Below are 115,493 nucleotides of genomic sequence, written 5' to 3'. Positions count from 1 at the left end.
GTTTCAAACTCTTTTGGTCAAGTGTTCCAGAACACAGACCTCCTTATCATACAGAACATCAAGTTCCTTTCAGATATGGGTTGCTATCTCGAATTCATTTTGGAAAGAGGTGAGGTATACAATATTTACATTAATTAAATAGAATTATCCTAAAATAACATAAGTTGACGTACCCCTGGGCAGGAAGTCTCATTTGCAAATGAGCACACCCACCTGTTGATACCCAGGGCCATCATGTCTGCCAAGCAAAATAAACCCCTTCGTGAGCCACGCTGTTCCCTCTGTGCCCACTCACCAGAGCAAGTTCTTAAATCCAAAGATCGGTCAGACTTGCTTTCTTTCTTTCTTTCTTTCTTTTTTTTTTTTAAGACAGAATTTTGCTTTTGTCACCCAGGTTGGAATGCAAATGGTGTGATAACAGCTCACTGTAACCTCCGCCTCCTGCGTTCAAGTGATTCTTCTGCCTCAGTGTCCCAAGTAGCAGATTACAGGTATGTGCCACCATGACCAGCTAATTTTTGTGTTTTCAGTAGAGATGGGGTTTCTCCATGTTGTCCAGACTGGTCTCAAACTCCTGCCCTCAGGTGATCCACCTGCCACGGCCTCCCAAAGTGCTGGGATTACAGGTGTAAGCCACCATGCCCGGCCTTGAGCCACTGTGCCCGGCCTCAGCCAGGCTTTCTTTCAGGCCCTCAGTGTCATTTCATTTATTTAGCTCTATTCAGTGATAATGTAGATGTGATTCAGGAACCTACCAGCAGCACTGAGGACTCTCACCCTGCTGGGTGGATACACCTAGACCTGTGGCCCATCTGCTTTCCCTTTTTCTATTTTGAGACAGTGTCTCACTCTGTCACCCAGGCTGGAGTGCAGTGGCACCATCAGCTCACTGCAGCCTTGACCTCCTGGGCTCAGGCAATCCTCCTTCCTCATCCCCCTGAGTAGTTGGGACTACAGGTGTACACCACTACGCCTGGCTAATTTTTGTGTTTTTGTTTGTTTGTTTGGTAGAAATGGGATTTTGCCATGTTGCCCAAGCTAGTCTTAAACTCCCGGGCTCAAGCGATCTGCCTGCCTCAGCCTCCCAATGTGCTGAGATTACAAGTGTGTGTCACCACTCCCAGCCTGTTTTCCTTTTAAAGAAGCCCTGGAAACAGTGGCCAACACTGCCACCACCCCTGGGTCCCCAAACTGGCTCTCGGCAGGAGTGTGAAGGCTTGATGCAGGAATGGGGTTTCTTCTCAGAGACCCACACTCACACTCACAAGGAAAATGGCTTATTCTAAGATGGCTTTTGCATGGCAGGTGTTGGCCAATTAAATCCGCAATTCCCACTGATGTACCATGCAGTCAATCACTTCAAAGCAACCGATTTACAATAGCCATTACCAACCTCCCCAGGGCTGCCCCTGGGAGCGGCTTTAGTATGTCTGTCGGGGACGCTGGCCACACTGGCCAATTGTCTGGCTGCCACGTGTTGCCCACTGTGGCCCCCTTGGCCGGAGCAGCTACGCTTTGTTCCATAACTCTCCTCCTGCTTCCCTCCCAACCCCAGCCATTGTGCAGCGGGCCAAGGGGATGGACAGCTGACTCAAGGAGGTAAGACTTGGGGCAGAAACCAGTGGGGAGCCGGGCAGTGCAGAAGAAGAGGGAAGGAGAGCTGAGTGGCAGGAGGCAGAGCGAGCCCCGCCCATTGTCGAGAGCCAGGAGCCTTCTGAGCCAGTGACCCTGAGCTCTGCAATCCTGACTTTACTGGAACTCCCACAACCCTTTTCTTGAGGTTACCAGAGAGGCTCTGTGCTCTTTGCAGTTCCCAGGATGCTGGCGACTTGGTGTTTCCTTCCCTGTAAGAGCTTCTCCCAGCAGCCGTTGGATGCTTGGGTGTTAGGGGTTGAATTACGTTGCTCCCCCACCCCAAATTCCCATATTGAAGTCCCAACCCCCAGGACCTCAGAATGTGACCTTCTTTGGAGATATGGTCTTTGTAGAGATAATCAAGTTGAAATGAACTCTTAAGGGTGGACCTTAATCCAATATGACTGGTACCCTATTTTAAAAGCGGGGGTGAAATTTGGAAACAAACAGCATACAAGGAGAATATCATGTGAAGATAAAGATGGCCATCGACCCACCAAGGACAGAGGCCTGGAAGAGATTCCCCATCACACCCTCAGGAGGAGCCGACCCTGCAGACACCTTGATTTTTGACTTCCAGCCTCACGGCTGTGGGAGAATACATTTCTGTTGTTTCAGCTTCCCAGTCAGTGGTACTTTGTTATGGCAGCCTGAGTGAACTAACATGGCTGGTGCAGTCCTCTGCATGGTCTGGGGACCCTGGGGACCAGCTCCATCCTGCTTCTTCAGTAATTCCAGCTCTTTTATCTCCAGCCCCAAAACAAAACCTTTGATTTTGTGTTTTATTTCACTGTGTTTTAAATATTTAAGGACAGTTGGCCAAGTGCAGTGGCTCATGCCTATAATCCCAGAAACTTGGGAGGCCAAGGCAGGTGGATTAGCTGAGGTCAGGAGTTTAAGACCAGCCTGACCAACATGGAGAAACCCTGTTTCTGCTAAAACATACAAAATTAGCCGGGTGTGGTGGCACAATCCTGTAATCCCAGCTACTTGAGAGGCCGAGGTAGAAGAATCACTTGAACCCAGGAGGTGGAGGTTGTGGTGAGCTGAGAAAGCGCCATTGCACTCCAGCCTGGGCGACAAGAGTGAAACTCCATCTCAAAAAAAATAAAAAAAGAGACAGTTATAAGTTATATGTGCGTAGTTTAAAAAGTCAGTTCAAGGGCTCCGGGTGGAGCAGAGTACACTCGTCCTCTGTTCACAGAGCTTCCTCACCAAGAGCAGGGCTTGACAGCCCCAGAGAAGGCGAAGGAGACACATTCAGGCGGGAGCAGGAGCTGCTGTAAACAATCACCTGGTTTGCTAAGAGATTCAAGTGCTTTTGAATGGGACTGGTAAGTCCATGGTGTTCCTGTAGCCTCCTTGTCGGGGGCAACGACAGGACCAGGAGCAGACCCCGAGCTGACCAGACTGAAGAGAGTGGGTTGGAAACGAAGGTCCCACCAGACTAACCTGCTGCATCTCTCTGCTCTCACCCCTGTGTGTCCCAGGGCACAGAGAAGACCCTTGACGTGCAAATATTTGATGCTAACAATCACAGCAGCAACATGTTATTGTGAATAACCTGATGTGTTTATAGGCCAAATAATAAGTTGGCAGGAGCTGCTCGCTCTTTCTCTTTAACAGACTTTATTTATTTATTTGTATTTATTTACTTTTTTGAGACAGAGTCTCGCTTAGCCACCCAGGCTGGAGTGCGGTGGCATGATCTCGGCCACTGAGATTTTCCTGTCTCAGCTTTCCGAGTAGCTGGGATTACAGGCACCTGCCATCATGTCCGGCTAATTTTTATATTTGAGTAGAGGTGGGGTTTCACCAATATGGCCAGGCTGGTCTTGAACTCCTGAGCTCAGGTGATCCGCCCGCCTTGGCCTCCCAAAGTGCTAGGATTACAGGCATGAGCCACCGCTCCCAGCCCAGACTTTATTTTTTGAACTATTTTGTGCTGACAGAAAAAATCAAGCAGGAAGTACAGAGTTCTCCATATACTCCTCAGCCCCTATTATTATCTTACATTTGTGTGGTATATATTTTCAAATCAATGAGCCCATATTGATACATTATTATTAACTAATGTCTGTAGTTTACATTAGGGCTCCCCCTTGGTGTTACACATTCTATGGGTTTAGACAAATGGATCATGGCATGCAGCCACCACTGAAGTATCACACAGGATCGCTTCACTGCCCGAAAAATCCCCTCTGCTTCACTAGTCATCCCTTCCCCACACCACCTCACCCCCAAACCGCAGATTTTTTTTTTAACTGTCTCTATTGTTTTGCCTTTTCCAGTGTCATAGAGTGGAATTATATAGCATGTAGCCTTTTCAGATCGGCTTCTTTCACTTAGAAATACACATGTAAGTTTCTTCCATGTCTTCTCAGAGCTCAATAGCTCATTTCGTCTTAGCCCTGAACAACATGCCATTGTCTGGGTGTTCCCTAGTTTATTTACCCATTCACCTGCTTGAAGACATCGTGGTTGTTTCCAGGTTTTGGTAATTATGAATAAAGCTGCTATAAACATCTGCATGCAGGTTTTTGTGTAGATGTAAGTTTTTAACTCATTTGAGTAAATACCAAGGAGTATGCTTGCTGGATCTTATGGCAAGATAGCATTCAGCTTTGCAGGAAATGGTCACCCTGTGCTCCAAAGCGGCTGCACCATGCTGCGTTCCCATCAGCAACGAATGAACGTTTCTGTGGCTCCCATCCTAACCAGCATGTTCTCAGGGTTCGCGCTTTCTCACATGTTCGGCATTCTCAGTGTTTTGAATTTGAGCTATTCTAATAGGTATGTAGTTGTATCTCACTGTTGACGTAATTCATAATTTCCGAATGACATTTGATGTTAAGCCTCTTTACCTATGCTTATTTGCCATCTGTACATCTTTTTTGGTGAGGCATCTGTTCAGATCTTTTACTCATTTTCTAATTAGGCCATCTCTTTTCTTATTGTTGAGTGTAAGAGGTCTTTGCATATTTTGGACATCAGTCATCAGATATATGTTTTGCAAATATTTTCTCCTGGCCTGTGGCTTGTCTTGTTCTCATAGGCTGCTATGCATTTGGATGTTTAGGAGGACCAGTGAGGACAACAGTGGTGTCTCCCACAGTGTGCTTGTGTGTGTGCAAAGGAACACACTCACTGGAAAGCAGACTGAGATGTGAGGCCACATCTAGGCAATGGGAGAGAGTCTGGGCTGGAGGAACATTTGTTTTGGGTGGAAGTATGTCAGCCTTCATTGCTTTAGCTCCATCCTTCTACTCATCCAACCGATATTTATGAGGTGCCTGCTATGTACCCAGTATGATTCTAGGTATCAGGAAAGCAAAGATCAGTGAGAAGAGTCCCTACCTTCAAAACACTCACAGGCCAGTTTGGGAGGTGGTCATTTCAATGCAGTGTGAAAATGCCCCAATCTCCAGTGTGGGCAACATAGGGAGACCCTCTCTCTACAAAAGTTAGAAAAAAAAAAAATACTTAGGCATACTGGTCTGTGCCTGTAGTCTCAGTGACTCAAGGGAATGAGGTTGGAGGATTGTTTGAGCCCAGGAATTCAAGGCTGCAGTAAGCTATGATCACGCCACTGCACTCCAGCCTGGGTAACAAAGCAAGACTCCAACTCAAAAGCAAGCACCCCAGTGGAGGGAAGGGTGGGCTGTGGAGGGGACGGGGAAAGTTGTTGGGTAAGGGACAAAAACAGGAGAAGGGAGGAGAATCAGCATGAAGATCTCACCCACTCCATGGTCTCCCCTAGGGAGCATTCTGTCTCCTGCTGAACCAATTGCATGGGTGCCCAGGAGAATCCCATTACCAGATGGCAAAGGGCAGGGGGACCCCCACACCATGCTCTCACTGTTGCAGCTACCTTCATCCCCAAACAGGAACTGCTTTGTCACTTTCACAGGCTACCTTCATCCCCAAACAGGAACTGCTGCAGGGCCTGCAGCAGTCATGGGTGAGTGGCTCTGGAGATGGGGTAAGTGGTTCCATGTACCCCAGAGGAACAGCTTGCAGCCTAGTCTTGGGCAGCAGCTCCACTCAGCCCTGGGGAATGACAGATACAGGTGTGTTTCATCAGGTGCATGTGTGCGTGTGCTCGTGTGCAACTTCCTCCTCTGCCCTCATTCCTGCACGATGCATCCTCAGGAGGATGCAGTTACTCCATAGTCACTACAGTTGTGAAGCTGAACCAAGCAACTTCCCATTTTCGAGGTTCTACAATTGGCAATATGGGGAAATCTTACCCCATTACCACCCAACTAGATTCTTTCAATGCAAGCTTGTCCAACCTGTCACCTGCAGGCCACGTGTGGCCCAGGATGGCTTTGAATGTGGCCCAATGCAAATTCATAAACTTTCTTAAAACATTATAAGATTGTTTTGCAATACATCAGTATCATTAGTGTTAGCGTATTTTATGTGTGGCCCAAGATGATTCTTCTTCCGATGTGGCCCAGGGAAGCCAAAAGATTGGATACTCCTGTGTAAAGGGGAAATGCATGCATATATATATTTTTTGTTTGTTTGTTTGTTTTCTTTTGCACCCAGGCTAGAGTGCAGTGGCACAATCATAGCTTGCTGCAGCCTCAAATTGCTAGGCTCAAGTCATTCTCCCACCTCAGCCTCTGATTAAGCCATCCTCTTACCTCAGCCTCCCTAGTAGCTAGGACTATAGACATAAGTCACCATGCCTTGCTAATTTTTAGATTTTTTGTAGAGACAGGGTCTCACTATGTTGCCCAGGCTGGTCTCAAACTCCTGGGCTCAAACGATCCTCCCGCCTCAACCTCCCAAGGTGTGGGATTACAGGCATGAGCCACCTATTTCTTGTCTGTCCAGTATTGTGTATGACCCTCACCTCCTTTAGATGACTGCCCTGTGAGGTGCTCTTCAGAAGAGGAAAGTGAGGCCGCATGAGATTAGACATGCTGCTAGGAAGTGGCCAAGTCAAGAGGCCCTGTCCAAGGCTCTCTTCATTAGATCCACGGCTGCTACTGTCAGGGCTGTAATAAAAGCCTGCTCTGACCAATTCAGTTTCCTTGGTGAAGGGTCCTCAATCTTGGGCTCTTCTTTGATGCTATTGCAAGGGGACTTGGACCTCGCATGTTCACCAAGTCTTGCCTATAATGACTGCGTCGCATGTCAGGCAGTTATGCGCATAACCCTTTTGCAGTAACTCTAGAAGCTGTTCTGTTTGATAATAGGGAACTTTCTTTAGAAGAGCTATTTAATTCATAGTTACCGTTTCATTACTATCTCTCTTCTCAATGAGAATGTCCTCAAAATACAATTATTTTAAGAGGATCCTGAAACACATTTTGAAATTAAAAAGGAAATCAATGTACAGCTATTACATATTAATTAAAACGTAAAAAAGAAAATCGACTTGAAAGTATTGGAAACCGCTGCTCTGAACTTGCCTTCCCCAGCATTTACACGGACAGTGAAGACTGAAAACCGGAAGCAAGGAAACAAAACAAAATAAACTCATTCATTATCTTCCGCTTGCCATATATATACATATATATATATATATATATATATATATATATATTTTTTTTTTTTTTTTTTTTTTTTTTTTCCGAAGGATTCTTGCTCTGTCGCCCAGGCTGGAGTGCAGTGACACAATCTCAGCTCACTGCAAGCTCCGCCTCCCGGGTTCACGCCACTCTCCTGCCTCAGCCTCCCGAGTAGCTGGGACTGCAGGCACCTGCCACTACGTCCAGCTAATTTTTTTTTTTGGTATTTTTAGTAGAGACAGGGTTTCACCGTGTTAGGCAGGACGGTCTCGATCTCCTGACCTCATGATCCTCCCGTCTCGGCCTCCCAAAGTGCTGGGATTACAGGCATGAGCCACCGCGCCCAGCCTGCTTGCCATTTAAACATAAGTGCTAACTGTTTTGCCTAACAGGTACCCTCTGCTTATTATGGGCCTCTGGTGGTTGACAGTGTTAGAATTTCCAGGTATTCTATTTTCATCCCAAACGTTTTCTTTAAAATTGATACACCAGGATTACATTTAGAAGAGTAGCACCATGGAGACACGGTGTCCAAGTACTATGGTGGGCTTGGAAAATCAATAATGACCTTAGATTAGAATAGAATGAAATAGAATAAAATGCTAGTGTAATGTCCAAGGGGTTCACCTTGCACACTGCCTATACAGAGCTGATTTATCAAGACAGGGAAATCCAATGGAGAAAGACTAATTCAGGCTGAGCCAGCTGTGCAGGAGACTGGGGTTTAATTATTACTCACAGTCTCCCCGGGCATTCGGGGATTGGAGTTTTTAAAGATGAATTTGGCGGGAAGGGGCTTGGAAGTGAGGAGTGCGGATTGCTCAGGTTGGAGATGGAATCATGGGGGGTTGAAGCGAGTTTTTCTTCCTGTCTTCTGTTCCTGGGTGGGATGGCAGAACTGGTTGAGCCAGATTACAGATCTAGGTGGTGTCAGCTGGGTGATTTTGCAGGGTCTGCAAAATATCTCAAGCATTGATCTAAAGTTTTACAATAGAGAAGTTAAAACCCCAGAAGCAATTTGGGAGGTTCAGACTCCTGGAACCGGAGGCTGCATGACCCCTAAACCGTAATTTCTACTCTTGTAGCTAATCTGTTAGTCCTGCAAAGGCAGACTAGTCCCCAGGCAAGAGGGGGATCTTATTAGGAAAAGGCTATTATCAATTTTGTTTCAGGGTCAAACCAAGAACTGAATTCATTACCAAAGTTACTTTGGTCTATGCCCAGGAATGAACAAGGACAGCATAAAGGTTAGAAGCAAGATGAAGTCGGTTAGGTCTGATCTCTCTGACAGTCATAATTTCCTCAGTTATAATTTTTCAAAGGTGGTTTCAATCAAAGTTCTTCTAAACTGCATCTATACGAATTACACCTGGAAACGTTCTGCATTTTGAACCCATTTACTAGGAACAATTAAAGAAGCAATTATCTACACTTTCTACACCTACGAACTGATTGAGACATTGATTAATCTCTCTGAGCACCCTGATAGATTTCTAAATCAGTCTTCTTGACTCAGTTGACATTACCATGTCCCAGAAGCCCCTTTGCCTTCCTTTCCACTTTATAGCAACGACTGGCATTCTTGTGTTATTTAAGAATTTGTAAAGTGCCTTCATGTGCATTTGCTCAACCTCTTGAAAATCTGTGCAGCTCCACTCTGGTCTCCCGGGGTGCCCGATCAGCTGGAGTAGGAATGGAGGGACATGAAACTGTGATGCATCTTCCTTAAGGGTCAATTTTATTGAATAGTACATTAGGCTTTTAGGGCCTCCATAACAAAGTACCACAAACTGGGTGGCTTAAACAACAGAAGTTTGTTGTCTCACGGTTCTGAGACTAGAAGTCTAAGATCAAGGTGTTGGCAGGGTTGATTCCTTCCGAGGGCTGGGGGCAGAATCTATTCCATTCTCTCTCTTGGCTTCTGGTGGTTTGCTGGCAATCTTTGGTGTTCCTTGGCTTGTGATTGCATTACCTTGATCTCTGCCTTTATCATCATATGACGTTCTCTCTCTCTCTCTTTGTGTGTGTGTATGCATGTGTGTCTGTGTCCAAATTTCCCCTTTTAATAAGGACACCTGTCATATTGTATTAAGGTCCATCCTAATGACCTCATCTTAACTCAGCTACATCTGCAAACATCTTAATTCCAAATGTGACATTCTGAGGTACTGGGGTTAGGGCTTCAAAATATCTTTTTGGGGGAACACAAGTCAACCCATAACAGAGAATTAACACAAATAAATGGAAAGCTATCCCATATTCATGGATTGGAAGTATTAATATTGTTTAAATGTCCATATTACCCAGAGGTCTAGAGAGTCAATGCAATCCCTATCAAAATACCAGTGATGTTCTCCACAGAAGTGGGAGTAAACAAACTTAAAATTCATGTGGAAATGCAAAAGATCCTGGATAGCCAAAGCAATCTTCAGCAAAAGCAACAAAGCTGGAGGTTTCACCATAACAGATAGTTAAGGAGTTAAAACGGGACATCTGAAACTTTATATTACTACAGAGTTTAATGCAAGATTCGTGGAGATTTTTAAAAGATAAACCACAACATGTCACAAGCATATCTAGCTTTTGATATGTCCCCACAGCTTCCACAGGTACCCTCCTACACCTCCCCTCCCCTGTCCCCTCACTAAGGGGGTACAATTCAGCTCTTCTGCCCTAAAGAGCATTTGGATGGAAAGTTTGAGATGTCCTCACAGCTGGGTGCTACTATGATGTTTATTTCATGGGGGATGAGGAGGTGGGGAAAGAGGGGTGGAAACAGGCTGGGAGGAGGGGCAAGAGGGTACCTACAAAAGTTATATATTATCCTTTATTTTGCTTGACCAAAGCAACCAACAAAATGTAACTCCAGGTTTCTAAGAGCTAATCACATTTAGAATCCTTATTAAGATTCCTCCCCATTCCCTCAGCACCCTATCAAATACTAAGACTGGCACTATATTAATACAGGTGACATCAAAGGAGTATAACCCATCTATCTTTTTGACCCTTGGCCCATTTGCCTTATTCAGAACAGCAAAGTTGTGGTTATCAGACACCACCAAGTGCACCTGATGCTATGTCCCCAAAAGCTCCTCTGCAATTGCGTCTGTTGGCACCACTGGTCTTGCTGGTAATCACAGTGAGAAAAGTCCCTGATGAGTTGGATGTCACTTTATTGCTGACAACCTCTTTCTCCCCCAAATTCTTGTTTACCGCCAAAAGTGACTCTCTACAGTGGCATTGACTTTGGTAAAATGCCTTGAGCTGTAGGTACTCTTAAGAGTTGCGCGCTTTTCAGTATGTACGTTATCCTTCAAGAGATTATTTACTTTAAAAAATGTATCTATAAATGAGATATCTTTAATGTTACCGAAGACTAAACGGTGGTCATTATTTTAGAGTGTTGTGGTCGTGCTAGCCTTTTGTTTTTGCATCAATTTTTCCAATGTTCTGAGATCTTGTTACTGGTGGCGAATCCATACAGGTCGGCAGCAACCTCGATTCTTGCCTCTTCAGAAGAGAGAATTTGACCAAGGGACATAAGGCAGAAGGAGAGACCAAGGCAAGTTTAGAGCTGGAGTGAAAATTTCTTGAAAAGTTTTAGGATAGGAGTGAAGGGAAGTTAAGTACACTTGGAAGACGGCCGAGAGGGCAACTTGAGAGACCAAGTGCATTGTTTGGCCTTTGACTTGGGGTTTAATACTTCTGCATGCTTCCAGGGGCTTGTGGTCCTTCTCCCCTGATTCTTCCCTTGGTTGGGCTGTCCGCATGGGCAGTGGCCTGCCAGTGCTTGGGAGGGGCCTCATGTGCAGTGCGTTTACCAGAATTGTGCACAAGCTCACTTGAGGCCCTCTTTCCTTACCAGTCAAGTGTTTCTAGAGGAAGGTCATATACGAGTTAAACTCCACCGATTTGCCTCTTAGTGTGCAAGCTTAGCCTACTCGCCCAGTTCCTGAGATCTTATCGGGAAGCTGCTGACCCCCAGTGTCAGGTATTTGCTATCTATTGGGAGACAACATTTCCCTGGCACTGGCTACAACCAATTATTATTTTAGACAGTTAACAACTGCCTGACTATCACCCAATGCTAGCCTGACATTCCTGGTGTGTGTAGGGGGCCCTCTCCTGCCCTGCTTGTGTCTGACTAGCTACCTATTGTAACAATCTCATGAAATAACTTTGTTCAAACAAAGGAATTGTTCAAACAATTGGAACAATTTATCGCAGATGGAAATACCCATTACTGTCCACAGCTTGTCACGGATGGGTGCATATGTTTGAAACTCAGAGAGGATGTTTGACTTCAGGAGATTACCTAATGATGTATAAATCCTTTTACTCACATTGCCTGATGATATGATTTCATAGTCTAAGATTTTCGTAGTCTAAGGTTTTCAATGAGTTAAAAAAGCTGATGCATTTTATTTTGTTTTCCATGAATCCTTGGTTCTCTAGCATATAGATTTTTTTGTTGTTGTTCGTGTAAGAACTGGGGCTGGGTGCAGTGGCACAAGCCTGTAATCCAAGCACTTTGGGAGGCCAAGACAGGTGGATGACCTGAGGTCAGGAGTTCGAAACCAGCCTGGCCAACATGGTGAAACCCCGTCTCTACTAAAAATATGAAAATTAGCCAGGCATGATGGTGCAGGCCTGTAATCCCAGCTATTCGGGAGGCCAAGGCAGGAGAATTGCTTGAACTTGGGAGGCGACCCAAATACTCACCAATCAAGTGGATAAAGAAACTGAGATATCTATGTATTTATGTATCTATGTATCTATGTATCTATCTATCTATCTATCTATCTATCTATCTATCTATCTATCTTTCTATCTCTATCTATCTATCTATCTATCTTTCTATCTCTATCTATCTATCTATCTATCTTTCTATCTCTATCTATCTATCTATCTATCTATCTATCTATCTATCTATCTATCTTTCTGTCCATCCGTCTCTCTGTCTATCTATCTATCTGATGGAATACTACTCAGCCAAAAAAAGGAATGAATTAATGGCATTCACAGTGATCTGGATGAGATTGGAGACGATTACTCTAAGTGAAGTAACTCAGGAATGTGAAACCAAACATCATATGTTCTCACTGATATGTAGGAGCTAAGCTATGAGGATTCAAAGGCGTAAGAATGATACAATGGGTGTGGGGACTTGGGAGGAAGGGTGGGAGAGGGGTGAGGGATAAGAGACTACAAATAGGGTACAGTATATACTGCTTGGGTGATGAGTGCACCAAAATCCCACAAATCACCACTAAATCACTTACTCATGTAACCAAATACCACCTGTACCCCAATTACCTATAAAAAAAACCAGCCAAAACGCTTGGAAACAGAAATGTTTTGGATTTTGGATTTTTAAAAAAATTTTGGAATATTTGCGTTGTATTCACCAGTTGAGCATCCCTGATCCAAAAATCAGAAATCCAAAATGCGCCAATATTCATTTCCTTTGAGCATGACCTTTGAGCATCACGTCAGCACTCGAAGAGTTTTGAAATGTGGAGTCTTTCAGATTTTATAAGTTTTGGATTAGGGCTGCTCAGCCTGTTTTATCTCTCATGGTCTGAAATTGACTGGGGCCTCCTGGACCGTTCTTGTGAGATTGCTGTCAGACAGTGGCTTGGGCTGGAGTCACCCAGGAGGTCTCTTTGTTTGCGTGTCTAGAGACTGATGTCTGCTGTAGGCTGAGACTACAGCTGGAGCTGCCATCCCAGGCACATGCCCTCTTCATGTGGCTTCTTCCTCCTATCACAGAACCGGAGAGAGACAATCCCAAGAAGACTGGGCGGAAGCCGTTTCACCTTGTATGACCCAGCCTCCGAACCCACATGTTATTCCCTCCGCTATAGTCATAGGCCCATCCAGATTCAAGAAGAGGGGACATAGGCCCTAGTTCTTGATGAGAGGAATGTCAACACCACATCGACATGCCATTGTAAGAATATGTGGGATGGGAGATTGTGTTGAGGCCATTTTGGAAAATACCATCTGCCACAGGGTGGAGCCTGGACATTCTCGGCCTCGTGATTTCTTGGCTGGTACTTTTGTTCTAATTCACACTGAGCAGGAATTGACTACATGTAGATTAAAACCTTCTGTACATCCCCAAATACCCCACAACAAAAAACCAACAAAAAAGCTGGGTGGGGTGGCTCATGCCTGTCACCAGCACTTTGGGAGGTTAAGGCAGGTGGATCATGAAGTCAGGAGTTCAAGACCAGCCTGGCTGACATGGTGAAACCCCATCTCTACTAAAAATACAAAACTTAGCCAGGTGTGGTGGCACATGCCTGTAATCCCAGCTGCTGGAGAGGCTGAGGCAGGAGAAGAGCTTGAACCCAGGAGACGGAGGCTGCAGTGAGCCAACATTGCAGTGAGCCAAGATCGTGCCACTGCACTCCAGCCTGGGCGACAGAGCAAAACCCTGTCTCAAAAAACAAACAAACAAACAACAAAAAACCCTTGGGGAATATTATTTGCAAAATAGACAACAAAAGGTTAATTAGCTTTAAAATGTATACATCAGTAAGATTCTCCCAATTAGGAAAAAGGACAATTGACAAAAGAACTGTAAGTGGCTAGTGTGCATTTCAAAAGTTTACCACAACTTAAAGAGTGTATTTTTTTTTTCTTTTTAGAGACTGAGCCTCACTCTGTTGCCCAGGCTGGGCCTCAAACTCCTGGCTTCAAGCAATCCTCCCATGTTGGCCTCCCAAAGTGCTGGGATTACAGGCGTGAGTCACTACAACCAGCCAATGATGTAAATTTTAATAAACAAACACCACCTACGTATTTGGCAAAAATGAAAAAATTAACTATGCAAAGGCAAAAGTACGGGGAAACGGGCCCTCTCCAACACTCCTGCTGGTGGGAGTATAAACTGGTACAAACTTTCTGCAAGGCAGTTGGGGAGGATCTATTGAAAGTCTTAAATTTTTAAATAATTGTGAGTTGAAATTTATCCTAAAGATATTAATAAGGACACTGAGGGTCAGGCGCGGTGGCTCATGCCTGTAATCCCAGCACTTTGGGAGGCTGAGGTGGGCGAATCACAAGGTCAGGAGATGGAGACCATCCTGGCTAATGTGGTGAAACCCCGTCCGTACTAAAAATATAAAAAATTAGCTGGGCGTGGTGGCACACGCCTGTGGTCGCAGCTACTCGGGAGGCTGAGGCAGGAGAATCACTTGAATCCGGGAGGTGGAGGTTGCAGTGAGCCGAGATCACGCCGCTGCACTCCAGCCTGGGCAACAGAGCACGACTCTCAAAAAAAAAAAAAAAAAAGGACACTGAGACACTGATATCAGTCTGCAGGTGATTATTGTTATTTATCACATCAAAAAAACACATAGAAACACCCTAAATGTTCATGAGTAAATGAATTGGTGAGAGTTTATTGTCCATATAATAGAGTATGATACTATTATGTAGTTGTTCAAAGTAATGTTCATATGCACATTTATTTAAATGGAAAACAAAAATACTGAAAAGTATAACAGGATCACATTTTTTGTTATATATCTCTTACAAAAATATATGTAACAGTATTTGTGTGTGTGTGTGTGTGTGTGTGTTTACAACATTTCTGGGACAAGATTGTATTGATGAGGCTATTCTTGAGTAATGAAATTACTGTTACTTTGTTTTTGTGCCTTTATTTTCCAACTTTCTAAATGAAAATGTGCTGAATACAAATAAATAATAATGTAAGATCAAGTACAAATAAATTTTTATTTAAGGTATTTCTTAAAAAGGGGGGTGAGGAAGGGTATTTAGAGTAAACCAAATCTGGAGCTGGACTTTGCTCTGACGGCGTGACCTTTGCCAAGTTACCTCACCTCCCTAACCCTCAGTTTCCTGACTTACTCAATGGGCACAAAAAATTCTATTGCGTAAGGTTATCCTGAGTTAGTTTCCCATTTCCCATTTGCATCTAGCTAATAAAAGCCTCTTGCTGCCCTGTCTCTTCTGAGCCTTCTCCCTCCTCCGATCCACTTAACAAAGTGGTTTGAAGCAGTCATTTAGCACCACCTGTTATTACTATCTGCTTAGTGACTAGACGCCCACTTCCTTGCAAAGGCCCTGCATTGTCTGGAATTAGCCTGCTATGCCGTGTTCTCCTCTTAGATTCACTCAGAACCTGGTCCATGAAGAGACGTAGGCACTTTTGCATACACAGAATACACTCAGGAATACGTCTGTGTATTCCTGCTTCGGTGTACGATGCTGAGCCCACGGCTGGGGATCTCGTGTGATCAATGTCTGCAAATGTTTACTGAGTAAGGAGATGACTTGGGGAGGAAAAGTGCTGGGCTGTTTGGTGGAAATCTGAATTTAGACGAAGAGTCTTGACTATAATTGGGAAGTTCTTTTCGTAACAGGTTAGGCAACTGACCAATATGAAGAAAGCTCTTGAGTGGGACGATGGGAAGGCCTGAGCGTGGCTTCTTTTGGGGAAGTTATCTGGGTAGCCAGGCCTGGGACACTCCCCGCGCTCCGCCCCTACTTCTCTCTTTCCCCAGAAACAGGCATTGAGAGGCTGTTACTGCCCTCACGTGGCCTCTTCTGGAACTGTCTTTGAGAAGACCCGCCCAGATTTAAACTGAATCGGTGGGGCTGGAGAGCACTTCGGCTGGCTTGCCATTTAAGCTCATCTGTCCCCACGTGAGCTTCTAGCTACCAGGAAGCCGCTCTTCGAGCCTGTTTTCAAGCCTTTGTGACCCTTGGGCTGGGCAGTGACACTGCTGGGGAGGGAACTGGAGAACCAGAGCTGGGCAGTGACACTGCTGGGGAGGGCTCTGGGCCCCGTCTTCCTCGCTTTCCAGAACTGTGGTCTTCAAATGTGTCGATAGAACACTCCCTGAAAGAATTTTTGCAAAGTCATGTTTTTCCCTGTTAAATCAAGTTTAGCCTAAAGCTGCTCGTACGTATTTTTAAGTTCAGCCTAAAGGTTTCTCTGTGCCTAGTGAACTATAACCTAAAGGGAAGTATGAACAGTACTTCTCCCCCTTCACCCTCTCCTCTCCTGCTTTCTGTTTCTGCCTTATCTCGCTGACTCTTCTGCCTCCCTCCTCTGTTTTTAAGGGCCTGCCTGGATAACCCAGGATAATTTCCCTGTTTTAAGGTCAGCTACTTAGTCATCTAAATTCCATCTGCAAAGTCCCTTCAGAGCAGTACTAAATTAGAATCCTGAAATCTTTAGAATTCAGCCAGCCACAACAAGGATCAGCATTTTGCCAACCAGGAGCATCCGAGTTTTTGTTTTTAATTACAGTGATTTTTAAAAACCAGCTTATTTGGCCGGGCGCGGTGGCTCAAGCCTGTAATCCCAGCACTTTGGGAGGCCGAGACGGGTGGATCACGAGGTCAGGAGATCGAGACCATCCTGGCTAACACGGAAACCCTGTCTCTACTAAAACACAAAAAACATTAGCCGGGCGAGGTGGCAGGCGCCTGTAGTCCCAGCTACTCAGGAGGCTGAGGCAGGAGAATGGCGTGAACCCGGGAAGCGGAGCTTGCAGTGAGCCGAGATCCGGCCACTCACTCCAGCCTGGGCGGCAGAGCGAGGCTCTGTCTCAAAAAAAAAAAAAAAAAAAAAAAACCGCTTATTTATTTGACAGAGTCCTGCTCTGTGGCCCAGGCTGGAGTACAGCGGCATGATCACAGCTCACTCTAACCTCAAACTCCTGGGCTCAAGCAATCCTCCTGCCTCAGCCTCCCGAGTAGCTGGGACTACAGGCACTTGCCACCACACTCGGCTAATTTTTAAAAGTTTTTTATAGAGATGGGGGTCTCACTATATTACCCAGGCTGGTCTCAAATTACTGGCCTCAAGTTGTCCTCCTGCCTCAGCCTCTAAAGTGCTGAGATTGCAGATGTGAGCCACTGTGCCCACCCAAAACAGCTTTATTGAGATATTCACATGTGAGCAATTCACATGCTATGTAATTCACCCAAAGTGTACCTGCAGGGGTTTTGGGTATATTACATTATTAATTTTAAAAATTGTAAAATATGTATGTATCATGAAATTTGCCATAATTTTTTTTTTTTTTTTTTTTGAGACAGAATCTTGCTCTGTTGCTAGGCTGGAGTACAGTGGCACGATCTCGGCCTCCCAGGTTCAAGCGATTCCTCTACCTCAGCCTCCCGAGTAGCTGGGACTACAAGCACGTGCCACCACACCCGGCTAATTTTTTACATTTTAGTAGAGACAAGGTTTCACCATGTTGGCCAGGATGGTCTTGATCTCCTGACCTTGTGGCCTCCCAAAGTGCTGGGATTACAGGTGTAAGCCACGACACCCGGTCATTAATAATTTTTAAGTGTACAAGTCACTGACATTTATTACATTCACAATATTGTGCAACCATCACTACTATCTATTTCCAGTACTTTTCATTTTCCCAAATAAGAATTCTGTAGCCATTGAGCAGTAATTCTCCATTCCACCTCCCCACAGTCCCTGGCAACCTTTGATCTACTTTCAGTCTCTATGAATTGGTCCATTCTAGATACCTCATATACATAGAAGCATATATATTGCTTGATAGTTTGTGTCTGGCTTATTTCTCACAGCATAATGTCCTGAAGGTTCATCTATGTTGTAGCATGTATGAGGATTTCATTTGTTAGGCTCAATAATATTCCATTAAATGTACATAACATATTTTGTTGATTCATTCATCTGTTGATGGACACTTCGGTTGTTTCCGTAACTTTTGGCTATAGTGAATGACATTGCAATGAACAGCAACACACAAGCATCTGTTCTAGCCCTTGTTTTTGATTATTTTGGGTATATTCCTAGGAGTGGAACTGCTGGATCATATAGTAATTCTATATTCACACTTCTTGGGGAACCACCAAGCTGTCTTTTTTCATTCCCATCAGCAATGGACAAGGTTTCTAGGTTTCCACATGCTCTCCAGCACTTGTCTGGTTTGGTTTTTTTTGTTTTTGATAAAAGCCATCCTAATGCTGTAACGTGGTGTCAAATTGCGGTTTTTGTTTGCATTTACCTAATGACTAATGATATTGAGCATCTTTTCATATGCTTATTGGCCATTTGTATATCTTCTTCATAAAAATGTTTACTCAAATCCTTTACTCATTTTGAAATTGTTTGTTTTGTTGTTGAAATATAGTTATATTCTGAATATTAATTCCTTATCACATATAGAATTTGCAAATATTTTCTCCCATTCCACGGGTTGTCTTTTTACTCTCTTGATAGTATCCTTTGAGTTAAAAATGTTAATTTTGACGAAGTCCGGCTTACCTGTTTTTTTCTTTTGTTGCTGGTGCTTTTGATATCCTATCCAAGAAATGATTGACAAACCCAGGGTCATGAAAAATGTTCCCTATATGCTAGCCCCTCAAGGATCAAAAGCAGCAATCAGTAATCAGAACCCACAGCCCTGGTTTTTGGAAAACGGGGTCTTTATCGTCCAACCTGGCTCCAGCGAGCCACACTGAGAACCTGAGCTGCTGTCCCCACAACTGACTGCCCTGGGCTGATCAAGGCGGGTGGTAGCCACCACTAAGTGAAGAGCTGAACTTGACCAAAGCTTGCCAGCCTCCTCATCGAGCTTCCTCCTGGGTGCGGCAAGTGTTCCCTAAGATCCCGAATTCCAAAATAGTTGCATCGGACAGCTCTTGCCAGTCCTATTGTTTTAATGGAGGGATAGATTCCTGGAGCTTCTTATCTCCACCATGGAGCTTGATATCATCTTTGAGTAATCAGATTTTATAGCCAGAATAAAACACTAGAAGTTTTAGCCCTAACATATATAAGTTGTCTCTTTCAAGAAATTCACACTGGCAGGCTGTATATTGGCTCCATTGATGGTACCAATTCCCTTCTCTGCAGCAACTGAGCTCTGGACACCTCATTCCTGTAACTTCTGAGCTCCTTCACTCTGTCCAAGTCAGAGGCCATTCTCATCCCACCCAGGGGCCAGCATGAGTGGCACTGCCTATTGGTGGCAGCTTAGAACAGACCAGGGGTCTCACTCCATAGCCAGTGCCAGGAAAGCATCTTTCTTCCTTCCTGGAGGTAAAAAGAGAATTAAAACACAGTTTATCCCCAGAGCTGAATCAGAAAACGTTTTCTATTGCCTGCTTGTAGAATATATTTTCTCAATGAAAACAGTATCAAAAAGACTGGCTTGAAAACTATAATTTATTTTTTATTTTATTTTTTACATTTTTGAGATAGGGTCTCACTCTGTTGCCCAGGTTGGAGTGCAGTGGCACAATCATAGCTCACTGCAGCCTCAGCCTCCCAGATTCAAACAATCCTCCCACCTCGGCCTCCTGAGTATCTGGGACGACAGGTGTGTGCCACTATGCCCAGCTTTTTTTTTTTTTTTTTTGATGTTTTGTAGAGATGGAGTCTCCCTGTATTGCCCAAACTGGTCTCAAACTCCTGGCCTCAAGTGATTCACCCACCTTGGCCTCCCAAAGTGTTGGGAGTACAGGTATGAGACACTGCACCCAGCCTACTCATTTGTAAGTAAAGTACAACCCCTAAGTTTTTTTGTGGTTGAGAAACACACTAGCTCTTATAATACTGGGATAAGAGCTTCTGGGTTCCACAGGTTTTGCAGATTATTAAGTGGTTGTCTGTCTGTCTATTGTGAATCAGCCTCCCAACATTAAATCTCTTCATTCAAAAAAGATAAAGGAAGATTTTCTTTTTAACAAAAAAAATTTATTTTCCACACTATTTGTACAGCTGTAAACTCAAGGAATCTTCCAATACTTGTACAAATCTGGGAGAACAGTTAATAAGCACCTTTAGTGGTTTCCACAGTTTAAGAATTTACCATTTAAAAATTTTAGAATAAATCTAATAAAATGAATAAAATAGTTATAAAAATCATACAAAATCATGATGAACATTTGATATAGAGGGTTTAATATGAAACGATAAATACAAAAAGAAAGCGAGACTGATTTATGGAGTTGGGCTATGTGTAAAAGACCTACATGGTCCTTGAATCTTGTGATTCTTGGGGCTACATTTGCCTCTCAAGACAAACTCCAATTATTCAAGGGAAGACTTTATTTCAATTCAGGTTCCAATGTACTGCAGAAGCAAGTGAGGACAAAGTCAGGAGAAGGTGGGGTGGAGAGGCTGAGGGTAACGGGGTTTGAGGAAAAGAGGAGAGACTCTCTTCCCCAAAGAGAGGATCAGGCAAATTCTTCCATGTTCTCAAGTATAAGTGGTCTTTGGCAAAATGTACCATTTTCTTTCTGGAGTTACTTAAGAGTTTTACTTATTGCTGTTCTTAAATTCCTTCCCCTCCCATTTCCTCTTGGGCTTTTTTATTTCTCTTGTTGATCAAACTCTTTTTTGTGATACTTTTCATTGAATCTTCTTGACTTCTTTATCCCATCCTTTACTCACTCAAACTCCTTATGCTGAACTTTTCAATCCAAAATTTGTATTGTTTTAGGACTCTGGGAAGCAGTTGATAAAAAGATAACACCAGCTACTGATATGGTCAGGAGATGTTTTCTAAACAAATTGTAGAAATATAAATATGAAATGTGGCAATGATCCTTTTAATTAGATCATTGAGCAATAAAGGATATGAACCACTAGTATAAATATTCGATTCAGTCTTTCCAGATTGTGTTGTTAGATGAGAATACATCCAACAATGGCCACAGATAGAGGGAGAAACCAAGGAGGGGTGAGGTCATTGTTGAGTGTAAATTGGTTCTCTAGTGTGGAGGCCAGAGGTGAGGGACTGTGGTGGGAAATCATCTGGTGCCAGCCCCATCCTGTGCCTCAAATAGGTCTCCATGAAAAGGAGGGACATTGGTGCCAGCAGTGGGACTGAAAACCAACACAGCAACAGAGACTAGAACCTTGGATGCAAGTATTTTGGGCAAAGAGGAATAATTAGTAATCTTTGGTATAATTTAAGGCACATCAAAACAATCCCCTATTCTCAAATATCTGACTACACCTTGAAATTCCTACCATTGGACATTCTTTTGATTTAAGCCTTTAACTAACAAATGCCAATATCCTACTGCTCAAATATTGACATTCTATCTGGGAGGGGCTGTTTATTATCATCCACCAAATGCCCATATATCTCTAGGACAGGGTAGGTTTTGATCAAAAAGCAGAGTGTGAACATTATAATGGGGGTCTTAGATAAGATGATGATGGTGAGGAACTGAGGAGTAAAAATATAGGACTGTAATAAAGAAGAAATTCAGAGCACCAAAACAAAATATTAAGGAATGCTAATTCCCTCCTTAACTCCCAACTTTTCCTAGTCAGGCCCTGGCTCATATGTCAAGGAGCTGACAGGATGGTGGGTACCTCAAAGCGAGGCTGAGCTCATAAGGCCACAGGGAAGGGTGCAACTCAAATTTGGGAGGTTCTGTTCACCACTGGGGGCTAGTATTGGGAAAAGGTCCTAGGACACTGAATGGGCATGTAATCCTCACTCAGGGATGTATAAGTCTGTCTGAGGGTTGGGGTAGGGGTAGAAGGTTCTGTCCTTGTGTAGGGGTGGAGACTTTTCTATTAGAGAAGTCCAGGGTGCATGTTTTGGGGAACAATGAGGAAAAAGTTGTTGGGGCTCAGGCTGGGCTGGGTCTGGGCCTAGTGGCCACTCAGCCAGAGGACACTTTTCAATCTGGACCAAGTTGCTTCAAGTAGAGTGTTGCTGTGAAATACTTGGAAAGGAAATAAGGCACTCTTGTCTTCATTTCCGTTCGATACAGTCAACTCCCAGGGTGTTGTCAGGGCAACGGCAGGTCCTGCTCCCTGGGGTGGCCAAGCAGAGGTGGGTGCAGCCGCCATTATTCACTGAGCAGTAGTTATGGCCTGGAAAAGGCAGAAATCAGTTCAGTAGCCCTCTCCCTGACTTGACTCCATAGCCAGTTAAGACAGTGGGCTCTTTCTTGTGTGTGATCCCAATTTTGGTTTCCTTGAAGCCATGCTAGGGAGACTTCAGGAGAGTGGGGACACTGTGCTAGGCAATCAGCTGAGCTGATCCATTGTTTGTTTTATCAGTATTAAACCAGACAGACACAAACACTGATTCCCAACTTGGGGGTTATGCAGATTTTCTACTAAGGCTATTAAACAGATCTCAGGGGAAGTTCTCCAGCTCCGATTATAACATGGAGTTGGAATTTTAAAGTGAGAAGTTCTTTTTATGTAGCTTGCACTCCCAGCTTCACACTGACAGGAGAAGATGAGGGAAGCTGAGAAGGAAAGTGGGTGAGGGGAGAGGCCTTCAAGAGGCAGCATAGCACAGACTCCAGGGCCAGGCTGCCTGGACTCGCCTCTGTGAGCTGCATGACTTGGAGCAAGTTGCTTCAGTTTGCTTATTTATGAAATGAACATAATAATAGTACCTACCTCATAGGGTTGCTATGAGGATTACATGAACTAACGAATACAAAATATTTAGAACTCTAAGTGAATTGGTATACGTAAAGTTCATAGCTCACAGTAAGTGCCGCACATATGTTTGCAATTCTTCTTATTAATTATTGTTATTGCTGTTAGGCCAAATGGATGGACTTTTAAAGCAGCAGAGATCCTAACATTGTAATATCCTAACATGACTATTTGGAACCTGAGGACCCTATACTTTTATATCCAGCCCAAAACTCAATGTTTTTCCTCATCCTGACAACTTCATGACCTAATATTTTCTGTTTATTTAACTGGTCCACCTTCTAATGAAGACCCTGGATGCAAAGGACTGGATCTCTCTTACAGCATAATCAAGGCTACTAGTGGCCATACGGGTAGCAGCCAGAGTGTGGGCTCTGAGCCTCCAGGTGCCCCCAGTACCCCAACAGTAACGGCACAGGAGAGTTACCTTGGGGACATTGAGACAGGGCCGTGGTGATGCCATACAGCCGGGTCTGCTTGTGGGGTTGGAAAGCATCCGTCTCCTTGGAAATTGCAAGATCGAGAGCAACCACGGAATTCCTACAAAGTACCAAAGGGCAGAAGGTGAAAACACATCTGGTGGCTTGAACTTGTATCTACAAGGCAGCCTCTTGTCATTTTAAGGATAAACTGGAGGCCATGAACAGACATGATGGGCTTGCTTCCTAGACATCCCTTCTTTCTCCTGGGGTGGGCCAAGCCTGCATTTCTCTGGCTTTTTACAAAAGGATAAAGACCAGCTAGGTCTTCCCTCCACTCTAAATCCCAGGCAGGAAATGAGCTTTCTAGACAGACGCCTCTGGCCAGTTGTCTTCTTAGCTGAATCCCTCCTTTGGCAGGAAGGGGTGGTCAAGAAGAGGCCGTGGGAATATTGCAGTTTGACAACTATAATGAAGCAGGGACATGAAGTGGACATGGAGCCCACTGGCCATGTGACCCTGGGCCAGCTCCTGGGGAAAGAGCAGCCGTGCTGAGGAAGTCCAGGTTTGAAGACTTGAAACCACACAGTCAGGAGCATCTGGATGATAAATGGCACCTCCTGTACTCTAGGGCCTCGTCCTCCCTCCTTCTTCACGCTCCTCTCTTGGCTCCTCACAGCCAGAAGGATGAGGGAGAGGAGACATCCCTAGAGGGGACATTTCTGGAGGCTCAAAAGTCAAGCCAAGAGGCCAGATGGGAAGGGCCTGGCCTCCCAGAGACAGTGGGTGGAGGTGCAGGCCCAAGCAGCCCCCACGCAGCCCCCACGGCTACAGCTGACGTACATCTTCCAGTCTGTGTAATACAGATTCTTCCCGTAGCTCGTCACAGCGAAAGGATACTGGAGCCCTTCGAGAACCTTGCGTCTGCTGGGCTGACTAGGGTTCAGGCATTCCGCCCGATTGGTGCCTGTGTGGAGTGGAAACAAGTCATTCATCGTTCATGCAAGAAATGGCCCCTTTGTGCCGAAAAAACAAGAATAATAAGGGCAAGAGTGGGAGGAATTAAGCATTACAATGACAAATCCCAGAGAACACATGGGGCTTGCTCTTAAAAACTGGGAAGTTGTGTCTCTTCCTCCTGTGTTGCTTCTGCTGGGGAGGCACGAGCCAGGGCAGAGTAACGTAAGTCGTGAATTGCTTATCAGTATCAGGGTGACTCTAGGCTCTGTGCAGTGCCACTTACAACATGAGGGTGGCCAACTTTTTCTTAAAGCACCAGACAGTAAATTATTTCAGGTTTTGCAGGCCAAGAGGGAAAACCAAGGACAGTTCACAGGTATCTATACAATTTTGCACCAGTATACATTTAATGTACCAGTTAAAAATGTAAAACTCATTCATAGCTTCTGGGTTATATAAAAACAGGTGGCTGGTTAGATTTGGCCTCAGGGCCCTAGTTTGCCCACCCCTGACAGGAGATTGAGACCCGCCCTGGACAGTGTCCAGCTTTCCATCACCTGCATCCACCCAGCAGAGCTGAGATGAGAACGCGTCGAAGGTCAGTCCATTGGGCAAGCCCAGGTCATCCTGCACCAGGATCCTCCGGTTCGTGCCATCCATGTAGGAAGTTTCAATCTTGGGGTTATCTCTGTTCCAGTCTGTCCAGTAAAGGTTCCTGGAGGAGGAAAAGCAGGGGAAAGAGGAAAAGAAATAATAAGGATGCATGAGAAAAAGTTTATGAAAAGCACTTGAAAAGAATTACATGAAGTGATTGGCAGACATGAAAACAACGCCTGAAAGGATCTAGAGGTGACAAAACACATTTTCTTTTGCAAGGACACTTGGATTTGGTTCCTCACTTCAATTTGGTGATTCTGTTACTAACAAATTTGGTTCCCTTTAACGTAACTGACATATTATATTTCAATGAAGCTGTTAGCAAAAGAAAACAAAGTAAAAGTTTACAGCTGGCATAAATACATGGAATTCCCTGTATGGGGCCCACATGGAGGACAGCACAGCAGACCCAGGGGACCAGACTAGGGCACGAAGCAGATGTTGGCAGGGGCTGCCTTCAAGGAGGTGGCTGAGTGGCCACAGAATAAGAGATGTGGTCTCAAAGGGAAAGAATCAGTGCCGAGGAGCTAAAAGCCTGTTGTGTAACAGGTAGACCCTGCAATAAGTAGGAAGAGAAAGCATGGATGTGCCAAAGAAACCCACAGGAAGGGGTCTCCAGCGTGTTCAGGCTGGGTCTGCCCCAGGAAGCAGCCTCAGGGGTCCATCTATGCCGCCCTGCTACTCTTCTGGAGTTGATACAACCTAAGTGTTGATCCACATTGAAGCCATATGGAAAATATCCAATTTCTGAGCATGCCAACTTGTAAAGTCTCTTAGCAAAAGATTTGAAAGTGGGACATGGTATCAAGTCCACACTGTAATACATGTTCTGGCATTGTACCATGGATATCTACAAGTCACCAACCGTAGACTCTTTTGTCCTGTACTTTTTGATTTCAGGAGAGCAATGCTGGAGTTAAAGCCTCACATCTGAGAATCTCTAAAAGGGCAGATGCAAATCAAAGAGATGCACACACATATTTACACAAAGATACCCTCTCACGGAATCCGTTACAATGCCTCTGGGATTCACCAGGTCGGTCTCAAAGAGTACCCGGCGCTGCGTGCCATCCAGCTTCGCCACTTCTATTCGATCCAGGTTAGAGTCTGTCCAGAAGATGTTGCGGCCAAGGTGATCAACAGCAATGCCTTCTGGACTTCCAAGATCTAGAAGTAAACACAGAGCTCCTCTAATTGTTGTTTTGTTTTGTTTTCTAAGCAGGTGAGATAAGGTTTTTCTGAATACTCAATGTTACTTCACGTGGTGTCCAATCCCTGCACTTTGAGAAACCAAATGAGAATGTGAAATGCCTGTTGTTTATAAGATAAACAACACTCAAAGTGACAAATTCAAAAATGCCATTTACTCACTCTGTGGATATCCATCATGCAGCACACTGGGAACCAGGACAGTAACAATGACTAAGCCGAGGCCCAGTTTTCCATGAGCCCACAGCCAACCACAGTTGAGACTGAGTTCCAGGTCCCATGGGAGGCTGGAGGAGGAACCCCAGCCTGGGGAGACCAGGGAGGGGTTCCTAGGGGAGGTGACATTGCTGGAAGCTGGCACCTGAAGGACCAATAGCAGTTGGTCAGACAAAGATCCTGGATGAGAGCTTTTTAGGTAGCGGCACTGGCACATAGGTATAAAGGAAGGCTGGACGGTGGCTTGAAGTGAACAGGATGTCATTATATGTGGTTGGAGACCATGAGGGTGGGGGAGTGGTCAGAGATGAAGGTAGGATGACATGTTAATGAACTTAGAGCTTAGGCAGAGGGGAGGCAGTGGAAGATCTTAAGATGGGGAATGGAAAAATAGTTCTATCTTGTTCATTAATTATGGGAGATAAAGGTCATTTCACAGAAATAATACTTTCAAGAAACCATAGCTGTTATTACTTTCATACAAGCATAAGGAGTACAAAGAAGGGTGTCAGTGATTACAAATAACACCCCAGTCTTTACTGGGTTATAGTAACTGATTTTCAAGCCAGGAGTTGCCACCGGGTAACATGAACCTTCCCTGCAAACCCTCAGCACCCATCTAACTTTACTGGAAGCTCAAGATTGCATTGGTGTTTTATTATACAGTTTTTTAAAATTAATAATAGCCATTTGTGCTTTATTGATATCACTTAGGCTATCTTTCCCTTCTACTGATTGAAGGAGTGAAGGTCACTTAGTATGACTGGAGTATAAGCAGGAAGGAGAAGGGGCTACCCTACCTGAGGGATCTGGGCTATGAGGAAACCATTCCAATACTGTGTTCCTTTTTTGTTTTGTTTTGTTTTGTTTTGAGACAGAGTCTCATTCTGTTGCCCAGGCTGAAGTGCAGTGGCACGATCTCGGCTCACTGCAAACCTCTACCTCCCAGGTTCAAATGATTCTTCTACCTCAGCCTCCCGAGTAGCTGGGATTACAGGTGCGCCCCACCATGCCCGGCTAATTTTTGTATTTTTAGTAGAGACAGGGTTTCACCATGTTGGCCAGGCTGGTCTCAAACTCCTGACCTCAAGTGATCCATCGCCTCGGCCTCCCAAAGTGTTGGGATTACAGACATGAGCCACCGCGCCTGGCTCCAATACTGGGTTCTTTTGTCAATATGCAAGCAATACAGACCCTCAGCCCCCTTTGCATTAGCCTTCGCCAGAGCCCTAATATGATGGTGACCTTGGATGCTGAACACATCAGAGCCCCCAGAAAGAAAGCCCACCAGAGGAAGTTTATTGAAAATTAGAAACACCACTTAAACAAAATCTTTATTATCTAAACCCAAAGTAGAGATTTATAAAGTACTAAAATATTTCCCATGTCCCTAGACGAACAGGGACAGTGAGACTGACCTCCAAAGGTCCCTTCTGGCTTTCAGATAGAACCAGAATAAGTTATTCTGGAGTATATTTGGAACGAGCACATCCTGTGTGAGAGACAAGAGCCACTCAGATATACGCAAAGAAAACAGGCTGCTCTGTGAGAGTATCTCTGCGAGGCACCTGGAGGAAGTTCCATGCATATCGTCTCCTTAGAACCAGCCCTGGTCCCGATCTCAAACCCAAAAGCAACCAATCCCCCTCTCCCTCAACTCAAAATACTTCTTTATGAGCTACTCTTCCAAGGGAAAGGTCTGGAAAATCTTATCCTTCAATGTGCAGTCTGAGGAAGTATTCCTTACTGCTTACCTCAAAGATATGATACTTTTTAAAGATACTTGGTTGGGACCATAACTTAAGGAAAGAAAGAAAAACCTGGGATCCGGGCTGTTATGAAATAAGGAAGAAAAGAAAATGATATCTAACTGTCACTCTTACTCACTAGGCAAGCACCAACCTGTACCATGCTAAGGAGATAACTGGAAGCTTCTTTCTCTCTTAAAAAAAAGAAAATTATTCCCAGTGATCTTTCTTCTACAAAGATCATATTTTGGTTGAATTCTGTGTTTTCACAGTAAGTAGGCTTTTGCTTGGAATGTTTCTTACTGTGCTTACAGCGTTCTTGGATGACTACAAGCTCCAAAAGCAACAGGAAATAGCAAACAATGACCTATTCCCCTCTTCCACTGGGTTTTAAAATGAAATCGTAGAGAATAACAAAAACATGTTTAACACAGAGAGATAGGCTTTTTCAAACTGTTTTTCACTAAACCAAAGTGTGAAAACTAGAAGACATGATTTAAATAGCCTGTTGGCTTCCAGAAAAGGATTCAGGGCCTATGTCCAAAGCCAGACATAGTTAATTCAACCTCAGCTTCATTCCTGCTGCATCATCTCTACTGAAGGCAACAAAGAAGGGAAAAAAATGCTTCAGGAGTTATTCCACAGGCACAGGAAATCGTCTAGAATATCAATTGTTAGGGAAACATTCCACTGAAAATAGAAAAAACTACATTCAGTGCCAAGTAAAAAGAAATACAAAATGAGGCTGCTCTATTTTAAAGATGTATCTTTGATGTGAATATTTTGCAGAGAATGCAAGATGACTCCACAGAACAAATATCATCAGCATGACAATGTCATATGAGCAAAAATATTCCCAAGTCAGTTGATGAGTCACTGAATCAAGCAACGTGTAATACTTGACCATTTCAGCACAGTGGAATTTTTAGAGGTCCTTGGATTTTTGTTGTAATGGTCGTTGAACTAGATAAATCATACCCATGTAAAATAGTCTTGATTTGTTGAATGTAGGCATGAAAAACAATGCACAGAGTCGTTGGTTGAACTTGGCATCCTTAATGAGGAATTTGCTCCGTTGAGGAATTGAGGTTGAACACTGAAAAGCAGGTTGTGCCTAAACTTTATGTACTTTATCACAGTAATGCAACAACAGACTGAGAAATGTTTGTGAAAGTTCAGCTTCATTTGCTGTTCTTCTCTGGCATACGTGGCCACTGGGCTGCTACAAGTAAAACCAAAAAGGAAAAATGATGTTTGCTTGCTTACCTTGCCTAACTATGGTGGTTGGCTCTCCGCCATGCAGACTGGCTCTCCCGATGGAAGGCTCAGTGATGTCTGTCCAGTAAACCATCTTGTCCACACAGTCAAAGGCCAATCCAATGATGACTTTAGCCTGGAAGTGAAGACCAGTGGTTAGAATGGTCCATCTACAAGCATCTGATAGTGAGAATCTTTTTGCATGCCTACAGGCATTTGGATATCTTTTGTTATGAAGTGCCAAGTGTTTTGTCTATTTAAACATTTTTATCATTGAGTTGTAGGAGTTGTTCATATATTTCAGATAAAACTCTTGTCACATACATATATATGCACATCTATATGTGTAGGAATTTGTGTGTGTGTGTGTGTATACATGCATAAATATGTATTTTTTGAGACAGGGTCTCTGTTGCCCAGGCTGGAGTGTAGTGGCATGATTACTGCTCACTGCAGCCTCAACCTCCTGAACTCAAGTGATCCTCGCCCTCAGTCTCTCGAGTAGCTGGGACTATAGGCATGTGCCACCATGCCTCACTAATTTCTTAAATTTTTTTGTAGAAACAGAGTCTCACTGTCTTGCCCACTCTGGTCTCAAACTCCTGGCTCAAGCAAACCATGTGACTCAGCCTCCCAAAGTGCTGGGATACCAGCACCAGCCACTGCACCCACCTATTATTTCTTCTCAGTATGTAGTTTGCTCTTTCATTTTCGTAATAGTGTTTGGAAGAGCAAAAGTTTTTAATGTTTAGTAAGTCTAATTTATTATTTTTTCCTTTTATGGGTAATGCTTTTTGAATACTAAGAAATCTTTGCCTACTTGAAGGTGACAAAGAAAAAGAAATAAAAGGCATACATATTGAAGAAGTAAAATTACTCTATTCTAAGATAATATGGTTATTTATGTAGAAAGTCATGCGGAATCTAAAAAACTACTATAACCAATAAGGGAATCTAGCAAGGGTGCAAGATACAAAGTTGATACAAAATTGTTTTTCTATATACTAGCAAAATATAGAAAATAAACCTTAATAATTGTGACAGTATCAAAAAAACAGAAAATATGTAAGGATAAATATTTTTAAATATGCAAGATTCCACACTGAATACTATACAATATTGCAGCATGAAACTATAAAAGATCCAAATAAATGAAGGGATAGATAAGGTTAAATGTAAACAATATACATTTAAATTATAGCTGGGACTACAGACATGTGCCACCACACCTAGTTAATTTTTCTATTTTTTGTAGAGATAAGGTCTCACTATGTTGCCCAGGCTGGTCTCGAACTCCTGGGCTCAACTGATCCACCTGCCTGGGCCTCCCAAAGTCCTGAGATTATAGACGTAAGCCAGTGTGCCCAGACAATGCTGTGCACTTTTAAGATATTCACTCTCTCAAACCATCGCAACCAAATGCTCAGGCCCCAACTATGGGTACCTCCTTCACAGCATCCCAGGCCCATCAACTTCTCTGGCCTTCCGTGGTACTAAGGAAAGAGAACATTTCCTTCAGCAAACATGCTCATCAACTTCTCTGGCCCTCCACAGCATTAAGGAAAGAAAACATTTCCTTCAGCAAACATGCCCAGCGTCCTTTTCCACACATTGGTTCTTACAAAAGTGAGACAGAAAAGGACCAGAGGAAGTGAAGTTGAGTAACGTTTTACATGTGATTTGAGTTTCGTGAAAACCTACTGGGCTATATTTCGGTTTGAAAAGCCACTGACAGTTAGCTCTGAGTAAGCCAGCCTCTCCTCAGAAGAGGCAAATCAATTACCTGCCAGTAACTCATTAACGAGTATTTATTAGGTGCTCATTATGTGTGAAGAACTATGGTGATATTTAGACAAGACTCCAACCTAGAAAGAACACTGAGTTACTTAAATTATTTAAAGCAACCAGCTCAAAACAAGTCATCTGCCTATAGGTTGATTTGGCAAAGCCTTGTCGAGATCTTTTGCAAATTAAAATATTTTAAAACAATAGGGATTCATACTTCTGTAAAATTTAGCCATTGGGAGAAACCAGGTGAAAGGTACACAGGACCTCTCTGTATACCTTTCCAACTTCCTGTGGCTCTGATTACTTCAAAATAAAAACTCAAAAACAAAATAGAAGCACAAACTTTTCTCTCCTCACTGGAGTTCCTTTCTTTGGATGCTGCCCATGAGAGGCTCAGGAAGAAGCTGCCGGGCTGTATGATCTCAGCATGTGGTGAGGTTTGATTCTATCAATAGCCTGTAAACACTGAATTGTTCAGTTACAAGAAACACTGGGAGTGGGTGCTTGGTTGTGGTCACAATATTAGGCATTACGAAGCCAGGGAAGGACTCAGCAGGGAAGGTCTCAGGAACAAGGAAGTGGTGGACCAGGATGATCTTTTACTGGGAAAATCAGGAGGATGAGCACTTACTTCCTCCTCAAGGGATCAAGTCAAAAAGGACAGTGACCCTTACCTCACACCACATACAAAAATTTACTCAAAATGAATCAAAGACCTAAATGTAAGAGCAAACTTATAAAACTCTTAGACGAAAACCAGGGGGAAAGCCTCATGACATTGGATTTGGCAACAATTTCTTGGATATGATACCAAAAGCACAGGCAACAAAAGAAAAAATAGGTAAATTGGACTACATCAAAATTAAAAATTTCTGTGCATCATAGGACATAATCAAGAGACTGAAAAGACAACCATGGAATGTGAGAAAATATTGCAAATCATGTATCTTTTAAAGAGTTAATATCCAGAATATATAAAGAATTCCCACAACTCAACAACAACAAAAGAACAAATCAAAAAACAGACAAAAGGATTTAAGTAGACATTTCTCCAAAGAAGATATACAAGTGGCCATTAAGTATGTGAAAAGATGTTCAATGTTATAAATTATTAGGAAAATGCAAATCAAAACCACTTCACATCCGTTACAACGGCTATCATTAAAAAACAAAAACAGCCAACAAGTTTTGGTAAGGATATGGAGGAATTTAAACCCTTGTGCTCTGCTGGTGGGTATGTAAAATGGTACAACCACTGTGGAAAACAGTATGGTTGTTCCTCAAAAAATTAAATACAGAATTACCGTATGATCCAGCAATTCCACTTTGGTGTATATATCGAAAAGAAGTTAAAGCAGGGACTTGAACAGATATTTGTATACCTGTGTTCATAGCAGCATTATTTGCAAAAGCCAGAAGGTGGAAGCAACTGCTGATAGATGAATAAATAAACAAAATATGGCATCCATACAATGCAATGTTTTTCAGTCTTAAAAAAGAAATTCTGACACATGCTACAGTATGGATGAACCTGAGGACATCGTGCTAAGTGAAATATGCCAGACACAAATGACAAATACTGTATGATTCTGCTTCTAGGAGGTACTCAGAAAAGTCAAATGTATAGGGACAGTAAGTAGAATGGTGGCTGCCAGGGGCTAGGACATGGGTGGAGGGAGAATGGGAGGTATTGTTTAATAGCTTCAGTTTGGGATGATGAGAAAGTTCTGCAGATGAATGGAGGTGATAGTTGCATAACATTGTTTATATACTTAATACCACTTTAAACAGTTTTCCAAAAGATGGTGAATGTTTATCCTGTTATTTCAGCATTCCCCCTTCCACCTATCCCAGTTAAATAATTATCTGGGGTTTTTGTTTTGTTTTGTTTTGTTTTGTTTTTTTGAGACAAGAATCTCGTTCTGTTGCCCAGGATCTCAGCTCACTGCAACCTCTGCCTCCCAGGTTCAAGCAATTCTTGTGCCTCAGCCTCCCAAGTAGCTGGAATTACAGGCATGCACCACCATGCCCAGGTAATTTTTGTATTTTTAGTAGAGATGGGGTTTCTCCCTGTTGCCCAGGCTGTAAATTATCTGCTTTTTATTGCCTCACATGACATTTAGCCTCTCCCCTTGGTCTTGGGAAAGACTGTCTTTCACAGGGAATTTAACCCATTCCTATTACCTGAGAGCATGTGCTGGAGATGGAAATGACACAGATGATCTTCAAGGGGTTTACATGTTCAGCAAGGCAATAGATGAATACAATGATCATGTATGCATTTGTTTGGCAAATCTTTTTTTGAGTGCTTCCTATATGCCAAGCACAGTTTTGAGTCTAGAAATACTACATGAAACCAACACCTCCATGAAAGAAATGAACAGTTCCTCTCTTGTGGTGCTGATATTTTAATAGAAAGATACATGTCAGATACACAACACAAATATGGGTATTTAATGCATCACATAGTGCCAAGAGCTCTGATGAAACACAAAGCAGCATAAAGAGCTAGAGAGCAGTGGTGGCTGCTGTCTGGACAGGGGGATCAGGACAGGCCTCTCTGAGAGATGATGCTTTGGCAGAAATTTGCATGAAGTAAGGCAGTGAACTGTGCAATTGTCAGGCGGGGGAACTGCAAGTGCAAAGGCCCTGAGACAGAGATGTGCCTGGTGTGTTCAAAGACCAGCCAGAGGGCCAGAGGGTTGAAGTCAGTGAGTGAGGTGAGAGTGGTAGGGAACAGGGTGGGAGAGAGAACAAGAGGCCAGATCCTATACGGCTTTGAGGGCCATGCAAAGGACTGGATTTTATTCTGAGTGAAGGGGGAACCCATCTGAGGGCTTTGTGTAGGAAAAGGACATGAATCTCATAAAGACTTCTTTGCAAGAGGCTTTTGAGAAGTATTTTTATTTTGGATACTTTTTTGCTGATATTTCCTCCCTGGTCCCAAAGAAGGGATGTGGCTATGTGTGGCATCTATGAAGTGGAGATCAATTCAGGAAGAGTAAGTAGAAAAAGAAGAAAACACAATGGGTAGAGAAAGGAGGAAGAGAAGAAAAACTGGAAGCTGGGCCTGTGGCAGACAAGATGGCCCAAGTAGCATCTTTACCAAGAATTTTCAAGCAGACTTTGTGCCCCCAGTGAGGAATGATAGGGCTTTCTGCTGGACTTTCTTTTACAAGCGCCAATGATCTCAGACCCTCCCTCTCCTTCACTCCTCATGGGACCCTCATAGCCCCTCCCACTGCTCCAAAAACTCTGACTCAGCCTTGTAGTGGAAGCCTGCAGGTCTCAGGTTTGGTTTCTTGGCAGGAGTCAGGATCAGATAAAACAGAATGACTTTTCTGAATTGCCCAACCTCTATCTAATGGGAAAAGAAGTCCCTAAATCACAAAATGCATCCTGAAGCTTTGAAAGCCTCTAAAAACTCCAATGCTTGTTGCTACCTCAGGGCAGATATGAGGCTCTCGAATTGAGCAGCTGCTGAAAGATGAATCACCATGAATTTGGCAGGAATGGAAAGATCAAGCCAGCAGATGCACACGAACAAGGTACGAAATTAGCGTGAAGCCACCACCAAGGGGTAGCTCTGGAAGGCCTTCCCACATCTGTGCCCATCTTACTGTGAGCCTCATGGGCAGCTCAGCAATACAGTGGCCCCATCTAGAGATGGTCACCTGGGCCCACATGGAATGAGCACCCATGGTTCCAGGGGTTGAGCCTGGGGTTCTGGTCTGACCTCGTCCTGCTTGTTTCTCCAGGTCACTGAAGCAGGAGCCGTCACCAGGTGCAATCAGCCAGCACTCACCGGGACATGAAGGAATGCCTTTGCTTCTGTCTTCCTCATGGTATTTCCCTCCAGGGGCAGGCGCTCAATCTTCCCGGTCTGGGCAAAGAGTAAATGGGTCCCGGGGGGCAAGGGGATCACGGCAGTAGGCACTGCGGGTCCTTGGTGAATCGGGGGAGCCACTGTACTCAGGCCTGCATGGCAGAGGGGGTCAGTGAGCGAGGCCCGTGTGCACCAGAAACCCACAAATGCACACACACACCCCCACACATACGCAGCATGCACACACATACACACACCCACACATCAGGTCATATCACCTTCATGGCACCACAAACTGCCACAGCCACACATTGCCCATTTTATAGCTGAAAGCACCAGAAGAAAGCCCTCAGTCAAAGGGCACTGATGAAGAAGGTAATACAAAGCGTTAAAGGTCATGTGAAAAAAAAGGCTTGGCCTCCCTCTTTTTTTTTTTTTTTTTTTTTTTTTTTTTTTTTTTTTTTGAGATGGAGTCTTGCTCTGTCACTCAGGCTGGAGTGCAGTGGTGCAATCTCGGCTCAGTGCAACCTCTGCCTGCCTGATTCAAGCGATTCTTGTGCCTCAGCCTCCTGAGTAGCTGGGATTACAGCCACGCACCATCATACCCAGTTAATTTTTGTGTTTTTAGTAGAGACAGGGTTTCACCATGTTAGCCAGGCTGGTTTCAAACTCCTGACCTCAAGTGATCTGCTCACCTAGGTCTCCCAAAGTGCTGGGATTACAGGTGTGAGCCACCGTGCCCGGCCGGCCTCCCTTGTAATAGAAAAGCTTGGCTACAGTATGCTCTGCTTTGGGCACTGGTGCTAGAGGAGTGAAGCAAGTAAGAGCAGCACCAGCAGCACCAGCAGCACCGGCAGCACCAGTGATAGCACAACAGCAAAAACAGCATCCCTGAACTCCCTGCCCACAGGGAGCCATGCTCTAGTGCAAGCTATTGAGCTTTTTCATGCTGGAGGAGCCTATCAGAATGAGCTTGCCCCATGCAGTGCACTCTGTCCCGGTGCCACAGGGATGGACAGACTGGGGCCTGACAAGCAAGAGCATGATGTTTATGGGCTTTCAAGAACAAAATCATGGCCAGGGGCTCCTTTTCCCTCAGAGTCAGGCTTGCCTTTTCATCTGCTGACCTCAAACCCTGGCCAGCTCCTTGATTCACTTGACAAGACAATGTCCCAGGAGGGACACACAGCTGTGCTGCAGAGTAAGGAGGGCTAAGAGGGCTGATCGGGGTGTCTGGAGACCTGAGCCCTGTCCGGGCCCCGCCCACTCACTCGCTGTGTGCACAGGGCATGCATCTTCCAGGGCCTGGTCTCCTGCTCTCTACAGTGAGAGCTGGACAAGGTTGTCCCCAAGGTCACTTTCTCTTGTCTGTCTTGCCTATTACACCCAATCGGTGACATAAACCAATCTGGATGACCTCTTTCATATCTCTGAAATCCATCCGTTTCTCACCTGGATTCATCATTAGTGCAACAGCCTTCACCTCCCCCCTGCCAGGGACTGTCATGCCTGCCTCTCAGCTTCTACCCCCAGCCAGTGATACTCTAAACCTAAACCCTGCTTCACATGGGCACCTGCTCCAAACCCATCCCAGGCTCCTCGTTGCCCTCACGACCAATACGCAGGCTTAGAAACGTGGCTCACGTAGTGTTGCTTCTGGAAAGCCTCACCCATGAGCCCATCGCCCCACACAAGCCAGGATTCCTCCTCGGCTCCCTGGTCGCTGTCCACCCTCTCCTAAAGCTCATCTCCCTACACTGTTCCTGTTTATTCACCGTCCTTTCCGCTTCTTGGGCGCCCAGCACCGTGACTTTCCTCTGGATATCCTAGCACCCACCACAGCACTGCCCCTCAGTGAATGTTGGCTGCGTGAATGAGTGAAGTTTCTGAGTAATTGTTTTACTGTTTATTAGCAGCTTTGGGGAAATATCTGATAGGAGATCAATCTATGATTTTTAGCTAAATTGTGAGTGGAGATTCAAAGATTTATTATATTGGTTTTTGATAATTTGTAACAATAACCAGTTTCTACATTTGCAACAGAAGCAGAATTTTAGAGCTGGGAATCACTCTCAGGGTTATTCTGCCTCATGTCTTAGGCTGAGACTGAGGACGCTGAGGCAGGGGAAGGTGTCTGTCCAGAGTCACACAGCCACCAGGCTGGGCCTCACACAGGGCCCCTGGCCCCTAGGACAGCAACTTCCCACTGCCTCCGGTGATGGTCTTAAAACCAGCTCACGCAGAAAGCTTTGTGGCTGTTTGCTCCTTGGATTGAAAAATCAACCCAAGTAGCTAAAGGCCCTAGGGCACGATTGAAGGAGGCAAGGGTTGCAAGGGTCTGAACAGGTCCCACTGCCTAGGACACGAGCCCTGGGGAAGACGTTCAGGTTGGTCGCCACCGTCCCTGCCATATCCCAGAGCAGGAATATTCCACCTCCAGCCTCCCTCGGCAAAGAGTTCCTCTGGGAGGCCCGGAGCACACACAGCCGCTCTGCTACCATTAAGGGTACTGCTGTGGCAGGCCCCACTGGGTATTTACACCCTATACATGTGTGTGTGTTGGATGCGGAAAGAGAAAGAAGAGGGTAAGAGGACAGAGAGTGTGAGGAGGAGAGGAAGCATGGGGAGGAGCGGGGTGAGAGGCAAGACGGGTGCAGAGGGAGGGGGTGGGGCTGGAGCCAGTGGAACAGTTCAAGCTTTAGCGCAGCAGAAGAGCCAAGTGCGTGTTCAGCAATTCTGGTCCCCGAGGTCCTTCTCAGGCACACGCCCAAGCACGGCCTGCACCCACTTACACGGGGGCGTCATCCCGGGCCTGGTCCTGGTGCCCTCCACCTCGCGGCCGTCGCGATCCACGCACCAGCAGTAGCCGGTGCTGCCGTGGCACTGGGTGGGCGCGTAGTGCCCGTGCGCATCGCACTCAGGAACGAACAGCCCTGGAGGAATGGGTCGCTGTGTGTCCGCCGCCCCCGCTGCCCCGAGAATGTGTTCTCGCTCATGCTGGCACCGGGTTTTCTCCACCTCTATCAGAGAAACAGACAGGAAAGCTGTCAGGTGCGTCATCCGTCAGTGCTCCCTGGCGGGGCTGCAGGAGTCCCCGCAGCTCGCTCAGAACCACGAGGGCTGCCTGTGTATCACTGGGTTTTGTTTCATCAATTTTTCAAAATGCAAAAACATCATTATTATTGAATAGGTTTAACTGTCAACAAAATTATATTTACATCTCCTTCTTACTCCTAGGTAGTTCCTTTTAAAACATTTTTTTTTAATTGAGGCAAAAAGAATTGAAGCAAATTGATAGAACATAAAGTGAACCTTTTTTTGTTTTTTTGAGATAGAGTTTCTCTCCTGTTACCCAGGCTGGAGTGCAGCGGCACGATCTCTGCTCACTCAAACCTCCACCTCCTGGGTTCAAGTGATTATCCTGCCTCAGCTTCCTGAGTAGCTGGGATTACAGGCGCCTGCCACCACGCCCAGCTAATTTTGTATTATTAGTAGAGACAGGGTTTCACCATGTTGCCAGGCTGGTCTTGAACTCCTGGCCTCAGGTGATCCACCCGCCTCGGCCTCCCAAAGTACTGGGATTACAGGCATGAGCCACTGCACCCTGCTGAGTAAACCATTTTTAAGTAAACAATTCAATGGTATTTAGTGCATTCACCATGCTGAGTAACCACCAGCCTCTACCTAGTTCTGAAACATTTTCATCACCCCAAAAGGAAGCCGATATGCATTAAGCAGTTGATCCCCGTTTCCCCCTTCTTCCCAGCCCCTGGCAACCATCAATCTACAGTCTGTCTCTGCACATTTACCTATCCTGGGCATTTCGTATACACAAAATCATATAACATGTGACATTTGTGTCTGGCGTCTTTCACTTAGCAGAATGTTCTCAAGCTTTATCCAAGTGGTAGCATGTATTAGAACCTGCTTCATATTCATGGCTGAATAATATTGTATTGTAGGGACAGATCATATTTTGCTTACCCAGTGATGAATATCACTGGGTTTTATTTTAAGAAATTTTTTTGTTCTGTTTTTTCTAAATGTGTCATTTTTATCATCTCAAGTTTCTTTTTTTTTTTTTTTTTGAAATGGAGTCTCACTCCGTTGCCCAGGCTGGAGTGCAGTGGCGTGATCTCGACTCACTGCAACCTATGCCTCCCAGGTTCAAGCGATTGCCCTGCCCTAGGCTCCTGCATAGCTGGGATTACAGGCAAGTGCCACCACATCTGGCTGATTTTTATATTTTTAGTAGAGACGGGGTTTCACCATGTTGGCCATGCTGGCATCTCAAGCTTCTTGATAACCGACAAGTCAAGGCCAAAGATTTCAGGGACCAGATACCACCAAGTGCGTTTACCAACACTTGTATGTTTTCCTTTATTTATGTCCTGCTTTTTGGCATGAAAATTGACCTCTAAACTGTACAACTCAGATCTTAAGACAGGGAAATACAGTGAACACTCCATATCCATGGGTTCCACATTTGTGGATTCAACCAACCACAGATCGAAAATATTTGGAAAAATAAAAAGGATGGTTGCATTTGTACTGAACATGAACAAATTTCTTTTTTTGTCATCATTTCCTAAACAATACGATATAACAACTTCTTACATGGCATTTACATTGTATTAGGAATTATAAATAATCTAGAGATGATTTAAAGTATATGGGAGGGTGTGCATAGGTTATATGCAAATACTATACCATTTTATATCAGGGACTTGAGTACCGGTGGATTTGTATCTTCAGGAACCAATGCCCCGTGGATACTGAGGGACAGCTGTACTTCTGAAGCTGTGGAATTGCTAATAAGCAGCTGTGGCCTGGAATAAACAACTTCCAAGTCATAGTGCACTCCACACTGGTTAGAGTTCAGTCACCAGTCCAGAGTTGTAACCTCTGCAGTATTGACCACACAAAGCAACGTCCAGACACTGGCAGGAGGTACCCATTCTCCACATCACTGACTGCTAAGAGCTATACTTCATCCATGTCTTGTTGCCTCTCCCTCCCAGGCCTTTCCACGTGATATTCTTTTTGTGACTCTCCTTCTCCCTGTCTGGTTAATCCTTCAGAAATCAGCTTAGGCACTTAACTCCCTTCAGGAAGCCTGTTCAACTCCCCAAGGCTGAGTCCAATCCCCTCTATGACCTCCCAGGGTGGTCTGGGCTTGCTCACACCATACCTGTATCTCACTGACTCTAAGGAGCTGTTCCTTGTCTATCTCCCTGACAAAAATCATCTACTCGGTCAGGCACAGTGGCTCACACCTGTAATTCTAGCACGTTGGGAGACCAAGGAGAGAGGACCACTTGAGCCCAGGAGTTCAAGACTAGCCTGGGCAACACAGCAAGACCCATCTCTACAAAAAATAAAAAACTTATCTGGGTGTGGTGGCATGCACCTGTGGTCCCAGCTACCTGGGAGGGTGAGGCAGGAGGATCTGTAGAGCCCAGGAGTTTGAGGCTGCGATGAGCCATGTTCATGCCACTACACTCCAGCCTGGGTGACAGAGCAAGACCCTGTCTCCCAAAAAACAAAACAAAAACCCAAAAAACCAAGAAGTACCTACTTGACTGTGCTGGGGGAATGCACACAGGAATAACCCATAGCGCCTGCCTTCAGGGAGCTCACAGTCTGGAGGGAAGTCAACAACTGAACACACATTTGCAAGTCAGTGAGTGGCTGCCTTGACAGAGGAGACCAGGAGACAGCAGATACACAGAAGAGATCGTCCACAAGGCATGGAGAGCCAAGGAATGCCCAGGTGCTTTTTCTTTAAATATATAATTTGTATTTCTCCTTTTAATTCTGTCCATTTTCACTCCATGGTTTTTTTTGTTTTGTTCTGTTTTGTTTTTTTTTCCTTTTTTGAGACAGGATTTCACTCTGTCACCCAGGCTGGAGTGTGGTAGTGTAATCTCAGCTTATTGCAACCTTCACCTCCCAGGCTCAAGCAATCCTCCCACCTCAGCCTCCCAAGTAGGTGGAACTACAGGCATGTATCACCACATTTGGATAATTTTTTGTAATGTTAGTAGAGATGGGGTCTCACTAGGTTGCCCAGACTGGTCTCGAACTACTGAGCTCAAGTGATCCACCCATCTTGACCTCCCAAAGTGCTGGGATTACAGGTGTGAGCCACCACGCCTGGCCACTTTATGTATTTTTTTAAGTGGCAGGGTCTTGCTATGTTGCCCAGGCTGGCCTCCAACTCCTGGACTCAAGTCATCTTCCTGTCTCAGTCTTCTGTGCTTTTTTTTTTTTTTGAGATGGAGTTTTGCTCTTGTTGCCCAAGCTACAGTGTAGTGGCACGATCTCAGCTCACTACAACCTCTGCTTCCTGGGTTCAAGCAATTCTCCTACCTCAGCCTCCTGAGTAGCTGATATTACAGATGCTTGCCACCATGCCCAGCTAATTTTGTATTTTCAGTAGAGATGGGGTTTCACCGTGTTGGTCAGGCTGGTCTTGAACTCCTGACCTCAGATGATCTGCCCGCCTCAGCCTCCCAAAGTGCTGGGACTACAGGCATTAGCCACCATGCCTAGCCTCCTCTGTGCTTTTTTTGATGAGTAGAAGATAGTGGTTGAGTAGGTCTAGGGTAGGGCTCAACTGACTTTTCCTGTTAAGAGGAAGAATAAATATTTTTGGCTTTGTGGGCCATGAGGTCTGTGTCACAACTATGCAACTCTGTGGTTGTAGCATGAAAGCAATCATGTCTCATACATCAATGAATGAGTGTGGCTTTCGCAATAAAACTTTATTTACAAAACAAACAGTGGGCCAGATTTGGCCTATGGGGACTGTAGTTGCCAACCCCTGCTCTAGGGCATTACTAGTTATGTTAAGGGGAAATATGTACTTATTTGTATATATGTTTATGTATGTGTGCATTAATTAATATATGCTAAAATGTTAATAATAAAAACATGCTGTAATCACATAGACTAGAATATTATATATTTCTCAGAATTTTGCACCTGGGAATGTTTTTGATTCTCAGTTCCATTACTTTTTTTTTTTTTTAAGTTACAGTCTCGCTCTGTCTTGTACAGGCTGGAGTGAAATGCTCACTGCAACCTCTGCCTCCTGGGCTCAAGAGATTCTCCTGTTTCAGTCTCCCGAATAACTGAGACTACAGGTGCCCACCACCACATCCGGCTAATTTTGTATTTTTCTGGTAGAGACGGGGTCTCACTATGTTGGCCAGGCTGGTCTAGAACTCCTGACCTCAGGTGATCCACCCCCCTCGGCCTTCCAAAGTGCTGGGATTACAGGTATGAGCCACCACACCTGGCCTGAGTTCCATGACTTCTGGTGTCACCTTGCACGTGTCAATGATACAGATTAAGCTGTGCTTCCTGCAGCTGGGGAACAGGGATGGCAGTAATAACAGATCTCACAGGACTGTTTGAGGAGTCAGTGGGAGGTGACAAGACAGGTGCACAGAGATATTTCGAGCTCTGCACCCAGATGTTCATTTGCGACTGGATCCCCGAAAGGCAGACACGGTGACATTCCACAAGTGTGTTGCCAGCGAATGTTTGAAGGACCTTTGTCTGTGTTGCCAGTTCTCATGTTGGCTTGCTTATTGCAGTTGCTCCCATGGTGACAAGCAGTTAGCATGCCAGGAAAGTATTTGCTGAACCCGGCAAGAGAAAACCATGCAAGCTTTTCTTTTGTCTCAGAGGCTAATTAATATAAAAAACAAAACAAAACATTTGATGTAGGAAGCACCAAACAAAGATAGAAGCAAGCCATCTGGTTGGAATAAAACATGTCTGGCCAGGCATGGTAGCTCACGCCTGCAGTCCCAGCACTTTGGGAGGCTAAGGCAGGTGGATCACCTGAGGTCAGGAGTTTGAGACCAGCCTGGCCAACATGGAGAAACCCCTTCTGTACTAAAAATACAAAAATTAGCTGGGTGTGGTGGTGGCCGCCTGTAATCCCAGCTACTCCAGAGGCTGAGGCTGGAGAATCACTTGAACCCGGGAGGCAGAGGTTGCAGTGACCCGAGATCTTGCCATTGTACTCTAGCCCGGGTGACAAGAGCAAAACTCTGTCTCAAAAAAAAAAAAAAAAAAAAAAAGACTTCTGGTTCTGTTCACTCTTGAACGTAAAAGGTGTTTACTTGCACAAAATTTTATGTTGGCATAGGGTTTTAGAGATTTCATATAAGCTGTTTCCATTCACAGATATATTTCATCTGATTCTCATAGTAATACTACGTGATAAGCAACTGCAGTTTTTACACCAAATGAGAAAACTGAAACTCAGAGAAGTTGAGACTCCTTCAGGCCACAACACTGGTTGGTGGCTCAGTTCTAACGAGAACCTAGGTCTCTGGGTTTCTGGTCTAGCCCCCGCCATTCTGGTCTGGCATCTGGCATCCACATTGCCAGTGCTCAGGACAGCTCCCACACACTGAACCTGTTACAAGAACAACAATGTACGCACATTACCTTAGCACATTCACCAAAATTATCCGTGTAGCCACAGACCCATTTTCCTACCAATCACATCTGCATATGGTGGTGCTTTTCCAGTTGGAAAACAAAACTGGTATTCCGTATGCTGTCAACCAAACAAACCTTTTCAGGCAGTAAGGGTTGTTCCACTTTATGTGGCCGACAGAGTTGTGCTAACTAAGTATTTGGCCAGCATACAAAATCTCAAGGGATCTAGAATTTACAGTGGAACTTCGAAGTACTGTATCTTGAACTTGTAAAAAGGAGGGGGAACCTCGACTGTACTCAGGAAATAGAATCTCAAGTGTGTTTATAAAAAGCTGTGATCTCGGTGGACTTCCTGGGCCAGCAGACAGTGGGAGCAGCCCAGGGCCTCTAGGGAGAGCCCCCTGCTGAGTCTCTCGGGGGCGGGGGGGGGGGGGGCCCATGGGAAACTTTCCATGAAAGGCCTGTTGGTTGGGGTGGGGGTAGTGGGGATGCTAAAGACGCATTTCCTGAGTTTGTTTCTGGTTGATAAATTGATGACTCAGACAAGCTGCTTCTTACTCATCTAGTTCGAGCTACTACGGAAGAAAGCATTCAAGACCCGATACTTATCTGCGGAATGGCAGGAAGTCTGGGGTGACTTTTCTCAAGGTGGGGGGACAAAGAGAATGAGAGGAAAATGAAATAGAGTGTAAACCAAAAATAAAATTCCAAGTCCCCCAACCATCTGAATGGACCCCTCCTCTCAGTCAAGGGCATCCCAAAGTAAACCTATGAAACTACTTCAGGCCATGAGAGGAGGGGGAGGGTTGGCCATGTCTCGTTACCATTAATGTCAACATGGACCTTAAGACTGAAAGAACAGGCCAGATGCAGTGGCTCTCGCCTGTAATCCCAGCACTTTGGGAGGCCAAGGCGGGTGGATCACTTGAGGTCAGGACTTCGAGACCAGCCTGGCCAACATGGTGAGACCCCATCTCTACTAAAAATACAAAAATTAGCTGGGCATGGTGATGGGCACCTGTAATCCTAGCTACTTGGGAGGCTGCGGCACGAGAATCCCTTGAACCCAGGGGGTAGAGTTTGCAGTGAGTGGAGATTGCGCCACTGCACTCTAGCCTGGGCGACAGAGCAAGACTCTGTCTCAATAAAAAATAATAATAATAATAAAAACCCTGACAGAACGGACTCTTTAAGTCTGATAAGAAACATCTACAATCTGTTCTGCCTGAAGCCGGCTACCTGGAGGCTTCATCTGCATGATTAAACCTTGGTCTCCACAAGCCCTTGTCATAATCCAGACATTCCTTTCTATTGATTCCAACCTTTAGATAACAACTCAACCAATTGCCAATCAGGAAATCTTTGAATCTGCCTATGACCTGGAAGCTCTCCACCCTATGCTCGGCTCCCAGTTGTCCCACCTTTCTGGACCAAACCAACATACATCTTACCTGTATTGATTGATGTCTTATGTCTCCCTGAGATCTATAAAACCAAGCTGTAGCCTGACCACCTTGGGCACGTGACATCAGGACCTCCTGAGGCTGTGTCACAGGCATGTCCTAAACTTGGGCAAAATAAATTGTTAAATTGATTGAAATCTGTCTCAGATACTTTTTGGTTTACAAGGAGAACTAAGAAGAAGGTACATTCTTGACTTTGGATTTGCATTCCATTCCCTTGCTTGATTAAATTGATTTCTCTGTGTTCATTCAAATAAATGACCATTGTAGCTGCTCATCGACTCAATAGAGTGGAGGGAGGGGAGATGCTCACAGATGTCAAGACTCTCTGGGAAGAGATGACATGTAACCACGGGAGAACCCATGGGCTACTGAGAATGGAACTTGTTCGGGAAGGCGCTGTTTATTCAGCATCTTCCTGCACAGAGTCTGTGCCCCGCTGCAGGGACAGCTACTCCCAGGGCCTGCACAGACTCTGAGCATGCACTTCGGGGACACACATCTCTGGACAAGGTCATTCGGGTGCAGTGAACCATCCCTGGTCTCTGCTGGCTTTGAGATTTTTTTTTTTTTTTTTTGAGACAGAATCTCACTGTCGCCCAGCCTGGAGTGAAGTGGTGCAATCTTGGCTCACTGCAACCTCCACCTCCCGGGTTCAAGCAATTCTCCTGCCTCAGCCTCCCAAGTAGCTGGGATTACAGGCGCCTGCCACTGTGCCCAGCTAATTTTCTGTATTTTTAGTAAAGATGGGGTTTCACCATGTTTACCAGGCTGGTCTCAAACTCCTGACCTCGTGATTCGCCCGCCTTGGCCTCCCAAAGTGCTGGGATTACAGGCATGAGCCACCGCGCCCAGCCTGGCTTTGAGATTTTGCTGGCTTACAGCCCCATCTCATTTGCTGCCAAATAGACACTTGTTAGTCCAAGCAAGAGTGCCAAATTTCCAAGAATGGGAATTTACAAGTCAAGGGGGCAATGTCCATCTGACATGGTCTTCATCCTCATGTTCCTAGGGCTACTAAGAACCACACCACTAGTAATAGTGATAGCAATAACAATAATGGTGATGACAGCCTTCTTTACTTATGAACTCTCTTCATGTCCCTTCTCAACATTTACCCCCATTCTCACAGGGCTGAAGAGGAAGACGAATGGCCAGGGGGGCACTGAACTCACAGTTAGGAAAAGGCAAACAAAGAAGGGAAAACGGAAAGGTCGTAAACCAGCACCAGAAGAGAACTCGCACTGCTCCTCTGTGTGCAGTCTCCTCTGTCGTGATGTGAAACTGCATTGTTGAGTTTTGTCACACCTGCTTCCTGGAGTAGCTCTTGGCTCCCGGCTGCCTCCCTCTCCCGAAATTCTACCACTGCAGGCTTTTAAAATCATGGTAGTCATCATATGCTTCAGGTCAAGAGTCCCATGGACATGTGAAGCACTTACTCACTAGTGTTATAAGCATTTAGTGAAAGCTGCCATCAGCCAGGTGCCCTGCAAGGGCTACATAGGAGAATCCTTGACTGTACAGGCTAGGGTGAAAGATGGGGGCCCTGGTCAGTGGCACAGTGGGAGAAGTGGCTGGCCGTGGTCTGGACAGGCTGCTATGGGACAGAGAGGAAGAGCAACACACCTGCCTTGGTCAAGGGCTTGGCTGACATTAAAGATGATAGATCAGGCTGGGCGCAGTGGTTCATGCCTGTAATCCCAGCACTCTGGGAAGCTGAGGCAGGCAGATCACCTGAGGCAGGGCATTCGAGAACAGCCTGGCTAACATGGTGAGACCCTGTATCTACTAAAAATACAAAAATCAGCTGGGCGCAGTGGCATGTGCCTGTAATCCCAGCTACTTGGGAGGCTGAGGTGGGAGAATCACTTGAACCCGGCAGGCGGAGGTTGCAGTGAGCTGAGATCGCGCCACTGCACTCCAGTCTGAGCAACAGAGCGAGGCTCTAAAAAAAACAAACAAAAAAACAAGGCAATACATCTGCAGTGTCTCCAACACACCCAGTCACAGCAGCCTATGCACAGTGGCTGAACAGACTTAAGGCAAGAGCTTTGTAGCCTGAGAGTGAAGAGGGATAGGAAGTCAAGAAATTCCAGGCATTGGTGAGGATGGTTGACTTCATGCTCCCTGGGGTTAGGTTAGAGAGGACTTCAAGAAAAAGAACGGCTGGAGGAACCACAGGCTCAACGATGACTCCGTGGATTTGGAAATGAGGCCATGTGAGACTCACAAGGGAAGGAGGTGGCGGTCAGACGCGGCACAGGCATCAAGACCGGGAGCTTTTCAAGCCTTTGGGTGGCCTGGTTTGGAACCTCCTCAACCTCAACTCCCCCATTTGCCTGACTGCGCCTCCTCCTCCTTATTCCTCCCTGCCTCCTATTCAAATCTCACCCGCCGAAAAGGCTGGGTGGGAATCCTCCCTCTCTCGCTTTCCGCAGCTTTTCTAGCCCACCTGCATCTCTGCTTCCCACCGCTAGTCATCACTCCTAGTGACAACTACTAGTTATTCACTACTAATTTCAAGTATTCCCTTTTCCTGCCCAGTTACGGTGCAGATTCGTCCAGGGTGGAGACATTTTACTGTTCACGTGTCAAGTGCAGTGACAAGCACACAAGAGATGCTTAAGAAACATTTAACTATTGGTCCTGACTATGCTGCTAGTTAGTTGGATGCCTTGGACAAATTATCTAGTCTCTCTAACCCACATATCTTCATGCATTCGATGGGGCTGATCATACCAGCAGTGATATGCACCAGCCGGAATTGCAGAAAGCCCCGAGGTGTGTTGTCCTCGATACCAAATGAAGAAAGTGTTTCAGGAAGGAGGGTGAGACCAACTGTGCCAAGCGCTATCAAGAAATGAGGCCTCAGGCCAGACACGATGGCTCACGCCTATAATCCCAAAACTTTGGGAGGCAGAGGTGGGCAGATCACTTGAGGCCAGGATTTCGAGACAAGCCTGGCCAACATGGTGAAACCCCACCTCTACTAAAGATACAAAAATTAGCCTGGCATGGTGGCAAGCACCTGTAATCCCAGCTACTCAGGAGGCTGAGGCAGGAGGATTGCTTGAACCTGGGAGGTAGAGGCTGCAGTGAGCTGAGATGGCGCCACTGCACTCCAGCCTGGGCAACAGAGTGAGATCCTGTCTCAAAAAACAACAACGACAAAAATAGCCAAGTGTGGTGGTACACACCTGTAATCCCAGCCACTCAGGAGACTGAGGCACAAGAATCCAGGAGGCAGATGTTGCAGTGAGCAGAGATCGCACCACTGCACTCCATCCTGAATGACAGAGTGAGATTCTGTTCCAAAAAAAAAAAAAGAAAAAGAAAAAAGAAAAAGAAATGAGGCCTCAGATCTAACAGAGGGAGGGTCGTTGCTGACTTTTACGAGAGCAGTCTGGGTGCTGTGGTGGGGAAGGAAGCCGACTGCAGCGGTAAGAGAGGGAATGAGAGACTCTGGAAGAATGCGGGAGCCTACTGTTTACAGTCCAGTTCCAGATGGATTAACTAGATAACAAAATCCATAGCCCATGGGTGACATTTGCAAAGCAACACAGTGATAAGGAATGGTGAAGGGACACACCACCAACCGTTATCTTTGTGTGGAAGACAGCAGAGGAAAGCGGCAAGCATCTCACGGTGTGGGAACAGGCAAGCCCCAGCGCTAACAGGCACTCTAGAAGGCACTGCAGGCCAATGTAAAAACAGCAGCAAAACTGGGAGGGTTTTTCTTACTTTAAGTTAAAGACCAGGCCAGGTGTGGTGGTTCGCCCCTGCAATCCCAGTACTTTGGAAGGCCAAGGCCGGTGGATCACAAGGTCAGGAGATCCAGACCATCCTGGCTAACACGGTGAAACCTCGTCTCTACTAAAAATAGAAAAAATTAGCTGGGCGTGGTGGTGGGCACCTGTAGTCCCAGCTACACGGGAGACTGAGGCCAGGAGAATGGCGTGAACCAGGAGAATGGAGCTTGCAGTGGGCCGAGATCATGCCATTGCACTCCAGCCTTGGTGACAGAGCAAGACTGTCTCAAAAAAAAAAAAAAAAAAAAAAGGTAAAGACTAAAGGTGCTGGAAGAGCTAGGCCCTAGGAAATTGACCGGGCTGTCAGGGCATCACGCTGGGAAGACAGTGCTGAGAGTGGGATCAAACATAAGAAGAATGGAGCCGGGCACGGTGGCTCACGCCTGTAATCCCAGCACTTTGGGAGGCTGAGGTGGGCAAATCAGTGAGGTTGGGAGTTTGAGACCAGCCTGACCAACACGGTGAAACCCCATGTCTATGAAAAATACAAAATTGTGGTTCACGCCTGTAATCCCAGCACTTTGGGAGGCTGAGGCGGGCGGATCACAAGGTCAGGAGATCCAGACCACGGTGAAACCCTGTCTCTACTAAAAATACAAAAAACTAGCCAGGCGCGGTGGTGGGCACTTGTAGTCCCAGCTACTCAGGAGGCTGAGGCAGGAGAATGGTGTGAACCCACGAGGCGGAGGTTGCAGTGAGCTGAGATCATGCCACTGCACTCCAGCCTGGGGGACAGAGCAAGACTCCAACTCAAAAAAAAAAAAAAAAAAATACAAAATTAGCTGGGCGTAGTGGCGTGCGCCTATAGTCTCAGCTACTCGGAAGGCTGAGGCAGGAGAATTGTTTGAACCTGGGAGGTGGAGGTTGCAGTGAGCCGAGATCGCACCACTGCACTCCAGCCTGGGTGACAGAGACAGACTCCATCTCAAAAAAACAAAAAACAAACAAACAAACAAACAAACGTAAGCAGAGACCAGGGAAGAGAAGGCCCAGACATAGGCGGGGGATGGGGAGAGAGCTGGGAAATCTCAAAAGCAAATTGTAATGCTTTTGGAAAGCATAAACAACACACGATCATAATTTTGTAAGATACAATTCTCAAGATATTTGAACCAATTGTCTGTTTTTTCTGATTGCAAAATGATTCAAATGCCATACACTTTGACATAAAATCTCATTTACTAAAAAGATTTCTTCTAATTTACCTTACATTTTGCTATTTTTAAAACAATACTGGGCAAAAATTATGTGCTATATAAGTATTAGCTATTATTACTTTAGTATTATTCCTTCCACTAGATAAAAATTTCACTTTTTGAAACTATTGTTTGATGTTGGAGATATCTATTCATATTATTTTAGGGAGGCATTATTTAATGAAGACACATCAGAAAGGAAAAGTGGTAAAGAAACAGCTTACCTGAATTTTAAAATGAACAAAAATCCATAAACATCAACTAACTTCCGTACCAAGCACAGTAACTATCCAGCCTGCGTTTTCTAATAGTAATAACATCATCGTAAGTGTGCACAGTGCCCTCACTGGCCAAAGTTCTTTAACTAAAGTAACAGGAACCACTCTCACTTAACCTAAACCCAAAGGAGGAATTTATTATGAAAATATAGTTATGTCATGTGAATCAAAAAAGAGACTGGAACCAGAACTAGACAACTGTCAGGAACCAAGAGCTCCTCTCTCCTTGTCACTCACTTGCTTTACGTTTCTCTTGGGAGACTGACTGTCCTCTGCTTCTCCACCCATATGCTGAATAAAGTTACCTCTCAGCTCCCAAATTACAAATACAGTTTTAGTTGTTATTTTGTTGCAATGAATAGAATTAGACTATCACCATTTTGCTCCCCCCATTAGAAATGAGTGGAGCCAGGAAATGAGCATGAATTTCAACTAATAAATGAGAAAGTAATGATGAAATTTGAATATCACCATTTGTCCCTCCCTAGAAATTAATGGGTCTAGGCAGTAATCATCAATAGCTCCTAACATCACAAAAAGTCAGACAAGCAGACATGCACTCCTGATGAAAGATCACACCACCACCTTGCCAAAAGGAGTGAACCTAAGTCTGATCAAGCCTCTGACAATATGCAGGCAATTTAGAGGACAAAGGAGCTTGTTGTGCTGTACAATGAGTGTGCAATCAGCAAGATCCAGACTGTGGGAAACTACAGATCAAAAGGCATGGGTTCTTCAACAGACCAAATGCAAGGAAAAGAAAGGGACGGCGAAGAAAACTACAGATAGAAAAATGAGCAGCACTAAACCTACAACGTCTAGGAATACACTCAAGTGAGATAAAACTATTAGAAATGCAAGGAAGAGATTACTACAAATGTCAGGTTAGTGGTTGCTTTTGAAGAGAGAGAGGAGGCTATGATCGGGGCAGGTGGGGCTCCTGGGGCTGCTGGTAAATCTCTATTTTAAGATCTGAGTGGTAGTGACAGTCAGACTCACCTTAGAGTAACTCCTTGAACTACCTGTTGCTTTCTTCGACTTTCTGCATCTGTTTTATTTTTACAATATAAAGATAGGACAAAAATGGAAGATGAGAGAGGAGGAAGTAGAGGCAGCAATTCCAGACGACCTTGATGAGGAGTTAAACTACAAAGGGAGGAGGGAGAGGGGATGACAGTGAGAGACGGATGCAGGGTTGAGGGAAAGCTTCATTTTGTTTATTATTTTTAAATTTTTTTGGAGAAAGGGTCTAGCTCTGTCACCCCAGGCTGGAGTGCAGGGGCACGATCATAGCTCACTGCAGCCTTAAACTCCCAGGCTCAAGTGAGGCTTTTGCCTCAGCCTCGTGAACAGCTGGAACTACAGGTGTGTGCTAATTTCTAAATGCCATGCCTAGCTAATTTTTAATTTTTTGTAACAATTAGCTAATACTGTGCCCAGCTAAGTTTTAAATTTTTTGATAGAGATGGGTTCTTGCTATGTTGCCCAGGGTGTTCTTAAACTCCTGGCCTCAAGCCATAGGATTACAGGCATGAGCCACCACATCTGTCCATTTTTATTTGTCTTTTAGGTGAGAACGATCACAACTTCTTCATAGGCTGACTGGAATTACCCAGTAGAGACAGAAAGAATGTCCATCCAGGGTCGGGGAGCCAACAGCAGGAATGGCAATTTCATCTCAAACAACAATCAGCACATTAAACTAATGTTGATTTGGAAATTTATGATTTATAACTGTTTTATTTAATTTGCAAATCTGTTTTGACCTTATAGTTAGGAAAAAAGTTGATACCTAGATTTATCTATAATAAAAGTAATGTAAGCCAACAGTGGAGGACTTAGGAATTGTTTTCATTTAAAATGGATAAGGTTTGGATTTTTGTCCCCTCTACATCTCATGTTCAATTGTAATCCCTAACGTTGGAGGTGGGGCCTGGTGGAATATGATTGCATTGCGGGGCCTGGTGAAATATGATTGGATCATGGGGGTGGTTTTTTCATGAATGGTTTAGCACCATTCCATTGGTGCCATCCTCAGCATAGTGAGTAAGTTCCCATAAGATCTGGCTGTTGAAAAGTGTGTAGTACCTCCCCCTTCACTTGCTCCTGCTCCTGCCACATGAGACGCCTGCTCCCTCTTCACCTTCTACCATGATTGTAAGCTTCCTGAGGCCTCCCAGGAAGCCGGTGCAGGCTCTGCTTCCTGTACAACCTGCAGAACTGTGAGCCAATTAAACCTCTTTTCTTTATAAATTACCCAGCCTCAGGTATTTCTTTATAGCAACTCGAGAACAGACTAACACAAAGATACGTATATGTATATAAAGAATTTGGCTGGGCACAGTGGCTCACGCCTATAATCCCATCACTTTGGGAGGCCAAAGTGGGAGGATCACTTGAGGCCAGGAGTTCAAGATCAGCCTGGGCATAGTGAGACCCTGTGTCTAGAAAAAATAAAAAGAAGTTAGCTGGGCATGGTGGTGCACACCTGTAGTTCCAGATACTCAGGAGGCTGAGGAGGGAGGATCACTTGAGCCCAGGAGGTCAAGGCTGCAGTGAGCTATGACTGCACTGCACCTGGGTGACAGAGCAAGGTCCTGTCTCTTAAAAAAAAAAAGAAGATTCAAGAAACCTTTTTTTGTAAACTAAGAAATTATTCAGGCCTCATGTTCCTTATTTGTAAAACAAATAGGATAAATGACACATTTTCTAGTGTCCCTTCCAGCTCTAATTAGGAAATTCTAGTTTTTCCACACTGGGTTTACTTGAAACATGTGTAAACTATAATATAAACAACAGAAGCCACATTACATTGTTCCTCAGCTTTCTGTCCTTTGAGCTGTATCCTCCTGCATGTTTTCATCTTTCCTTGTAGCCCTGCTTCCTGAAATCTCATTTTCTTCCTGCCTCAGATGTGTGGCGCCAGATCTAGATGCAGAATGCTGGTGCTAAGGGTATAGCAAAGTGACCCAACTTCTCCAGGCTTGGTATTTGCCCTTAAGGACCAGGTTTTACATTTCTAGCCCAAGACATTGTATGCCTTTCTTTGATCCTCTAATAAACTCCCTTATGTTACAAAAACCTAGCCAGTTACATTCTCTCAGATGTTGTCCAGGCAAGGTCAGGGCCAGTGGCTACGGTGGCCGACCTCCAAGATGGCCCTCATTTTCCCCACTGCCTGGTCTTCCATACTTGGGCAGACCCCTGTCACACTGCAAGAGGGATGTCCCGAGACTGATGGTATCAACCAAAGCGATACTTGTCACTTCCAAGATCTGTTTATAAAAGACTGTGGCTTCCATCTTGGTCAGTCTCTCTTTTTCTCTCTCTCTCTCTCCTTTGACTTGCTCTGGAGGGAGCCAGCTGCTAGGTCTTGAAGACACATAGCCATCCCTGTAGAAAGACCCATGTTCGAGGAACTGAGACCTGCCGACAACCATGCGGGTCCTTCAGCGGGGTTCCTTCTTTGCCGTCACAGAAGACCACAGCCCCGACTGATGTCTCAGCAACAACCTCATGAGAGTCCCTGGGTCCAGGGACCACCCAGGAAAGCTGTTCCTGAACTCCTGACCCACAGAAACTGTGAGAAAATAAATGCTTATTGTTTTAAGTGGCTAGCTTTGGTGATGATTTGTTATGCAACAATAGAGAACTAATATGGTGACTTTCTAACTTTCTAACCATGATCCACAGAAAGAAATACATTTTACTCAGCATCCCAGTACACCAGCCCATGCACACTTAGACACGCATACACATGTGCACGCACACACACGCACACCTGCTGGCATGCACTACCCATGCACATACACAAATATACATACAAGCATTGCTTCATGGAGCAATACTTATTGCTACTACATGTATTCTCAATCTGATATTTTCTAGATTATTGTTTGCTATTTCAACATTCCATTCAAAAGAAAGTGAGAACAGCAAGCCACTAAACTAACTTTACAATCCATACACAGGATGTGGAGCAGCGTGCAGAAGACAAAGAGGAACAAATCACCATTTCTTGTAGTTTGTCTGTTATCAGTTGACGTTACAGTAGCCATGATCTTAACTGGCTTACCTTCAAAGCCAGTTTAGTTTTCTTTTGGAAACTAGCCCCTTCTGTATACAGTAAGTACCAAATAAGTGCTGTATGATCCCTGTCCTTCACTATGATAGGCACCAGGAGACCAGATGACACTATGCATTATTTTTCTCCCTGTAATGTTTCATAAAGTATTTATTTATTTATTTATTATTTAGAGATGGAGTCTTTCTCTGTCACCCATGCTGGAGTGCACTGGTGCAATCTTGGGTTACTGCGTCCTCCACCTCCTATGCTCAAGTTATTCGCCTGCCTCAACCTCCTGATTAGCTAGGATTACAGGCACGTGCCACCACACCCAGCTAATTGTTTTTTTTTTTTTTTTTTTTGAGAAGGAGTTTCACTCTTGTTGCCCAGGCTGGAGTGCAATGGTGTGATCTCGACTCACCGCAACCTCTGCCACCCGGGTTCAGGTGATTCTCCTGCCTCAGGCTCCCGAGTAGCTGGGATTACAGGCATGCACCACCATGCCCGACTAATTTTGTATTTTCAGTAGAGACGGGGTTTCTCCGTGTTGGTCAAGCTGGTCTTGAACTCTCAACCTCAGGTGATCCGCCCGCCTTGGCCTCCCAAAATGCTAGGATTACAGGCATGAGCCACCACACCTGGCCTAATTTTTGTATTTTTAATAGAGACAGGGTTTCACCATGTTGGCCAGGGTGGTCTTGAACTCCTGACCTCAGGTGATCCACCCTCCTTGGTCTCCCAAAGTGCTGGGATTAGAGGCATGAGCCACTGTGTCTGGCCTTCATAAAGTATTTTAGTCATATGCAATTTAGAATAATATGATGAAAATATCTGTATTCATATTCTGACTGAAAAATAAAACTTTAGAAACACAAATGCAGCTCTTGTGCTGCGGTCTGAATGTTTATGTTCCCGCCCACATTCATATACTGAAATCCTAACTCCCAAGGTGATGGCATTGAGGGTGAGGCCACCAGGAGGTGACTAGGTCATGACAGGGGGGCCCTCATGAATGGCCTTAGTGGTGCCCTTATAATAGCGTCCCCAAAGAGACCCCTTGCCCTTTCTACCATATAAGGACATTGCAGAAAGATGTCTGGCTGTCTATGAACTAGGCAGTGGGCCTTCGCCAGACACACAACTTGTCAGCACATCGATCTCGGACTTTCCGGCCTTCAGAACTATGAGAAACAAGTTTCTGCTGTTTATAAACCCCCAGTCTACAGTATTTTGCCAGAGCAGCCCCAAACAGACTGAGACACACCATGTATCCCTCCCCAATCCCAATTCCCTCTCTCCCATTATAGAGGTAACATCTATCCCGAACTTTTCATTTCTCATTCACTGTGCATGTTGTAGCTTTCTTATGTATGTACATAACATAACACATGTAGGTATATTTTCACATAGGCTTATGTTTTATACACATGGGGCCATGCTATACATATCCTTTTATAAATTCTTTTGCTCGACATTATGTTTTTGAGACTTACCCCTGAACTCTAGTTCATTCATTTTAACTGCTATATGTTATTTCATTGTATGGATTATACCAAAAGTCATCTGTTTGTTCCTCTTGTTTGCAGTCATTTAGATTTTTTTCTATTACAAACAATACTCAATGAACACTCTTACACATTTCTAATGCACACTCTCTCCAGTATATAACCAAATGTTAAACTTTTTAAGGGAACAAGATCCAATATATAAACGATCCTGGCAAGCAGCCCTTATTAATTTTATCTTTGTCCCATCTTTAGATCCCAGCCTACACGTCTGGATCTGTTTCTGTTTAGTCAACAGAGTTTTCAAGAGGGGACAAAAAGTCAGGTTAAAAAAACAAAAAAACAAAATTGGAAACATCTGCTTCTCTTTAAACTGGAGATGTGAAGCAAGCCTAAGGAAATAATGAATATTAGTCACTTTTTTTTTTTGAGACGGAGTCTTGCTCTGTCGCCCAGGCTGGGGTGCAGTGGCGTAATCTCGGCTCACTGCAAGCTCCGCCTCCCGGGTTCACGCCATTCTCCTGCCTCAGCCTCCTGAGTAGCTGGGACTACAGGCGCCCACTACCACACACAGCTAATTTTTTGTGTGTTTTAGTAGAGACGGGGTTTCCGTGTTAGCCAGGATGGTCTCAATCTCCTGACCTCGTGATCCGCCCGTCTCGGCCTCCCAAAGTGCTGGGATTATAGGTGTGAGCCACCGCGCTTGGCCAATGAATATTAGTCATTTTTAATACTGGCTGGAATGTCTTGACTCAAATGATTATACACTCTTCTCTATGTAACCCGCCCATTAAAATCTATGAGTGGTGGTATTTGTTCCCATAATTTCAGGAACAAAAGGGTGCCTTGCCTGCGTTTATTGAAGCCAGGAGTCAGCAAACTTTTTCTGTCAAGAGCCCACATAGTAGGCTATTTATACTTTTTTTTTTTTTTTTTGAGACAGGATCTCACTCTGTCACCCAGGCTGGGGTGTAGTGTGATCTTGGCTCACTGCAGCCTCAATCTCCCTGGCTCCATTTTCCCACCTCAGCCCCCCGAGAAGCCAGCACTATAGGTGTGCCACACCACACCCAGCTAATTTTCGTATTTTTTGTAGAAACAGGGTCTCGCTATGTTGCCCAGCATGGTCTCTCAAACTCCTGGACTCAAGTAATCTGTCCACCTCGACCTCCCAAAATGCTAGGATTACAGGTGAGAGCCATGGCACCCGGCCTATTTATGCTTTTTAGGCTTTGCAGAGCTTACAGTCTCTGTCACAACTACTGAACTCAGCCTTTGTAACATGAAAGCAGCCATAGACTATACATAAGCATGGATGTGTTCCAATAAAACTTTATTTACAAAAACAGCCAGCCAGATTTGGCCCATGGGCCATAGTTTGCTAACCCCCATTTTAAGCAGAAGAAAATAATTTAGACTAACAATTTGTGCTACTATACATTAAAATGTAAATCTTAATCTGACATTTTCTCTTTTTTGATAGACAGCTACTCTAAAAACTAGTCTTACTGAGAGTGAAGATAAACAAAGATTTCCAAATGCTTTTGGAGAAATGGAGCTGGTTCATTCACTTATTTCTTCAACAGCTATAAACAGCCGTGAGCCCCACCATATACCAAATACTCCACTGGGTGCTGGAAACATACAAAAAAATAAAGTGGAGCTGCACCACCCTCAATGAGCTCACAGGTCTTCAATGCACTCACAGACTAGTGAAGGGGATGGTTATTTAAATGGTTTTTAACTGCTTAAAAAGCGATAGATGAACATGTTTACCTATATCTAATTGAAAACATTTATAGTGGCATGAATGTATCTGACCAACATCAGCAGTAATTAAAAATCAATAACACAATTGGTTAACTCCAGTCTAAGGTGTCAAATATATTCTTTTTTCTTTTTTTTTTTTTTCTTTTTTTTTTTTTGAGGCAGTCTCACTCTGTCACCCAGGATGGACTACAGTGGCTCAATTGCAGCTCACTGCAACCTCTGCCTCCCAGGTCCAAGCAATTCTCATGCCTCAGCCTCCGGAGTAGCTGGGATTACAGGCACGTGCCTCCATGCCTGACTAATTTTTGTAATTTTAGTTGAGAGGGGGTTTTGCCATGTTGGCCAGGCTGATCTCAAACTCCTGACCTCAAGTGATCCACCCACCTTGGCCTCCTAAAGTACTGGGATTACAGGCAATGTTCCCATCTGATGTTCTACCATTTCAAAGAATGCTCTGTGTTGCAGTCCATGCTCTGATCTCCCACCTCAACAACTCTTAGAACTCTCCATGGAGCCTCCTACTTTCCCACCTCACCTTCTCTCCCAGGGCCATGAGCTCTGGATTTATGGATAGGGCAATGGGCTGCCAACTCCAGATGTCCCACCACCTTACCTCCGGGCACGCAGCGGAAGCCGTCTCCCTGATAACCAGGTTTGCACTGGCACGTGAAAGAGCCTGGAGTGTTGTAGCAGAAGGCGTCAGGGTGACACCGGCTTGGCTGGCATTCATCCACATCTGTAAAACAGCCACCAGGCCCAGGGACAATGAGATTTCTTCTGGAATTCGGAGTTTACACAATAATTTAAGCCACTTACTCAAATCTATGGGAACCTGCTTCTGATCCGGGAAGAGTATTTCAAAACTCACTAAACATTAACTATCAAGTCACTGACTCCCCAGTTTCTATCTGTTGCACTTACAAATGTGTTTCACTTTGGCAACAAAGGTGGAGGTTGCAGTGAGCTGAGATCGCGCCACCGCACTCCAGTTTGGGCAACAAGAGCAAAACTCCATCTCAAAAAAAAAAAAAAGAAAGAAAGAAAGAAAAGAATGCTTGTATCAACCTTACAACGGGGAAAAGATAGGATCTATTTGCGTTATAAAATTATCCCTCCTGTCATAAATGAGAGCTTCAAAACTGTCTGAGTGTTGACCAACAGATTATTAACTACTTGACAGAAAGTGAGAAAACACCCACATGTTCAGTAACAAAGAGAAAGTATCTCAGAAATTCTATCTTAGTTGGGACTTTTTAGAAATACTCCATGGTATAATATCAAGTGATTGTGCAAACCAAGAGACTCAGGGTACTCTATTCATGGGTTATCTTACCTAAAATTACCTGTAAGAGCACCCTGGCAGCCAAGAAGCTCAAGTCTGAAGGAATTACATTGAGTCATTTACTCTTTGACCTGCAGTCATTTATTCAATCAGACAACTTTGCTTTTTTGAAGGAGAAGGTTAGAACAAGCCAGTTGAATTATTATATATTAATACATCTTATTAAATAAAGGGATGGACTTTAAGCTCCATGCATGTCCTCCAGGTAAAAGGAGAGTTTGTCTCTTCATGAAAGACAGAAAATATCCCCAGTTCCTAGCAGAGAGCAGGTGTCTAATTGTCACCTGAATGAACTAGTCACCTAGAACAAAACAGTCACCAATGAGAACAGCCCCCGAAAGAAAATGCATAGTTCAAACTACTAGAGAGATATGAAAAGCAACTCATTAACTCAATGGAGATGACAGAAGAACTCTTTCTTTTATTTGGGAGTGAGTTGGTGATTGGCACATGCCAGGTACCACCTAGGAAACTTCCTCAGGTTACACACAGGGGAAAATCAGAGCAACCACATACCTTGGCAGGCTTGGCCATCCCCAGAAAAGCCTGGCAAACAGGAACAGGTGTAGGAGGACCCTCCTGTGTAGATACACCGGGCCCGCTGGGGTATGTCGCAGTTATGCAGGCCAGTGGCACAGTAGTTGATGGGGCGCTGGTCCACGACAGCTTCAGAACAAAAGGTTGATGCACAGTCTTAGGAAGAAAGTCATCTGAGCAGGCCACGTGCCCCTCCCAGCTCTATAAAGAGGGACCATGCCTGGACCCTAGACCCCTAGGCACGTCCACAGCTTCATCCCCACCCCACTCCTCACTGGGCTGGTACCACTGCCTTCACCGTTTCCTCCCACCTGGGTTCTGCCTCTGATGGGTCTTGACTGACTAACACCACGGTTGGTCATTCCGCCTGGCTTGACCTCAGTTTCACTCTGTGAGTCTGTCTCAGGCCACTCTCCAAACCAGATCCCCATCACGGGTCCCCAGGACCCAACTTTCCCTTCATCTGGATGTGGGGGTGGGACATCTGCTGATGCCACACTTCTGATGGCAACTCTGTCGAGACCGCTTGGAGGGAAGGAGCTGAGACTTTCACGTGGTGTCTTCAGCCTTGGCCCACCCTGGACAGGTGGAACATTCACTACAAATGCCCAAGTCAGTCACCCACTTGCCACCAAGGAAGGACAAATAAATGTTTCCAAGCCAAGGAGATGGGTATGGTTATGGTTAGAAGACTGTGAGCCTTTGGAGTAGGCAGCCTTGGTATATATCAGGTGCCACGGGTCAACCACACAGCCTTAGACAAATTGTGTAATTCTCAGAGGTTTATGTTCTTCCCCCCACTCCCAACTCTTTCTCTCTCTCTCTTTCTCTCCCTCTCTCTCTCTCTCTCTTTCTCTGTCTGTCTGCACTTAAGGCAGGACAAACTGAAATCAATCTTAGGAAGACTCATGGAGGAGAAACATGAGTCCTCCTTCATCTGGGATAATCCAGCTACCCAAGACCTGCTGGGAGGGAAAGATGTGTGTTCTGACATCGGGAGGATGGGGCTTTGTCCTGGCTCTGAATGCTTTTAGAAAATCAGAAGCAAAATGCAATGGTGCCTTAGGAACCCCAGAGTAACTGAACCAGCTGTTAAAAATCACTCTGTAGACCTCAACCCTTGCCTTCCACCTTGAGGTAGCAGCACAAGATGGGGCATTGTCACCTAGCCTCTGTGACACTCATCTACTCCTCAGCCCTCCTTCCATGAGTTCTATCATCAGGACTCTCAAGAGAATCACAGTCCCATCTACGGGCCTCTCTGTGCTTGGCATACTGGAAGTTAACTGCTGCAGCTTTTTGCCTAAGCCTGGCCCTGTTCTTGCCTCAAGAGAAGAGCTGATGCATGCCATCGTGCCCTGCACCAAGATGCCCAGGGCAGGTGAAGTAGAACCTCAAGTTCACCACACTCCATATGCCAGCCCAGTGTCACAGGGCTATGTCCATTCAGAGGGGTGTCTGCGTCTTCACATCAAGGTGACTTACAGGCAAGCTGAGGCCCATCTTTCCTTCACAAAAACATGTTTTGCACATTTCAATTAACCGCAAAGTTGGTACCCGGGGGCAAAGAGAGTCATGAGTTTACAGAAAATGCCAAAGATGGAAGTCCACAAACATCCCTTCCCCGATAATGGATACCAATCCTCATGAAAAGATAACTCCCCTTGGCCAGCCCACAACCCTGCCTGAGCCGCCAGCCCCTCACAGTTGGCAGAGCACACCTTGCCCTGTCTATTTCTTCACCTTGCTCCTTTCTGACCTGCAGGGTAACCTTCCCAGTGCTGGCTTCCAACCTACAACACTGTTTTAACAAGGAATTCTAAGAGAGATAGAATGACCACTCAATTACTCAGTCACAAGCCAGTTATTTCTTTGAATGCATGTAGGCAGACTTGGTTCTACAGTGAGCCTTCTCTCTGCACAGTGAGTCTCAAAGGAGCCAATTAAAAGGGGTGAAGATGTTCTCCCTCAAATATATAGGCCGGGCGTGGTGACTTACACCTGTAATCCCAGCACTTTGGGAGGCTGAGGCAGGCAGATCACCTGAGGTCAGGAGTTCGAGACCAGCCTGGCCAACATGGTGAAACCCCGTCTCTACTAAAAATACAAAATTAGCTGGGCGTGGTGGTGCATGCCTGTAATTCCAGCTACTCAGGAGGCTGAGGCAGGAGAATTGCTTGAACCCTGGAGGCAGAGGTTGCAGTGAGCAAAGATCGCGCCATTGCACTCCAGCCTGGGTGACAAGAGCAAAACTCTATCTCAAAAAAAAAAAAAAAAGGAGGCTAGAGATCAGGGGAGAGGATGAGAGCCTGCCCGCAGCTGGCCTGTGTCCTCCTTGACAGCTCTGGAGGCACCTCCAAGAGCTCCATGGGTCACAGGAAACCAATGATCCGGTCTAATCACCTCATTTTACAGACGAGGAACTGAGCCCCAGAGAGGGTGCCTTCCTCAGAAGTAAATGTCTGAAGCAGACATTTGCCCAGCACCTGTCTTGCACCCCACCCTGCCCCTTCAGTGAGTGTGGACATCAGGAATGACTAGATCTAGAAACCTAGGTCACCATGCTCCACACAGGTGTCCCAGGATAGATCTCAGTTACTGTGCACATCATCACCCAGGGGATCAAGTATCCACTGCCCAAGCTTGAGCTGAAGTGTAATGTAAACGGTATGGTCATTAAAACTAAACTTTTGAATCTCCTTAGCCTCAAGCAGCAGAGAAAGAAATCATGCCAAATACACAGAAACTGATGTTCTTTACTGAGGAAAAAAAAAACAAGCAGCAGTAACTTTAGCAGAGTGAAAATCTCAACTGTGCAGAGGGGACTGGCCTCCCTGAGCTCACAGATGTTTGGGTCACACTCAAAATATGAGAACTGCCTGTTCCCTCCCACCCTCAAGACACCACCTCACCCCAGGACCTTGGCAGCCTTACCCAAGCTTTGAGACAGAGCAAAAAGAAAATATTCTAGGGTTTGGTGAACAGTGAGGGAAAGGCAAGAAGATGGTTTGCTGACATGGTACAGGAGGAATCTGTTTTAAATTGGGGAGACATGTTGAGTTCAGATGCCCGTTTGACATGTCACCCTCCAGACCTGGGAACATGCTGGCCTTGGTCGTTCAAGAATCTTGAATGACCAGGTCAAAGTGCACCAAGAGAAAAAAGATAAAGAATTTAAACAATCTGGCTGTTTGTGGCTGGCCCATCCTCATCACCACCAAAATCATCATTCAGCAAGAGCATAATTAGCCTAATTAACAGCTGCAACTTACTTCAATAAGGCTAAGAAATTATGCTGCTGCTCACGGTTGGTAAAATTAAAATCCATAAATAGAATGACCCCAATTGGAATTTCAGATGTAACTCAGGTAGAATTCAATCTAAGATAGGTAATGATACAAAAGTACCTATAAGGTGTTCCTCAATATGAATTCCAAGGCTACTGATTACTGGAAGAAACATGTCTAATAGCTTTATAGTTATTAATAGCATAATAAAAATGATTAAAAGAAGTTTATAAGAGGCAAATGTAATGCAAAAGCTGGCAACAGGAGAGGCGATGGTATTACTAGTGTAGGCAATAACGTTGCTTACTCACTGTACTTGTGACTCTTCAGATAGTTGGAGGGCAGGGGCTAAGTCTGATTCATCTTTGTAAATTACCCTTCCCAGCTCCTTCCAACTTGACCAGACTCATTTTTACCTGGAACCAGACCTTTTGCACAAGAGCTAATGCACACCATGTGAATAATGTTTTGAGAAGTTACCTGGAGAACTTACCCACACACGTTCCCTCATCTGAAAACTGGTAGCCCTCCACACACTCGCAGCGGAAGGTTCCTGGGTGATTATTGCAGACTGCGTGGCTCCCACACACTGAGGGTTGTTCTGAACATTCATCAATATCTGCAGCAAATTTTTTTTTAATGCAGGCTTTTTTTAAACCTCTTCAAACATTACTGACTATAATAAAATAGCATTTTTACCTAACAATAGATCAATTTTAAAACAAATTTTTCTTTTTTTTTTTTTTTTCCCGAGATGGAGTCTTGCTCTGTCGCCCAGTGCTGGAGTGCAATGGTGCGATCTCAGTTCACTGCGACCTCTGCCTCCAGGGTTCAAGTGATTCTGCTGCCTCAGCCTCCCCCGTAGCTGGGATTACATGTGCGCACCACCACGCCTGGCCAATTTTTGTATTTTTAGTAGAGACGAGGTTTCAACATGTTGGCCAGGCTGGTCTCAAACTCCTGACCTCGTGATCCACCCGGCTCGGCCTCCCAAAGTGCTGGGATTACAGGTGTGAGCCGCTGCCCCAGCCTAAAACAAATTTTCTATATACCAAAAGTAGTGTTAAATACAATTTTTGTGCATAACTGAAGAGAGTGATCCCCACACCCTTCTCCCAAAGAAACGTGTGCTTCCCCCACCTCTCCTGGAGTTAACTGCTGAGCTTGGGACCCCTGAACACGAGTCGCTCCCATTAGATTGCCAAATACGTGTTACAAGGACACAGAGACACATCTCTGGACTCTGAATACTGAGAGTCTCTGAATATTAAATATATTCTCAAGTCCTAAACTTGAGAATTTCAAGTCCTATATTTAAGTCCTAAACTTGAGAGTATATTTAAATATGCTGTTATTCAAAAATATTACTTTCTCCATTACTGTTACAAAGGAAAGTTGAACAATTTACAGCTTAATTGTGAATTTTTGAATATTATCTAGGGCTTAATGGACTAAAAGGGAAGTCATTCACTCATAAGACTATAAATGAACTAGGAGAGTGATGTCCTTTTCTATGACAATACCACAGCCACCATCATGGGGTAACATGGAGTAAACAAACATAGGCTTTGGAGTTGGACATAGCTAGGTTCAAATCCTGCTTCCTTTAGCTACTAACTTGTGTGGTCTTGGGCAAGTTATCCAACTACTCAGCCTCAGTTCCCCCTTTGGTAAATAAGTATACTACTACTTATCTTGAGGGTTATATAATACTACTTATCTTCTGCAGATTACAGAAAATAGATGGAGGCCCCAGCAATGCTCCAGACAGCCAGCTATGATTATACTAACCAGGGATTCATCCAACACCCCAGCCATGGTGATGAATTCAGCTGACTCTGGGAACACGGCCCTCAGATGGCCGCCAGGCTTTGGGTGCCAGGCTGTGGCTACCACTCATGTAAGGCTGGTTAGCCCAGGCAAGAAACTGAGCTAACCTGTCATCCCCCTGGTTACGTGGCCACTGATGGGGGCTGAAATGAACAGTTACACAAGGTTCTTCCCACGTCAACCTGTCAACCTCATACTCAGAGTGTAGACAGCTACTTCTGGCATTTCTAAAACCCTGAGATGTGCATGAGGAGGGCCTCCCAAAGTGCTGGGATTACAGGCATGAGCCACAGCTCTTAGTCTAAAACAAATTTAGACATGTTTTAGACCTAAAACAAATAAGACATGTTTCTCATAATGGCTGAGACCACACAACTCTTCCACCACTCATAAATCTCTTCCCCAATGCTTTCATGTGAATCTTTGACACATGGGAGTCAAAGCCTCCTATGTCCACCTTCAATGGCCAGTCTAGCCAGGCCTTTGTTGGTGACAGAAATGTCCTGCTGGCCTATTGGTCAACATTGCACAAGACAAGCATTCTTGCCACATCAGCCCCATAGTTTGTCCTGTACCCAGGCAAATAACCAAACCAAATGCTACTCAACTTTTAGAGATTATACTGATACGTGTGTGTTCTGTGACATGTTTAAGACACAAGGTCTCAGTACTGAACCAGGCACAGCCAGAAGGTTCTGGAACAAAGCCCCTCCCAAAGCAGGCTCTTACGCAAGCTGAAGCTGGGGATGGCCGTGGGGGAGGAGTGCACCCAGCACGTGTGGACTTCACAGCTCCATCCATCAGCTGCCGCTCCAACATGGGAGAAAAAGGGGCTTCCTGTGTCCACTGCCTCTGTGCTGCAACTCTCAGAGGACACTCCCAGCACAGATGTCTGGAAACATTGTACACATTGCAGGGCTCAGTGACTTAGACTCTATTGCCAAAGCACGAGAGCACAGAGCAGCAGTTTTCAATCAAGAAGACAGAGCAAAATCACAGGGGATCTTCTTCAAGCTCTGTTCCTGACTGGGAACATTTATGCAAGGGGAAGCTGTGTTTTGAAAAAGGCTTCTATGTTGACCAGGCTCTTCTCTCTCGCCCTACCTGAAAAGCTATCAACAAATAAGACCTCAGGGCTGCTGAGATGATGGAGGCGATGGTTCCCTAACACAGCCTCCTCCTCCATGCAGGCTTACACACACATGCTGGACTAGATAACACCCTTTCTTAAGGGACAAGACCCTAGCAATTCAATTTCCCAGCTCATGGTCTTCGTAGTTTGGAAATTAGTTCATGGTCTTCGTAGTTTGGAAATTCTTCCTAATTTAAATCTTCTCTTCTAGGGCCAGGCGAGGTGGCTCATACCTGTAATCCCATCACTCTGGGAGGCTGAAGCAGACGGACCACCTGAGGTCAGGAGTTCGAGACCAGCCTGATCAACATGGTGAAACCCCATCTCCACTAAAAATACAAACATTAGCCGGGCGTGGTGGCATGTGCCTGTAATCCCAGCTACCTGGGAGGCTGAGGCAGGAGAATCGCTTGAACCCAGCGGGTGGAAGTTGCAGTGAGCCGAGATTGCATCATTGCACTCCTGCCTGGGTGACAGAGCAAGACTCTGTCTCAAAAAAAAAAAAAAAAAAATCTTCTTTTCTATAAATTGAAGCTAGGTCCTTAACCCTTTCTTCAGTGGAAATTGTAAAGTGTCAACTGTCTCTCATAACATACCACAGTATCTGCTGGAAAATGATGATTCCTATTATTTAGCATCTGGTCAACCTCTTCTCTGGAAAGAGATTTCCTTTCACAGGATAACTTTCTAACTCAATAGGAAAATCCTGGATCCTTCTTGTCATTGCTGCCTCCCTTTTGACTTTTTTCAGAGTGGCTACTTTTCACATATTTTCAACAACTGTAAGTTTCTCCAATTTTTCCCTTTCACAAAGGCCAGGCTCTTACAGGAGAACAGTCTCATTGCCAATTTGCTAAATGCCTTCTACATACTCAACGATTACTCAATGAGAGATGAACCAAAACTATCTCTACAGGCTCTAAATTGAGAAACAGTGGGAGCCATCCTGCCATGGACCAGAGAGAATCACAGAGCTCTGCGAAATCGTCTCCAAATTACTGTGGAGGTTCACTGTGCGACGTCTCACCAAAACCACCCTTGTTTGGGGTGTCATATACCATTATGTCAGCGCTGCACACTGAATCACAAATGCTCATCCTCATTCTCCTCTAACGCACTTCCCAGGTCAAAATAACACATGAAGTGATCTGCTTAATGCAATTTCCTATTTTAAGCCTCATGTCTTGATGCATTAACACTTCAAGGCATGTTCTAGTGACCCAGAACAATAAGTGTCCTGACTGGGAATACGCTCGCATTCCACGGAGGTAATAAGTCAGAATGAACACTCACCACGGGACAAAAGCAAGTCTACATGCAACCACCTGTCTTCCTGGACAAGGATATTAGAGGATTTTCTAGGATGGTGCAGACTACATAAGGGATGGCTGGTTGTGCCTTCTGAAGTGAAGCATTCCCACTGTGGCAAGCTCAGGCACCAAGGGCAGAATTAGCCAGGAGGTCACAGTTCAACACTGGCAGACCAGGTTACTTCCACACTTTACTATCCAGGAGGCTTACGAAGTTGAAGCATGGCTGTGTAACGAGGAGGCGTGGATCGGTGAAGGAGCCCCACCCCCGCACGCTGACCGTCTTCGCAGCCTGGGAGGGCCCCTGTTCACACACACACACACACACACACACACACACACACACACACACACACCACGGCATCATGCTGCTTTGAACTGGCCAGAGCCAATTTAGCCATTCAAGGCTGTCAGGCTCTTTGCAGGATATACTGGGAAACTGACGATTGTAGGTGAGTAGGCACTATGTCCCCTCCCTAGCGATACATTACCAGGAAGGTGAGTCTCAGACTGAATTCTACCACTTACAAAGCTATCAGCAAGCTGGCCAAACATACAGCCTGTACTATGCGCACAAGTTCCTGACCTCCAGTATTTCAGACATCCTGACAGGCACCTTGCATGGTAGGTTCACTATGAAGCAAACACCGCAAGGCCCTGACAGCAGGGGTCTTCTAACCTTCATGTTACATCAGCACACCAAATCTGCCATTAGCTGCAGCTGCTGGATTCCAGACCTCAGGCATGATTCCCAAATTCTGAGACTGCTGGGTTTGCCAGATTCTTATACCTCGGTCAAGCAGGGGTAGAGGGAACTGTTCATTTTTCTGGCCAACCATATGTGAACACACTATTCATCCCACTAGGGAAGCTTCCTTCTAGCGTTCCTTATGCTCATTAGTGAGCCCTGTCACTAATTGCAGGCTTAAATAGCACTGCTTGAAGCACTTGGCATTCTTGCCCTTGGTAGTGGACTGACTTCCCCTTGGCAGTAGATTAAAATTTAGTAACAAACAAATATCAAGCTGCCTACATGAAAGTATTTGAACTTAAGTTATAAATAATAAAATAACTGCAACTAGAAGATGGAGTAATACAGATGCTTGAGTCAGAGACTTGTGTTCAAATACTATTTGTCACAGCTCACTTTAATGAGCCTCAGTTTTCTCGTCTATAAGAAAAGAGTGTTGGGAGGCCAAGGCAAGTGGATCACTTGAACCCAGGAGTTTGAGACCAGCCTGGGCAACATGGAGAAACCCCATCTCTACAAAAAATACAAAATTAGCCAGGCGTGGTGGCACACCTGTAGTCCCAGCTATTCGGGAGACTGAGGTGGGAGGATCACCTGAGCCCAGGAGGTTGAGGCTGGAGTGAGCCAAGATCGTGCCACTGCACTTCAGCCTGGGCAACAGAGTGAGACCCTGTCTCAAAAACAATAAAAATAAAATAAATAAATAAATAAATAAATAAATAAATAAATAAATAGAATGAAACACACCCATTAGGATGGCCTCTATTTTTTTTTTTTTTTTCTGGAGACGGAGTCTCACTATCACCCAGGCTGCAGTGCAGTGGTGTGATCTCCGCTCACTGAAATCTCTGCCTCCCGGGCTCAAGCAATTCTCCTGCCTCAGCCTCCCAAGTAGCTGGGACTGCAGACACTCGCTACCACGCCTGGCTAATTTTTGCATTTTAGTAGAGACGGGGTTTCACCATCTTGGCCAGGCTGGTCTTGAACTCCTGACCTCATGATCCATACGCCTCGGCCACCCAAAGTGCTGGGATTACAGGCATGAGCCACTGCGCCTGGCCTCCTATTTTAAAAAGCACAGAAAACAAGCGTTTTCAAGGAGATGGAGAAATGGAAACACTTGTGCACTGTAGGTGGGAACATAAAATGTTGCAGCCACTATGGAAAACGTTGTGGTGGTTCCTCAAAAAATTAAAGATGGAAAGTCTAGGCATGGCAGCTCACGCCTGTAATCCCAGCACTTTGGGAGGCTGAGGAGGGCGGATCACTTGAGGTCAGGAGTTCGAGACCAGCCTGGCCAACATGGTGAAACCCCGAATCTACTAAAAATACAAAAATTAGCCAGGCATGGTGGCGAGCACTTGTAGTCCCAGCTACGCGGGAGGCTGAGGCAGGAGAATCACTTGAGCCTGGGAGGCAGAGGCTGCAGTGAGCCAAGATCACACCACTGCACTCCAGCCTGAGCGACAGAGCAAGACTACATCTCAAAAAAAAAAAAAAATTAAAGATAGAATTACCACGAGTCAGCAATCCCACTTTTGAATGTATACCCAAAAGAACGGAAAGCAGGAACTTCAACAGACATTTGCACACCCACATTCATAACAACATTATTTGCAATAGCCGGAAGGCGGAAGCAACCCATGCGCCCACTGATGGATAGCTAAACAAAACGGAACACGTACATGCAATGGAATATTATCTAATCTTAAAAAGGAAAAAAATTCTGACACGTGACAACATAGGTGAGGCTTGAAGACATTATGCTATGTGAAATAAGCCAGTCACAGAAGAACAAATACAATATGATTCCACATATGCAATCGTTAGAATAATCAAATGTATAGAGACAGGAAGTAGAATGGTGATTGCCAAGGACTAAAGGAAGGGGGAAATGCGAGTTGTTGTTTAATGGGTACAGAGTTCGTTTTGCAAGATGGAGAGTTCTGGACATGGACAGTGGTGATGGTTACACAATAAAACGAGTGCATGTAATGTTACTGAACTGTACACTTAAAAAGTGTTAAAATGGTATATTTTATGTTACGTATATTTTACCACAATCAAACAATTTTTTTTTTAAATAAAGGAACAAAAAATCAATTTCATTAAAGTTGTTGAAGAATTAAATGAGATGATGTTTGTGAAGCACTTAGTTCAAACAGCGCCTGGGTAAATTATAGCTATCGTTATATTACTGATGTTATCATTAACAGCTGACTTACAACTTCCTTTAAAACTGTGCATTCTTAGGATGGAGTGGAGTGCTGGGCGCGGTGGCTCACGCCTGTAATCCCAGCACTTTGGGAGGCCAAGGCTGGCGGATCACGAGGTCAGGAGATCGAGACCATCCCGGCTAACACAATGAAACCCCTTCTCTACTAAAAATACAAAAAAATTAGCCAGGCGTGGTGGCAGGCGCCTGTAGTCCCAGCTACTCGGGAGGCTGAGGCAGGAGAATGGCGTGAACCCAGAAGGTGGAGCTTGCAGTGAGCCGAGATCGCGAGATCGCGCCACCGCACTCCAGCCTGGGCAGCAGAGCGAGACTCGGTCTCAAAAAAAAAAGATGGAGTGGAGTGTGGCCTTAGGAATTCTACTCTGCTGCTTAGATCAGATGAAAGAATGGGCCAGTACTCCTGAGTCTACCCACGAGAACAGTGAATGTGAAGCATAAATGATTCAGGCCTGGCATATCCACCAGTATTTATCTCATCCGTGCTTCCTTGCTGCACCCAGTTCTCTGGCTTACTGAATCTGGATGCCTCCTCCTCGCCTGATTTCCCAGCCCCAACAAGTCAGAATCAAAGGCTGTACCGTAGCAGGTCCGCCCGTCTCCTCGGAATCCGATGGAGCACTCGCAGGTGAACTGTGTCCTGGGACCAGGGCGACAGGCCGCGTTGGTGTCACACCCATGAGTGCCGATGTAGCAGGGATTCTGAAGAGCATCAGGGGAGCCTTCTGTGAGGGCAGAGACATTGGAACCAAGTGAGTCTTCAGGAGCTCTTGCAGGTTTCCTTCTTCCACAGAAAGTCAACCACAACTGGGGAGCAAGAAGGTGATCACAGAAGAGCAGAGTGGAATGGGACACCAGCCAATTCCTGTGTTGCCCTGGGGCAGGACCAGCATGGCCCCCGCCCCCCGTTTTTGTAAATAAAGTTTTATTAGGAACCAGCCACGTCCATTTGTTAATGTGTGGTCTATGGCTGCATTTGTGCTACCATGGCAGAGCTGACATGTCGTGATAGAGACTGTATAGCCAGCAAAACCTAAAATATCTACTATCTGGTCCTTCACCAAAAATGCACCGACTCCTGATGCCTGGAGCCACAGGTGCTACAGGAGGGAGAACGCCTACCTTCTTTCTGCTTCATAAAGTTAAAGCGAGGACGAATTAATTAGCTGGAGAAATGATTTGGATATAGAGGAAGAATCAAAGACAACTGAAAAAAAGGAAAGATTTTAAGGCCCAGACCAGACCCAATTATACGGGACCCCCGAGGCTTAAAGATATGGACAAATGTGAAGTCTGACACCGGTATGTCACAAAAGCTCACTAAACCTCAGCTCCTTCCCGACAGCCGGGAACGGGCAGAGACCTGACCACGGCGCCAGCCGGGAACGCGCAGAGACCGGACCAAGGCGCCAGCCGGGAACGCGCAGAGACCGGACCACGGCGCCAGCCGGGAACGCCCACAGACCGGACCACGGCGCCACCCGGGAACGCCCACAGACCGGACCACGGCGCCACCCGGGAAGGCCCAGAGACCGGACCAGGGTGCCAGCCGGAAACGCGCAGAGACCGGACCACGGCGCCAGCCGGGAACGCCCACGGACCGGACCACCGCGCAAGCCGGAAACGCCCAGAGACCGGACCACAGCGCCAGTGGTGTGCAGTCACAGGGCAAGCGTTTGTTTTAGGCTCCCTCCCTAATTTTATTTAATTTCCTCGGGCACTAACCACACAATTCAGTTGCTTTTTTTTTTGTTTTTTTTTTTTTTTTTTTTTTGAGACAGCCCCGCTCTGTTGCCCAGGCTGGAGTGCAGTGGTGTGATCTTGGTTCACTGCAACCTTCGCCTCCCAGGTTCAAGCGATTTTCCCGCCTCAGCCTCCCCGAGTAGCTGGGATTACAGCCACACACCACCACGCCCGGCTAAATTTTGTATTTTTAGTAGAGATAGGGTTTCTCCATGTTGGCCAGGCTGGTCTCAAAGTCCTGGCCTCAGGTGATCCATCCAGCTTGGCCTCCCAAAGTGCTGGGATTACAAGCGTGAGCCACCACGCTCGGCCCTACAATTTCTTTTTGCTATTGCACCTGGCCCTACAATTTCTTTTTTTCTTTTTCTTTTTTTTTTTTTTTTTTTTTGAGCCACAGTCTCACTCCATTGCCCAGGCTGGAGTGCAGTGGCGCAATCTCAGCTGACTGCAACCTCTGCCTCCGGGTTCAAGCGATTCTCCTGCCTCAGCCTCCCAAGTAGCTGGGATTACAGGCACGTGCCACCATGCCTGGCTAATTTTTGTATTTTTAGTAGATACGGGGTTTCACCATGTTGGCCAGGCTGGTCTCGAACTCCTGACCTCAAGTGATCCACCCACCTCAGCCTCCCAAAGTGCTGGGAAGACAGGCGTGAGCCACTGCACCTGGCCTACAATTTCTTTCAAGGTTGAATATTAAAGGGTTTTAAAAGCCCTGCCAATGCCAGCAGTAGCCTTAAGAGGGTCTACTCTGTAAGGCACCTCAACAGGTTAGCATTCTGCACTTTACTCTAAATAGGATCATGAATAGGCCTTTGGTTGGAAGAACAGACAGGCAGCTTTTCGAAGAATCACAAATAACAAGACATTTTTTTTTCCTGCCAGAAAATATTTTAGCATAATTTTCTTCTATAGACTGCAAGTAAGAGACCAAAAATAATGTCAAAGAGTGGGGTTTTAAAAAATGCATGAGCACCTGTGCCCAGCATGAGCTGTGTCCCCTTACCCCTCACAGGCCCAATGGAGTTGCTGAGAGCATAGCGCAGGATCCTCTCCTCCTGGTTGTACAAGACGAACACGCTGTCCACCGAGAGCTGCTGGGTGCTGGGCAGGGCTGGGCGGGAGTCATCGTGGACGCATTCCTGGAAGGTGATTGTCTGGCGCCACTGGTAAGTGTAGACGCGGGAAGGAGCTGCCCCCTCTCGCTCCGGCTCCGTCACTGTGTACTCCCGGGTGGAGGAGGAAGTGATCACTGCAGAGTGGGAAGGAGGGAGGGGACAAGGCAGGAAGACAAAGGGAAGATGGTTAAGGATGCAAGAAGCCGAATCAAGGGCTTTGAAAGCACCAATGGCATTCCCTGCCCATAAGGCTACCAGACGACAGATCAGACAGAACAGCTTAAATAAGACCATTTGTTTGTACTCGGTCTGAGTCTATGAAATACCTGGATTTCCCAAATGATCATTGGCATCATTCATATTATGTATATTTGTTGCTTTTCTCATCAATTGGTTCTCAGTAAGTTTTGAAAACTCCCAGAACTAGAGATGAAGGTCAGGTGGAGAGGACACACACTTGGAAAGAGATGCCCCTGAATTCACACTTAGTACCACTCACAAGCTGTGTGGCCACTGGCTGGTGACTCAACATCTTTGAATCTTTGATCTCAATTTCTTTTTTTTTTTTTTTTTTTTTTTGAGACGGAGTCTCGCTCTGTCGCCCAGGCTGGAGTGCAGTGGCCGGATCTCGGCTCACTGCAAGCTCCGCCTCCCAGTTGACGCCATTCTCCTGCCTCAGCCTCCCGAGTAGCTGGGACTACAGGCGCCCGCTACCTCGCCCGGCTAGTTTTTTGTATTTTTTAGTAGAGACGGGGTTTCACCAGGTTAGCCAGGATGGTCTCGAACTCCTGACCTCATGATCCGCCTGTCTCGGCCTCCCAAAGTGCTGGGATTACAGGCTTGAGCCACCACGCCCAGCCTGATCTCAATTTCTAATACAAAATAGGTCAAGGTGAGGATCAGACCAGGTAATGTATGTAAAATTTCTGGAATCAAGCAGACTAATAGTGTTAATAAGATAAGCTACCATTTACTGAGCATTTACTCTGTCACGACGTGCTAACTGCTTTAGATAGGCTATCTCAATTATGATTCAATAAATGGTGATTTCTTTTTCTTATTTTATTTTATTTTATTTTTTGACACAGAATCTTGCCTTGTCACCCAGGTTGGAGTGCAATGGCACAATCATGGCTCACTGCAACCTCTGCTCCCTGGGTTCAAGCGATTCTCCCACCTCAGCCTCCTGAGTAGCTGGGAGTACAGGCATGTGCTATCACGCTTAGCTCATTTTTTTGTATTTTAAGTAGAGACGCGGTTCCACCGTGTTGGCCAGGCTGGTCTTGAACTCCTGACCTCAAGTGATCTGCCTGCCTTGGCCTTCCAAAGTGCTGGGATTACAGGTGTGAGGTACCACGTCTGGCCAATAAATGGTGATTTCTACATACTGCTCTAGACCAAGCCGTTCTGCAATACCAAAAAAATGAGATATTAAATGAGTTTCAGTAGGCAGGTTTGGAAAAATTACTGAAGCACAGAGAGCAAGCCTGAACAGAGGAGAGGAGAGACAGTCTTCCCCACTCAGAAGAGGGCCTGCTATGGCCCATATGACAAAACCCTCAACTTCCTGTTTTTTTAAAAAAAAAGAAGCATAAAAGACTCTTTATATTTTTGTGCTCTGCTGCAGTTTTCTCCATAATAGAAGGATAAAAGCCAGAGGATAAATAAAAGATCAGTGTAAGCTGCCTCCTATCCAGCTCCCACACGCCAGAAAGGCCATTCAGCTGCAAGCCGGTTGCGACTGTGGTCCTGTTGCTCATTCCTCCTCTTCTCCACTGTCTCCCAGCTCCCCAGGAGAACTCAACCAAACCACAAAACTCCAGTAATTGCTTCAACCTTTCGGAACAGCAATTTAATGAGAGCCTTTAAAAAGGTGGCCAGGCACGATGGCTCATGCCTGTAATCACAGCACTTTGGGAGGCCGAGGCGAGAGGATCACTGGAGGTCAGCAGTTTCAGACCAGCCTGGGCAACATGGAGAAACCCTGTCTCTACTAAAAATACAAAAAGTTAGCCATGCCTGGTGGTGGGCTCCTATAATCCCAGCTATTTCAGAGGCGGAGGCAGGAGAATCACTTGAACCTGGGAAGCGGAGGTTGCAGTGAGCTGAGATCACACCACTGCACCACAACCTGGGTGACAGAGCAAGACCCTGTCTCAAAACAACAGCAACCAAAACCAAAACAAAACAAAACAAAAAACAAAGGTGTTCTTAACCTGGGATTCAATGACCCCCGTAGGAGTTCACATTCATGAATATTCAGTGGGTCTCTATGTGAGCAAGACACTGTCTCAAAAATAAAATAAAATAAAAAAATTAAAAACTCCTGTTGTTTGACTCAGCACTTCTATTTCTAGGAATTGAGTCTTAGAAAGAATCAATGTGGCCAAGATTTATGATTAAGATGATCATTTCAACTCATAATAAGAGGGGAAAATGGAAGCAACCCAAGCTTTAGAAAGTAGAAGAATGGTTTGAATTAACAGCCATCCAGTAGAATCATACAGATTCCTTAAAAAGTGTTTCAAAGACTGCTTAATGAGACTATTAAACATTCATGATGTGACATTAACTGAAAAGGCGAAGATACAACAGCGTGGTATGATTGCAATTTTATTTAAATAAAAACTATAAGCCTGGGTAACATGGCGAAACCTCATCTGTACAAAAAATTTAAAAATTAGCCAGGCGTGGTGGTGTGCCTGTAGTCCTAGCTACTCAGGAGGCTGAGGTGGGAGGATCGCTTGAGCCCAGGAGGTTGAGGCTGCACTCCAGCTTGGGTGACAGGGTGAAAGCTTGTCTCAATACAAACAAACAAACAGCAACAAAAAAACTATACATATCACTGTGTATCCATGTTAAATTTCTCAATTTTGATAACTGTACTGTGGCCTTCTAAAAGAATGTCCTTGTTCTTAGGAAAAACAAATGAAGTGTTTAAAGAATGATCTATCATAATACATACAGCTTATTCTCAAATGGTCAGTAAACATATATATACACACACACACACATATATATATATACAGAGAGAGAGAAAGAAAGGAGAGAGAGAAAAAAAGAAAGAAAGGTAAAGTAAATGTGGCAAAATGTTAACAATTGGTGAAGCTAGATAAATAGTATGTGAACATTTTTTGGGTTATTTTCAGTTTTCATGTAAGTTTGAAATTATTTAAAACCAGGCACCAAATGGAGAATAAATGTAGTTTTTAAAAGTACATATAGATGTGGCTGGGCGCAGTGGCACATGCCTGTAATCCCAGCACTTAGGGAGGCCGAGGCAGGTGGATCACTTGAGGTCAGGAGTTCCAGGCCAGCCCGGCCAACACAGTGAAAGCCCATCTCTGCTAAAAATGCAAAAGTTAGCCAGGCATGGTGGCATGCACCTGTAGGCCCAGCTACTCAGGAAGCTGAGGCAGGAGGATTGCTCGAGCCCAGGAGGCAGAGGTTGTAGTGCCCTGAGGTTGCGCCACTGAACTCCAGCCTGGGCTGGAAACCTGTCTCAAAAAAAAAAAAAAAAAAAAAAAAAAAGTACATATAGATGTATAATAAAATTACTTTAGCTTGAAATTATGTGTTGGGATATTTGATATACATGTAAATAGATAGATGCTGGAGAAAAGGCTGAAAGGAAATACACTTAAATGTCATAATAATTATGTCCAGGTTTTATAATTCTAACTTATGCATATTGTCTTTTTTGCACAAAATTCTCTACAAGGAGTGCGTCCTACATCTATAATTGGGGGGAAGGTGACTGTAAGGCCCAGTGTATTTCCCTCTCAAGATCCCAGAGACAGCCCCAGCTCACGGCTGCCGTGGTGGGTCAAGAGCACGAGGCTGGTGGCCGGTCCGGGGCTGGCCCTGGGACACAGCTGGGTCTCACCTGAGGTGGAGTAGTGGTACAGCTCCGTGTAGGGCTCAATGTGCACGGAGGAGCCGAACGGAATCTGCGGCACGTGGCCCTCCAGCTCCGTGTCGATGGTCAGGTGCCCATGCTCATCGATGCCGCTGAACCGCTGCTTAATGACCAGCTTGCCCGGGTGCCCTACGAAGGTCACCTCAGCCTGGCGAGTGAACTCACCCCCTGAAAAACAAGATGAGACTGTCACTTTGCTGACTGGGGAGTGCGCCCTTCTGCCCGCCCCAGGCTCACAGTGTGGAGTGGGGTTGGTGCGAACCGTCTGCAGGTGCTTTGGTTTGGCTGGTAGAACATAGAGCTGGTGACGCTGAAGACAGAACTCAGACATCCCTGTGGCCCAACTGAGCCACGCACAGAGGAGAGAAGAGGCTTCCCAGCCACAGCCCAGCATCTGTTGGGTTGGCTCAAGGGTTGTGCTGGAAATAGTGGAGGACAGGGGTTTGACTCCCAGCTGTGCTAGGCTCTGTCTGGGTGAACCTGAGTAAGCTACTTAACTGCTGTGAGCCTCCATTTCCTGATGATTAAAAGAAAGGATACAATCTATGTTGTAAAGGATACAATCTATGTTCTGCAAATTGTCAGTTGCTCCATAATGCCAGTTACAGTGATGAATATTGAAATAGCTACTTCCTGGTCGGATGGGTGAGTTGCTCAGGGCGCAAACCATTCCCAGTACCAGAAACCATCCTAGGATCACCTGCTACCGTGACGGCTTGGGAACTCCTCTTGGTCTGTGCAAGGCGGCAGCCCCAGACAGGCAGGAAAAGTACTTCTCCCTTTTCCACAATGACCTGCCCCATGACAGCAGGGGTTGACAAACTATGGCCTCAGGGCTAAATCTTGCCAGCTGCCTATTTTTCTACATTTTCTACAAATGTAAAGAAAGGTCTTTACATTTTTTAATGGTTAAAAAAAATCAAAAGAAGAATAGTATTTCATGGTATGTGAAAATTATATAAAATTTAAATTTCAGTGCCCATTCAAAAAGTTGTATTGGAACACAGCCATGCTCATTCATTTATATACTGTCTGTGGCTGCTTTTCACTCCACAGTGACAGAGTTGAACTGTTGCAACAGAGACCATATGGCCTAAAATAATTAGGCATAACTTAAAATATTTACTATCTGGCCCTTTGCCGAAAAAGTTTGACAACCTCAGCTTTATAGTTAAACAAGTCCCAGGCAAATATCTCACTGATAACACAGGACCAGGAGAAATTCAGAAGGATCACTGTAGTCAAGAGATTTGCTGTTGTTGGGAATTTGCAAAGACTCCCTCTTCCTCAGCCCAGCTGAAGTCCATGTATATTACAAAATAGCACCAATATAAATTAACTCATATTTTAAAAAAACAGTGTGAAAAGCTGTGCAGGGAAGGAGTGGGGTCTGTGAGTTTGGCTGCAGCTCAATTATATTTGCAAAGAAAAGGGCATCTGGTTTGCATGAGGGCATCAATATGGTTATAACACTCAGAATATATATGCCTGTGGATTAGGGAGAAAAAACATTAGGCCAAAAAGTAGCAAATCTTTTGAGCAGGTTCAATCCTTTTCTTTCTTTCTTTCTTTCTTTTTTTTTTTTTTTTTTTTTTTAAATACAGAGTCTCGCTCTGTTGCCCAGGCTGGAGTGCAGTGGCATGATTTCGGGTCTCTGCAAACTCTGCCTCCTGGTTTCAAGCGATTCTCCTGCCTCAGCCTCTTGAATAGCTAGGACTACAGGTGCCTGCCACCACACCTGGCTAATTTTTTTGTATTTTTCATAGAGATGGGGTTTCACTGTGTTAGCCCGAATGATCTCAATCTCCTGACCTTGTGATCCACGTGCCTTGGCCTCCCAAAGTCCTGGGATTACAGGCATGAGCCACCGCACCCAGCCTTGCTCCTTTTCTAATACACAGCCTCTCCTTTCTTAAGACGGCCACACTTTATGTATTTCTATGCCATAACTTTTGGAGGGTTACCAGCATGCAGCCTGGATGGGGACCCTGCTCCCAGCAGCATTTCCTCTAATAAAGCCTTGGCTAAGGCTCCAGTTTGGCTCAGGCAGTCAGGGAGAAGGCAGGTCCAGGGCGTCGGAGGCAGTGGCTGGGTACCTGTGCCCAGGCACAACAAGCTCCAGGTCCTGGAAGTGACCAGTGATGAAGGACACAGACTCCTCCAACCCAGCTGTTCCCGGGAATGGGTCTCCAGCACGCAAAGATTGGGCTGGACTTGGCAGAGCAAGGAGAAGGCCACCACACCAAGGAAACATCCCTCAAGCCATCTGCCCACGCGTCCAATAAAGACTGAACTTCCTCAGTAGGGCGCAGTCTCTAGAAAACTCCAAGGATATTTGGGCTTCCTAAGACTTCTTAGGATTATGTTTATGCGGCTTAAGTAACTAGCTGGAAATGGCAGGTTCCTTCTCTCTGAGCAGATCCTAGGAAATATCGAAGATCAGTTCCAGGTTGGTTTGGAATTCAGAGGCAGGCTTGAGAACAGTTTCATGTTGCTTTGGAATTCAGAGGCAGGCTGATAGAATGAGGCAAACTGTGAGCCCTGCAGTTTTGGTTGTGCGGTTCTACAAGCTGATATTACTTGTTCTGCCAGAAACGCCTAAATCTCCACCATTAAATTGCTCCTCAGTCAAAAGCCAATTCTAGGCAGTCTCAATTGCTATATATTAATGATAATATTACATGTTCATTTTACCTCATCATTTTATTTCCAGGACAGAACTACAGGATGCCCTGTCTACAGACAAAAAGGAGCAACAACATGCTTCTAAGTTGTCTGCAGACTTGGAGTTCTCCAGACAATCCATTCCCAGGCCTCCCCCTAGGCACTACTGTGGGTCCCATTAATTTTAATGTGGGATATAAATTACCGGTGATGCTGAACCCATTCTTGAATCCATCCTGCTCCACTGCAAACATCCATCCAATGATGCCTCCAACTGGGGCCAGCGGAAGCAGAGAATATCCAACGGTCTCGGGAATGGTGCTGATGGCCGTGTAGGACCGCCCGTGGTTCATTACTACGTAAGAGTGGAGGTCAGTGTTCTCAAAGACAATGGGGATCTGGCTGCTCCCCACAAAGATCCTTCCTTTCACCTTGCCATTGACTCGCTGGGGAGAACCTGAGCAAGAAAACAAATAAAGAATATAGAGATCACTTCCAAGCCAGCCTTTCAAACACGAGTAATATGTAGGACCTGTACCTATTGATGAAGAAAGCAAAGAAACAAAATAGCCCTGGGGTAAATGGCTTTGGGTAAGCAAAAGTAGTTGTTCTTCCTGAGACTATCCACAACAGTATACTGTGAGCCTTCAAAATTCCAGTGCCCCTGCCTCTCCTCCTGTGACTGAAAATGGATAGCACAAAAGGTGGCTCCATGGACAGCCATTGAGGAACTGCAGGAACAAAAAAATAGAATTTCAGAAGAAGAACAATATCAGGGGTGATCTAGAACTAGGGGGACCATAGAATTTATCACATTTGAGAGTAAAAGGAGGCTGGGCACGGTGGCTCATGCCTGTAATCCCACTTTGGGAGGCTGAGGCAGGCGGATCACCTGAGGTCAGGAGTTTAAGACCAGCCTGGCCATCATGGTGAAACCCCGTCTCTACTAAAAATACAAAAAATTATCTAGGCATGGTGGTGGGCACCTATAATCCCAGCTACTCGGGAGGCTGAAGCAGGAGAATTGCTTGAACCCAGGAGGCAGAGGTTACTGTGAGCTGAGATTTTACCATTGCACTCCACCCTGGGCAATAAGAGCGAAACTCCATCTCGAAAAAGATAAAGAAAAGGAAAAGAAAAAGGCATAAAATACTGATACAGGCTAAAACATGCATGAATCTTGAAATCATCATGCTAAGGGGAAGAAGTCAAACACAAAAGGTCACGTATTGTACGATTCTATGTGTATGAAACATCCGAAATAGGAACACCTATAAAGACAGAAAGTAGGGGAGGGCTTGGCAAGGGCTGGGGGGATTTTGAGAAATCAAAAGTGACTGCTAATGGATACAGTGTTTCTTTTGGGGGTGATGAAAATGTTCTAGAGGCCGGGCGCGGTGGCTCACGCCTGTAATCCCAGCACTTTGGGAGGCCGAGGCGGGCGGATCACAAGGTCAGGAGATCGAGACCACGGTGAAACCCCGTCTCTACTAAAAATACAAAAAATTAGCCGGGTGCGGTTGTGGGCGCCTGTAGTCCCAGCTACTCGGGAGGCTGAGGCAGGAGAATGGCGTGAACCCGGGAGGCGGAGCTTGCAGTGAGCTGAGATCGCGCCACTGCACTCCAGCCTGGGCTGGGCGACAGAGCGAGACTCCGTCTCAAAAAAAAAAAAAAAAGAAAATGTTCTAGAATTAGAGATAATAGTTGGACAACTTTGTGAACATATTAAAACCCACCAAATTGTATACTGTAAAAAGGTATGTGAATTATATCTCAAACAAAAACTGAAGGAAGAGGGAAAACGGAAGTTACGTTGCATTGTTCAGGTTTGATGTGGTACTGCTTTCAGTTATTGATTGTACATATCTTATTTCTGTTCCTAGATTATGACCATCATAGGGTCAGGATTTTCACTCCCAGCCCCTCACAGGTGGTCGGCAGGGTTTTCTTTATGTAGTAAGTTCTCAGTGAATGCTGTTAAATATCCCTAGGCAGGGGCTGGCACCTGGGGATCAGCTGCGTTCCGATGACCTTTCGTTGGGTTCCATATGCCCAAACGGCTCAACAGGTTCTCTGATCAGCCAGGGCATATCCAACAGAGTCATCCTGCACACATGTTGTCTCATTACACTGGGGAATGCTGTGAAGTTAGCTGGCCAACAGCGCAAAAAGGCATCCCAAGAACAATTAGGAAAACAAGCGAGAAAGCCAAGTTAAGAAACCAAACAAAATTTTTTCCACCAAACTTTGAGCTAGAAACTTTTTTTTTTTAAGTAGCAGGAATCCAACAAATATTTAAACCACAAATCTATTTCAGAGTGTGTATATAATGTCAAAATATGTGGCTGAACAGTTTGTCATATCTGAGCTTGCTGCCAAACACAAACCGTTCAGCATTTCAAGCTCTGATATTTGGGGTAGAAAAGGCTAAGGGGTTGCTCTTTAAGAATAAGCTCTTATTGTGGATTTTGGAAGCTTCTCCTGGGGTGGGGAAGGTACAAAAGCCAAGCCTGAAACAAAGAAGCAAAGGCACACCACCCCTGGGGTGATGGGATTTAGAAGAAAATCAAAAACAGTTTAGAAGTTAAAAACATCCCCTAAAATTAATAAGTAAAGCATACTCAATTTTCTTTCATCACTGAAGGTAGTATTTTTTTAAAACCTCACTTTATCTAATGGGGACACAGAAGGAAATGATTTTTTGTTTTTAGCAACTTAAAATGATAACGAATTTAACTGTAACTATGGCAGGCAGGGGGTCTGAAGAACAGAAACCATTCTTCCAGCTGAGTTTTACTTAGTCAAATTTTGCAAAGCAATTGAAGTTCCACATTAAACACACAAGGAAAATGACCCCTGACAAATGAGATAATTTGCTGGCATCTCTACGCCTTAAATGTCCCCTCCAAAACTCATACTGAAACTTAATCCCCAATGTGATAGCATTTAGAAATGGGGCCTTTCAGAGCTGATTGGGTCATGAGGGCTCTGCCCTGAAGAACGAATTAATCCAGTCGTGGATTAATGGATGAATGGGTTATCACGGGAATGGGACTGATGGCTTTATAGGAAGAGGAAGAGAGACCTGAGCTAGGATGCTCAGTTCCCTGTGCCACCTCTGCAGAGAGCCCCACCAGAAACAAGGCCATCACCAAATGTGGCTCCCTGATCTTGGACTTCTCAGCCTCCATCACTGTAAGAAATAAATTCTTTTTCTTTATAAATTACTCAGTTTCAGGTATTCTATTAGAAGCATCAGAAAAGTGACTAAGACGGCATCTAAAGGGATGAGCGTTTAACATGGTGGGGTTTTTGCCGTTTTTGTGTTAATTCTGGAATTAAAACCAATTCCGGCCTCCCAGATGGTGCACTGAGTGAATGTTACCAGGATCCCCAGATTTGCACAGAAAGGATTCTCGTGACCATCTGCAAGCATCCAAACCAGTTGATCCTTTTGAGGGCAGAGTTTAGAACGGACATTGGCCCGTAGCCGAATCCATTTGGCCACACAATGGGATTGGCACCCCAGCATTAACCATGGTGCATCTCTGATGCTCAATCATAACCACGCTATGACTTCGGGAGCACCAGGAAAGAGGGACAGGAGGGAGAGGATGATGGAATAAACTTTACCTGCCATAGACTTTGGTCTAAGCCAGCCTTCTGTGGCCCTGCTGGGGCTTAACAACCATTAAGATAGGTCTGGCCTGGCGCAGTGGCTCACACCTGTAATCCCAACATTTTGGAAGGCCGAGGCAGGCAGATCATTTGAGGTCAAGAGTTCGAGACCAGTCTAGCCAACATGGAGAAACCCCGTCTCTACAAAAAATACAAAAATTAGCTGGGTGTGGTGGTGCACACCTGTAATTCCAGCTACTCAGGAGGCTGAGGCAGGAGAATCACTTGAACCCAGGAGATGAAGGGCTGCCGTGAGCCAAGGTTGCGCCACTGCACTCCAGCCTGGGTGACAGAGTGAGACTGTGTCTCAAGAAAAAACAAAGATGGTTCTGTGAGCAACACCACATAAAATTAGAGAGACTCTAAGAGAAAAAGACATGAAAGAGGTTTCAAAGAAATGGAGGAAAGTGAGGGGTATAAACAATTCTTTGTCCAGGCTGCATAATTTTAACACCACGGCCTTTGTGGCCACGCGCCAGGCAGTTGTGAAGATGGGCTCCCAGTGGCTGTCCCCTGAGATGGAGAAATAGCACAGGAAAGAAAGACTTTGCCATATTTGAAAAGTGGGCCTTCCTGGGGGATGCCTGTAGAGAATATGTGAGAAAATGAGGAAAGAGAGACCACGTATGGCTGCCCTAACACTACACACCTCCGGAGATGTGGGTAAAGGCAACATGGAAAACGAGCACCAAAACAAAAACTCCGCTCCGCCTTCTCCCGCATGAAATGAACATAGAAAAGCAAATTACCTTCTGCAACACATTGCCTGCCATTGCCTGTATAGCCAGCGACACAGCTGCAGCAGAAGCCCGTGGCGTAGTCCCTGCACTCTGCATGCACCGAGCACTGGTGTCTGTTGTTGGCACACGTCTGGCGGGAATCTGTGTTGTAGCTGAAAACTGGTCCAAGAAAACAAGTGCACACCTGTAAGCATTTCACGCAGCTCTAGCCCAGTGGGCTGTCTCATCCAGGCACCCTGAAGCACTGCAGGGACTCACACCTGCATGGGCAATTCAAGGGACCAGGCTTACTACAGAAGATTACAATCCCCTACATGTAGCCTTTAAATAGTTATGTGAGCCTGGGCAACATGGTGAAGCCCCATCTCCACAAAAAAATACAAAAATTAGCAGAGCACTGTAGCATGCACCTGTAGTCCCAGCTACTGGAGGAGGCTGAGGTGGGAGGATCACTTGAGCCTAGGAGTTTGGGGCTGCAGTGAGCCATGATTGCACCACTGTGCTCCAGCCTGGGCAACAGAGCCAGACCCTGTCTCAAAAAGGAAAATAATAATAATAGTAATGTGGCTCCCCAACTCACATCACTGAGGCAAATAGGTCTAAAAGGAGTTGATAAATCACAAGGTGATTATTAATTATTGAAAACTGCTAGAATCTAGTGTACTTGGCATCAATATTAGATTAGTGCTATCCAATAGCAATCTTAGGACAGTGTCCATCTAAACTAGTGAGAAGAATGAGCTTCATGTTTGGGGGGGGACTCTTAAAATATATATATATATATATAAACATATATAATATATATTATCTATGTTATATACGACATGTAACAAATATATTACATATATGTAATATATATTAAATATAAATATATAACATCAATTATAAATATGTACATATATGTAAATGTATATTATATGTACTATATAATCTATAATATAATAATATATAAATTATATATAATATATATTTACATTATATTATATTATATACAATATATTACATATTACATTATAACAGATAAGATATATTTATATATTATATAATAGTATGTATAATACAGTATATACTACATATAATTATACGATATAATTTTTTTACTTTTTTTATTGTGGTAAAATATATATAACATAAAATTTGCCATTTTAACAACCTTAAAATATGTACATATATTTTATCCTCCTTCCTCAACCTCCCAAGTGGCAGGGACTGCAGGTGGGTGCCATCATGCCTGGCTTATATTCTTTTTAATTTTCAATCACCCCCCACCGCACCCCAACTTACACTTTTCCCTGAGGAGTAATTTGGAAGCACTTACGCTCAAAAGCTGAACAAAAATAATGCCCTAGTCACACCTGGGCTAAAAAGCCTTTGACCTAAGAAACAAAAAGAATGTCTCCCTATTTTAAATTTCCACATTCCACGTTCATTTTATTAGAATCATGAACTAGCTCATTATATTTAATAATCCAGAGCAAATTAATTTGGAATGAAATTCAAAAGCACAAGAGGGGTAAACTTTTAGAGAGGATAATGATCCCATTCATAATTGACTGTTATGAGTGAAGAGAAAAGCAAAGTTTAAACCCAGGTAGACTCTGTGAGTCCTACATACTCCGAAGGGAATTTCTGGCTTTATAAAGACAGCGTTTGGAGCCGAGCACACTTGAGCCCCGAACTGAACACGTGATGCTACTGATTACTTAAACTCCAGCTGTGGGCAGAGCTCTCAGGGGTCATTATGGCCTGTGTGTATGTGAACTATTCAAATAACACCAGGAATGCACTACCGGCCACAGAAGACTGACCTTTCTCATAAACATAGGGAAATAACTGGGGTAGAGGGACAGGAAAACATCTGTTTTAGACACAATCTGTGTTCAAATCTAGGCTTTCTTCAGTCTTAAGTAATACACTGCCCCAAGTTGTTGGGCTAGATATGGTCTCATTGAAATGTGATGACTTCACAAATGAGAATTTCAGAGATACCTAGAAAGGGTGGGACTCAAAACCCAACATCTGCAAGGAAACACACCCAACACATCTGGGGGAGATGACTCCAAAACCCATGGCAGAGTGGCATGTGCTGAGCAATGTGAGCATCACCCCGGGAACCCAGGGTTCAGTAGAAGAACCCTAAGACATGAGCCCCTGTCCTTGTCCTGCCACCAAACGGCAGCTTCTCCATTTCTGGGCCTCAGAAGTAAGTGAGCACGCCAGCCAGTAAGCACCCCATCTCGTCCACAGTTTGGGATACTCGTGAGAACCAGATTGTATGGCTACTACTGTGAGATAAATCAGAACAAGTAAGGGCAAATGAAAATGAGGGAACAGTGTGGAATGGGCCAGGCTTTTCTAAGGGTTTTCTGATCATTCCTTAGTAGAAAAGCATTAGAGAGTCGCAATAAGCTTATCTAAAGGCTTGGACTATCCCATTTATATGAGTCTTAGTGGATTCTGTATCAAACTAATGTGAAAAAAAATAATGAGGACAGTTTAGTTGGAAAATCTTTTTTTTTTTTTTCTTGAGACAGAGTCTCACTCTTGTCAACCAGGCTGGAGTGCAATGGCGCCATCTTGGCTCACTGCAACCTCCACCTCCCAGGTTCAAGCGATTCTCTGGCCTCAGCCTCCAGATTGGCTGGGATTAAAGGCGTGTGCCACCATGCCTGGCTAATGTTTTGTATTTTTAGTAGAGGCAGGGTTTCACCATGTTGTCCAGGCTGGTCTCCAACTCCTGACCTCAGGTGATACACCCGCCTTGGCCTCCCAAAGTGCTGGGATTACAGGCATGAGCCACCGTGCCCGGCTGGAACATCTTTTAATAAGACAAATGAAAGCATCCAGGAGTTCTATTTTCCCTCAAAATGTAGCAAAAATCTGATATAACATAGTTGACCAGAAAATGTACTGTAAAACTTTTTTTTTTTTTTGAGACAGAGTCTCACTCTGTTGCCAGGCTGGAGTGCAGTGGCACAATCTCGACTCACTGCAACCTCTGCCTCTTGGGTTCAAGTAATTCTCCTGCCTCAGTCTCCCGAGTAGCTGAGACTACAGGTGTGCGCCACCACGCCCAGCTAATTTTTGTATTTTTAATAGAGATAGGGTTTCACCATGTTGGCCAGGATGGTCTCAATCTCTTGACCTTGTGATCTGCCTGTCTCGGCCTCCCAAAGTGCTGGGATTACAGGCGTGAGCCACCGCACCCAGCCCTATTTTTTTTTTTTAAGAGTATCTACTTTTTTTTTTTTTTTTTTTTTTTTTTTTTTTTATCTTCACAAACCAACTCTGAAACTGACGGAACCTGGGAAGAAAAATAATCAACAATTCTAATTCCAAAACCAAGAGGAAATAAATGTCAAAGATAAGCTTCATAAACAGCCAAAAGAACTTCTAAAATGTTTTTTCAGGTGGATGAATACATTTCTGATCTGAGAAATCACAAGAAAATCTGACTTTCAAAATAATTCTAATGGACGTTTTCTCTTTAAAACGGACGGAATGGAATACTAGGAAACTTGAAAGAAGACACACTCAACAGTCTCCAAAACCATGGTCCTAATCCCAAAAGATCACTGAGCATCTCTGAAGCCACTGGGCATATAACACCAAGGCTCCACGGCTGTGAGAGTTCAGCCTGTACTTTCTCAAGCTCTTATCCTTACAAACCACCACGTAATGCTCACAACTGACATCTCCCCAGCAGTATGCCTGTCTGGAAGTCCACACATGCAAGACCTTACCGACTGCAACTTAAATGGTCTTACCAACTCCTGTTTCCTCAACTTCATCCACATCTATGACCTGAGGGTGCTGCTGGTGAAAAGTCTCCACTGCTAACTGGAAAGACCTGGTTCTCTCTGTGGGAGGTCCAAGGGGCCTTTCAGTAGCTGCCCGGCGCGGCGAGAGGACGCTGGGCACACTGTATGTGTCAGCACCTCCCCTTCTCAGAGCCTTGTAGGAGAAGGGTGTGGTGCCCACATCCTCCAGGCCCAGACGAGTCGTCACCAGGTCATAATCTTCATCCTCATCATCATACTCTGCCCCCTCTTCAGTTCCGAGGATCACATCCGCAGGCACCACGCCATTGGTGGTGGCTGGACTCCCGATCTCAAACACCCAGACACCCTGCTGCCCAGAGTTGCTACTCCTAGGAGGAAGGACAGGCTTCTTAGAAACAGGCCAGCAACCCACAAACAGCCACCACTACCCAAGCAGAGGGAGCCCTGGGGATCTGTGTTGGTCTGCAAGCCATCACCTGCAGCTAGGACTGGAGAGTGGAAGGGCACTGGCCGTCACGTCTGGGCGCCATGTGGCTGAGACAGTCTAGGGCTGACTGGTGAGACTGTGTCCAAATGGGCACAATATTAGCACAAGCTCAGTCCCAGCCATTCCGTGTGCTCCAGGGACATTGTAAGGACTTAAAATTCAACTTACTCATCCTAATTGCTGGTTACATGCTCTATGTTATGAGCTAAGGTGGCTCATAGGACTGACAGTGGCTTTACGACTGAAGTCATTCATGCTCTCCACTGTCTCTTTCCATGGCATGGTATGATACAATTTTGGTCTCTGTCCTCACATTCTGAAACAAGAGCTCCTACAGCCTTTGGAATTTCTGGAGCGATAAGAGTGTACTTTGTAGGCTAATGAGTCGACTGATGGCTGGGAGCTCCTAGACAGTTTCAGGATGGGGGCTGGTGGCCAGAAAGACCAAGGCATGATTAAAGGGTTGGAATGTCCAGCTCTCCCCACTGCCTCCAGGGAGGGGAGATGGGCTGGAGACTGAGTCAGTCACCAATGATCAGTGATTTAATCAACCATGCCTATGCAAACCACCATAAAAACCCTAAAATGGTGAGGTTCAGAGAGCTTCTGGGTTGAATACATCAAGGTGCTGGAAGGGTGGTATACTCAGAGAGGGCATGGAAACCCTGACCCCTTCCCCATACCTCGTCCTATGCCTGTCTTCCATTTGGTCGTTCCCGAATTGTATCCTTTAGAATTAACTGGTAATAGTAAAGCATTTTTCTGTGTTACATGAGCCATTCTAGCAAATTATCAAATCTGAGGAGCATGTCATGAAAACCCTCCATTTATAGCTGGTTGGTCAGAAGTACAGGTGGAAACACAGGACTTGGGACTGGCATCTGAAGTGGGGACAGTCCTGTGGGACTGAGCCCTTAACCTGTGGGGTCTGCACTATCACCAGTGCTAGAATTGAACTGAAGTGTAGGACACCCAGCTGGTGGGCAGAGAATTGGTTGGTGTGGGGGGGAAAAAACCCACCCATTTGGTGTCAGAAGTGTGAATGAAAACATTGCAGACATGGTTTTTTAGAAATCCAACTCCAGGGCTGGGCACCGTGGCTCAGGCCTATAATCCCAGCACTTTGGGAGGCTGAGGCAGGTGGATCACGAGATCAGGAGATCAAGACCATCCTGGCCAACATGGTGAAACCCCGTCTCTACTAAAAATACAAAAAATTAGCCGGGCATGGTAGCGGGCACTTGTAGTCCCAGCTACTCGGGAGGCTGAGGCAGGAGAATGGCGTGAACCCAGGAGGCAGAGCTTGCAGTGAGCTGAGATCACGCCACTGCACTCCAGCCTGGGGGACAGAGCGAGACTCCGTCTCAAAACAAAAAGAACAAAAACAACAACAAAAAAAAATCCCATCTCCATTGGCTGTGGGATCTTGGACTAGTCTCAGTTTACCTTTGGTGCTTAAAGGAAGTGGTGAAAAGCAAATGAGATACAAAATCCAAAAGCATTTTATAATTATAAAATATAGCAGAATATCCCTGATCTCTACTTCTTCCTCCACCATTTTTACCATTCTTCTGTGTCTGTAATTGGAAGTGCTCCTATCAGAAATCACATTAAATGATTATATTATACAATGGACAGAGGGGACATACATTACTCAGTGGAAAATACTGAGCAAAACAATGAGGTGGGGTGGGGATGAGAAATCACCAAAGTCCTGCATAACTAGGACGTCTAATCAATTTATCTGCCTGGGATTGAAGTAAAGACAGTGGTGTGTGGGAGCTTATTTGTACTAACTTGTGAGAGCTGGCTGTTAAAATTTTAGGAATCTTGCAAGCCAGTTATTAAACACAGCCATTCTAAACGATTAAATTACATGAACTTCCAATTAAACAATTTATATTTTTTAAAAGGAAAAAATATTCAAAACTCGTCATATTCTAATTCTCATACTGCTATCCATGCTCTTGAAATTATATATATTAAGCCTATTGTATCTTTATGGTGAGAATATATATAATGGTGCATGTTTTCTGAACTCTTCATTGAGTGACATGATGTTAATAACTTGAAATTGACCATAGTAGGAGTATTTACATCACAGAAATAGGCAAATGCTATAAATCAGGGCTCCCCCTGCCCTCATAAAACCAGTTGTTAAGCATTTAACAGCACACCACTAAGTGAAGGGCAGAGGAATTCAAGCTAGATTTGATGATATAAAGTTAAAAGGTGGTTTTAGGGGATTCACTCTTGGTTTTCAAAGAATAAAGGGAAAGGAAAGGTTTTAATTTTCAAAAACCAATTTGGGCTTTTCCCCCTTTTGTCAAATTCTGCAACATAACCTGAGAGCACTATTTCTGTTGTAAGAATTTTCCCCGTAGTCAATGTGAAGGAAAAGGTTTTCTCAGCCTTGAGGTCAAAGAAGGAGATAGGTTTGAATAACCCTTATTTCTAACTGTATTTACAGACAAAATGGTGAAAACTCTTATAAGGCTGGGCACGGTGTCTCATGCCTGTAATCCCAGCACTTTGGGAGGCTGAGGCGGGCAGATCACCTGAGGGCAGGAGTTTGAGACCAGCCTGGCCAACACGGTGAAACCCTGTCTCTACTAAAAATACAAAAATTAGCTGGGCATGGTGGCGTGCACCTGTAATCCCAGCTACTTGGGAAGCTGAGGCAAGAGAATCACTTGAACCTGGGAGGTGGAAGTTGCAGTGAGTCGAGATCGCGCCATTGCACTCCAGCTTGGGCAACAGAGTAAGGCTCTGTCTCAAAAAAAAAAAAAAAACTATTTTAAATGAGGATGATATCTAAAAAATAGGATATCTGTTCATTCTAAAAATATATTTCCTTAAGTTCATCAGAAAAAGTATTTCATAATATAAAAACTATATGCAAAACTTATATGTAAAACTTAAATCCATAGGAACATTTTTAGGTAATGATCTATAATACACATTACATTATCCACATTAAAAAATATTATTAAGAGGAGAATCCACTGAAGAACAAAGAAAGCATACTTGGCCAAATTTTCAATTGATTCTCTGTCATTAGCAAATATATTAAAAGCTCCGTTGCTCTTCCATAAGAATCCCACCGAACCTTGACTGAATGCAACCATGGCAGGAACTTGGTTGTTTTCCTTCTTTGAGAATGTCGTATGGAACTGCAGACCATCTTCAGGATAAAGGAAAATGGCATAGGAGCTGGAATCAGAGGAGGCTAGAACAGCCTGGAACGTGTTTCTCTGTGAAGATGAGTTAAAATTCAGTTACTCGGAAAAATATCTATAGATCTTAAAATGTGTTATTCGCCAGACTATCTATAAAGTATACAGTGCTGTAAAGAGATGGCAATATTTTCACCTTATTCTAAAAGAAGAACTTTTGTAGCAAGAACCAAAGATTCCGGGATAGTTCCACTGAAATATCCCTAAGACTAGGTCAACATGACATTTTCTGATTAATTCATAAATATCTTCTGCGTAACTGTGGCCCTAAGGTTAACGAAAAATTATACAGATGGTACCTCCAGATGGTGGCCTAAAATCTCATGCAATTTAGGAAATTTTTACCCACAGAATTTGTTTCCATGGCTGTTAACATATTCAACCACATTCATCATTTAACAAACATTTATTGAACCCAAGCATCATACAGTAGGAAAAAAAAGAAAAACATGAGATTTGGGAGAAAACAGACTTGGATCCAAATCTTTGCTCTACTCATTATTATGTGACCTTGGGCATGATACTTGAGTTCCCTAAGCCTCGATGTTTGCATCTGTAAAATGGAGATAAAACCACCTCCTTCACAGAAATGAGGAAGACTACATGAGGTCACATATGAAAGAGCAGGCACATGCCGGTAGCTCATGCCTGAAATCTCAGCACTTTGGGAGGCCAAGGCGGGCGGATCATGAGGTCAGGAGTTCAAGACCAGCCTGGCCAACATGGTGAAACCCCGTCTCTACTAAAGATACAAAAAATTAACCGGGCGTGGTGGCGCATGCCTGTAATCCCAGCTACTTGGCAGGCTGAGGCAGAAGAATCGCTTGAACCCGGGAGGTGGAGGTTATGGTGAGCTGAGATCATGCCATTGTACTCCAGCCTGGGCGGCAAGAGTGAAACTTCATCTCAAAAAAAGAATAAGAAAGAAAGAAAGATCAGACACAGAGAAAGTATTCTTTAAATATTAGTACCTTTCCGACATGCCAGGCATCGTCCTGAGCTCTGTGGATGTGAAGAAAAAAATATGTGGTCCCTGCACTCAAGAATCTACGGTCTAGATGGGAAGGCTGACATTTGAACAAAACATTGTAAAACCTGAGGTTGCAGTCTGTAATCGAAACATTTGCAAAGCGCTGCAGGAGCTGTAAGAGGAAGCGTCCCATGCCAGGAGGGGTGGGAGTGCGTCCCATGCCAGGAGGCTGTGGTTGGTCAAGGCCTCACAGGAGGGCCCAGTCTGAATGAACAAGCAGGAGGAAGCTGCCACTTGTAGGGGGGTCACAGAGGGGATGTCCCAAGCAGAGAGGACAGCCTGTGCAAGATACTGTGGATTTAAAAAAAAGAGCGAGGGCAAGGTCAGGGAATTACATGTAATCTGGTACAGCGGCTACAAAGGGTATGTGGAGGTGGAACAGATTAGGCCCAAGAGGCAGGCAAGGGCTCCATACCAAGGGGCTGGGCGTTTATCCCCAAGTGAAAGGGAGGCAGTTGAGACATTTAACATTTAAGCTGTTTTGAAATTTGGCACTCAGACAGATAACAGTTGGCAAGCAAAATGTGTCATGCAGGCCCATAACAGACTTTCCCAAAGTGTGCTCTGTGGGATGTAATGCAACCTTTATGGAGCGGGGGAAGGGAAGAGGTATGATCACAGGTTTGGAGACTGCTCAGTTAAACAATATTCGGCAAGGCTGGAATGGTGGCTCACGCCCTTAGTCCCAGCTACTTGGGAGGCTGAGGCGGGAGAATCGCTTGAACCCGGGAGATGGAGATTGCAGTGAGCCAAGATGGCACCACTGCACTCCAGCCTGGGTGACAGAGCAAGACTCTGTCTCAAAAAAAAAAAAAAAGACAGCATCAGGCAGGTTGCAAGTTTCCTGACTGCAGGACTTTTCAGGGTGAATCACCAAGAGGGAGATACAGTTTTAGCATTTCCCAAACTAGAAGGCCTTTTCCTCAAGGACTATCTTATAGGACTGGTGTTTTGCGGTAGACACTTTAGGAACCACCAGCCCGAAATACCTCCCATTTATATGAAGTGCTCTGGGACCCATTAGGTTTCTCTCTTCCTCATTATCCTATAAAAGTGAAGTTATGATAGAGAGAAATTATTTTTCCAAGGGAAAATCGAGGCCTGCCCTAAAAAGTCACTTCAGGTCTAGCAATGAGTTCCTGACCTACTAAAAGGCCCTGCTTCCTTCAAGGGCAAGCCGGTGCTCTACAGCCTGGTCCTTCAAGCCCTCCCTGATGACTGTGCCCACGGAGGTGCCAACCCTGGGTTATGATAATACTTGGGTTTTGAACCACTCACCTGGTCCAAATGATCCTTATCTCCCCAACTAGAGTCTGGGCTTTACCTTTCTATCTTTGCATACCTCAGGAGTACTTTGCTATTTTCACCTTTTGTTTCATATTAATAATTTCTCTAATCAGAAACTATCCTTCTAGCCAGGCTCCGTGGCTCACACCTGTAATCCCAGAACTTTGGGAGGCCAAGGTGGGTGGATCATTTGAGGTCAGCAGTTTGAGACCAGCCTGGCCAATGTGGTGAAACCCCGTCTCTACTAAAAATACAAAAATTAGCCAGTGTGGTGGCGCATGCCTGTAATCCCAGCTACTAGGGAGGCTGAGGCACAAGAATTGCTTGAACCTGGGAGATGGAAGCTGCAATGAGCTGAGATCGTGTCACTGCACTCCAACCTGGGTGACAGAGAGAGACTTCATCTCAAAAAAAAAAAGAAAAAGAAAGAAGAAAGAGAGAGAGAGGGAAGGAAGGAAAGAAGGAGAAAGAAAAAGGAAAGTAAAAGAAAGGAAAGGAAAGGGGAGGGGAGGGGAGGGGAGGGGAAAGGGGAAAGGAAAGAAACTATCCTTCCACTGTCTGCCACCTAAGGTAAGAGCAGCCAGGAGATGCCATTTATCAATGCCATTTTTGCCACGTAGCTGTCTTACCAGGAGCTGGCTTTCTTTATGTCTACTTGTCATTGAAACATAGTTATACAACCTTGCAGATAAGCTTTTGGAGGTTTAGGACCTGCAGGAAGCAGCCTACTAGATTTCGCTTTGGATTTCCTGTCTTTATCAGTGGTGTATAATGTATGTCCAAGCAGCACAAACCATGAAACCAAAGTGTATGGAGCCAGTGTGTCTGCTCACCTGCATTTGGACCTGGAGGAGCGCTTACCTTGCCTTCCTGCTCCGGCTCCCTGCTGGGCCCTTGGTAGGGGGCCACGGATTCCCAAGTGACAACCACCGCGCTACTAGGTTGGAAAGAGATCTCTGGGAACCCTCTGTGGACGCACTCTGCTGCCCGCTGAGTGATGGAGGGGGATAAGTCTTCTCGATAATAAACCTTCCCCAGGCCATCCGTCGTGTCCAAGTCTGCCAGGAAAGGGCCGATTGCACCGAATGTTGGTGGGAAGAGCCCAGGATGGGATTCTTTGGCCGGGGGTTCACTCGTAGCAATGATGCCATTTGTGGTGACCTGTAGAAAACCAAGTGTGGTTAAAAGGAATATGCAGAAACGGGTCCTTTCTCAGTAAGACTGAGTGCCCACTCCCAGAATACTGTCACCAGTACCCATGCTATGTAAAATACAACAGAATCTGAGAGAGATACGAGCCTGAACTGCAGATCCCAGCATTCTTTTCTAGGCAAAACAGGCTGTGTGAAAAGAGAACAAGAGTCATTATTCAAATCCCAGTGAATTTACTCGAAAAAGGGAGTAATCACTCCCTACCAGGACTGCTAATTGGTGTGCGTACAAAAATGGTTGGGAGCCTGGGCATCAAAGTGAGATCCCATCTCCACACAAAAATACCAAAAATTAGCCAGGCTTGGTAGCACGGGCCTGCAGTCCCAGCTAACTGGGAGGCTGAGCTGGGAGGATTGCTTAAGCCCTGGGCAATCAAGGCTGCAGTGAGCCATGATCACGCCACTGCACGCCAGCCTGGGTGACAGAGTGAACCCTTGTCTCAAAAAAAAAAAAAAGAAAGAAAGAAAAAAATGGTTAAGGTCCAGCCCCCACCTTTTAAGAAACCCACAATCCAGAAGGATAAGAGAAAGGACTGACACAAAGAGATGACGACACAATATAGTGTCAAGAAGCAAATCTGTATGGGGCATTATGGTATCACTAATTATTTTGAATACTTTAATGTGTCAGGATAATAGCTAATATTTACTGAATACTCACCATGTTCCAGGCATTTTACTAATATCTAATGCTCAGAAGAACTTAAGACTAGGTACTACTGGCCGGGCGTGGTGGCTTACGCCTGTAATCCCAGCACTTTGGGAGGCCGAGGTGGGCAGATCACGAGGTTGGGAGTTTAAGACCAGCCTGGCCAACATGGTGAAACACCATCTCTACTAAAAATTCAAAAATTAGCCGGGTGTGTGGTGGCAGGCACCTGTAATCCCAGCTACTCGGTAGGCTGAGGCAGGAGAATCACTTGAACCCAGAAGGCAGAGGTTGCAATGAGCCGAGACCGTGCCACTGCATTCCAGCTTGGGCAACAGAGCAAGACTCCGTCTCAGGAAAAAAAAAAAAAAAAAAAACAAAGACTAAGAACTACTAATATCCATATTTTTCTGATGGGGAAAATTAGGCAAATTCATCAATGTGTCCAAAGTTACCAAGTAACAAGTGGCAACACTGGGATTTGAACCCACAGAGTCTGACTGCAAAATTGGTCCTTTTCCAAAACTGTTCCTTTTAATTACTTCATGAACTGCCTCCTTGAAATCAGTTATAACTGCCTATTAAAAGATATCAGTGGCCGGGTGTGGTGGCTCATACCTGTAATCTCAGCACTTTGGGAGGCCGAGGCGGGTGGATTACCTGAGGTCAGGAGTTTGAGACCAGCCTGACCAACATGGTGAAACCCCATCTCTAATAAAAATACAAAATTAGCTAGGCATGGTGGCACATGCCTGTAATCCCAGGTACTCGGGAGACTGAGGTAGGAGAATCACTTGAGCCTGGGAGGTGGGGGTTGCAGTGAGCCGAGATAGCGCCATTGCACTCCAGCCTGGGCAACGAGAGAAATTCCGTTTCAAAAAAAAAAAAAAAAAAACGGTATCAGTGTTCATACTCAGCTAAAACCCATTCTCCTTGGGAAAATGGGAAAAGGGCCCCTGAGATATTATGGCAAACCGCCCCTTGGTGTGGGGGCACTCAGGCTCACCAACGAGGTCTAACACCCCTCACTTTCTTGTTAGTACACAATCCACTGATGACATGGAAGACCAAGCCAGTGATAATTTTCCTTAGATAATCTGTGAACTGAAAGAAAAAAACCCCCTAGCTGGGCGCTGTGGCTCACGCCTGTAATCCCAACACTTTGGGAAGTGGAGATGGGTGGATCACCTGAGGGCAGGAGTTCGAGACCAGCCTGGCCAACATGGCAAAACCCTGTCTCTATTAAAAATACAAAAAAAAAATTGGCCAGGCATGGTGGCAAGCGCCTGCAGTCCCAGTTACTTGGGAGACTGAGGCAGGAGAATCGCTTGAGCCCAGGAGGCGGAGGCTGCAGTGAGCTGAGATCGCACTGATGCATTCCAGCCTGGGCAACAGAGCAAGACTGTCTCAAAAAAAAAAAAAAGGAAAGAAAGAAGGAAAAAAAGAAGGAAGGAAGGAAGGAGGGAAAGGAAGGAAGGAAAGAAGGAAGGAAGGAAGGAAGGAAGGAAGGAAGGAAGGAAGGAAGGAAGGAAGGAGGGAAAGGAAGGAAGGAAAGAAGGAAGGAAGGAAGGAAGGAAGGGAGGGAGGGAGGGAGGGAGGGAGGGAGGGAGGGAAAAGAGAAAGAAAAAGATTCCCTAATCAAAAGGGAGAGATTTTGCAAACTGTACTTTATTTTACACTTTAAGAGCTACAGATTGGAAAAACACGAGTCCAGAATAGCAACCCTCAGTTGTTAGAAGGCCAGTGGGTTTTCCAGGCCACTTGTTTCCCTCCCCCTCCCTCTCCCCCTCCCTTTCCTCCTCCTCCTCCCAGAGTCTTATCCCTCAGTCTCTTCACACCTCATTACTAGAGGAGAGGGCAGGGGCAGAAAAAGAGAGAGGAACTAAAGAGCAAACTCTCAATATGCCAAAAACTTGTTATTAATAAAAAGGTTCAATGTACAGAACCGATTGGCTCCCAGGTGAGGACTGGAACCAGAGCTCTGAGAGTGAAATGCAGACTTAACAAAACCTTCTCTTTTAACCACATGTTATGGGTTATTAACTCTTTGGGTGACATATTTTCCATCATCACCAGGCACCAGCAAAGCTTTTCTAGAAGATACTGGCAGGCTGCGGAGAAGGGAGTCAGACAAGGGGCTTCTCCCAGCTGGTCCCTCTGTCTCCCTTCCAGGGACCCAAACATCTCCTAGCACAAGCATCCCAGGGAGCTGCCATGTGGGAGCGTGGGAAACGGCTCACTCTCTTGAGCCGCCAGAAGTTGGCAGTGAGCAGCTGCTGGTGGGAAGTGATCACAGGGAGGCCACATCCAGACAATTTAGTTTTACAAAGCTGTTTTCCAGTGAAATTTAAATCAGTCCAGGCCGGGCGTAGTGGCTCATGCCTGTAATCCAAGCACTTTGGGAGGCCGAGGTGGGCAGATCGCGAGGTCAGGAGATGGAGACTCTCCTGGCTAACATGGTGAAACCCCATCTCTACTAAAAATATAAAAAATTAGCCGGGCGAGGTGGCGGGCGCTTGTAGTCCCGGCTACTCGGGAGGCTGAGGCAGGAAAATGGCGTGAACCCGGGAGGTGGAGCTTGCAGTGAGCCGAGATCACGCCACTGCACTCCAGCCTGGGTGACAGAGCGAAGCTCCGTCTCAAAAAAAAAAAAAAAAAAGAAAGAAATTTAAATCAGTCCAATAATTTTGAAAACACTCTCAGTGTCTTCTAGGCATGGGAATATTTCTGTTTTCACAAGGAGTGTTTTAAGAGTCAGGTTTTTAGACAAATGTCTTGCAGCACTGCAAATGCTTTGGACAATGGTCGTGTAACCCTCATTAGTATTTGCATTGGAAAATTATTTTTCAGCTGGTTTTACTGAACATTCAGCTCAATCGTCTGTGATAATGAAGAAAGATGACTTCAAAGATAAATATAACATGCAGAATGTCCAGAAGTTTCACTGAATTCTTAGCTTTAACCTTCTACCCTGTAAACTTCTTTTTCCTGGAAGTAACAGTTAATAGCAAAGTTGATGAACAATATTCCCGTCTACTTGGGTGCAAGTCTCATTTTGCAAAGTCTGTCAAATGCGTGATGCTCCTATCAGCCTTGTTCCTTTTCTCCATCTTTTGAAAGTAACATTGGGCAACTCAACAGCAGGAGGGCAGGGAGCAAAAAGGGAAGGGACACAGGCACTCAGGCGGAAGGAGGCACAGACTCCAGCACAATCCCCAAGGGGACTGGGCTGGGGAGTCCTCAGGCCCGTGCGGCCACTGATGCCCAGGCCATCACCAACATTCGCTCAGTTGGTGAAGCCAGGGAACCTGGAAGTGGGTCCTGGTTCCTTCCGCTTTCTCACCACTCACGCTGCATGTCCTATCTCCAACTACAGCAGGTCCTCAAATAACTTCATTGCATTCAACCTTGTTTTGTTATAACATTGATGAGAAAAAAAAAAAAAAATCTATTCCCGGCTGGAGCCACCATCTGTGTGTCCGTGTTCTCCCCATGTCTGCGTAGGTTTTCTCTGGGTACTCTGGCTTCCTTCCCCATCCCAAAGCTATGCCAAAGCTGGGTGAACTGGCGCGTCTAAACTGTCTGATGGTGAATGAGTGTGGGTGTGTGGGAGCCCTCTTGCGATAGGACAGCATCCTGTCCAGGGTGGCTCCTGCCTGGCACACTGAGCTGCTGGGATGGGCTCCGGCCACCCTCCACTCTGAACTGGAATAAGCAGCTGGAAAATGAATGAATGAATACAAATTATCACAGAATGAAAATGCATCAAGTACGAATAATCACCCAAATGCACACCAATAAATTATGCTGTACAAAAGCACTCAGCAAGCTGTCGGATTTGTGATTGTTTGTTTTTGAACTTCATGGATCAGAAGTGCTGACAATGTTGCTTTGCAAACATTTCTTCCTTGTCTGATCCCACTACCACCATGACCTCCATTATTCACTGATTCATCAAAAATTGGGTAAATAATATCTTGGTTGTTTTTATTCATCTTAAATGTATGTATAGCTCACATTTATTTATTTCAATGTTTAATACTAGAAGTGTTTTGGGCTTTATGGGAATTTTGGTGATGTGTTCCTGACCAGAAATAAGCCATAGGAACTTAAATGTTGTTTCTGTCAATTACCCTACAGTCAAATCGGTTTAGTTATGCATTTTTAGCTTAAAGCCACAGTATCCAAGAACCTATCCACAATGGTAAGTGAGAAGTTACTGTATATGGCACTTTCTCCATCTCAGCTACCACCAGCACGCCCCCGCCCAACCCCACCACCTCCTTAGTCACATGACTGGCCCTTCTTATCCTTATTCCTCAGCTGAAATAGTGCCTTCTCAGAGCTTCCTGGCATCCCCTCCAGTGGAAGCTCCTTCCACTCACTCCTTTCTCCCTTCCCTCACACCCCCAGCCCCTGATATGTCTTCTTCCTGCCTATTGGTAGGTTCCGGCTGTTCTCCCCACTATGTGGTCATTTCTTCAGGGTCAGGCACTCTATTTGTCTTGGTCACCACGGTAGTTCCAGAGCTTACACATGGTCTGATATATACGAGTCTCCCCACTTCTTGACTTCCTCCAACATAGGGGACAGGTAGGTTCAAAGCAGGATAAGACCTGTGTACCCAGGTTATTTTAGAAATAAGGCCTGAGGGTGAGCTCAGTTGTAGGTGATATGAAGGGTCAGAGAACTATGCATTACTGCCGTTCTTGCCACTGGAGTAAAATGCCAATTACTAAAATAAAAAGTGCACAACTTGAATTCAGTCATGTCTCCAGATCTAAACGCCAGTTTACAGGAAATATAGGAGACAGAAGAACATGCTAATGGACACAATGGGATGCAATCAGCAAAATCCAGAATATAAAGCACTAAAATGGAGAAATACCTAGTTTCTTGAAAAATAAATTTTAAAGAAAAAAAAAAGAGCTGGGGATTGGGGGAGGACCTGTAGATTTTAAAAGTTCTAAGAGATAGCTAGGCAAGGTGACTTGCTCCTATAATCCCAGTATTTTGGGAGGTGAAGGCGGGCAGATCACCTGTGGTCAGGAGTTGGAGAGCAGCCTGGCCAACATGGTGAAACCCCGTCTCTACTAAAAATACAAAAATTAGCTGGGCATGGTAGCAGGTGCCTGTAATCCCAGCTACTTAGGAAGCTGAGGCAGGAGAATCACTTGAACCTGGGAGGCGGAGGTTGCAGTGAGCCAAGACCATGTCATTGCACTCCAGTCTGGGCTACAAGAGCAAAACCTCATCTCAAAACAAAAGTCCTAAGAGACACATCTACCAAATGCAATATGTAGGCTTTGTCTGGGCCCTGATTTAAACCAATCAACTGAAAAGCAAAATAAAACATTTCATGAAACCATTTGCACAATATTAGACAATATTTGCACCATTAGACAATATTAAGGAATTATTATCATTTCTTAAAGTATGATCATGATTTTACTATTTTGTTTTTTTAAAGAATCTTCTTTTTTTGAGACAATCTCACTCTGTCACCCAGGCTGGAGTGCAGTGGTGCAGTCTCGGCTCACTGCAACCTCCACCTCCTAGGTTCAAGCGATTCTTCTGCCTCAGCCTCCCAAGTAGCTGGGATTACAGGTGTGTGTCACCACACCTGGCTAATTTGTCTATTTTTAGTGGAGACAGTGTTTCACCATGTTGGCCAGGCTAGTCTGGAACTCCTGAGCTCAAGCGATCCACCCACCTTGGCCTCCCAAAGTGCTGGGATTATAGGTATGAGCCACTGGGCTCGGCCTAAAGAGTCTTTTCTTTTGAGGTACATTCTGAAACATTTACAGAAAGATAAAATATTTGGAATTTGCTTAAAAATAATTCAGTTTGGGATGGGGAGGGAACGTTAGGAATAAGTGAGGACATCAATGAAAGAAGATTAGTCTCAAATTGCTACTTGTTGGAGCTGGTAATGAATACAGGGGAGTTCATTATATTTTTTAGTATATTTGAAATTTTTCATAATAAAAGTTTATTTTTAAAAACCATATAACAGGCCTGGTGCAGTGGCTAACCACACCTGTAATTCTAGCTACTGGGAAGGCTGAGGCATGAGAATCACTTGAATCCAGGGGGTGGAGGTTGCAATGAGTCAAGATCACGCCACTGCACTCCAGCCTGGGTAACAGAGTGAGACTCCATCTCAAAAAACAAAAATAGAGTAAAAAATTAAAAAAAAAAAAACATATAACAAACCTGATTGATCTGAAATTCAGCAAAGAAGGGCAAATGGTTCTAATAGATAAGCCAAGACTAACATTCTCTGTCAGTGGGGCCTGTGGCTCATTGTCCTTGTTTTTGTTTGGTTTTGTTTTTCCAGGTTTATTGAAGTATAACTGACAAACAAATGTGTATAAGTTTAGAGTGTACAACGTGATTTGATACAGGTATATGTTGTGAAATGAATACCACAATCAAGTTGGCTAGCAAAGCTATCACAGATAGCCGTGATAGATCAACAGGACAGAACTGAGAGCCCAGAGGTGAACCCACATATTTACAGTCAACTAGCATTTGACAAGGTCACCAGGAACACACAATGAGAAAAGGCAGTCTCTCCAATAAACAGTGCTGGGAAAATTGGATATCCTCCTGCAAAAGAATGAAAATGGACCCCTATTTTATAGCACTCACAGAAATTAACCCACAGTGGATTGGAGAATTAAATGTAAGACCTGAAACTATAAAACTCCTGGAAGAAAACATTAAGGAAAAAGCCCCTTGATATTGATCTTGACAATAACATTTTGGACATGACACCAAAAGCACAAGCAACAAAGCTAAAATGAAGAAGCGGGACTCCTTCACTGTCCTTTTTGTGTCGGTGAAGATCCACTTTATTATTTTATTTGTACTGATGCATCATATTTGTACATATTTATGGGGTGCATGTGGAGTATATATTGTGATACATGCATACAATGTGTAATGATCAAATCAGGATAATTAGGAAATTAACCACCCCAAACATTTATCATTTCTTTGCATTGGGAACATTTCAAAGCTTCCTTTCTAGCCATTTTGAAATATACAATATTTGTTAACTGTAGTCACTCTACTATGCTATCAAACACTAGAACTTACTCCTTCTATTGAACTGGATGTTTGTACCCATTAACCAACCTCTTTTCATCCCCTACCCTACCCTTCCCAGCATCTGGTAACCATCATTCCACTCTCTACCTCCATCCCTCATGATCTTTGAATTTCTTCCTTCCCCAGACATTCCTACCACTGCCACTCCCCTCCCAGGGACACAGGAGTGTTAGTTGCACTGGGCACATTAGACCACATTAATGAGCAGAAGATGGTGCTGGTGAAAGCAGATTTTGTCATTAAAACTAATCAAAAGTTACAGAGCCTGAGGGACCCCATACAGTGCCCTGAGTCCAGAAAAAAGAAATTATGAAACCTAAGTATTACACAGCAGTCACCAGTATTACCTTCTGTTCACTACATTTGTACTAGTTTAAAAAGTACACCAGGCCGGGCACAGTGGCTCATGCTTATAATCCCAGCACTTTGGGAGGCCAAGGCAGGTGGATCACCTGAGGTCAGGAGTTTGAGACCAGCCTGACCAATATAGTGAAATCTCATCTCTACTAAAAATACAAAAATTAGCCAGGCGTGGTGGTGGGCACCTGTAATCTCAGCTACTCTGGAGGCTGAGGCAGGAGAATCGCTTGAACCCGGGAGGCAGAGGTTGCAGTGAGCTGAGATTGCACCACTGCACTCCAGCCTGGGTGACAGAGAAAGACTCTGTCTCAAAAAAGTACATGGATTATGAGACCACGATTTAGTTTTTATGAATGTTGGTGAGTAAAAGGCTAGAGGAGAAATGTGCCAGAAAAAAAATTTTAGATTGCTTTTGATTCTCCAAACTCTCCATGGTGTCTCTCCTAGTTAACACTACATGCTTTTGGATCTACGATTCCCTCCTTCTTGAAAACCTCCTCAGCTGAGTGTGGTGGCTCACGCTTGTAATCCCAGCACTTTGGGAGGCTGAGGTGGGCGGATCACCTGAGGTCGGGAGTTTGAGCCCAGCCTGACCAACATGGTGAAACCCTGTCTCTACTAAAAATACAAAAATTAGCCATGCGTGATCATGCACACCAGTAATCCCAGCTACTCGGGAGGCTGAAGGTGCAATGAGCTGAAATCTCGCCACTGCACTCCAGCCTGGGCAACAGAGTAAGACAGAAGGAAAGAAAGAAAGGAAAGAAGGAAAGAAAGGGGAGGGGAGGGGAGGGGAGGGGAGGGGAGGGGAGGGGAGGGAAGGGAAGGGAAGGGAAGGGAAGGGAAGGGAAGGGAAGGGAAGGGAAGGGAAGGGAAGGGAAGGGAAGGGAAGGGAAAAGCCTTCTTGATAATCCTCAGCTCATGTGCTTGGCAAAGTCTCATTTTCCCTTGTGAAGGCTTTCTGACCTCCCAACCAGGGTTTATCACATGTTTCTTTCTGTCTGCCTCTCTAAGTTTGCACTTGGCATCTTAGACCCCTGACTCCCAATGGCAGCAGCACATTCCTTGCTATATTGATCATATTGCAAAACCCTCATGGGGTGAATGCATTTCTGAGAAAGCCCGTCTGAGTCACTGAGAGTGCTGCTGATAATAATAATGTAATACTATCATCTTAAGGTAACTTAAGGTAACCAAATATTGCCGAGGTGAAGCTCTTTGTGAATTTGCATTAAGGAGTAAAAACTTCTTTACTGAAAAACAGCTATTTCCAACATGTTGAGCAATGTAAATATTTCCCTGAAATACTGCTTACAATATCAGTTCACACTGGGAAAAAGTTCCTTTAGCAAAGTTAAACTTCAGCTCACTATGCGGCTAGTAAAACTAATGCCCCTTTACAGAACCATGTCTTCCCACTCACCCCAAAAAACACAGAAAACAATACAACTTTTCATCCAGCTGCCCTAGGGCAGAGCATGTCAATTAGATCACAAAAAACCCAGGGTGAAAATGCCAAGCACCACATGGGTAACAGCTGGAACCACTTATGTACAATTGTTTCAACCCAACTGACAAGAAGGGGATGGACAGAGCACCTAACTTATAATGGGAGGGCGTTTGCCATCTTAGAAAGCATTTCCTGTCTCATTTCTTCTTTCATGTGAACTTTCAGACAGTAAGAATCACTGGAGAAAGTCTATATGCAGATGCTCAAAAAATTTATAATTTATGTTAGATTTCTTATGTCCAAATACACCCTGAAAAAGTGAAACAACAGCCATTTTGTGGGGGCTTAAATGAGCCTAGTAACAGTCCCCAGGGCAGAAAGCGGCCTGCAATAGTTTGGGGGGAGCCTTCTCCAAAACGTGTGTTTAGAGAATACTTGAGGTAGAAACAAATAAGAAAAAAACACCGTCCTTTTACAAATGCAAATCGCTGTACTGAGAAGACAGTGAAACTTGCAAAAGCAAACTCCATGGGTGGGAGGCAACGGGAACTTAAAATAATTTAACATAAAGAGTGGAAACTAGCAAACATTGGCTGTCACCTAATGTTGAGGTCCTTTACTAAGGCTCTTTTTATCTTTTAAATATCATACAACAGGCATTTAGTACAATCATCCCTGTTTTCACATACTTGAAACAGACAAGGAAATGACAAGAGATTTTAATTTAGCTTTAATGTCACACAGCCAGCAAGTGATGGAACCAAGATCGGAACCCACATCTGCTGGAGTCCATAACCCATGTTCTTTCTGTTACACTTGGCTGCCTAGTTTAGACACAGTGGGGGCAAAAGTCATGCAAGTTGCAATGTTTTTTGGGATGGCTTCAAAGTTAGTGACTGGGCAGCTACGAAAAGCTGGAAAACAAAATGAATCCAAAAAAACGTAAAACACAAAAAGGAAGTCCAGAAAATAGGCAAATCCGGGACACAATCAAAGTGGAGACTGATTAATTTCAGCCTAGAGCCCACAAGTGGACCTGGAGCCTAATCCATTTGCAAGGCACTTTACAGTTTACAAAGCATTTTTACTGTAGTTATCTCATTAAACCTAGTAAAGATTAATATCATTTTCACTCTTTGAGAAAAAGTGAGTTTCAGTTTATGTAACTTGCCTAAGATCAAACACTATAAGTGCCAGAACAAAATTCCAAGTACAAATTGCAAGTGATTCCCATTAACTCCACAGAAGAAATGACTCTGGCATGAAACAGAAATAGAAGCAAAAGGATTAGTAAATAAAGCTGAGGAACAATCTAAGGGTTACCAGAAAGGGGTCCCGATCCAGACCCTCAGAAAGGGTTCTTGGATCTTACACAAGAAAGAATTCAGGGCAAGTCCATAAAGTGAAAGCAAGTTTATTAAGAAAGTAAAGGAATAAAGAACAGCAGCTGGGTGCCATGGCTCACGCCAGTAATCCCAGCACTCTGGGAGGCCGAGGCGAGCAGATCACAAGGCCCAAGAGATCGAGACCATCCTGGCCAACATGGTGAAACCCCGTCTCTACTAAAAATACAAAAATTAGCTGGGCGAGGTGGCGGGTGCCTGTAGTCCCAGCTACTCAGGAGGCTGAGGTAGGAGAATGGTGTGAACCTGGGAGGTGGAGGTTGCAGAGAGCTGAGATCGTCCCCCTGCACTCCAGCCTGGGCGACAGAGTGAGACTCAGTCTCAAAAAAAAAAAAAGAATTGTTACGCCATAGACAGAGCGGCCCCACGGGCTGCTAGTAGCCCGTTTTTATGGCTATTTCTTGATGATATGCTAAACAGGGGGTGGATTATTCATACCTCCCTTTTTAGACCATATAGGGTAGCTTCCTGATATTGCCACGGCATTTGTAAACTGTCATGACGATGGTGGGAGTGTAGCAGTGAGGACGACCAGAGGTCACTCTCATTGCTATCTTGGTTTTGATAGATTTTGGCGGGCTTCTTTACTGCAACCTGTCTTATCAGGAAGGTCTTCATGACCTGTATCTTGTGATGACCTCCTACCTCATCCTTTGACTTAGAATGCCTTAACCATCAGGGAATGCAGTCCAATAGGTCTCATCCTCATTTTACCCAGCCCCTGTTCAAGATGGAGTTGCTCTTGTTCACATGCCTCTGACATAAGAGTAATAGAGATGAGTCAACATTTTCAGCTTAATCCAGTGAATGTCCAAGTGACTTTGGATCAGTTACCCCTCTCTTCTGCAGAAAATTTCTACCTGAGATTACTTTCCAACATTTAAAAATGATTGGGGCTTGTCCAATGGTAGTGGGTTATCAGAACTCATTAGTATTAGTATCCTTAAAGTTGATATACAACCCCCCAGGCTAAATTTGACTGGGAAAAAAAAAAATTGTTGGGTTCTTTAAATTTTAACTACTCGTTTGTCTATCAAAGAAGTAGCCCTTGAGGATGCCACACCAAGGGCCTTGGGGTGTGAGACCCCCAATCTCTGGGGAGACACATGTTTCTCCTTAACAACCTGAATATAGATATCAGAAGTTTACCTGTGGCAACTGGAGCCTAGTACTGTATCACACAAATTCCTTAACTTAAACATAAAAAATTACAGGAAAAGAGTTAAGTATTTATCTGTCTTTCCAGAAGGAACAGTATATCAGTGTTACCCAAAAGTCACGGTTGATGAGGAAAACCTCTTTACAGAATATGCCAGCTAATAAATGCAGAAAGAATAACAGAAACAAGCAACCAGCAAAACAAAATAAAACAGCATCCTGCAACCTTTAATTTAATTACTGTTTCAGGCAAAGGTCATCAATGGATGCTAAAACTATTAGGTGAAAGGTTGGTGGGCAAGGAAATAGATGATAAGGCCAAAGTGAGTGTCACCCCATAACTCAGTTGCTGCTCATGTGGGGAAAAATATAACTTGACAGGCATGATCTCACTGTAATCTTAACACCAGGTATTAATCTTAGCATGGCAAGCCAAGCAATAATCAGACATCACTTGCCTGCTGTTACCCAATGTGAAAAATACAGCTTCATTTATGAAGGATTCTTCTCTCTCTCTCTTTTTTCTTTTCTTTTCTTTCTTTTTTTTTTTTTTTTTTTTTTTTGAGACAGAGTCTCAGTCTCACTCTGTCACCCAGGCTGGAGTGCAGTGGCATGATCTCAGCTCACTGCAACTTCTGCCTCCCAGGTTCAAGAGATTCTCCTGCTTCAGCCTCCTGAGTAGCTGAGGTTACAGGTGCGTGGCACCATACCTAGCTGATTTTTGTATTTTTAGTAGAGATGGGGTTCCACCCTGTTGACCAGGCTGGTCTCATTTATGAAGTATTTTTGTTGAAAGATGCCCTACTCAACCATTAAAAAAAAAAAAAAACTTTTTTAAATGACCAAAGGATTTGAACAGGCATTTCTCCAAAGAAGATACACAAATGGCCAATGAGTGCATGAAAAGATTCTCGACATCATTAGCCATCAGAGAAATGCAAATCAGATTCACAACACAGCACTTCACACCCACTGGGATGGCTATAAATCAAAAAGTCAGAAATAAGAAATGTTGGTGAGGATGTCGAGAAATCAGAACCCTCATATATTTTTGGTGGGAATGTCAGATGGTGCTGTCACTTTGGAAAACACTTCGACGGTTCCTTAAAATATTAAACACAGAGTTACCATATGACCCAGGAATTCCAGTCCTAGGTATGTACCCAAGAGAAACGAAATCTACACATTTGCATGCATACCTCTTCTGGAAATGCAGTTTGTCTCAAAGATACCTTTTTACGGCCGATTTGTCTTAATCAGACTGAAACAAAGTCCTCACTTGCATTTGGTCAACAAGTCTCTGAAGTCTCCTTTAACCCACACCAGGTCTCCTCCTTCTTCCCCACCATGCCATTTATTTGTTGAAGAAAATGTTGAAGAAAATGATAATCTTTTAAAGTTAAATCGTGTCAGCCATCTACTTAGAAATCTCTAATGGCCGGGCACGGTGGCTCATGCCTGTAATTCCAACACTGGAAGGCCGAGGTGGGCGGATCACTTGAGGTCAGGAGTTCAAGACCAGCCTGACCAACATGCCCTGTCTCTACTAAAAATACAAAATTAGTCGGGCGTGGTGACACATGCTTGTAATCACAGCTACTCAGGAGGCTGAGGCAGGAGAATCTCTTCTTGAACCTGGGAGGCGGAGGTTGTGGTGAGCTGAGATCGCGCCATTGCACTCTAGCCTGGGCAATAAGAGCGAAACGCCATCTCAGAAAAAAAAAAAAAAGAAAGAAAGAAATGTCTAATGGCTCCTCATTGCTTCATAGAATAAAATTTTTAAAATCCTAACAGGCTTTCATTCATTCATTCATTCAACAGATCATAACAGAGCACTCACTATATTCCACGGGCACGATCCTTAGTACCCAGCAGATGGTGGTGAACATGGTGGGCATGCACTCATGGGGCTCAGACTCTAACGGGGGAGACCGGCAACAAACAAATGAAATGTTAAAGAATCAGCCAGGCTGAGGTGGGAGGATCACTTGGGCCCAGAAGTTTGAGACCAGCCTGGGTAACATAGTGAGGCTCTATCTCAAAAACACAAAAAGCAAACAAACTAATGTTAGGTGATTAGACATGCTATGAGGGGAAGGAGACAGCGAGGGGGTGGATGGGGAAGGGCGCCCTGAAGAGCCTGCATGTGAGCAGAGGCCTGACCACAGGAGGGCGCAGCCCCAGGGAGCTGGGGGCGGGTGTCCCCGGCAGAAAGGAGAGGAGAGGTGCCCTGACCCGGATGGGATGAGCTGGCCATGGTCAAGGAAGAGAAAGAAGGCCAGGGTGGCTGCAGCCTGGCACATGAGGCGGACATGGGAAGCCATGTGGGCGGAGCGACCAGCGAGGCTGGGCCACTTGAGGCTTTGCGGACCATGCAGCGTGAGGAGTTTGGATTTCATTAAGCACAAAGGAAACCCTTAGAGGGCTTTAGGCTGGGAGTGGCAAGGTCTGAGTTACCAAGTGCTACGGGATCCACCCCTGTTGAGCTCTCCAAGTTCATCTGACGCCACTGTCTTGCGCTCCCATCCACTTTTCCATTCCTAGGACACACCAAGCTCCTGTTCCTTTCAAGGGACAGGGTCTCACATGTGGTCATGCTTCCTCCTCCTCCTCCTTGGAACCATCCTCCTGCCTCCTCCCCTTTCCTCATAGTGAAACTCCACTCACCCCCTGATCTCAGCTCTCCTGGGGGAGGCTCACCTATCTCTCCAATCAGTTCAGCTTTCACCCCAATATATCCCCGCCCTGAACTCATCACAATGTAGGCGTAATCATTGATTTAATGTCTGTCTTCATCACTAGACCTTACACTCTATGAGGGCAGTGGCAACACTGGTGGTGTTTTCAATCTCTATCCCCAAAGCCTAGCACTGTTAGGCAAGAAGTTGAACATCTGTGGAATGAATATATGACAGATGTTAACACTGCACTGCAATTTACAAAAAATAATACCCAATGTCCTGAAAAAATTAATGTACTCAGTCAATCAAAAAAATATTAGAGGCCAGGCTCGGTGGCTCATGCCTGTAACCCCAGCACTTTGGGAGGCCAAGGCAGGCAGATCACCTGGGGTCAGAAGTTCGAGACCAGCCTGGCCAACTTGGCAAAACCCCATCCCTACTAAAAACACAAAAATTAGGGTATGGTGGCAGACGCCTGTAGTCCCAGTTACTCAGGAGGCTGAGGCAGGAGAATCGCTTGAACCTGAGAGGCGGAGGTTGCTGTGAGCAGAGATTGCGCCACAGCACTCCAGCCTGTGCGACAGAGTGAGACTCCATCTCAAATTAAAATAAAATAAAATAAAATAAAATAAAATATTAGAGATCCAAGATAAATTGGACTTTAGAGATGAGGGTATTGAGCACTTGGAATGCAGCTAGTGTGACTGAAAGACTGAAATTTTCATAGTATTTAATTGTAATAAAAACAAATTTAGATATCTACATAGGGCTAGTGGCTACCATATTAGCCAAAATGGGCTTGGAGGATGAAAGACCTGTGGAGCAGAACAAAATCATCTCAAATACCCCATCAAGGTCACCCTAGATCAGCCCACTGCCAGCTGGATTGCAGACATGTGAGCAATAAATGCTTATTATTACATGCCACAGGTTTTTGAGGTTGGTTTCTTTTTTATTTTTTTTCATAGAGACAGGGTCTCACTATGTCACCCAGGCTGGTCTGGAACTCCTGGGCTCAAGCAGTCCTCCCACCTTGGCCTCCCAAAGTCTGGGATTATAGGCGTGAGCCACTGTGCCCAGCCAAGATTGTTTGTTACACAGCAAAAGCTAACTGATGCATTCTATCTTTTGACCCCCACATGCCTGTCCAGACAGAAACCTCCTATTCCAATAGAACTACCTGCTTTCATCAGATGATACTCATCATTTTCCCAAACTTCTTCCCATCCTCATGCATTTACTCCTGCAGTACATCTGGAATGGCCTCTCCATTTCCTGTCCACCTACTGCAATTGGACCTGTCTTCGAAATCTTAAATGTCACCTCCTCTGTGAAGTCTTCTCTTACTACTCTTGCTCACAGCAATCCCTCACATCCATTGCTACATGTTTTAGGCTTAATGCTTGAAAGTACTATGAGTCAGACACAGACTTGGGTTAGCATTCAAGCTTTGGCATTTGACTGGTCACATGCCCTTGGGTATATCACTAATTATTGATATTATTGTTGTTTCTTCATCTGAAGAAAGGGAGGAATGTTTTGAGGATTAAATCATATAAAACTAGCAAATCTCTCTAACATACAGAGGTATACCCAACCAATAACTGTTTTCTTTCTTAGTGGGTGTCTCTTACACTTTCCTAATGCCTACAATGGTGAAGACCATCCCTTCGTGCCTACACTTCCTATCAATTCACCTTCTTCCATCAATATGCAAAGAGTATCTGCACAGCTGTAGATAGGGGTGGACACTGCAGTGTGTCACCAGATCCCCCTTCAGCTCCTGGAAATGTAGCCCTCCACTGTCAGCTTTGAGGGTTACTTCCAGGGAGAAACCTGCCTTACCCCCGGGTGTATCTCCATCCAGGACAGCCCTTATCTAGTGATTCACTGACTCACTGATCCATGCAAGGGCACAGGGGCCCAGTCCCCTCAAGGCTTGAGACAACTCTGCAAGGCCATCCCAGCTCCAGAGCTCCCCCAGGGGCTGGCGGAGACCTTCACTGGGACTGCCTTGCAGTTGGGCTTCTCCTCTGCTCAATCCTTCCTCATTTCCCGCCCTTCCACAGGTGTGGACCCAAGGAGCACCCTAATGAAATAATCTGCCTCCCAATCTCCAGCGTAGTCAAAGTCAGCTTCCTGGGAACCCAACCTACAGGACAGATAGAAGATGCAAAGAGACCTCTGGGATCCTTTCTCATGGAAGCGCAGATCAAACCCAAATAGACAGGAAAGTCTTTGACAGGAATTGTTTTGTAAGAATAGATTTTCTAGGCCAGGCGCGGTGGCTCACGCCTGTAATCCTAGCACTTTGGGAGGCCGAGGTGGGCGGATCATGAGGTCAGGCGATCGAGACCATCCTGGCTAACACGGTGAAACCCCATCTCTACTAAAAATACAAAAAAATTAGCTGGGCCTGGTGGCAGGTGCCTGTAGTCCCAGCTACTCGGGAGGCTGAGGCAGGAGAATGGCATGAACCTGGGAGGCGGAGCTTGCAGTGAGCTGAGATCGCGCCACTGCACTCCAGCCTGGGCAACAGGGCGAGACTCCATCTCAAAAAAAAAAACAGATTTTCTAGACCTTTAGAATTTAGTGCGGTTAGTCTGATGTCACAGGTAAAGGAAGAGAGCAGGTCTCAATTTAACAAAAGGGTTCTTAGGCGGGCCTGTAATCCTAGCACTTTGGGAGGCCAAGGCGGGTGGATCACCTGGGGTCAGGAGTTCAAGACCAACCTGGCTACAGATGATGAAACCCCATCCCTACTAAAAATACAAAAATTAGCCGGGTGTGGTGGCTAGCGTCTGTAATCCCAGCTACTCGGGAGACTGAGGCACAAGAATCGCTTGAACCCGGGAGGCAAAGTTCGCAGCGAGCCACGATCAAGCCACTGTACTCCATCCTGGGCGACAGAGTAAGACTGTGTCTCAAAAGAAAACAAAAAAAGAGGTTCTTATTCAGTGGGTCTCTACATGAGAAAAACCATAAACTGGCCGGGCACGGTGGCTCATGCCTATAATCCCAGTACTTTAGGAGGCCAAGGTGGGCAGATCACCTGAGGTCAGGAGTTAAAGACTTAGCCTGGCCAACATGGTGAAATCCCATCTCTACTAAACAATACAAAAATTAGCCAGGCATGGTGGTGAGTGCCGTAATCCCAGCTACTCAGGAGGCTGAGGCAGGACAATCTCTTGAAACCAGGAGGTGCGAGTTGCAGTGAGCCAAGATTGAGCCACTGCACTCCAGTCCGGGCAACAGAGCGAGACTCTGTCTCAAAAAAAAAACAAAAACAAAAAACCAAAAACTGGTATTTAGCATTTCCTTTAATTATGAATGCAGGCAACAAAGCAGTCACTAATAGAAGTCACAGATCTTTTCGTATCATATCATAGTTGCTGCATGTGTCTTGGAATATTGCTATTGATCTTCAAAGTTCAGTCGTTACCTGAACTGCCCTTGGATCCACTGCTATACCTTGTTATTTAATGTTGTTAAAAGTAAGCATATAGGCCAGGTGTGGTGGCTCACGCCGTTATCCCAGCACTTGGGGAGGCCAAGGTGGGTGGATCACGAGGTCAGGAGTTCAAGACCAGCCTGGCCAACATGGTGAAACCCCATCTATATTGAAAATACAACAATTAGCCAGGCATGGTGGTGCGTACCTGTAGTCCCAGCTACTCAAGAGGCTGAGGCAAGAGAATCACTTGAACCTGGGAGGTGGAGGTTACAGTGAGCTGAGATCTCACACTGCACTCCAGCCTGGGCAACAGAGTGAGACTTCGTCTCAAAAACAAAAACAAAAAAAAAAAAAGGTAAGCATATATTGGGCCAGGAATGGTGGCTCACACCTGTAATCTCAGCACTTTGGGAGGCTGAGGCAGGCAGATCATCTGAGGTCAGGAGTTCAAGACTAGCCTGGCCCACATGGTGAAACCATGTCTCTACTTAAAATACAAAAATTAGCCAAGCATGGTGGTAGGCACCTGTAATCCCAGCTACTCAGGAGGCTGAGGCAGGAGAATCACTTGAACCCAGGAGATGGAGGGTGCAGTGAGCTGAGACTGTGCCACTGAACTACTCCAGCCTGGGGGATAGAGAAAGATTCTGTCTCAAAAAAAAAAAAAAAAAAAAATGCATATAAGCATATATAGTACATAAGAACATAAGATGTGTGTTTTTTAATATTTTGATCTGTATTTCAACGTAAGTGCCTTCCTTGGTCATCTTGTGGATTTTATTTTATGCATTTAAAACTTTATACTGCCCAGCGTGGTGGCACTCACCTGTGGTCCCAGCTACTCAGGAGACTGAGACCAGAGGACAGCTTGAGCCAAGGAGTTGGAGGCTGCAGTGACCCAAGATGGCGCCACTGCACCCAGCCTGGGCAACAGAGCAAGACCTCGTCTCTCTAAAAACTGAAATAAAAGCGTTATACTGAAAAGGGATCTACAGGCTTCATCAGTGTCCAAAGAGGCCAGGGCAGTCAACCAACAAGGGTGAGGGCTCTTTGTGGATCCAGACTTGAAGGGCTCATTCGTTTTAGGTAAAGCCTACAAGTTCCACGTGAGTGTTGTCTAAGGCGCAGTGTGCCCAGGCCAGACCGGGAGCACAGCCATTTCACGGGCAGGACAGGCTGCAGCCGCCGCGTTTGCAGTTCCAACCCCCTTCCCCCCCACCAACCCCCCGCACTTCTGGAATGCACACAAGCCTTATATGAAATCCACATGGTGCGCAGCGGAGGAAGGCAGCGGCACGAAAGGACTTCAACAAGTTGACAGCGCCCCCAGGCCCGGCCAGTCCCGGGGAGGCTCCAGGGAGCTGCAGGTCATCTGGCCCCGCTCCTCGTTTGGGGCCTCCGTGGTGACAATGCCTGGCCACAGGAAATTGGATCACTGGGAGCCCTGTGTTTCCCGCTCTGGACTCTGGACTCTGGACTCTGAAACGAGCCCAACTGGAAAGCAGCATCACTGCCAAGACACATCCGGAGTCCGCACACAAACACAGGAGGCTGCCGGCGAAACTCTCCCGCAGCCACAAGAGTCCCGGGGCCCGCGCGCAGGCTGCGACCCAGCTCCGGCTGTTGCCCTGCAGAGGCTCCGCGCGAGAACCTGGCTCTACCCGGGACCGGCCGGGTCCTAGCCCCGAAGGCACTGGACAACCGAGGGTCGTGGACTGACCTCCCTGCGGCGATGCAGCCCACAGCCGCCGGGGAGGAAGCTCCGCGGGGTACCGAGGTGCCGGGGTCACGGCCGGGGGCGCGCGGAGCCACCCAGACCCCCGCGACCGGCTCTTCGGATGACAGGGACCGGGTCGGGGAGACCTTCGTGGACCCTGCAGAGGCGGGAGACCCTGCGCCGTGCCCGGTGCCCTGGTGGCCAGTGGGTCCCGGTCCCCGCCTGCGACGCCCACGTCCGTCCGGCTCCACGGGCGCCCCCGGCCAGCCGCGCCCTGCAGCCCCTCGCCCGCCCTCCCGGGGCTCACTCACGTAGACTGAGTCGATGTCGGATCTGTCGTAGAAGCGGAGCGCCCCACTCAGCTCCAGGGCAGGGGAGACGAGGTCGTCCCCGTCCTCCAGCTCCAGGTCCCCCTGTCCGGGGCCGAAAGGGAAGAGCTCTTGGCGGCTCAGGCAGCCCCCAGGCCCCGCCAGCAGCAGCGGCAGCAGCAGCGCCCGCGTCCACGCAGCCCGGATCCGGCTGCTCGAGGCCAACATGTTCCCGAACTGCGGTCCCGCAAAACCCGGTCCCGCGGCCAGAGCAGAGGAAGGCGGGGATGTAACCGGACGCCCCTAGCAGCCCCCTCGCCTCCCGCCTCCCGGCGTTCCCACCCCGGGAAATAGGGGAGGGGAGGGGAGCGGAGGGGAAAGGGGAGGGCCCCGCCCCGTCCAGCGGGCGCGCCGCGGGGCAGCCCAATGGCCACGAGGGGGAGGGCGAGGGGCGAAGCGTAACCTCCCGCGGTGGGCGCCGGTGCCTGCGATTCTCGAAAGCAGCCCGGCTTCCACCGAACGGCGCCTCCGGGAGGGGGAGCAGAGCGCGGGACCCGCACCATGGTCCTCTGATTAGGGTTGGGTCGTGGAGAGCCCGCGACGTGGAAACGCTCCGGATTCGGGAACGGCGCCCAC

General features: G+C 45.4%; 1 protein-coding gene and 1 long non-coding RNA gene across 2 annotated transcripts; one reads left to right on the top strand and one right to left on the bottom strand.

Annotated features, from left to right (window-relative positions):
• Positions 1–19,871: 19,871 nt before the first annotated feature.
• Positions 19,872–115,098, bottom strand: NID1 (nidogen 1). Its single transcript, XM_005539724.4, has 20 exons — positions 114,861–115,098; positions 94,212–94,511; positions 90,825–91,051; positions 87,296–87,678; positions 83,538–83,687; positions 79,316–79,567; positions 76,414–76,614; positions 72,416–72,661; positions 70,251–70,394; positions 62,907–63,032; positions 59,106–59,255; positions 57,861–57,983; positions 37,490–37,717; positions 34,677–34,849; positions 29,093–29,219; positions 25,649–25,820; positions 24,554–24,711; positions 23,880–24,003; positions 23,045–23,157; positions 19,872–22,035 (listed from the first exon to the last, which is right to left on the bottom strand). The coding sequence occupies exons 1-20, from the start codon at positions 115,083–115,085 to the stop codon at positions 21,914–21,916; spliced, it is 3,744 nt and encodes a 1,247-aa protein (XP_005539781.3). The 5' UTR covers positions 115,086–115,098; the 3' UTR covers positions 19,872–21,913.
• On the top strand, positions 32,781–34,759 carry LOC135970637 (uncharacterized). The gene is made up of 3 exons (XR_010586430.2): positions 32,781–32,904; positions 34,320–34,419; positions 34,630–34,759. It is a non-coding gene; the product is annotated as an uncharacterized lncRNA (long non-coding RNA).
• Positions 115,099–115,493: the final 395 nt, after the last annotated feature.

Source organism: Macaca fascicularis, chromosome 1 (genome assembly GCF_037993035.2).
Source record: "Macaca fascicularis isolate 582-1 chromosome 1, T2T-MFA8v1.1".
Lineage (NCBI taxonomy): Eukaryota > Metazoa > Chordata > Mammalia > Primates > Cercopithecidae > Macaca > Macaca fascicularis.
This window is presented reverse-complemented; position numbering and strand designations above follow the sequence as displayed.

Coding starts and splice junctions, on each gene's coding strand:
- NID1 (XM_005539724.4), bottom strand. CDS start 115,085: ATGTTGGCCTCGAGCAGCCGGATCCGGGCTGCGTGGACGCGGGCGCTG. Junction 24,712..25,648: donor GTAACGGATTCCGTGAGAGG/GTATCTTTGTGT, acceptor TTCCTCCTCCAG/GAACCTTTACTGGACAGACT. Junction 22,036..23,044: donor CCTGTCTCAATGTCCCCAAG/GTAACTCTCCTG, acceptor TGCCTTTTCCAG/GCCATAACTACTGCTCAGTG.